Consider the following 144,179-nt stretch of genomic DNA (forward strand, 5'->3'; position numbering starts at 1 on the left):
AGGACCTGAGAAGACCGAAGTGGGTTGGAAGCTAACGGAGAGGTACCCTCTGGACTTATATATTCCATGATCTCTAAAAACGTAATAGATTACAATGATGTTTTAACAAGACTGGTCCTGATACCTAAACCTTAATGGCTTAGAGAAAACAAACAGGAGGTAGAACATTTCTTCCTTTGTTCCAAAGTGTGAGCAGTGACTAGGTGTTTTGAGTGGGTAAAGTCTGAAAATAACGGTAGTTTAAAATAATGACTGTTTAGAAGGCAACAAGGTAAGTCTTTCAGCCATTGCTTGTTACTCTGAAAGGGGAGAAAACGGTTCTTGAAAGTTCTGCATTTATGGTCTCTGATGTGATAGGACACGATGCATTTTCTAAGTTATAGCCTCTGGCTGGTCAGATAGAAATATATTTCATGGCTACTCTTAAATTAATGACTTCTAATAGTTTCAAATACTCATCAGCTAAATTTAGATTTTTGGAGATGAAAAAGAGCCTTGGGGTTTTGGGGAATGCTGCTTCTTCATCTGTAAAATGGGGATAATGATAAGGACTTGCACTTTTTCTGTGAATTTTAGGTAGAATAACACACGTGAAAGTGCCTGGTACTGGGTAAGGTCCAATAAATGCTGGCAGGGTTGATGGTGATGACTATAATGAAGGCATTATCACAGAGACATGTATATCCTTATATCCCTATTTAAAGTTTTCTTAACTCAATGAAACATCTTTGGAATGCAACATCCACATTACCTTTTCATAAGCAACCCAAAGCTTTTCCCTCTTTATTCATGTATTCACTTAGAGGAATCAAGTGCAAGGAAACCAGCTTTCTCAATCCGGACTTGATTCTATACAGAGTCTCAGGAGGCACATCAGGCTGTGGCTGATTTGTTGGAACAAATGAAAGTCTTAGCAAGGTCCTTGTTTGGAAAGACAGGGTAGTGAAACTTTTGTCTTCTTTCCAGTCAAAAGCCTCCTTCCTGACACATGATTGAAGTGACATTGTGACAGTCTGTTCAGCATTAGCAGATGACATAGTCAACTGGCTGTGCGTGATGGGGGGCAGGTTCAAGAAACAGTCTCTGATCATAGATTGGTGCCATGGCATGTTATCTCTTAATTACCGTGACTTCCCTGTCATCGGAGATTATTTGTCAGTTTTGAGAGCAATTGACATCACGGATAGTTGAAACTAAGGCAGAATGATTGACTTCCAAAGCCTCCACCATTTTAGTAATTTTAAGGAAATGTCTATTTTATGGGAAGATCTCCTTGGCAGCACTGAATTACTATCTTAATATTAATCCTTGGAATAAGGTAACATGTACTCGAATGTACACCAAGTGATTAATTTAACAATACTTTCCAAGATTTACCTTGGGAGCTGAAACCAAGCATGCTGACACCAGGTAATTATCACTAAGGTATCTAGGAATCATTTCATTTGTAATGACTGGGGACTGGGCTATTATTCTTTTGCGTGGTGAGTTGTTAAAACACCCCCCCACCCCACCCCCACACAAGAATTAACTCTCATTTAAGAATTCCACACTGTCCAAGCTATGGCTGAGACAGAGTATTTAAAACTATTAGAAGTCATTAATTTAAGAGTAGCCATGAAATATATTTCTATCTGACCAGCCAGAGAAAAAGTAACCCACAGAGAAGGATCAGGTGTTCTGTGGTCTGGAAGAGAGGCTTAAATAGGTGGTGTCATTACAGACATTAGAGGATCTGTATCACACAACACAAATGGGAAGGGAAAACCATGGAGTAACCAGTCACCAGCTTCGGGGATCCCTCTGAGGGCATGCATGGACCATTTAGGACATTTTGCATGATGCTGCTTCATCTCCCTGGCATTCTGTATGGTCTTCTTAAATTCTGCGTAAGCACAGAGCAACACCAAGATTTCCCCCTAGCTGGAGAGCTAGCATAACTTCGGTCAAAATAGGTTTTGAGCAAGATTAAGTGTCTGAGAACGGATGCGTCAGGGTCTGAATAATATCCGAACGCTTCTCAGGAGAAAAGCTCTTAGGGGTGCCTGTCAGCTGGGGAATCCTGCCAACAGCAACCTGCAACCAAATACCTTGATTATCTGTCACCTGGAAACAAAAGCAGCAGCAAGAAAAATAGGAAATGTAAAAATATAAAAAGAGCTTGTCGCTGCTGTCATTATCCTCTGATAGGGAAAAGGAAGACAGACTCAAAGCAATGATGGCTTTAGGGAAAGCAGTGCCTGGAATCACCATGGTGTGAGCTGGGCCAGGCCACTTAGGATCAGGGATGCAGCCCTCTGTGCAGGTAGCAGCAAAGCATTTAATCGATTTGGCCTTGCTGGTGCTGTTCATAACGGGACATTCTCATTTTCTGGCTGGAAAATCTCTGCAAAAACGCTGTAGATTACTGCATGGGAAAATTTCACTTTGTTTCCATCAGGGTGTTTGCAAGACAATCTGGGCTGGGCTGGGGAAACTAAAACTGTTTGCATCCAGCCTGGCTGAGAAAAGAAGATTGGAGAAATGGCCACCGACTTTCATTTTTCTTTGAAGAAACCATTTTCCTTTTCCTTGCAATCCCTCTTGGAAAAAAAGCAAATTTCTGTTAATAGCGTTGAGCTGCAATGTTGCTCTGCTGGATAAATGCACCTGGCTGAGTCTCTCCCTGCCTTTGGGATCTACCAGATTCTCATCACATTCCGGCCAAGCTAGCTGGGGCTTAGGTGACTAGCTCTTCAAGGGCAGGTGCTCTGCCCGGTTCAAGGTCTGGCACTGAGTTTGCTGAATGACATCCCCAGAGACCCCAACAGAAGGTGAATGCAGCTAAGTTAGCTTATATGGTAGCTAACCCCTCCTAAACACGTGGTAATGTGTGAGCCTCGTGGCATATTGGTGGCCTGAAAACGATCCTCACAGTTATTCATCAATGAATTGCCACGTGAGTGCATCTTTCCCAGTGGGAGAAGCTTGGGTGTAAAAAGATCTCCAGCAGGTGTTCCCCCTTGGGATCGCCTGAATTTGCACGTCATCTGTCTCAGATGAAACAGGCAGAGAAAGCTATTGCTCTCTCATCATCAGTCCGGTGATGAAAACCTTACCCTGTGTGGTCCTACTGAGGCTGCCTGATAGATGGATGACTCATCCAAGGTTGCAACTATTGGGATTGGCAGGTAACAAATAAATCTGAATAATTAATTGAGTCATTTGAGTCATTAACTGCTGGACTCTTACCATCACAAAGGGACTTTAAAGGTCACTTGGGCACATCACTCTTAATAGGACTTCAGCTTTTGCTTGAAGGCTACAAGAGATGGGGAGCTCACCACCTAATGAGGCAGCCCATTGGGTATTGGAGTTGCTCTCACATAGGGGTTGGCAAATTGTTCTGCACTAAACCCATTTGGCTTACTTAGTAGGCCATATAGTCTCTGTAGTAAATACTCGACTTGGTTCTTCTAGCACGAGAGCACCATAGACAACACATGAGGGAACGGGCAGGAAATGTTCCGGCAAAACTTTGTTCACAGAAGTAGTGAGAGGGGCTGGATTTCACCCATCATTGCCCTGCTGTCATTCTCCTTCATCCCGAAAAAAGCCACTGTCTCCAAGGTGGTCTAGATCGACCCTCTGGAGCCTAAAACTGACTCTCATGAGGGATGCCCTCAGCTTCTGGAAGTTGACGATGCCCTCTTTCCAAGTTGTCTGTTTCCTTGTCTCCAGATGTTTCCTCTATTCTCAACTATCCTGGTCAAGTCTCTCACACCCTCTTGAGCTTGGTTGCTTAGATGATCTCAGTTTGATAACCACTTTAGTATGGGTGTCGCAAAGGAAGATTTCAGACCCCAAAACCTCCTTTCCTGCACAAAAACGGTGCTGGATCCTCCTCTGGTTCTTCTTACTTGTTCTTTCTGCCCCCTCCCAGACCCTGTCCCTCACCCAGGCCATCCTGTGAGCAGAATGCAGAGGGTTCACCCTACTGCTCAGGCCAGGGTCCACAGCCTCACTGCATGAGCCCTGCAAGCCGCCCTTTAGGCCCCTTCCTGACCAGGAAAGCTGGAGATGCTAACACAGTCAGGTGACATGGACTGTGGGAGGCAGGCGTGTTGGGTGAACCCTAGGAAGTCAGAATTATTAGGGGTTATCAGGACCGGACCACACAGGGAGGAAGCCCCAGGTTCAAGTCGTGGGGTCAGCCAGGTATCAGTGCTGAGGCTGAGGGACCATCTTGACACAATTCCCTTGTACATGATGAGGGCCAGTGAAACAGGGGATGTGGAAGGTTCTGGAAAACCACAAAGCACTGTAAATAACCAAGATGTCGTTAACAAGCAGAGGTATCCATTTTTATTTTTATTTATTTTATTTTATTTTTAAAGATATTTATTTCTTTGGGAGAGAGAGAGCAAGGGCAGCAGAGACCATCAGAGTGAGAGAGAAGCAGACTCCTCGCTGAGCAGGGACCCCACCCCACCCCCACGCCACAACGTGGGTCTAGATCCCAGGACCCTGAGGTCATGACCTGAGCTGAAGGAAGACACCTAATCCCCTGAGCTCCCCAGACGCCCTGATACTCATTTTTAAAGAGGAGTTATGCTTCGGACTTTTCCTGAACCTTTTTTTTTTTTTTTTCCTGAACCATTTCTAAGGAATTCCTTCCTTCTTCCCTCCCAGACCTGGTTCCCGTGCTCCCACATCGAATGCTCATCTGGCTGGACTACACATGGTTGCTCTCTACGAGTTAACGGCTAGATTTGACATTTCTCAGTAGGCCTTAGTTTTTAGTATTTGGAGTGCCCCACAATTGCCCTGCAGGTCCCTGCCAGGTTCCCATCCCTGTGCATGGAACATTCCCCGCTTTCTCAGTTCTCTCTCCCCTACCCACTCCATTTCACTCAGCTGACTCCCTCCCATCTTAGAAAATTCTCCACCAGGAAGTCCTCCCCAACCCCCGAAATCCAGGGAAGGGCGCCTCTTACAACCATGCAGTCTGAAGGCCCCACAGCACTGACGCCAAGTCCTGCCACACATCCTGATGATGGGTCTCTGTCAGGTCTAACAGGAGGGCAGGGGCCTCAGTGTGTTCCTGGCTGAAGCCTGGAGGCTGCAGAGGGCGGGCCACATAGTAAGTGCTCAATACGCATTTATCAAATGAATGAATGCACAAAGGAATGAATGAGTGGTAGGAAAAAACCTGAGTATGGGTGAACCAATCAGGCCTCCCACGCGTGCCATGTACCCAGTACAGGTGGCCAAGCCCTGTCTCACACACAGTGACCCTCGTGGTAGACTCTGGCCCTACAATGGCCCTGCAAAGTGCTGAGGCTGGCAGGGATCACGACCCAATTGTCCCTAGGAGTGATAGGACACCAAGCATAGCTGGTTGTCTGGCGGCCTGCAGGCTGGGATCTGTCCTCTGGCTCCTTGTCTGCTGTGTCTCCCCACTTGCCACCCCAGAGATCCAGCCCAGTGGGTGGCCTTGCCTGCAGCTCCCCGGCACTCACAGAGGCCATGGCCTCCTCTAGTTCCTGTCCAACCTCTTGTGTTCCTGTCCTGGGTCTCTCTCAGCCCCAGCCCAAGTGGGCTGCTGTTTACAACGCTGTGCTTCTCCCACCTACAAGCCTCCTGATCCTGCTCTCTCCACTACCCAACACCTACTCATGCCTAGAGACCCCCCGCACCCCATTCAGAGGCCACCGGCTTGTGTGTAGCCAGCTGAGTCCCTGCAGGTAGATATAGTCACTTTTGTCTATGCCTCCAAACGTAGCACTCTGTCATACTCATGTGACCACGCTTCTCAGGGTGCCTGGGTGCTTCAGGCAGTTAAGCATCTGCCTTCAGCTCAGTTTAGGATCTCAGGGTCCTGGGATCGAGCCCCCCGCCCCACATTGTGGCCCCTGCTCCCCAGGGAGTCTGCTTCTCCCTCTGCCCCACCTCCACTCGTGTTTTTTCTATCTCTTTCTATCTCAAATAAATAAAATCTTTTTTTTAAAAAAAAAATGGAGCTTATCACTTCAAAGCAGAATTGAGGGTCTAATGACAACGACAGTTATCTTTTGTTGAGAGTTTAGTCTGTTCTAGGAACTACCCTGGGGGCTTGACACACACATCTCATTTGTAATCCTAAATGTCACGTAGCCACTTTCTATATTTTTATTGTCCCCATTTTCCTTTAGCCTGGCAGATAAAATAAGGTAATGGCTAGGGACGTTGGCTTTGGGGTCAGGGAGACCAAGCTGCAACTCCCAAGTCCATTGTTTGCCATCCGTGTAACTTTAGGGAATCTATGTAAGCCTTTAAAGCTTCCCTCAAAGAAGGGAGAATGGACCTACCTGATATGCTTCAGTGAGGTTAAAATGAGCTTTTGTCAATAAAGCCGTTGGTGCCTGGAGCATCTGTATGGGTTCAGCCCTCCATAAATGCCCCGGGGAGGACCCAGGGGACAGAGGGCTCATTTGGCTCATCTTAGCATCCCTAGTGCCTAGCACTGTGGCACTGTGCTGACTTCAGTGGATGCTGCTTACAAATCTGGGGAGATGTTCCTCCACTGCATTGCTGATGGACATCTCGGAAAGATGTGGCCCTAGGGATTTGTGGGCCTCCTTAAAATCAGCCTCTATGGAGAAAAGCATGTACCACAACGAAGCAATGTTGCCCCTCCCCCACGCCCCATACACAGACCACAGAGAACCGAACATGTTCACTTTGGCTACACCATCAGCTGGCGTTTCTCAAATCTTTGTGTCCTGTGCATGAGATGCTCATGCCGTCAAATCCCATTCCCCACAGGCTGTCTGCTTTCCGGAATAGTGGAGGCCCAGATACTGGTTGCACGTGGAATACAAGCTCTGAGGTCTCATTTGGCATTGGAAGCACTAGGTTCTGTGACCCATTAGGTATCAGTTACACTGGCACGTTGGGAAGTGTGTGTGAGGAAGGAACCTGGTGCCACCATGGCACTGGGACACCGTCCTTCTAGAGTCCAGTGGGCCAGCTATCTGGCTGTCGTCAACCACAATAAAAATCTAATCGGGGATTTAGAGGTGTTGTTTCCAACTTCACTAGAAAATGTTGACACTCACTCCTAACTCTGGGAAATGAACAAGGGGTGGTGGAAAGGGAGGTGGGTGACTGGGTGACGGGCACTGAGGGGGGCACTTGATGGGATGAGCACTGGGTGTTATGCTATATGTTGGCAAATTGAACTACAATAAAACATTAAAAAAAAGAAGAAGAAGAAAAAAGAAAATGTTGAATCTCAACCATTGTACACGGCTCAGCTGCAAAGTGGTTTTCCCAGGAGAGCGTTGCCTTTGACCCTGGTTTCTTAAGATACAGGTTTCTGTTTGGATGGGGTTGCAGGGTTTTTCAACATGAGTTACGGCATCTCAATGATGATGATCATGATGATGATGATGATGATCGGAGGAAGTATCCTGTCACTGGGCCATCAAAACCCACTCAGGCCTGATATTACCCGAAACCCCTAAGGGAGGGATCTGCCCTGTGGAGATTCACAGCTGGGGTATGGGTTGTTCTTGGGTAGGTAGGATCCCCCTCATCCTCTGTAGGGTCCATCTTCTGCTCCTTTACCCCCACATCCATATCAGACAGGAAGAAAGGATAGCAGGGTGGGGAATGGGCATGAGCTTGGTCCTGTGGATGAGGTGGCAAGTGGTTCCTATTCTGTAGCAGGAATAGGAGGAATTCTGAGGAGCAGAGAAGTGAGTCTCCCTGCACCCAACTGTTGAAGAGGGGGCAGTGGTAGGGTATGAGAGTCTGGAAACCAGGAGGCCTACGTTTGGGCCCAGCTCTACTTGGAAGCATCCAGTGGACTTGGGCAAGTTACCTTGTAAAAGCAGCAGTCCCCGCCTGCTACGTCACAGCACCATATCCTGGGTGCTGGGGTGTGCTTTCATGAGGTCCCAGAAGACCAAGAGATGGGCTGTACGTGCCTTACAGCAGACACATGTTCACATTCTTGGAGCACCTTAGATGCTAATACTTAGGTAGGAGTTTTGGAGACAAGCACTCCCAGTTTATTTATTTATTTTTGGTTTTTAAATTTTTATTTAAATTCAGTATTTTTATTTTAATTCAGTATTAATGGTTTCAGAAATAATTCAAGGATTCATCAATTGTATATAACACCCTTTGCTCATTCCGTCACGTGTCCTCCTTAATGTGCATCACTCAGTTACCCCCTCCCTGCACTCCCTCCCCCTCCAGCAACCCTCAGTTTGTTTCCTATGATTAAGGGTCTCTTATGCTTTGTCTCCCTCTCTGATTTTGTCTTGTTTAATTTTCCCTCCCTTCCCCTATGCTCCTCTGTTTTGTTTCTTAAATTCCACCTATGAGTGAGATCATATGATGGTTGTCTTTCTCTGATTAACTTAATACGCTTAGCATAATACCCTCTAGTTTCCTCCATGTCGTTGCAGATGGCAAGATTTCATGTTTTGATGACTAATATTCCACTGTGTGTATATATATATATATATATATATATACCACATCTTCTTTATCCATTTATCTGTTGACGGGCACCTGGACTCTTCCCATAGTTTGGCTCTTGTGGACATTGCTATAATAAATATTGGGGTGCAGGTGCTCCTTCAAATTGCATTTGTATCTTTGGGGTATGTAATGCAATTGCTAGGTCTAGGGTGGCTCTATTTTTAACTTTTTGAGGAAACCCCATACTGTTTTCCAGAGTGACTGCACCAGCTTGCATCCCCACCAACAGTGTAAGAGGAGGGTTCCCGTTTCTCGGCATCCTCTCCAATGTCAGTCCTTTCCTGACTTGTCAATTTTAGGCATTCTGAGGCGGGGTGTGAGGCAGTATCTCAGTGCAGTTTTGTAGCTCACTGACAAGCACTCCAGGTGAGTGAAGATGTTAAATAACTTAAGGAGCATCCTACACACTGCAGACAATTCAAAGAGCCCATATGCAAACCCCAGTCTGGAAGGCCCCAAATGCAGACCCGGAAAGGTACCGCAAAGCAGGTTACAGGGTCTCCAAGGCGGACAAGGGCACACGGGAGGTGGGGTGGGGAAGCATCACCAAGGGCCCGGGAGGGGACGTGGTGGTGGCGGTTTGATCGCCATGCAGATGCCCAACCTCCTGTTCTCGGAAGGTAGGAGGAGCTCAGGGCAGGGAGCTGAGCGACCTGTGCTTCCATGATAAAGGGACAGTCATCCGAGGAGCAAATGTCCAGGAAGGAGGGAGGGAGACCAAGGAAGAAGGAGGCTCCTCCTTCACTCGCGTCCTCAGCTCCCCATGCACGCCACGTGGGTGGGAGCGTGTCACACACACCCACGCGCCCACAGCCACGCTCGCCGCTCTCCCGCCCCGGCCGGGCCCATCTCCGCGCGCCTCGGGGCGCTGGGCCTCAGCCGGCCACGCCGCCACCTGCTGCTGCTGCGTCCCCAGGGAAGGCGAAGGAGCATCTCCGCGCCTCCCGGGTGCGCGCCTGCCCCCTCCGCCCTGCGGCCCGGCTGAGGCCGCGTCTTCCCGGGGGCCCCCTCCCCAGCGCCGGTGGGGAGGCGGAGGGAGGAGCTCCGGCCGCAGCCGCCCGCCCTCCTCTCCCCCTCCCCTCCCCTCCCCTCCCCTCGGCTGCCGCAGCCCGGCTCGTCGCGCGCGTCAGCGTGGGCTCCCCGGAGCGAGTCGCTAGGTAACGGGGCTGGCTCCGCAGACCCGCGGCCGGGGAAGCCCGCGCGCCGTCAGCAGCCGCGCCGCGGGGCGCGGGAGGGGCGCACGGACCGCCTCCCCGCGGGGCTGCAGACCCCGACCCGCGCGCCGGCCCTCCAGGGGCGCCCCCCCCAGCCGCGCGGGGCGCCGCCGCCCAGGTGTCCCTCCCAGGCGGGGACCCCGCCGCCGCCGGCGCCCCGCTCCTCCCCAGCCGGGGCGCACCGGGTGGGCGCCCCCCCGCCGCGGTCCCCGGGCGCCGTGGCCGCCGGTAAGCCGGGCTGGGGGCCGCGGCGGGGAGGGAGGGGGGCGCGCGCGGAGCCGGGCACCTGCCGGCCATGTGCTAAAGTTTCTGGGGCTCGGCGCCCCGCCGGCGCGCAGCGGGGCGGTGGGTGGGGCGCGCGGTCCTGCGGGGCGCCCGCCGCCCCCGGCCCCCGGGTGCAGCCCTGCGCGCTCTCACGCTCTCTTTCTCTCTTCCCCTCGGCGCTGCCCCCCCAGGTCCTCGCGCCGAGCCCCTGCGCGGGGCATGAGGAGCCCCGGGGCGCCGCCCGGAGACGGAGAGGACCCGGCTGCGCGCACACCTCGCCAGCGGCGGACGGGGACATGAGCGGCGCGCGCGGGCTCCGGGGCCCGGCGGCCAGCCCCAGCCCGCGGCGGCCAGCGGGTCGGCGCTGCCCGGGAGAATGAGGCAGGAGCCCGCGGCAGCCTCCTCCTCCTCCTCCTCCTCCTCCTCCTCCTCCTCCTCCTCCTGCTGCTGCTCTTCGCCTTCCTCCGGCTCCTCCGGCGCCCCGGGCCCCGGCCGGGCTGTGGCTCTGCTGCGTGCCCCGCGCGCCCCCCGCCCGCCTCCGGATGCGCTGCTCGGTAAGCCAGGCCCTCCGCCTCGGGAACAAAGCCCCTCAGCCCGGCCCGGAGGCCTCCCCTGAGCCCCCTGTCCGGCCCCCACCGAGACCCTGGGAGCCTGCGGGGCTTCCCCTTGAACCCCCTCCATTTCTTCTATCCCCAAAACCCTGCCTGGGAGGCTGAACCTCCAGGGCGCCCTCGGACCCCGGGCTCTCCTGTGCCATCGGGGAGGCCGATGCGGGCTTGACACGCAGGCAGGAGACCTGTTTGGTCCAGAGAAGGATATATGCATCTTGGTTCAGACTCCTCTGGGGGGCGGGGTGGGGTGGGGGGGACACCTCATTTGTGGGGGAGACGACTCGTGTATAGTGACTACGTAATGGGTGTCCGAGTTGTGCTGGGTAGCGTGCCTCCGAAACACCCAGGGAAGTCGGCTCCCCTTGTTCCGTGGCTCAGATTTGGAAACTGAGGCCCGGAGAGGTTGAATGACTCAATCAAGGTCACAAGGCCAGGATGCGAGAGGCCAGGATTGAAAATGAGGGAACTCTTTCTGCCAGCCTGACCCCTTTGTAGCAAGCACACTTGTCCCAGTTCTACTAACTGCCTCCTTCTGGAGTCGTTGCATGTGTGTGGAAGCACTTGTGCCCGTCAGTATCTGCTTGGGGGGAAATAAACTGCCCATAGCATATATTTTTTTTGTCCATTGCTCGGTGGCGTGGCTAACCCTTCGTGTGAACTATAAGCATAAGATTACTTATCTTAGTTAAGGGGGGGTGGATAACATGTTCCCTGGGTGCTCTCTTTCCTGTGATCCTGTTTCTCTCCGGCCTCTTCAAGGAGGCCAAGGGCAGGCTTTGGTTCCTCTCCCGAGCCCCTTCTAGGCTGTGCCTGCCGGCACATGCTCAGCCTCAGAAGCATGTCCTAAACCTTTCTGTGGGGTGAGGGCTAATCAAGGCTGCCTGCCCCTGATTGTGTAAGTCTTAGAGATGGTTACTTAACAAGCACTGGGGCTAATCCCAGATGGCCACCGTTCCAGAGCCGACCCCAGCCGAAATTCTCTCTCGGCTCACACTTGCCAACCCTCTGTGGCAGCAGAACTTCACACTGGCCAGCCCAGAAGAAACGGGGAGGGGACTTGATGTAGACATGGGGCTTTCTGCCTGTACCCAGTTCTCCAGCTTGGAGCTTTTCAGTTTGCTTAAGTGCCTTTGGGCCGACACTGAAGGGGGAAAACCACCCAGAATTGTTTGGTCCAGGTCCAAACGACTTGTTTAATTGATCACATGTCCAAGTGTTAGGCTTGGTGGTGGTGGTCTCCACGACAGGTACAGTGTTGGTATCAGTGCAGGGAAAGCCTGTAGCAGACCGGGGGCTCAGTTTCCCCATTCTCCAGAGTCGGACTGGATGACCTCTCAGTTCTTTTCCAACTAAACAGTCCTGCAAGCCGAGAGTGGGTTACTGGCCTGAACTGAGATGTGTGAGCTCATGAGACATATACATTTGGATGCATAGCTCTGCACTGAATAAGCTGTTGATTTCCAAGAAGAGGACGTGGTCAAAGGGGGGAGCTGCAAGATTCAGGTTCCACTCGGAGGGAAGGAAGGCTGAGCGGTGCTCTGGTGGATTATTAGTCTAAAGCATGGTGGCTATAAAATGTCCCAAGGTGCCAGATTAGGGTTATGGGATAGGTTAGGCTTTTCATTGGGAGAAATGACATTGGCCTCTAGGAACTGATAAAATACAATAAAATCAATTAGAAGTCCAGCTGGCTAGAAAGTGGCAAGCTGGTGAGCCTGCCTGTCCCTTCCAGCAAGAATCCATCTTAGTTAAATAGGTAAGGCCTTCTCAGCCTAAACAATTAGCCACGTAAATGAATTGATTTTTAGAATCCCCCCACTCCATTGATTGCTGGTTATATTAGTGACAGGTGCAGCCCACCTCAGCAGGGACACAGTGGGACTGTGACAGAAAAGGTGGCCATAAGGATGTTTAGACTCTGCCTTGCTCTGTGCCTGTTGCAGCTACATCCATCAACTTGACCTATGGGCCCTTGATAGGGTTGTCATAGGTCTTTTAAAGATGTGGATTAATGAGCCTTTTAAAGTGTTACTGAATCCCAAGTGAAATGGGCATGTCTCACCTTTTTCTCAGAAACTAAGCTCCCAGTGGGTTTTGTGACTGCTTCAGATTCACAAAACCAGAGCAAAGCTTTTATTTTGACAAGCTCATAGGGTCTGCAAACAGCAAGTAATGCATCTCATATTGGGCTTAATCTCCCAGCATGGTGGGTGTTGTGTGTTTCAGCTCAGAGTAGCTAGCTGGGCAGGTTTGTATAAACACGAATGCAGAGAAACAATCTTTGTTGAGTTACTTTTAGAAATGATTGTGTCATTATGAAAGAACAATTTTTATGTCGTAATTCACACTACTGACACCCAAAGCCAGGTTACACAGTAAAACGTTACTCCTGTTCCTGATAATTTTATTTTTAATTCATCACTTCTTTCCCATTTTTTTCCCATTTTTTTTCCCCAGCATGAAAATGTACCATCAAGAATAAATTCTCCCTTTTCAATTTTGGGTTTGCCTTAAACCCATCTCTTTTTTGGAAGATCTTTAAGGCTGAGCTCGTGCACAGCATACATACAGAGGCTTCATGTGCAAATATATTTTGGGTGCCTCAGTTTCTTTTGGGATGACAGGATGGGTTTGTATCACAAAGGCATAACAATGAGGCATTCTCTTGTTGGCATCCCATCCCTGAATCGGGAGTCTAGGCCATGACGTCTTGCTCAGAGCTGACATACCCAGCATCCTGAGAACCCAGAGGGTGCTGGGGGTTTGTGCAACGTTAAGGATGTATGAAGGTACCTATGGGACGTGCAGGTGAAAGGAACATCGCCAGAGGCCGGGGAACGTGGGATTTGTTCCTGGCTCTGTGACTTTGAACAAATGTTTCAGGTTCTCAGGACATCGTTTTACATACCTGCAGTGAGCGTGTACGTTTGCATGTGTCCATGTGCAAGTGTCTGTGTGTGTGTGTGTGTGCACGTTAGTAAAAGGTGATCTCTCCAACTCTGAGCTTGAACAATCCTCGGATTGGGATGCAGCTGGTTATTAATAGCTCCAGAATGCTCCGTACTTTAAGGTTATGTAACGATTCCAATTAGACTTCCATACACACAGTAAGGAGAACTAGTCATGATAAAACATGCTCTTTATTACCCTAAGTGGGGACTCTACCTTGAATGTGTGATGATGGGGCTTTCATCCTCAAGGCAATTATGCCAGTGTCCCCAGCACCGTGGAGTCTGACACCCATCCGAGAGGGCTCAAGTGAGCTGTGACCCTCTCTAGGGTCCATGTGGCCGGAGCCGCAGGAGCCTGTATGTAATTTGGGTCATTGGGGTAGGAGGAACATGATGTTCTGTGTGTGTAACTTGAGGTCCTGGAGACTCTGAGGCTCTGCCTCCATCTCAGGCTGTTCCTGGAAGGTAAGGAGGGGAAGTATGTAATTACTGTTTGCAGTTGTTTTGAAAATGGAAAGTACTTTAATTAGAGCCTTGAACTCAGCCGAAGCTGAAAGATGGTGAGAAGTACGTAGATTTGGCAGGGGTGTTTTTGCCGGGTTCTCTGTGCGGGCTTCCTGGTAACACTTGAAGTAGTCTGGTGTCTGAGGTCGGGCTCCTTAGCAGAGCTGCATCACCAGCAGGTACAGAGGGTAGGGAAGGAGATGACGGGGAAGGGAACCAGCAGTCCTCAAACACCCCATCTTCTCTGCAGAGGAGACGTCACCAACCTCCCGTTCTAGATGAGGAGTCCGGGGCTCGAGAGATCGTCCCCTGGAGTGTGTCGCTCAGACCCGCACAGTTAGTGAATTCCAGAACCACACAGGATTTCAAATTAAGCCACCCGCACCACCCCTTGTTTGCCACCATCACTGCAATGTGCCTGGCAACCACATTGTGTCCTTTCATCCCAAATTTCTAAACAACACCATGGCACTGAGAAAGCATGCAAGAATTTGACGCGGGTGACCTCTGGGGGTGATTTGACTATTCAGAGAATTTTGAATTTGCTGGGATTTTTGTTTGGATTTTTGCTGGGATTTTAACTCCGTGCCAGATGTGTTAGATTGCGGAGGTGTTTAGAGATAAGCCAAGTGTTACCCAAAAAAGGGTTAGCGTTGGTAGTTCTTTGGGGGAAGCTAAAATAACTCCCCTAGGTCTTGTGTCACCCTGGGGTTCTGTGGGAAGTGATCACACGCTGGCACGTAGGACATTTCGGAAGGCGTTGCTAGCCTGCACCTCTTAAAAGGGCCCCAGAATCAAAGTTATGTAAGAGAAGCTTTTCAAAGGAGTGTGACTGCTCCTCCAAGATGCCACACAGGTTAATCCTCCCTAAACAATGAGCCAGAAGGAAATAGGAGGAACATATACCAGAATTTCAAGGTTCGGCTGCAGCTTTTAAGAATTTCCAGGACTTGGAGGAAATGCAGGTTTTGAAGAACTTTTCAAGCCAGCAAATAGAGATGCCTTTGTCACAGGCTTTTCCAGCGGCCAGAAGTCCACACAGGTTTGTAGGGCTGCTGCTGGCCTTTGCCGATCGGCCTGCAGATCTGGATGAGTGGCATCTATACCCAAACAGGAGGCACCAGACACAGGATTTCCAGGTCGTAAGGGAGTCACCGAAGTCACCTGTCCCTACATTCTAGTAACGATACTCAGGCTGGTTCTCTTTGTCCTCAGCTTAAAATCCTGCCAGCCCTGACGCAGGCCTTGCCCACGTCATGTGAGTGACGTCTTGACAAACAAGACCCTCCCTCTGTCTCTCCTGGATTACGGAACTGCTTATCTGCCAAGACCTTCCAAGTTTCCTGATAGTTGATTAACGAGATAAAGCAGACAGAATGTGTTGGAAGACTCCATTGTGATTCATCTGTCGTCTGTAAGATACCAAAGCATCTTTGTGGCCAGCACAATTTTTTGATTCGATGAATTAGAAATAACATTGCATGGCCCCCAGGAGACCCATAGAGTCTGTACCTTTTGCCCCCAAACCTTGAGAGAACAGATGCCCAGGATTTTCAGCTCCGGGCCAGACTTCTAGTACATATATATGGCCGCTAAGTGGCAAAAAATGCCAAAGTAGCCATACAGAGGCATCGGGGTAGGGCGAGAGAGAGGCCACCAAAGTCTGTGAGTTGCGATCTGTGGTTACAATGAACAGTATTTAGGACGTGGTCATAGGAATGATTTAACGTCCATTTGCAGCTCCAAGAATCCAAGAATAAAATCACTAAAGAGTTTTAGATTTTTCTATGCCGTCTGTGCTGGTGGCTTATGATGAGCGCCAGTGACCAGGGCACTTTCCGTGGGGTTAAAGCCTACACTTTCACAGCCCCTCCTGGTAGGCGCAGAGCAGCGTGGCTCAGAATTTGCGAGGCTACCTGCTACTGCGATCGAGCATTATTGAAGCCTGAACCGTGGGGTCCGTGGTGGTGTTTGGGGGTGGTCAGTGCTTTCCCACTTGGTTCAGGCTCTTGATAATCTGTGATGAGTTAGTATGTGCCTCCCTTAGCATCCTGAAGCAGAAAAGCAAACAGGGCACATCCAGGGCCTTGGTCACCCCAATTTCTCAGCCTGTGTCTGCTAATGTGGTCTGAGATCCTGGCCAACACCTGGCTTCATTCTGCCACAGGTCGACTCTTCTAGCTCATTATGGCCTCGATGTGACACCCCCCCCCACCCCCGAAGGAGGCTCGATTTCCTTTTAATTCAGAAAGTAGATGATAACAGCCATCGGCATCTTCTTAACGATCAATATTGACAAGTCTTATATTTCTAAGTAAAATGAATGGGGCTTCAGAGCACAGTGCCCAAGCTGAAGATGATTTATGAGTGTGCACAGCTCCGTTCACTTGCTGAGAGGGCGTTATCGAGTACTTCTAAAAATGTAAGCCTGGCTTTGAGATGTGAAGCCTAAGGGTAGGCATGGAAGTCTGCGCCCCGTATTCTCCACCCAGAAAGCTGGAGTGGCACCGTCCCCTCAGCTTCTAAAACAGAATGCTGAGGCCGTCCTCAGCCAGTTTTACTGACAGTGTTGACATTGCCTCGGTCCTGAAATTCCCTGGAGATGCCTGTGCTGCTTCTGCATCAGGGCTGCGTGTCCACGGGCCTGCCCCAGGACATCCCTGTGGACTCAGAAAGCTGCTCTGTCCATCTGCCCAGGCCTGGCACCGTCTCCTCTGGTCCAGTGTGCCTGCCTCTGCTTCTGCCTCAGCCCTGGGACCAGCCCCGACATTCTGCCGCCTGACAGGTGTTGTCAACAGTTGATCACAAGTGTACTAAGTGCCAGCTCTAGGCCCTGCGGGGATGGGGGCTGCCGTGGGAGACAAGACAGCCGCAGTGTGTCCGTATGTCCGTACACGGCTCCTATTCTCTGAGGCCTGGGATGCCACCGCCTGCCCTTCAGAAGTTTGCTCAAAATCTGGAATTCCTGGCTAGTGGGCTGGTGGGAAGAGCCTGGGGGGTAGTCAGGCGCCTATGGGTCAGGCCTGCCTTCTCTCTGTCCCACCTGGGTTCCTAACGACAAGCCTCTGCCGCACTCTGTTCGTGCCCTGGCTTCCCGGGCTGTCAGGTGCAAGGACTGGGCCTTGCAGGGTTTTTCCCAAGTGTGGTTTGCAGGACCAGTTCCATGAACACACCCAGGAGCTTAACTAAAGCACAGACGCCTGAGCCCTGTTGCAGACCCGTTAAATCAGACCCAGAGTCTGTATTTTTAACACCTTCCATGTAATTCTTATCTCAGGCACAATGAAATTCCAGATCCGCTGGTTCTCACGGCTGGTTGATCACTAATGGCCCCTCCTGCTGTAAAATCTTCAGAATGTGACACTCCTCCCGTGCTGGCCACTCTCATCAGGTCCACCCAGAACACCCTCCCCTCTCTAGCCACTCTTCCTGCTTCCCTCCTGCCCTCTATAGTTTGTTTTCCAGTGGGTCCCCAGCTCACAACCCTCCTCTGTTCAGAGCTCCCCAATGTTGCTGTCTCCCCGAGAGTGGTGGCTGAGGACTTTGGGAAGGCCCCATGCACTGCCCGAGGTGGTCTTGAGTCTGCCTGTTTCTCCCGCCTCCAGCCCCTTGCTTCTGCCCTTCTAGCCACACTGGCTTCTGTGCCGTCCCTGAAACCACACAGCTGGCAGGCACTCACTCTGCGAGAGCCCGTGAGAACTGGGAACTGATGAGGCTGGGTGCTCAGAGGGCAGGGAACACCCCTGAGGAGCAACTACTTTCTGACCCACCATTACTGTGAAAACCCATGCAGATGGATACGCTTAAGTGCACTGGGGCAGATCTCAAGTTTCCAGGCCTTCTACCAGAGTACAAGTTGTTTTAGGAGCAGCCCTTTAACTGGGCTCCATATTTTGGGGGTACCTCTTTACTGGATGGGATTATCAAAATGGATATAGAAATCTCTTTCAGAAGAAGTTTCTAGAAATAGGCTGGATCTCCCCCTACCTTGGGCTGGACAGTTCCTTTAGCTGCCATTAATCTTAGTAGTCCTTCCATCCTGCCCCCCTTAACTCTGCAAATGCTCAGGGAGCACCACCTCTGTTCAGGCACTGTTCTAGGCTCCATGATGCTCCAGAGAAATGGCAGCTCTAGAGGAGCAGAATGCTTGGTTTTCTACTCTGACTCCTGCTTTGGCTTTCCTACAGATGGGAGCAGTGAGGCCTAGACATTATTCCTTGGGCCCTTATCTTCTCCCACTAGGGAGGAGGAGCTCCGGGCTATTCATCAGGAGTGGCTGTCCTGGGTTAAGCACAGCAAGCCGCACTCAGAAATATTGATCGCATGGTGAGTGGGAGTGAGAGATGGACCATTTTGGAAGATTTGCCTCCAAGGCAAGCTGAGGGAATAACTGGGTAGAGATATAAAAGATATAAGGAGTCTTGTAGATGGGATATGTGGTCACTACAGGGCACTGGTTTGGGTCCCCTTGAAACCAGCCCACCCAGGAGTATAGCAACACAGAAAAGGCTGTGAAAACTTCAGATCCTTCTTTCTGGGCCCTGCCCGGTGCAGATGCTTCTCCTTGAATCTTACAGAAGGAGACACTTTCACTCTGAGCTTTGGTACTTTTTCAAATTCCTGCTGTGTTAGCATTGACCAAGCCTCCACTGAGAGTCCATCAGGCAGGGTAGTGTCGGGGATGACGGTGGACAAAGTGTTCCTTGTCTTTAACTGACTCTCGAGATAGCCGGGAGATGTGTTATGTAACTACCTGTAGCTCATTACAGTGGTTGGTATGAGCTAACAGGCAGAGGTGGGAAAGGTGTGTTTGGATGCGGGACGTTGGGGCCATCTGACAATCAGCCTTGAGAGACGAGTAGCAACTTGTCCAGCGGAGATGAGGGGGAAGGGCATTCCAGAAGGGAAGGTATGAGCACATGTGCAGAGGCTGGGCTGCCAGGGATGGATGAGCAAGGAGGTGGCGTGGGGCTATAGTGTCAGGCTACAGCAGCAAGTGCATCAGACTTGGCCTGTTGGGAGTGGGTCTTGAATGCTAGGAGGAGGAGTGTTCCATGTCCTCTAAGTGATGAGGAGCCATGGGAGGTGTTTGAGTGAGGATGTGGGTTTTGAAAAGCTAGCTGGTGATCCTGTTTCATGCTCCCTCTGTAACTTCTGTATTATAGTGAACGTGTATGAAATGTTCAGGGAGACACACTGTGTGGATGTAAGCATGATTGTCGGTGGGGGGGGGGGTGGGGGGAGGACCTCCAGGCCATTTAATTGTGCTCCACTTGTCTCTAGTTATTGAGCGATCCTCTGGGCTTTGCTGCCCAGACCCCAGCTCCACCGGCCCTGCTGGGGTTGGGAGGCAAGGTGAGGGAGCCGCTGGCTCAGGCACTTGCTGCCCAGCCGTGGTGGACTCTGGCCAACAGGAAATGGAGTGGGCAGTGTCCCAGCCTGATGCACCGAGCTGTGGGTCTCCCTGCGCCTCTGTGAACACATTCAGGCTGCTCCTGGCCTCCAAACAATGCTCCCAGGCCTACATCCACGGCTGAGAGATTCCAGGGAATGCATTTGCCGGCCAGCGTCCCTGAGCTTCCCCCTGCAGTGGGCTGAATGGGTGGGAAACAGAGTCAGTGTCAGGAGCCAAAGTGTGTGCCACTCAGCGCCCGTTTGCTTTGAGATCATCATGCTCAGCAGGGTGTTGACTTCTGCACACCTGGCGGGGCAGATGACACACAAAGAAGGTTCCAGGGGTCACTGGTGTTTATCTCACCTCGGTCCTCCACCTCCACCTTCTCATTGTTAAGGGGGGAGGAGAGAGAGAAGAAAAAGAAGCATGTTCCACAGGCCAGTGGGTAAATTCTTAGCCGATTCTGGGGAGTTGGCCCTGGCAAAGAGCCTTTCCTTGGGACAGGCCGACTGCCAAATCATGCCAAGGGCAAAGCATTCTGGGGCAGTGTGAAGAGCTGCCGTGGGCCTGAGAGTGCACTGCCCCAGAATGTGGGCCCAGGAAGGGAAGGCAGCTCCACCCTGTCATTGGCCCCATTTATAGGTCAGCAGACGAGGCCCAGAGAGGTGAGGCTGCTGGCCCAAGGTTGCACAGTGGGCTTGTAGCCGAGCAGGGCACCAAATCATTCCGGAGTCAGTCATGATCTTTGAGGCTGGCCAATGCCCAGCGTTGGCAGGTGTCCACGTGGCAGCGGACAGTTTGTACTCACACTGCCTTGCCACCAACCAGGCAGGGAGGACGTGGCTTTCTCCTTGTTCCTCTGCCTTTCCTCTTGGAAGCCAGGGCCAGAGCCAGGGTCCTGGATGACCTGTGTTGGAGGGGACTGGGCATGACACCTACATCTCTGGTCCCTCCTTCACGCCTTTGGATTCTGAAGCCTGTGTGGATATTTAATGCAAGAAAAGAGCAATAAGGGAGGAAATTAGGACGGTTCTCAGGGTCTGGGCAGGGAAAGAAATGAGGCTGAGGTCTCTGGAGCTCTGGGTATCATGAAAAGCCCTGTCAAATGTCCCAGGAAAGCCTGTGACACTGGCTCTCAAAGCTCCTTGGACGTTGCCAGATGTGGCACAAACTGCCCTGTGGCATCACCATCCGTGCCTCTTGTCTCCTTACAATCGTGTGTCCCCTGGATCCCCAGCATCAGGGACAGAGCTGGCCCAGTCCTGGCTGCTCCAGGCACCTTAGTGGCTAGTGAGGGGTGCTGTGTGGGGAGGGGCTTGTTCGACCCTGACCCAGCCGAGCATCGGGAGCACCCTGGCTCTCCTGTGCCTGGGGTTGGAATCTTCTGGCCTTATCAGGCGGGTTCTCCCGGTGGTGATGGCAGTCCTGCAGGCTGCCTCCAACACAGTAAAACCTTCAAGGCTTTATTAGGTAGATCTGTAAGCGTAGTTCCCTTTCATAAACTGTCACAGCCCAGCCTGCCGAATGTGGAGGCATAGTTTGCAAACCTCCCCAGGTTTATCACCCCCAGACTTAGTAAACACGTGCATTAGGTGAATAATCTCTGGAGCTCCACACGGTGCTGCAACTTGGGACAAAGGTAACCTGCCCGCTGGCACGTGTTGTAGGTGTCACCACTTTAATGACTTTTGATAAAAGGGGGGAGCAGAGCCATACATGGTGGCAGGTGTGTGGCCGCCTCGTGGGTAGGCAGGGGCTGCCACTGCTGAGGACACTCTGAGCACCTGACCTCAGTGTCTCCTGTTTTTCTGGTCAAGGACCTGGCGCCTCCCAGGCTGGAGTGACTGTTCTTCAGTGACATTGTGATTACGGTCACAGCCACTTCCAGGAGCATGCACTTTTTATTTGAAGCTGTTCTCAGGGTCAGACCGTGGAGCATCTAAGTCACCGTGTGATTCTTGGGCAGTTTGCAATTGTCCATTTCCGCTGGTCTTTCTGAGCCCCGTTCTCTCCTAACGGACGATGGCCATGATGATGAGTGAGTGATAGTCGGAGCTTTAATGTACCAGTGCTTCCTCTGGGTGGAGACTCTGTGCGAAATGAGGGCTTTCCCGGGACAGCTTCATGTGATCTGAGCAACAGCTGGATAAAGCAGGTGCTTTTATTGTTTCCATTTTACAGACAAGCAAACTGAGGTTTAGGGAGTATATTTTGCTGCCTATAAAATATTCCAGAGAGTGGCCTCAAACACTAGTCATTCATCATTTATTATGCTTGTTACTAGGCTTATTATTAAGTCCAGGGGCTGCCTGGGCTTGGGTAGGGAGTTCTTGTGGAAGTCGTCACGTGACATTGCATTCAGACTGTGCCTGGGGTTGGAATCTTCTGGAAGGCTTCCTCGCTCACATATCTGCCTCACCCCCATCCCAGACTGGGGGCATGGGGAGGCTCCTCCAACCCTGTGTGGCCTCTCTGTGGGGTTTTTCCAGCACAGCTGGCCAGGCCAGCCTGACTTCCAGTACACCTGCTCCAGGAAAGAGCGAGCTGGGCGTCTGTCTGTACCTCCTTCTCCAGCCCTGCCTCAGGAACCACACACCATCCCTTCTGGCATATGCTGCTCCTTAGAAGCAAGTTCTGGAGGCCCTCACTTTGGGGGGATGGGTAGTTGGACTCCGTCTTTTGATGGGGGAGGGCCGGGGTATTTGCAGCACATGCTCAGCCCGCACAGAGCGCGTTGGTGGCTTGCACAGCGTAGGCGACAGCTGTAGAGTGGGCTGTGGCTCTGGCGGTCGGTGCACATCCTGTCACCTTCAGACATTTATAAACAGCTTGAGCACCTTGCTCCCCCCCACACACACACCTTTCCTGTTCACCTGCCAGGCATCCCCCCCGAAGAAGCGAGTAAAGCCGTGTAAGAGCACAGGCTCTGCTCCTTTGGCTCAAAGAGGCACTGGTGGTACAGACCCCATGTAGCCAGCTCCCCACCTCCCCCCTTCTCTCCCCCCCTTTCCTCCCCTCCCCTCCCCTCCCCTCCCCTCCCCTCCGCTTCCTTTTCCTTCACCAGGGCCATGACCTCACTTTCTGGGGCCTTAGGCACTCTCGTCTCCATGGGCCCCTTCTTCCTTAAGAAAGTATTAAAAATCATGTGACGATTAAGCTGATATAAAGATGAATATTTTAATGGTATATGTTAAAGTATTTCCTTATAACTAAAATTACTTTTCTTTTTCTGATTTTAAAAGAAATGGAAGCATCTTCTTCATGGGCCCTGGGTGCTGTGCTTATGACCCCTCGCGGATATGGCGGGGCTGCTCCCACCTCCTCTCCCTACCCCCTCTCTCTCCCCTGCCCCCACCCCCCTCGCCCTCCTTCCTCCTCCTGCCCTGTGTCCTCCCCTCCTCTCCTTGCCTGCCCTCCCCACCTTGCACTACAATCTTTATTTTGGTCCCCATGTCACAGGCCACCCCCCTCTCCTGGACTGTGAACCCCAGACTCTTTTCTGTGTCCCTTGGGCTGATCTCCAGACTGGGCACAGGGTGTCCCCACTGCCCCTGGGCCTCTTCTTGCCTGGCCCTGCCCTGGGGGTGGGGGGGTGGACCCTCTTTATGGGAAGGGACTTCAGCAGAGGCCTCCCTGCTGTAAGCCCATGAGCGGTCACCACTGTCTGGTTTCTGGCTTGTCTCTGAAAGCTGAGCCTGGGGAGCTCCTCACTCTTTTCCCTGCAAGCTCAAGAGAGAAGGCTTCCCCCCTGGGGCTGCTGCCGGCACGTGGAGGGGGGGCAAGAATCAGAACGCCGCTGTCCAGCTTGCACATCATCCTCTCATCCATCTAGAAGCTTCGTTGAGCACCTATGCTAGCAAGACTTACCAGGTCTCTGTCCTCGTGGAACTAGAGGTGTACGAAGACAGAACAATCAACACATGAATTTTATAAGCAATGGGAGATTTTTGAGCAGTGAAGTCTGGCTTGGCCAAGGAGAGATGGTCACAGGAGCATCTGCAGCAGCTGCCAGGACACCTTCCTTCTCATCCACCTGCAGGGTCCCATCTCACCACCTGGCCCTGGCCACGCTACCTTCACCCTCAATGCTGGCCATCTCTTCCTGCACTTCTGAGCATATAGCCAACTAACGCTCACCCCAAAACAGCAGCCTCAGCCTTACTGCGGACTGACCTCCCAACACACGTCCTCTGCTGGGGGCCTAGGTTCCCAGGAGGGATGCTGAGCGGAGTGGGGCTAGAGTGGGGGGCCCCTCCAGTCTAAACAGCTGTGGCCGGGTGGGTGGGGTCATGTGGTGGGTGAGCTGCCTGTCCTCAGAGGCCGTGGGGGGTTGCTCAGGGATGGGGTCCTGGGGTGTAGAGAAAGAAGCAGAGCCTTCACTGCACCGCGCCTCCAAACTGGCTCACCTTAGGGTTACAGTGGCCAGCCTTTTGATGTGCAGAGGTGAGGAAATTTATTTAATCTAAGAATTGCATGAAATTGTGAAACTTTAATTTGTCCTGTGTTACCCCCATGGTACGGTAAATAATAAGAAAAATGAGGGGTTGGGGAGGGAGGTGCCCAGCAGGCTCCAGCCATAGAGCATGTGACTCTTGATTTTGAGCTTGTGCGTTGGAGGCTTGCGTTGGGTGTGGAGACTACTTAAAAATAAAATCCTGTAAGAGCAAAAAAGGAAGACCTTAACGTCAGAATTTTCAAAATAAGCTTTTCAGAAAGGCTTTTACTTATTTGAGAAGATTTTATTTATATATTTGAGAGAGAGAGAGAGAGAGAGAGACCAAGCAAGGGGAAGAGACAGAGGGAGAACCAGACTCCCCACTGAGCTGAGAGCCCGACGTGGGTCTCCATTCTTGACCCTGAGATCATGACTTGAGCCTAAGTCAGCCTCTTACCTGCCTGAGCCGCCCAGGCATCACCACCCCCCCAAATTAGTTGTTTTTAATTAATTCATTTAATTAAGTTTAATTAATTAAACAATCAATGTGTGTTGTTCGTAGCTTTTTCATTTTGCCAAATGCAATTAAGACTTTGGTGGTAGACCTGATTCAGTCTAGGGATGCACACTGGGGGCCCATGGGCATTAAGGAGTCCGCAGAGGTGACCTAGTGGCAGCACCATGCACATTGAGCAGCAGGAAAGGCTGACACGTGCCAGCAGCGGGCTCCCAGCCTGGCGTGTGCCATGCAGTCCTGAGCCTCCTACGGGCCACTCTTCCTGCTTATGCCTTTGCAAGCTGGAGATGATGTGGCTCAGGGAGGCCACCTGCCTTGTCCAAGCGCATAGCCAGCGAGAGCAGGAATGAGACGTGATTCCAGGTTGTTGACTGCTCTAAAGTGTCTTCTCAGATGAAGGAAGTGAGTGGGGTCCCATCATCTACAGTAGAGGCAAGCTGTAATGTGGGGGTGCTCACAGCAAAAGTTACCAGTTGTTTGGAGTCTATGAGGAGCAGGGGGTCCCAGGAAATTTCCCCGAAGAGGTGTGGGCTTGGGCAGGCCTGGAATAGGACAGAGACATCCAGGCCAGGGCTGGACATAGAAGCATGGATGCAGGTCTGAATGAGTGTGGAGAGCCCAGGCCAAACTTTCCTATTGGGGCCAAGCAAAGTTGGGGTAGATGGAAGCGTCATGATCCCATCGGGATTTAGAAAGACAGCCCTATTGCAATATGGAGGTTGAACCAACATTTGCAGATGAGAAATCTGTGCTGGCAAACACTTAAAAGAGCAAAAGTTTGGCATATGCAGATATTGTCAGATTGATTGATTTCTGAAAACACATTCCCATTTGGAAGTGACACCAAGGTCTCACTTTCTCTGGCTCTCTGTTGAGCTTGGGTGGAGCCCGGCTGTGGCCACCTTCCCAGCCTCTAAAGACGCGGCAGGGGTGGCCATGACAATGCCCCAGACTTTGGAATGTAGATTCCTTTTTCAGAGAAAATACTGGCCTTTAATTTTTTTTTAAGATTTTATTTATTTATTAGAGTGAGGATGAAAGAACAGGCAGAGGGAAAGGTTGATGCAGACTCCCTGATGAGCAGGGAGCCTGACACGGGCTTGATCCTAGGACCCCGAGACCATGACCTGAGTCAAAAGCAGACACTTGGCCGACTGAGCCACCCAGCTGCCCCAAACGCTGGCTTTTATAGTTAACTTCCACCCTCTTCCATGGGGTCCATGGGGTCCCCTAACTCAAATAACCAGCTTTATGTATGAAGCCCTATCATGGGCACAATCGAGTTTGTGATGCTGGGCAGTGTGGGGCAGGGCTTGATGGGCTGAAATGACAGATGAGAAAAAAAGCTCAGGCCACCTTTGGGGGGAGCCCAGGGTCACACAGGTGGAGCAGGAAAGCGGACCAGCAGACCAGCATCTCTCTGCTGCCAAGTGTTAATCCCCCAAGACTTCATACCCTATTATCATGCAGGACATGTGTGTGTGGGAGGATTTTTCCAATCTTGGCTCCCTGTTGTCATGTGTCCTTGCTGAGTGCTTACTTCCGTAGGCTGCATAACCGTGCTGCAAGCTGGGTGGCTTAAAACAACTGAAAAGTCTTCTCCTGCTGTTCGTGAGGCCAGAAATCTGAAATCAAGGTGCTGGCAGGGCCGTGCCCTTCCTGAAGGTTCTAGGGTGCTCCCGGTCCATGCCGCTTCCTGGTTTGGGGATGCCACCAGCAATTCCTTGGTGCCCCTGGCCTGTGGCTGTGTCTCTGCAATGTACACGTTCCATTCTCCCCCCGTGTCTGTGTACAAACCTCCCTCTCCTTTCTCTTGTAAAAGACCTCACTCGTTGGATTTAGGGCGCATCCTAATCCAGTACGATCTCATTTTCACTTGATTACATCTGCAAAGGCTGGATCTCCATATAAGGTCACAGGTAGCAGCAGTTAGGACTTGAACTCATCTCTTGAGGAGACACAGTTGAGCCCCCGACACTGAGAGGCTTCCAGCGGCAGGTCCCTGGTGGACCACATTCTCCACCGGAAGGTTCCATGAGTATTCGGTGCTGCCGGCCCATAGGGATCTCGCCTGTCTCCTGCTCAGGTTAGCTTGGCACATGCTCCCAGTGGGCTCTTGTGTCCTCTGGCTCCTCTGCCAGGATGGGCGTGAAGTCAGCTGCTGCCAGAGCTCAGGGGGACAGGTTGTGCTGCTTTGGCGTCTGTTTGGGATGCTGCCAATGCCTGGATGCAGCGAGTAGGTGGTGGCTCGGGCACATGGTGTGTTCCGAGGAGCAAGGCCACCCCCGGCTGGTGTGGCATCCTTCGTCCAGACTCCTGACAGCACCTGGCACACCGGCCCATCAGGTACCGTTCCGACCTCCGGGCGCCCAGGGACAGCTGTGTCTGGGAAGGTGGCTCCCAGCTTAGACATTTGAGCCAGTCTGGTTCTCCTCCCCTCCCCCAAGAGCACAGACCTCTCTAGGGCAAGGACGTCTGGCCATCTCTGCCTTCGCTCTAGCCCAGTTCGGCACGCGTGGGAACTGCCCTGTGTTTTCAGAATCAGGCTCCATGTGGCTGTACTTGGAGACTGAGATTCCCCTGGGCGAGCCTCAGTGCACATGGCAGGGCTGCTGTGTGACTCGATGAGACCGTGTATATCCATTAAAACCATGCACTTGAGAGATGCCAGCTCTGGTTACAATGGTATGATGGTTGAAGGAAGAAGCGTCAGGGCATGATGGAGGAAAAGAGCAGAGCCAAAGACTGTATCTGGCGGCTTGGCTGCAGGGATGGGCCATAGGGTGGCCCGGGGGCGTCAGCTCACATAGCAGCGGGCGCTGGGTTTGGACAGGGAAGGTGGTCCCCCGTGGAAACCTGTTGGCCATTGCAAGGGAGTGCATGACCTGCCAAGTCTGCAGTGGGAAAAATGTTCTCACCGCAGGAGCCCAGAGAGCCAGACAGGGCCCGCTCGAGAGTCGTGTTAGGATGCCTTCTGCCAAGGGCTGGAGGAGACCAAGGCCAGTGCAGGGGGTGGAGGCTGCGTGGGAGCTTGGGCAGGGACAGTCTGTCCTGTGGGCAGCACCAAAGCCGCCCTGGGAAGTTTGGATTTGGGGGCATGGGGATTTGGGGTCACAGGAGACAGGAGTCTAGAGCACCCTGGATGGGCATAGGGTCAGCAGACCTGAAGATTCCATCTGCCTGCCCCCCCCTACTTTTTATTTTATTTTATTTTTTAATTTTTTTTAAAGATTTATTTATTTATTCATGAGAGACACACAGAGGCAGAGACACAGGCAGAGGAGAAGCAGGCTCCCTGTGCGGGGAGCCCAATGCAGGACTCGGTCCCAGGACCCTGGGATCATACCCTCAGCTGAAGGCAGACGCTCAACCACTAAGCCACCCAGGCTCCCCTCTCTAGTCCTTTAAGGAGATTTTTGCTGCCAAGAAGAATTGGAAGTTCCTTAGGGCCTTCAGGGAGGGGGCCATCCCCCAGGAACTCCCTATAGCTCTCAGGGTGCAGGTCTTCTCTCATCCCACATGGGGCCTTCATTTCTCAAGCTCTGAGGGCAGAAATTGGTTTGGAAAGGCCACGATACTCACCACACATATGCCACCCCCACCCCCCCCGGCTGCCAGCAGAGTGTCTGGTGCATAGTAGGTGTGTAGTTAAGATTAGAAGACCCTCTTCTTGCCTGAGGCATCATGCTCAAGTGCTGGGATTCTGGGAGCATCTGAAAAATGCAAATTCTCCTCAACACCACACTGCACATTATGGTTCAGCTGGTGTCAGCTGGGACCTGGGCACCAGTACTTCTAAAAGCTCCACAATGACACCACACCCAGGGTAAGGACTGCTACCAGGGCTGGCCTTGTCGGCTTCACCACTGGGTGCATGTCCCGCCTTGCTGGGCCTGGCTCATTATCCAAAAAAAAAATGGCTCAAGGAGCAGTCTTGTGGGCCTGATGCCATGTGGTGGGTCGAGCACAGTGCCTGGCACACAGATGCCCTGTGTGCCAGGCTCATTTTGACCTATGTTGAGGGTGTTTGAGGGCAGTGGGTCTCCTTTTGGTAAAACCAGTGCCATCTTTGTCATTGTGTCCTCTGCTTGGGAATAAGGTTCCTGTTAAGAAGCCCCATCTGAACAAGGGGTCGGGGCCCCTAAGTGAATGAGACGCATTAGACCAAGTCCTGCCCCGCTGGGCCCAGGGCAGCAGAAGGGCAGCACCCCAGCACCATGAGGCATGGGTGCGAGGCAGAGAGGACAGGGCCTGTGGGCCACTGGCAGCAGTCGTGCTCATCGAAACATTCTTTTTTTTTTTGGCGTAAACGGTTCCCAGTCGACCGAGAGAGGAGATTTGGAATCAAGCCAGTGACCTTCTGCAGGTGCTGAGCTGTGGATCTCTAGACTATTCGTTTTTTACATTAAAGAAAAAAAAAAAAAATCCCTAAGGCCGTGCCTGAAAGAACAAGCCTCTCACAACTGACCTGCTTCTCTTTGCACCATTGCAGAGCTTCGAGACATCCTCAGAGACGAGCTTCCAGCCCCCTCAGCGAGCCTCAGCTGGCATTGGCATTGCGGCCAGGTATAGATGTAGTTAGGGCATAGGGCGGCCAGAGGACCCAGACTCCGAGGTATCCTTTCCTTCAGAAGGGGTGCTCTCGGAGTGGGGTGCAGGTGGCATCCCCATTAGGTGGGCTGTTCAACCATGCACAGCTCTGCCGAGGGCCTCCTCTCTGCTGGCACTGGTTGGAGCTGAGGCCCAGAGATGGATCAGTCAGGCTGTCCCGCTCTTGGGAGTCAGGTCAGACAGCAGCGTCTCTAAAGATTTGTGGCAAATGCTGGCAACCAGGTAAGTGCAAGGAGCGCAGAAAGCAGGCGATGGTCAGACAAGGCCTCCTGGGGAGGGGACCTTGGAGCTGGGTCTTGAGGCGTAGCAATCAGCCACTTGAAAGAGTGTGGTCCAGGCATGAAGAACAGCTGTGTCTTTTTTTTTTTTTTTTAAGATTTTATTTATTCATGAGAGACACAGAGAGACAGAGGCAGAGACACAGGCAGAGGGAGAAGCAGGCTCCATGCAGGGACTCCAGTGCGGGACTCGATCCTAGGACTCCAGGATCACACCCTGGGCTGAAGGCATGCGCTCAACCGCTGAGCCACCCAGGGATCCCCACAGCTGTGTCTTTTTAAAAAATTTTATTTAAATTTAGTTAATTAGCATATAATGTTTTACTGGTTTCAGAGGTAGAAGCCAGTGATTTATCCGTAGTATATAACAACACCCAGTGCTCATCATCTCACGTTTCCTCCTTAATGCCCATGACCCAGTTACCCCATCCCTCCACCCCCTCCCCTCCAGCGACCCTCTGTTTCCTATGATTTTGTTTCCTATGATTAAGGGTCTCTTTATCTCCTTCTGGTTCATCTCCTTGTCTGAGTTCATCTTGTTTTATATTCCCCTCCTTTCCCCTATGATCCTCTTTTGTCTCTAAATTTCACGCAGGAGTGAAATATAATTGTCTTTTCTCTGCTTGACTTAATTCCCTTAGCATCATATCCTCTAGTTCCATCCATGTCATTGCAAATGGCAAAATTTCTATTGTTGTTGTTGTTGTTGTTGTTGTTGTTGTTTTTTGATGGCTGAGTAGTAGTCCCTTGTATATATACATGCCACACCTTTATCCACAAAAGCCCTGTGTCTTAACTGGGAAGGGCATGCCAGGGAAGACACGCTGGGATTTAGCACCGGCCTGCAGGAGGCGGGACACTAAGCCTGGGGCTAGAGAGACAGAGTCACTTGCAGCTTTGCTTTGGTGGGAGGAGTACTGGGACCGCCAGTCTCGCTCCATGTCCAGAGAGTTTAGTTCCAGCAAAGTGCACACGTGTGCCCATGTGTGTGCATGCGTGCATGTAGGGATTAGGGTGGGGAGCTGTCGTAGGATGACGCCAGCCAGGATCCAGGCAGTTGGATGGTCAAGTCACCAAGACGGTGTGCTTTCATGGGGTGGTTCGACATGTATCACAATACTAGGTCCCAAGTCTCAGGTCCCAGCCCCAGGGTCATGGTTCCCTAAACCTCACATTTCTTCAAAGTGAGGGCATTGGTAAATTTCTGCATTTACCAATGATTGAGAATCCTTACGAGGGACTGTCAGGGCTTTGTACACCTAGCAGGTACCTGTTCCCAGATAGGTGCTTCGTAAAGTATTTGCTAAGTAAATTAATGAATCCTTGAGAAGGCCAGAGCTCCGTGAGGTTAAGAAATGTTCCTAAGGTCACACAGCCAGTAAGTGGCAGAGACGGTATTCAGCTGTCATTTCTCTGGCTCCACACCCATGCGGATCCTGCTGCACACCCAGCTGCTTCCCTTGCCAACCTGAACAGTGCTGTGGCCAGCAGTGGGAGAAAGGGCGCTCCGAGAGGCTGGTGTCCTGGAGAGAGGGCACTGGATGAGCCAGGCACAGTGTCAGGGCCTCTGTATCTGGGCTTCATGGGGGAAACTAAGGCAGAAGCCCAGAAATAGACATCAGGCTGCTCCAGCTAATTGGGGAAGCATCAGGCCTTACTCTGGACCTGCCCCAGATGGAATCTTAGGCAGCAGGATTCATTGTAGCCCCACCTTCTGGCACAAGGTGCCCCCTACCCTCTTTGGCTCAGAATAAAGCTGGGACTTTAGGGAACGGTCTGGGGTGGGCCAGAGTCAAGCCAGGAGCTGCATCACATCCTCTGGCCTCCGTTCTGAGCCTCCATTGTTTCTCTTTCCATGGAAGCAGAGAGAAAGCCTCTGCATGCATCATTTGCTATCCTGGGCATTATAATGTGGGCGGTGGAGTAGCAGTTTGAACTTGCTTGCAAGTCGTTTTTAAAAGGTACCCGGGCTCCCCAAAAGGTAGAGACTTGTTTTCTATTTGTAAATAATAATAATGATAATATTCTGTTGTGTGGATATAATGCAGCAGTAGAGGGATCTACAGTTTGCAAAGATTGGGAGCATGCGAAGAGCAGAGTGTCCTCCCAGGCTCTCCGTGGGAAGCCTTCCTCACTGAAGTCCCCCCCTCCAAGACACACACCTGCTCATTTTTTGGGCCACTTGTTAACCCAGTGCAAATTGCCTTGCTCAGTTTAGCTGTCCCTAAAATAGTTGTCATACTTTACGTCCAGATTCGGGTTCACTTTTGCATAGGTTTCTTCAAAGTGCTCTGTGTGGCAGATCTTTTTACTGAACACTTAAAGTTCTTTTTTAGTCAGTATTTGCATATCGTGAGGCAGGGGTAGGCACAATAAAATATCTGCTGTATTTCGAGTCCTGCGGATATTACTCTTCTAAATTCATGTAATCCACAACGTGTTCCTTTTTCAGTTTTCGCATGAGCCACGACTCCCACCCAGGTAGTGAATTTGTCACCTTCAGGTAGCTGTGGCTGATCTAAAGTGAAAAAGAAAGACATGACTCCTCCTCTGCCTGTTTTTATTTTTATTAAAGTACTTTTAGCGGTTACTTTTTTTCTTAAAGATTTTTGTATTTATTATTTTAGAGAGAGAGTGCGCACACACCTGGTGGGAAGAAGCAGAGGGAGAGGGAGAGCCTCAAGCAGACTCCCCACGGAGCACAGAGCCAGATGTTGGGCTCAATTCCACAACCCCGAGATCATGACCTGAGCAGAAATCAAGTCAGATGCTTAACTGACTGAGTTACCCTGGTGTCTCTACTTTTTAATCTTTAAATAAATGTTCTTCTCCATCACCTTTTCATGGTGCTTCTGTCTCCTCATTTTCTAGGAAGAGGTGATTAGTGCCCATTTCTCCTGCCTTTCCTCTTGCCTTTGGTATCACACACCTTCAGCATTAGAGTTGATGTTACATTGGAGCTGCTTATATTTACATCTTGTCATGTACTTTCTACCATATGCTTTGTCCAGAGCTTGATTCTAGGAATCAAAACTGGTAGGTGACATTGATCTAATTACTGCTGTATCAGAAGTGTCTAATGCTGCATGAAACAGTATGCTGGGGATTACACTTCCTTCTCTAGGCATCAGCTTCTCAGCTCCTGAATTGCTCAAGGCAGAATGTCCCGGAACAGAGTCAAATGCATTCTATTTGCTTGCATGCCATCTATTGCTTAAAATCATGCCATTGATTAATTTTGTTTCTGTTTGGATCATGAGTTGATTAAGAGGGATTGTGTGTGTGTGTGTGTGTGTGTGTGTGTTTCCTGGAATTTTTAATTGCCTTTGTTTTTTCTTCTTGCTTTATCTATCTTTACCATATTCTCCTTTTTTTTTATACTACCTGTTCTCTTGAGCTCCTCCTTGGGGTGTGCATGTGTGTGTGTGTGTGTGTGTGTGTGTGGTTTTGGTTTTGATTTGTTGTCCTCTCAAGACTGTCTTTGTTCCTGTACCAAGTTGTACACCTCTTCTACACACCTATTCTGCAGAGGCCATCCTGGGCTCATCCTTTATTGTTTCCCTGGGTTGGAGCTTCGTAAGAAAAGATACATGGATAATAAGCTGTCAGAAAATGTGTGTGTGTATTCTTATCCTTACAGTGAAGGTAGATTTCCAGGTTCAAAATCTAATCTACTTTTCCTTCAAAATTTTGAAGACTTTGGAACTTTCTGTGTTGCTGAGAAGTCCGATTCTAGGTCCATTGTAGATGTTCTGTTTCCTGTTTTCCTTTTCTGGCAGATTTTAGGAATTCTTCTTCATCTTTGGCCGCCTTCTATTACATGAAGATACCCTTTAGGGGAGTCTTCATCCACTCTTCTGGATACTTAGTGTAATTAATCTGAAGATGAGTCCTCATGAAAATCTGCATTTTTTCCTATTGTGCATTTCTGAACCTCTTATTTGTTGGGTCTTCTGCCTTCCAGAGTGGGCCTATTTACTTCTGCATTTTTCTCCTATCTTCTCATTTCACCGCTGTTTTGCTGTTTATTCTAGATTTTGTCGACTGTCTTCCAGTCCACCTTTTTTGTTTACCTTCAAAAAACATTTTGGCACTAGTATTTTTAATATTTTATTTATTCATTCATGAGAGAGACAGAGAGAGACAGACACATAGGCAGAGGGAGAAGCAGGCTCCCTTTGGGGAGCCTGATGTGGGTCTCGATCCCAGGAGTCACACCCTGCGCCGAAGGCAGACGCTTAACCATCAAGCCACCCAGGCGCCTCGGCACTAGTATTTTTCATTTCTAAGAGGTTTTTCTTATTCTCTGGTTGCTCCTTTTCCTAGAATCTCATTTGGTTTTATAGCTGTTAACGTACCAAGTAGTGAAATAGTGGTGTTTTTGTTTGCTTGCTTTTCAGCCATGAATTATTTCCCTCTTCTCTAAGGTCAGTTTTGTGTTTGTTTATTTCGATCTTTCCCTTTGTTACTTGCTTCCTTGTGTGCCTGCTCATCCAGAGTGAAGAGAGGCTCTTGAGTTTCTTCATTGGCCGATAAATAGTCAGACTCCGAAGGACTGAATCATTGACCTAGGTTACACAGTAGAAATGGTGCATCTGGTCAACCCCAATCTGGGTTTCTGACCTGCTTCTTTTTTCCTGACAGTTCTGCTTCTCAGTAGCCCTAGGATACTTTCTTCTCAAACATGGCTAACACTTCCCACCAATACACTGAGTGCCCCTGGGGGCAGGCCTGCATCTTTCATGCCGAAGTGCCCTTCTCTGGCATCCATTCATCCTGGAGGTTTCTGGGACACTCTTTGTCAATTTTTCTATTCTGCTACCTCTGACCTGTGCTTCACAGACCATATAGCCTGATTTTGAGGTTTAGAAAAACAGCAAATTTAGGGCATCCATCCCCATGCTTTATACCTAGTAGGCCCTTGGTGTCTGTGTTCTGCCTGAAAGACTTAACTGGTTTTAGGTAGACTATAGGCCCAGATTCATCTGCTTTACTGACTATATGAAGACTGGAATGTTCTTTTAAAAAAAATATTTTCTTTATTATATTCATGAGACACACATACAGAGAAGCAGAGACATAGGCACAGGGAGAAGCAGGCTTGATGTGGAACTTGATTTCAGGACCCCAGGATCACACCCTGAACCAAAGGCAAATGCTCAACTGCTGAGTCACCCAGGTGTCCCAAGACTGGAACGTTCGGCAAATAGTAGGCTGTGGGATAAGTGTGACACCGGCGTGTCAGTACGAGGACAAGCAATTTGATCCACAAAGCCCCAGAAACAACAATTTCAAGTGAAAAATGGCAACTATGTTAAGTTTTTTAACCACCCTCCTCTTACCAAATACAGGTTTTCTTTTTAATTTTTTAAAGGGTCAAAATAATATATTCATTAGAGCAAGCAAAGTGACTATCAGAAACAACCCCAAGAGATACTGATTCTGACACAATAGAAGTTTATTTCTGATGCATAAATAGTCTTGGTGGGTGTCCCTGGTTGGTGGACAACTTCCTCCATGCACAGAGGTGCAGGGACCTGGCTTCCCACCTTTGGCTTCATCGTGTTGTGGACCCTCTGGCAAGAGAGAGACTTGGCCACTTGCCCACCCAAAGCATTTTGCTCACATTCTTCTCTCAAGACCAGTCATGCAGCCACATCTAACTGTAGGACTAATGGGAAATATAGCCTGGCTGTGTACCAGGGAAAGCTGGGGTGTGGATTTGGTGGGACAGGTAGCAGTCTCTACCCGAGAGGGTGTTTTAAGCCATCCTGGTAGGTCTATCGCAGTCCCAGCCAGCCAGCCAGCCAGCCAGCATGTATGGTGTACCTGTGGCATGCCAGCCTCTGTGCCATGTGCTGGGATGCAGAAAGGAGTAAGACCCAGGTCTCTTTCTCCAGCGTGCAACAGGAGAGGTGGAGGGTGGTCAGAGAGTGTTGCCAAGATGCGGTGTGCTCTGTGCAGTACCAGGTGAGACCCACTGGCTCAGAGTCTCTGCAAAGGAGGAAGAGATATTTCTGTTGGCAGACCCCGGTGGCTCCAATAGATGCCTGGCTTTCTGATCCCCTAGTACTCTCACGTAGATTTCCCAACGTAGGCCATTGAATGATGGGATGTAGGAGTAGGGAGCAACCCCAGAGATTGTCATTCTGTCCACTCCAGTCCAATTTAAAGATGGGGACGAGACAATGAGCTCCACAAAGGGGGAGGGATCTGCCCGAAGTCACACAGCTGGACAGTGAGCAGACCAGGTGCTCTTTCCCTGCCCCATGTAGGCACAGATCCTTGGTTCCCACCTTTTCTCTAATTTCCTCTTGGCCTAGTTTCAGAATCCTCATCCACTTGTCTCCACTGCCCCCGTGGGAGGTATGCTGGAGTCCCATCTGAGTTCATGGTTGTCAGGGGGTGTGCAGCCCCATCCTGAGATGGTTGCTTCTCCCCTGCCCAGTGTCCTTTCCAAGGGCTCGCCCCAGGAAAGACGTGGGCTTGTCCCATGCAGAACAGGAGAGCCTCCAGGTGGGGGATGTTATGTGGGGAGCCCAGTGTGCTCACTGGCTGCCTGTGGGACAACTTCCCCACAAAAGAGTCCTGGATCCTGGAGCGGGGTGGGGTGGGAGGGCGCTTCCACCTTGGATACAGAATTTGAGCAGGTTTCTGACTCCAGACAGATGCAAAACAGAAAAACATGGAATAAACATTAACGTAGGTACTCTAGCTCATTTACCTTCGTCTTCTGCCCCTGAGAACTTCCTCCTTTGAACATTCCGGCTTGCAAGGAGGACATCGTAAAATCACTTAAAGGTGTTAACAGCAGTCCTCCAGCTTCGGGAAGCTCCTCAGATCCCACAGGATCTGAGACTGAGACATTCGCTGGGAGCTGTTATTTGTCCTTGGTTTTTCTCATTTGCTCAGCTAACGTATCGGAAATCTTCCTGCAAGCACAGGACTGCTCAGGGCCAGGGGTGTGGAGGACGCAGAAGCACTTAAGACCTAGTTTCTGCTCTCAGCTGAGTCTTAGCCTCTGCGAGCAGCAGGCGTTGTGTTTGTGGGTGGCACCTGGGAGGAGGCAGGGCATGGACCTGGGTGGGAGGGGGGGAGGCTGGGAAGCAGGGGACTTGCCACTATAAGGCAAATGGGTTTCTTGTCTGGTGCAGGGCACAGTCCCTGCTTTAGGCACAGGGCTGTTTCAGGGAGTAAATGAGCCAGCCAGGACAGGTGGTGAGGGGCATAGTGCCAAGGACGCAGTATGCACTTAATCCATGGGGGCTGTTACCATGTAGGACAAGGTGGCTAAGGATCCAGGCGCAGTGAGTAGTTTGGAGGGAGAGTGGTCCTGGCCTGCAGTGTTGGCATGGATAGTAGCAAAAGGGAAAGACGGTGCTTGCCCTTAGAGTGAGTCCACCTGGCCCAAATTCCCATTTTATGGACGGGCAAACAGAGGCTCATGGAGGGAAAGTACGGCCCGATTAGACAGGAATGAGGACATGTGCTAAAAAAGTGCCTTGTGATTCTTTCTGGCCTTCTTTACCTGTCTTTGAAGAGCGAATTTTTCCCTTTTTCTTTATGTCAGTGATCACTTAGTGATTCTCTCTTCTGTTCTCTGCCATAATGTTTGGGATGGTAAGAGGTGGTTCAATAAATTGCTCCAAAAAGCGAGTGTTTAGCACACAAATAAGCAAGCGCTCTTTGGCTGGGCTGAGAACTTGCCGGGTGCTGGCGCTGACCAGAGAGCCTGCTTTGCAGGAGGCAGGGATCAGAGCAGCCTCCGGGGTGCCCCAGGGGCAGAAATCTGGGCAGCCAGGCGGCAGGACTGTCACAGGGCTGGGCTGGGCACCAGGCTCCAAGCAGATGGTAGTGGAGACCTCAGAAGAGCCAATGTGCTTGGATGAAGTCAGAAAAAGTAAATGTCACAAATGTAGAATGTAGGGGTTAATCCAATCGATTTGGGTCCGTGACAACCCGAGAGTTGATACCTCTGGCTCCTGGCTGTGCCATCGTGAACAAATCACTTGCCCTCAGGGATCCACAGCTTCCTCTTCTGGAAAATGGGCACTTAGGCATTCCCTCAAAAACAACTTACTGCCTCTGTAGTGTGCTTGGCGTGGAGACTCCCACGGAAGACAGGATTGCTGTCATGGGCTTATCTTCAAAGTGGGAAGGGGTGGTGAAAAAAAATAATATACCTTTGAGTTGTGATCAGCACCTTGATGAAAATAAAGTAGGGCATGTGGATGAAGAGTGAGAAGAGGGGGACCTTTATCCATAGGGTGGCCAGCAAGGCTTTTCTGATGATACGACACTATTGGAGCAAAGCCTGAATGCTACGAGAGAGCAAGTCAGCACAAAAGTTGGAGCAACGCGCATTCTGATAGAGGGGGCAGCAAGTGCAAAGGCCCTGGGGTGATATCTTCAAAAAAGATGAGGGTGCTGGTATAGTTGGTAGGAGAGTAACTGAGAAAGGAGGTAGGAACGTGGGTAGGTAGGCAGAAGCTGTATCCTGTATATTTTTTCAGTGATGACACCTTCCAGCAAAATCCATTTAAAACGATTTTTCCCTGTTAGTTTTGGACAAACATTGGATCGAAATTGTAACCCTGACTTTTCCCTGTACATCAGTAGCAGTTTTCTTCAAAAATGCTATCGTTCAGACGGATGGGGTTTCCAGCCTGGACACAAGCAGACTTGGAGAGATCCATATGCAGAGATGAAGCTTTTGGATATCAGGAGAAAGGGGAAACCCACCCAGCTGTCTGGTTGTATGGGGGAAAAAAAATCACATTAAAATGCAAATGCTCCTGAGCAAGTGAAATGTTTTTTTTTTTTTTTTTTGCAAGTGAAATGTTGATGGGTACAGGCCTCCAAAGAAAAATATTCATGAAATACAGACTGTTGATCTACAGCTAGCCAGCTGAGCCATTTGCTCAGCAAGACATGAGCGCTAAGAAATCTCAATTACAGGAGCTGTTCTGAAACCCTGGGATCTCCCTAGGGGTGTTTGGAAATGGGGACGCACAAGTACCGGGGAATCATGGGATGGGCTTCTTGGAAGGACTTTCTGGCTACCTCCCTTCCCTATTCGAGATGGACCTCTCACCGTGGAGCTTAGGGGGAGGAATAAAAATAAAAACTGATGAATCCATACTGCTAAGGGGGAAGGTCCACCATCCTTCATACTTGTTCACTTCTGTTTGTGATCTGATCAAGATCTCCAAGTTGGATTCCCTTAAAAAGGATGATCCTTCCCTTGTGGGACTTTGGAAGAAAAGAAAAAAAAAGGAACATACATTTTTCTTTCGTAAGTATGTTTTGTTTTGTTTTTTGCCACTTTGAGCCTTAAAGAGTGAAGATGGAGAGAGAGGGAGAAACGTGCCCAGGCACCACGAATGTCTTAATTGGTCCATACTGCAGCTACCAAGTGGGTGTTATCACATCCTGCAGACAAGGAAACAGGCTCAGGAATGAAGAAGGGAAGTTTGTGGCCACTTGCCGGCAAGCCATATACTGGGGCGCCTGGGAGCGTGAGCCCAATTCAGATGTGTGGGTTCGAACCCCAGTTCTCTGGGATCTGCCAGGGAAGGTCCCTCCGCCTTGCCGACCCCACTTTGCCCATTTATGGATGTGATGGTAGCACCATCCGCCCTTCATTCGTTGTGAGGGTTAAAATCCTCAGTGCTCAGAACACCATCTGACCCCATGAAGTGTCCAGGGACCCAGGGGCTCCTCGGACTGCCTTCACCATGTCCCAGATCACTGGGCGAGCAGGAAGAGAAGGATGGTGGCACAGCCAAGCAGGATTGTCCATGTGATGGATGACCAGACCCAAAATCCAGAGACCTTGACTGATTTTCGGGATCTGTGAATACTCGGAACTGGGGTGCAGTGACCACCCGCCCAGCACCCATACATACACACACAGTGACACATGGGGACAGAAGCACAGGGACAGCCAGCTCGATCCGTTGTCTGCCTCACACGGGGCTCATCTGACTCCTCAGGGAACCACGATCCCCATTGTACAAATGAGAATGTTCATAATCTTCGCTCTTCCCCTAATAGGCTCTGTTTGCCTGTTTATCAGATTCTTCTGCAAGAGGTTCTGCTTGAAGAAGAAAAAGCCTTTCCTTCAGGAGGATCTCCAGCAAAAGCCTCCTGCAGCCAGGGTCGTGTTTACCTATTGCTATTCTAACAAACCAGCCTTAAACTTAGTGGTTTGAGGCAAAAGTTGTCATTACCTCTCTCTGGTTCTGTGGCTGGGTGGGCTTAGCTGGACGGCCCTGACCTGGGGCCATCCTGCCCGGGAGGCGGCTGCTGGCCGGGACTGGAGCTCTGAGGGCTCCCTGCTGGGACATCTGGTGCCCATGCTGGCTGGACTCTGTCCCCCTTCCTCTCCAGGAGGCCAGCTCGGGCTTCTTCATAGCAGGTGGTCCCAGGGTAGTTGGACTTCTTACGTGGCACCTGGCACCCCATCTCGGGGTAGAGAGCTCCAAGAGACAGGAAGCGAAAGTTGCCAGTCTCCTAGGGCTGGACCCAGCAACCACCCAGGGCCACTGCCACTGTGTGCTGTCACCCAGAGGGAGGGGACGCAGATGCCTGCTCTTGATGGGAGCAAGTGTCAGAAGATGTGTTGTCCTCGGTGATCACAGCTAGAGAGGAGGGTTGGGCAGGCTCTGTGGGATCTGAAAGCGTTTGGCAGCGTATTCCTGTGTAACCTAGGTTCTGCTCCATCCCTTAGAGGCTCTCAGGTCTGGAGCCTTACCTGACGTACCTGGAGACAGGCCGCATGGCCTAGGTGATTGGCTTAGACTGGGACCTACCTCTTTTGGAAGCCGGGACAATGTCTGGCACACAGACGGAGGCCAGACAAGCAGTTGATTCTTAGGATCCACAGGGCACCGGGCAGTGGGGGACATGCCAAAAGATAGACTGAGCTAAGGTGCAGGTTTCTGGGGTAGGAACTCACAGCCTGCACAGCCGGAAGCCTGGTCCTAGGAAGAAAGCCACATATGTCTGCTGACAAAGCCTGGGTATTAGCCCTGAAACACAGAATCTGAGGTGACTGGAACCCAGGACCCTTGAGACTCCACTCCTGAGAGACGGTGGCCTCAGATCTTAATTGTTTCTGAGAACCAGTGTGGGCAAGGTCTGCATAGGGGTCCAGGAATTGGAGAGAACCCCACAGGGTCTAACTACAGACCCCTCCCCCTCAGGACTCCAGTCTTGGCTCACGACATTGGACAGAATGTTACAGAAGTTCCCTTCAGTTCCAGAGATCTCTGTAGCCAAGCATTGACCTGAAGCCTGTGACCAAACACCCCTGGAGGCTCTGGTTCAAATCTAAGACCCTTGAGCATCTGTCCCCCTTCCAGCCCTACAAAGGATTCACACTGAAGTAGATCCTAAGTAGGGCCTGGCAAGGGCCTGGGGTGTTGGCGTGTTTATGAAACACACCTTACATCTTTTTTTCCCTGAACAAACACACCAATTTAGACTTGAAAGTTGCAGAAATAGTTCAGAAGGTTCCCCTCACCCAGCTTGTCTGCACATCCTAAGCTTGGACGACCAGACTGTGGTCAGCAAACCCAGAAAGGGAGCCCCGTCTGGCATGACAGACTCAACCACATGCCTTGTTCATCCAGGTTTCCACTCGTGTCCCTTTCCTCCCCAGGACCCCATCGGGCCCCACAATGCGTCACCCAGGTCTCCTGGCTCCCTTCTGCCTGAAAGGGCTGCTTGTTCTTTCCTGGCCTCTCATGCCCCCGGTGCTGCTGGAAAGTGCTCATCCATTATTTCATATCGACTGTCCCTCAGTTTGGGTTTGTCTGAGGTTTCGCCAGGAGTAGCCCGAGGGTATGCATTTTCAGCAAGAACCCCACAGAGGTGACGTGTCCCGCTCACGCCTCCTGTTGGGGAGTCCTGGTGTCCATGTCCTGTTGCTGGTGATGTTGACCCTTCCCTGGCCACCATTGCATCTGCCAGGCTCCTCCACCATGAAGTTCCCATCTTTCCTCAGTGGTTACAAATTCCTGGGGGAAGAAGTTACTTTTGTAAATCCTGTTTCTCCTTAAACCTCCACCCATTCGTTTTAGCATCTGTTGGTGGGTCTTGCTTCCAACTGTTGTTGCTGTGACGTTTGCCTGATGGTGATTTTTGTATTTCCTGCTTTCCTTCCACACTTACTGCTTAGAATTCTGCTGGAAGAAAGAACTAGCCCTTCTCCCCCATATATGTGTTTATGATTACTTATGCAGATCAGGATAGACTCCTGGGTATTTACTTTTTTCTATGAATTACAATCTGATACAATGGTTATTTATGTTCTGGATCAGATTATTCCAGGCTTGGCCTAATATTAGATTCTCTTTCAGTTTAGTGCTTGTGAATGTGGCCAGCCCATGTCTCCTTGTCTTTTCGGAGGATACTTCCTTGCTTTCTCAAATCACAAGCTGTCCAAGGCTCATCTGTATTTTCCCTTCCCCCAGACCCCAGTCAGCCACCCCTCTAGGGAGCCCTGGGTCCTGTCACTGGAGCGTGGTGCATAGAAACCAAGGTCTGGGAACCGGTGTGCTCATTGCTCCTGGGGCATCACTGCTCTCAGGCCCCTTCAGGGGACAGAGCTGTGATGACATGGGTGTGTACTAACACATCATGTGTGTCTCTATGTCTTCCTACCTGAACATACATTGAGAACCACGAGTCTGGGCTGAGATCTCAAATTCCAGTCCAACAGCAGGAGCTCCAGGTTTGCCTTCCCCCCTTTCTGTATTTACAACTTCCTTCTCCAACAGGGAGAGACCAGCGCTCAGTAGCTGAAGTATATTCACTTAATTCAAATACGCGTGAGTTCCCCCACACATTGCTGGCCTACACCACTGTGACAAACGCTTTCCCTGCTGGTGAGAGCATCTCTGTTCAGTGTTTTGTCTTTGGCCTTCCACTGTTGGGTCAGGGTTCTACTTCCAAAGTCTCTTAGTTGAGTGTTTTTCTTTCCCACGCCTTTCTGTGTGGATACACCATGTATTTGTAATGGTTTGGTCCATTTGTTGGTGTTTATACTTCACTTGGGGTTTCCCCTCACCTTTGATTGGTTATCATCATTTTGCATGTGGGGGTATATGAAGATCAGATGAACATTCTATTGCTTTTTTTAAAAAAAAGATTTTTATTTATTCATGAGAGACACACTGAGAGAGGCAGAGACATAGGCAGAGGGAGAAGCAGGTTTTCCATGGGGAGCCTGATGCTGGACGGGATCCCAGGATCCCGGGGTCATGACCTGAGTCAAAGGCAGACACTCAACAAGGTACCTGAACATTATATTGCTTCTAGTCAGATCTGTACTGAAAACTATACTCTGAGAAGCAGCACTCCCTCTGTCCCTTCCATCCTAATCCTGTCCCCTCCTCTGTCCAAGTCTTTATCACTCACCTCCTCTAGGGAGCCAGTCCATCCCATAACTAATTGACTCTTGCTGTACAAAGAGCAGGTTATAGATTTTTGTCTCCCTTTCTTACGTGGATGGAAGCATACTGTAAATATTCTTCACTCTTTGCTTTTCTGATGGGGTAAATAGTATGTCATGGAACTTTCTTCAAGTCTGTTCACATCATGCCTGCCTTCTTTACAGCTGCAGAGTGCTCCATTGTGTGCAAGCACCAGAGTTTATTAGGGCACCCCCCCCCCCCAATGTCTAGGCATTTAGCTTGCTTGCCATTTTCTTGTGTTTACAGATGATGCTTCAGTGAATAAACTTGCGAGTATGTTGTTGTAGAGCTGGGGGTTATCTTCGTGGCAGAGTCCGGGGGGAGTTGGGGTTGCTATGTAGGTGAGCCAAGGCATATGTAATTTTATTAGGTATTGCCCAATCGCCTTGCAGTAAACTTTTTGCTCAACTGTTGGAAAAATATTTGTTTCTTGTTGAAAGTCAACAATTTGTGTCCATCTTGAGGCAATTACAGATGTGGACTGATGGTGGGTGGGGATCATGGGTTTCAGTGACACCTCTCACGGGGGGCCAAATAGGAACCCAAATCTAGCTTTTCAGAGCCCCAGGCTCCTTCTGTTTTTCCTGCTTGTCCTGGGAGTTGGGGATGGAGTCTACTGGCAAGTGGGGTGCATGGCCTCGTGGGTGCGTAGCAGGTGGGTGTGACATTACCGGTGGGCCTGGAGGACCAGACCACAGGCCCGAGTCTCGTTTTCATTGCTTGGTTTAAGCAGTCTTGCCACAGAGCTACCTCATGACTCGTGCTCCTTGGGGAAATCTAGGCTAATAAAATTAAGTTTTCCAAGAACTAAAAAAATGTGTTCACATCTGAGCAAGGGAAATACTGATTAATTTACCCTTAAGTGTTAGTATAGGGTGCTGTTTATTCTCTTTGTATCAATGTTTAAACTTTTTTTATTCCACACTCAGTGAACTGGGCTTCCTTTCCACCAGACTTCAAGTCTCCCAAGGCCCTTGTACCTTACCATCTGGGTCCCTGCTCTCACTGGTCACATGGAAAAATGAGTCTAGAGAGATTTACCCAGGCTCTTTTGCAGGTAGGAGCAGAGCAGGAAGGTGGGCCCCCCCTCTGTCCAGGGCTCTGAGTGTGACATTTGCGTGCAGGAGAAGGAAGAGGCTGGTAGCTGCTGGGGCAGGAGCGGTGCCTCTGAACTGACCTCACGGCCGATGACCCCTTGCTTCCCCCACCTTGCCTCCCCACCCACCCCTACCCATTCACTAGCCCAATCTGCACATCCTGGCTGACCCCTGCTTGGAGAGTCAGGAAAGAGGGCATACACATTCAATGAAGGTTCCCCTCACTACTTGTCTTTCTAGTGGGGTCCTTCCAGGTGGGCTGGACTGTTCCTACCATGCACTTCACTGCCTCCCATGACCTGCCCTCCCCTGACCTGGAAACTGGGCTCCATCCCCAGGCTCACTTGTGGCCTGACTTTTCATTCTTTCACTTACCCAGTACACCAAGCACCATTGGTACTCCATGCACAGGGGCAGGGGGACATGGAGATGACTCCAACCCAGGCCTGTCCCTCCTTGAGGAGCTCAGTGTGGAAGGCTCCAGATAAAGGGATAGTTACAGAATCAGGCAGGAGATGCTCAGATGCAGCCTGCAGGCAGCTTCCTGACATCAAAAGGGGGGGTCCCTGGAGATGCTGTCAACTGAGCTGAGCCTGGAAGGATGAGCAGCGGTTGTCCCAGCCAAGAAGGGAGCGTGAGCAAAGGCACTGCGGCAGAAGCTCAGTGGGGGCGGGGGGTGGGAAGGTGGTTGGATGGGGTGTGGGGGACCCTCGAGGGCAGGCAGCCATGAGTGTTAGGGCCACACGTAGCTGGAGAAGCAGCTATGTTCCTCCACACGACAGAGGCCTCGCCTGCCCAGGCAGATCCAGCATCATCTCAGCAATTCACGACAGATTGCACTCAACTTGTCGATAAGAAGAATCATGAACTTCTGTTGAGCAAATTAAGTGCTTTACCAATGTCCTTTCTCTTCAGTGATGCTTTGAGACTCGTGGGAGTAAAACCTGGTCCCCAGGGCTATCCTGGCTGCCACCCCCTTGAGTAGCCAGCCCGTGGCACCCAGGCCATTCTGTGACCACCCAGGCTGGGCACGGGCACATGCAGAGGAATTTGTCCTCTGGAGACCAGCCCAGTGCCAGCAGAGGACCTCACCCCGGTGCAGGGTACCTGTCCCTTGCAGGGAGGCTCCCAGCGGATTTCTGGGGGCCCCAGAAGGCATTCCCTTTCTGTGGAATGGGAGCAGAGCTGGAGACCACCCAAGCCAAATGTCCCTTTTGGGAGAGCAGGTCACTAATGTTTACCTAGTGTGGCCTGATTTCAGGAGTTAAATGGGCTCTTTACATTTAGGACGAGGTATCTGAGGCATCCAGAAGAGTACACACGTGTACCTGTACCACTGAGGAGAGAAACACGAAATGAGCTTCGTGGACGTGTGTCGCGCCTACTGGATAAATTCTAAGTCTTTTTTTGTTTTTAAAGATTTTATTTACTTATTCTTGAGAGACACAGAGAGAGAGGCAGAGACACAGGCAGAGGGAGAAGCAGGCTCCCTGCAGGGAGCCCGAGCGGGACTTGATCCCAGGACCCCGGAATCACGATCCCACAACCCTGAGATCACGACTTGAGCCAAAAATCAAAAGCCAGACGCTTAACCCAACTGCGCCACCCAGAAGCCCCCAGGCTGGCATTATATTGAAAAATAAGTTTCTACTAGAATTTGGTGAAACCAACGCTGACTCCTTTCTTCCTGGAGGACAGGCAGTTACGGATGGGCCGTTGGAACCTTCTCACCGTGGCAGCGCCCCTTTGCCAGCTCGCATTCCCACTTCTCGAGCAGTGAGAGGTGACACACACATGTCCCCTAGCATGCTGGCAGTGGACGCTTTGTTCTCGTCCCTGAGATGGTGAGGTTTTCCAAGGATTGTAGGGGAGAGGAAGTACATAAAACTAGGAAGATTTCCTATGTTCTGCTTTGAACATATAGGATAATACCATTAACTGCTTTCTAGAAGATTTCTGGATTTTCACCCCCAGGCATTTTCTCCTGTACAAGTGAGGCTTTAACAACATTATTTCGAACCCTAAGTGAACCCAAACGTTAGCCTGTGTTTTTTTTCCCCTTCTCAGAGTGTGGGCATCCTCCTCTGTGCCACTCGGGCTTCATCACCATCACGTTTAACTGCTGTGCTGTGTTCAGTAGGTGAAAATCCCATGATTTTTTCGCCTTCTGTTTCCTATTGACCATTGAGTTGTTGAAGACCAATGAGCTTGTTGAAGGAAGCTCTTTGGCTCTTACTAAGTATGGTTTTGGGAAGTTGGTGTGGAGAAGTAGCAAGGAGGGGACCCCACAGGCCAGTAGAGGATGGAGATGGTGCCAGGACCCTGCGTGGATTCCTGAAACAGGACATCCCTTGGCCATGTCCATCCCTGCCCAGGGGACCTAGAAGGCCTAGCTGGACTTCACAGCATCTCATCGAGAAGATAGAGGCATGGGGGCAGGAGGAGAAGACAGACAACAGAGTGATGGCATCAGGAGCTTGCTAACTAACAAGTTAGTGTAAAGTGGACACCTGATCAGAAATCCGGAGGGAGTCCTCTAGATGCCAGAGGAAGGCCATGCACAGCCAGTTTGTAGATTATCTGAAGGGAAGGGACTGTGGGAAGGCAGGTTCATCTAAAGCCAAGATGATCTCCAAGGGTTGAGGGGGCTCTGGAGGGTTCAGTCGGTTCAGTATCTGCCTTCGGCTCGGGTCACAATCCTGGGATCTCATGATCCCTGGGTCCTGGCATCAAGCCCCACGTTGGGCTCCCTGCTCAGCGGGGAGTCTGCTTCTCCCTCTGCCACTCCCTCTGCTTGTGCTCTCTCTTGTTCTCTCAAGTAGATAAATAAAATCTTAAAAAAAAAAAAAACTGTGGCACAGTGGGCAGAAGTCAGCCAGCAGAAGTGCAACACATTCCAGATAGCCTTGTTTTGGGGTTTGAAACACATTCACTTCCCTCCGACAGGAAGCGTCATGAATCCACAGCACCACGTGGCGGCCCCAAAGCTGATGTGGCTCTTGGCAGGATCAATGGGCCCAAAGCTGATGTGGCTCTTGGTAGGATCAATGGGCATGCTGCTTCAGAATGAGGGAGGGGGTGGCCCGTCCCCTTCGGGATGGGGAAGCCTTTCGTGGAGTAGTATTTTCTTTACACATGCTGGGATTTTTAGGAGAGGCCTTTCCAGGATGGGGATCATGATTGGGAGGGGCCCCAGGGACAGGGGCCTAACGGAGTGCTTGGCTGGCAAAAAGCAGCTGGGTAGTTTACAGCCATTTTCTCTAACCCTGCAAGCTAATGATTCCTTCCACTTTATAGATGAGGAGACCGGGTCTCAGGCTTGCCTGGTCCCACAGCTGGGGAGCCCCGGAGCCCGGATTGGATCCCTGATGTATTTGATGCCAGAGTCGTCATTTGTCTCACTGCATGTGTTTTTCAAAACCTGAGTGTTGCTCAGCAGAAGACAATGAGGGTGTGTTTTTGTTGAGCACCCAGGTAGACCCGGGGCTCAGTGGGTGCAGGCTGCAGCGTTTTAAACCAGAGCTGTCGGTGGGTAGAATGAGCCATCCTGACAGCGCTAAGTCCCGGAGCAGCAGGAGGGATTCAGGAAGCATTTAGTGGAGCTCCTCTTGGGGGGGGGGGGGGGATGCAAAGGTCAAATGAGGAAGCAAGCAAGATACATCCTGATGTGTCTTCTGTGCCAGTAAAAAAAGAAAAAAAAAAAGTTCCTTGGTTGTAAGTGGCAGATACTGATGCGAAACAGGTTCTGACTGCTTTCAGAGAAACCACGCTGTTTTTCAGGGTAGTTGTAGAAGGTTCTTCGTGGAATCAAAGGGATGGCGAACAGCATCTGAAAAAGGACGGAAATCAGGTTGGCTCCAGGCACCCAGGTGGCAGCAGCCCACGGAGGCTCATTCTGGAGCCGTGGCACGATGACCTGACATTTACAGCCACTCCGCCCTTAGCTCCCTACCCCAGGTTGGGCTCCACGGGCGTCTGATGGGCGCAGCCTGGATGGAGACATTATCAAAAGAAGGGCATGGGAGCAGCTGGGTGGCTCAGTCGTTGAGCATCTGCCTTTGGCTCAGGTTGTGATCCTGGGGTCCTGGGATTGAGTCCCACATAGGGCTCCCTACTACCGGGAGCCTCCTTATCCCTCTGTCTGTGTCTCTGCCTCTGTGTCTCTCATGATTAAATAAAGTCTTAAAAAAGAAAGAAAAGAAAAGAAAAGAAAAGAAAAGAAAAGAAAAGAAAAGAAAAGAAAAGAAAGGAAAGAAAGAAAGAAAGAAAGAAAGAAAGAGAAAGAAAGAAAGAAAAAAGAAAGAAAGAAAGAAAGAAAAGAAAAAAAGAAAAGAAAGGAAGGAAGGAAAGAGAGAAAGAAAGAAAGAAGAAAGAAAGAAAGAAAGAAAGAAAGAAAGAAAGAAAGAAAGAAAGAAAGAAAGAAAAGAGAAAAGAGAAGGAAAGAAAAAAGAAAAAAGAAAAGAAAATGCATGGACACAGGGCTGCAGTGCCTGCTGGCCCTGACCTACCGTGACTCCAGGGGCCACACTGAGCCCTTGACTTCTGTCCAGGCTCCCCCCGCCCCGCCCCAGGCCGCACCCAGCACTGTGTATTTTGTGGCTTTTTTTTCCCCAAGGCCCTGTGTCCCAATTAGGCAAACTTCGACAACCCCTCAGGTGTGGTTTTTTTTTTTTTTTTTTTTTTTTTTGTTTTTGTTTTTTTTTTTTTTATTGGTGTTCAATTTACTAACATACAGAATAACACCCAGTGCCCGTCACCCATTCACTCCCACCCCCCGCCCTCCTCCCCTTCTACCACCCCTAGTTCGTTTCCCAGAGTTAGCAGTCTTTACGTTCTGTCTCCCTTTCTGATATTTCCCACACATTTCTTCTCCCTTCCCTTATTTTCCCTTTCACTATTATTTATATTCCCCAAATGAATGAGAACATCAGGTGTGTTATTCAGAAGCAGCCCAGCAGAGGACCCGCGTGCTGGAAACCGTGCTCAAAAAGCTGTCTGTCACCTCTGCAGTGAGGACGGCCCCCTTCCTGGTTACAGAAAGCAGAGCTGCTTCTGGTCCTTAGCACGGCATTCAGTGCCCCCAGTCTTTAGACTCCTGTAGTTGTGATTAATTTTTTGTTTTTATCACTATTGTTTTATTATCAATCATTCTGCTGTAATACTTAATTTGTTAAGTGATTTATTAATTGTTAGTTAACAGAAGCATCTTTATAAAATGTAATGTATAAAGAACAAACATACATGTGTCCACTATCCAGCTTAAGAACTGTTACCAGTAGTCCTGGGGTTCCCTGAGCACCCCTCCCTGGCCTCATCGGTTGTCACCCTCCACTCAGTAGTGCTGGCTGCCCTGCCTTTGTGTTTATGATTCTCTTGCCTTTCCTTGTAATTTTATCACATTTATATCTCTGGACACCATATTGTTGGATTTTCCATGTTTCTGAACTTCCTATAAAGGGAAACACCCTTCGTGTGGACTTTGGCGGCGTGCCTTCTTGTGCAGTGCTGCCTTAACGATCCATGCGTGCATCTTCTGGCTTGTTTGCTGCTGTATGTTACTCCCATGAATGAAATAGAACAGTAGGTCCAGACCACTGGGGATGGACATTTGTGTCGTCTCCAGCATGTTGCTCACTCTGTGCATGAATGTTCTGGACTGCATAACCTGGTACGTGGCTGCAGGTGTATTCAGGGTGAGTACCCAGAGGTGGGATGGCGGGTCACCGGGGTCTGCGTATATTCAGCTTTGCAAGGTGATGTCATCCTGTTTTCCAGAGTTACAGCAACCAGCCTGTTCTCCTGCTTCAGAGTCTCAAGTTGGCAGCGTTGGGTGGTTTGTTAGATCTGTTAGATCTTGCCAATCTTTAGGCTATGGTATCTTACACTTCATGAAGATGGTATATCTCTCCCCACACACCTTTTTTAAATATTCTATTTTTAAGTAATCTCTACATTCAGCATGGGGCTCAAAATCACAACCCCAGGATCAAGAGTTTCATGCTCCACCAACTGAGCAAGCCGGGCACCCCATCTCCCTTTTTATGTTGGTCTGATTTTATGTCTGTTAGTAAAGTTTTCTGATATTCTTTATAAAGATTTTACACATTTTTGTTAGATTTATTTCTAGATATTTTGTCTTTCAGATACTATTGCAAAAATACTGACATTTTAAAATAGACTTTTCTGGGGTGCCTGGTTGGCTCAGTCAGTTGGGCATCTAACTCTTTATTTCAGCTCAGGTTGTGATCTCAGGGTCATAAGATCAAGCCCCACCTCAGGCTCTGTGCTCAGCGGAAAGTTTGCTTGAGATTCTCTCCCTCTGCCTCTGCCTCTCCTGCTTACGTGCACCTGTATGTGTGTGAGTGCTCTCTCTCTCTCTCTCATACATAAATAAATCTTTAGAAGAATAAAATAAAATAGGCTTTTGAGATATCTTTACATTTTCAGTAAATTATCTTAAATAAGTCATTAAGATATAGTCTGCAAACCACAAACTTCACCTGTTTAAAGTACGTGATTTAGTGGTTTTAGTATCTACACAGAGTTGTGCAACTATCACCAAAATCTGTTTTAGAACATTTGTATCACCCCCTCAAAGAAGTGCCTTTCCCATCAGCAGTCACTTCCCATTCCCCTTCCACCCAGTCCCTGGCAGGAGGGAGGAAGTGATGGAGGGAGGGAGGGAGTGACAGAGGGAGGGAGTGACAGAGGGAGGGAGGGAGTGAAGGTATCCTGAGCAGCAAGCTTCATGTCACTCACTGCTCAGAATCAGCCTTTACTTTCTTTCTTTGATTTTGTTTCCCCTCCTACATCTATTGCTGCTGTGGCTTCCAAGCTCACCTCCTGCTCTCTATCCTCACACTCCAGCCAGACAACTTTTTCCAAAGAAAAGAATGTTCCAGACACTTGGGAATGCAGCTATGCTGCTAGCATGGTTCCTTCAGGGAGCTTCAGGCTGATGAATCAAGCACTGTAGAGACAGGCCTTGGGGTATAGGTTCCGTGGGGCAGAGAAGGCCTCTCTCCTGGGTCCTTGGTCTGCTGCAGAGGCCTCAGAAAGTAAACACAGCCGACCTGATTATTCCCCTCCACTTCCTCCTGAGTCAGAGCTATCTCGGGTTAACTCAGGGAAGAGGCTAAATTAAGCCTTGAAACCAAGCTGCCTCAGTGACAGGCACTTTGTTTTGCTTGAGTGACTGTGATGATGGGCCTTTGCTTTTAAGGGCAGTGCTAATTGCGTCTCTTTAGACCAACCGTGGCGATCCATTCCCTGCCCTGCAGAGACGGGGAGATGCCAGGTCCCTCCGCAGTACCCACTCATTCATTCCCCACACTTCTCCCAGTGCCTGCCCTGTCCGTGCCAGGCATCGTGCTTGGAGGTGGACACTCAGCAGCTTGCCCTCTTGGGGCTCGAAGTCTAGCCAAAGAGACAACAAGGAACAAGACCCCCCACAAAGAGACAACTGGTACTTGGATAAGATGTCTGTCCAGAGCAGAGAAAGCAGTGGATTTCATTTTTTATTTTTTTATTTTTGTAGAATTTAGTGTTTAATAAAGGACAAACTCCAATACAAGGATGCTGCTTATGCGATCAGCCTGCACTTCAGCAGAATTGTGAAAAATAAATTTCATACGATATTACCGAATGATGGGATTGCAGATTATGATGTTTAACAAAAATATTGCGAGCTCAGAAGTGCAATGCTAGAAAAGCTTGAGTCCACGTAAGGCGTTTATTACATCTCCAAAGGCCAGAAAGTTCAGCTGAACCCATCACTTGATTTAGAGGTGAGACAACGAGGCCAGCAGGTGACATAACTTGTCCGGAGTCACAGACAGTGTGGGGAACCAAGTCTTCAGAGCTTCTCTTCTGGGACAACAGGGCTGTCCCCCAAAGTACTTGTACTTTCTCATGGCTTCATGCAGGGGCTGGGCTATGGAGTCAGCAGGGGAAAAGAGGCGATCTCTCTGGCACTCACAAACAAGCAAGCAGACATGGCCCCTCTGAGAAACTATTTAACACTAATAAACAGGTTCACGTGTGCACCCCATACGCCCCAGCAGTTCCTCCTCTGGGGGTAGGTAGCCAATGCAAAATCACACACATAGAAGCTTTATGTCTAAAGCAAAAAATTACAAACAAACATTGAACTCTAGAAAAAAAATTGCAAACAAACATTGGTGTATGCATGCTGCAGTATTTAAGGGGAAGTGTAATAATACTTGCAATTTACTTTGAAAGACACCCAAAAAGGGAGATGGATAGATATTTGATGAAGAAGCATAGTAACGTGTTAACAGTGGAATTTAGAAGGTGTGTGTGCGTACCGGTGCTCACTGTACATTTTTTTTTTTTTTGCTGTATGTTGAAAAATTTTATATAAAACATGGGGGAAAGTGCAAAGCAGACATGTACAAGAATGTTCAGAGCAGCATAATGGCTTCAAACTGGAAGCAACCCAAATGTCCATCGCCTGTACGTAGAGATCTACATTGTGGGTCTTGTTTGTGTAATGGGATGCTGTTCTTAATAAGAATAAATGAGCCGCAGCTACACAACAACACAGGCGAATTTCATCAATGTTACCACTGAGGGGGGAAAACCAGACAGACTCAAAAGAGGACGTGTATGATTGTATTTGTATTCCATTTGTAAAATCTACAAACATGTGGAACTCACCTCAGGTGTAGAAGCCAGGATAATGGTTTGGGGGTCGGGGTGTGGGAGGAAGGATAGTAAGTGAAGGAGGGCCTCCTGGGGCTCTGGAAGGTTCTGTTTCTTGATCTTGATGCTGGCTAAGCATGCGAACATTTATCAAGCTGTACATTTAAGGTCTGTGCACTTTTCTGTATGTGTATCATGCATAGTTTAAAACTGTACTAGGAAAAAGAAAGCCAAATAGATCCACCTGGAAGCTTTGCCTAGCCGAGCTACAGGGTAAGATCCCGCTTGGAGCCTGTGTAGTATATCAAAGCTGTGAATGAAATGAAATTTTGCTTTATGACATTCATTCATTCCTTTGTGCATGGATTCATGCTGCATTAATTCCCCTAGTTTCCAGTGATCGTCTCTGTTTTCTTTGCACACACGTCTGCTTGCATATGCTGTGTTGCAAATTTAGACTTGATCGCACGACCTGACCCAGCCCTTTCAGGGGTTTATGCGCCCAGAGGAATGGGCATACAGACATTTCACTTTGCAGCCACCCCTCCCACCTTCCTGGATTCCTGTTTGGGAGCCTTTCTGGATATCGGCCCCAATCATTTCTCCAGAGAAAAAGAAACAGTAAGAAAGATGATAGATTGATGATAGACGGGTATAGATAAAAAGAGATTTATTCTAAGGAATTGGGTTATGTGATTATGGAGGCTGGCAAGTCTTAAGATCTGCAGGGTGAGTCAGCAACCAGGAGACTCAGGAGAGCCCATGGGTTAAGTTTCAGTACAAAGGCAAGCAAGCTCAAGACCCAGGAAGAACCAGTGTTACGGTTTGAATTCAAAGGCCCGGGGAGGCTGATGTCCCAGCTCAAAGACAATCAAGCAGGAGAAGTTCCTCCTACTGGGTCCTTTTGTTCTATTTAGGTCTTCAACTGATTAGATGAGGCCCACCCACTTTAAGAAGAGCCACTTTACACATTCTCTACCAATTCAAATGTTAATCTCATCCAGGAACATTTCAAGAGACACCAGAATACTGTTTGACAAATGTCAGGGCACCCCGTGACCCAGTCAAGTTGACGCACAAAATTAACCATCACAACCTCAGAGCATGAAACACTTTCTGGCTCTAAAGGAGGAAGTGCAGAAGGCTCCAGCTGTCCACCAGGTCACCTGGATGACCATGTTTATTATCTTAAAGAATAAAAGGAAATGATTTTAGTTACTGCAAAATTCACCATGCAAAAAAGAAATCTGAAACCTATGAACACAGTGTAGAGGATAATGATGAAAAATGAGCACCCGCATGTTCCCCACCCAGCTTAACCAATGGGAAATGGCCAGTGTATTAAAGGCTTTTGGTGCTCCCTCCAAATGGCTTCCCACTTTGTCCTTCCCTATGAGACACCTGTTTTCTGATTTTAACCATTAATCATTCCCTTGCTTCTCATAAAATCTAAATATTATGTCTCTAAACAGTATATTGCTTGGTTTTGTTTGTCTTAAGTCATTGTGAATGGACTTCTGCTGTCCAAAGCCTTCTGCATTTTTTCTTTCACTCTGCATTATGTGTTGGGGCTTCATCATGTTGTCCCATGTACCCTCAGTCCGTTCATTTCACTGCTGTATAAGAGCCCATCACGTCGAGCCGTGTCTAGCGCTCGTGCCCATCTGTTCTACACTTGGTGCACCTTTGGGTGGCTTCTAGTTCTCTGCTGCCACAAAGCTTGTAGGCATATCCCATCCACGTCCCCAGGTGCACAGATGCAGAGATTTCTCTACGGTAGACACCTGGGAGAACAGGTGCCCCTCCCAGTTGTACAATATGTGTCTCTTTGCTTTCCTAGGTAATGCCAAGGAACTTTCCAGAATATACCCAGTTATGCTCCTGCTAGAGGCTAGGCGGGTTTCTTATGGTAGCCCTTTCATCCCCTTGCTGCCCTCTCTGGTCCCAGTAAATCACCTTCCCCAGGTCCCGGCCACCCCGCCCACCCTGCAACCAGTACTTCTGTAGTGTGTAGTGTCTAGTGTACCATTTTTGTACATATGCAGGCCAGCACATTTCTTGGGTGTGATCTAGTACATGATGTGTGTAAAACACCCACTGCCTATATTTTAGTTCGACTGCTAGGCAGGGCTCTCTGTTTCTACTTCAAGGAAATGAGGATGGAACAAGCTCAGAAGAGTAAATGCCCCCCTCCCCTTCCCACTGGATCCCTGGGCTGACCTCTTCCTGCCAGTGTCAGGACAGTTGTCCTTGAAAATGATAAGCCACACTCTCTGCTCTTTCTCCGCGGCCCCGAGAGGTGTGTCCCCAATATTGGCCCCTTGGATGATTTTTTGCTCCCACACATGCTCTAGTGCCCAGGCATGAAATCGCCTCCCACACCGGGTCTGCCCTGCTATGGAGAGGATGCTAGTAAATGATAATCTCTTGTGCTGCCTCTTTTCTATTACAGGTTAGCCTGGGGCGGAAGATAAAGACATTTGCCACCAAGATGGTAATCACGAGTGGAAATGAGGAGGACAGAGAGGGCCAGGAGAGAGAGAGTAAGGAAGAGAGTGTCTTGGCGATGCTGGGGATTATCGGGACCATTCTGAACCTGATTGTTATCATATTTGTATACATATACACCACTCTGTGAATGGCCCAGAGGGTGCTTGGAGGCCTCGGGGTGGCCGCAAGATGGGAGTCCTGTGTGTCGACAGATCCGTGATCGGACGCTGCGCAAACAAGCAGGCTTGACCTACACACGCTGCTCAAGCAAATGCACCTTCGAACTTTATAAAAGGTCACAAATACAAACCAATCCTGCTGCAAGGAGCAGACACTAAAGCACAATGAATCCAACAAAACTCATTCACACGACAAGGAACTCAGCGTCTTTGGCCCGGAGCCCGAGAGAACACTTGGAAGACCAGCCTTTGACGCCATCAGTGAGCAGATGGGTGCAGAAACTCATGATCGCAGATCTCTGATGGATGTCACGCCTTGGGAGAGAGGAGCAGGGCGGCGCGGCTCGTGGGTGCATCTCCCAGGACATGTGCTTCACCGTCACTCAACGAGCCGTTCAGGATGCGAAACCACAGGGGCAGCCCTTTGACAGACATCCCATCCATCAAAAGTGTCTAACTATTTGATACTGGGGAGATAACTTATTTTTCTTTTTTCATTGGCTTGACGTGTGTACCTGTTCATATCAAGGTTTATAAATCTATATTTTTAATAAATGTGCTCTATTTTTTAGCATGAACCAAATATTTGGAGAGGCACTCCTGGAGTCCTAGAGCTTTCCTTGGTTTTATCTGCTTCGTCCCGTAGACTGCAGGTGTTCTGTGGTATAACCATCCTAGTCCTGCTTCCAACATCTTGAGTCTTTTACCTTCTCTCTCTCTCCTCTCTTTCTCCTTCTCTCTCTCTCTCTCTCGGGCCTGGAGGACATTTTCCCATAATACCAGCCATGGTCCTGGTCGATGCATGTTTCCAGATTGTCCGTTGAGCGGCTTTTTGTTGTTTATATGGGAGATCTAAACCGATCGTGGGCATGTGGACCTTAGTTGCACCCATATCCTTATTGAGAATTTTGCATGAACAAGGGCCGAGTGATAGATCAGCTTCTCAGAAATGTAAAAAGGACAATCGGAAGGAGAGAGGGCAGCTGTATTGACAGGTCAACTCTGGGACAGAATAGTCAGCTTATACTTGTTGGCAGCATTATAATTTCGTTCTTGTGACCATTCGTTGACCAAATTCTTATTTTAATGGCCACATACCGTGCAAGATGGGGGGGAAACGGGTAAAGGCCAGTACAAGTGCATAATTCCCCCCTTAGCGCACTGCCTGGGACCTTTTACGATGTAGGTGGGGTGTAAGTGGCACGTGGGCTCCCTACCATGAGAGCTCATGTGGGTGTTTCAGGCTGCAAGGATCCCCTTGTAACAGGTGACTTTTTAAGGACACAAGAAGGGGACAGAACGATCGCCCCCAAAAGATTGCTGTGCTTATTTTAAAATCTTCTGGTTTACACCCACATGGAGCTACGTCCTCCCTGGTAGGGATGGGTGAATATAGACAAATCTGCCCTGTTCTCGCAGCTCCCTGAGACGGGCCTTTGCCTGGCTGTGGCAGCGTGTCCTGACGAAGAGGGTTGCAGTTCCTTTTGCCTGTGCCAGACTTTTCCGTGAATGAAAAAAGCAGCAGCTTGCCTCGTTGGGTTCAAATGATGCCCAGGAGGTCTCTACCGCCAGATCTCTCCCTCCCCTTGTTGTGGCATCTGAAATTCCACCATTAGAGAGTCATTTCTTGTGCTCTTCTAAGGGACCAGGTTCTTTTATAAAGCAAATGCCCCTGAGCACCTGGCTCTGACATTATTCGTCAGGTGTCTTCTCTTCCCTACCAGAAGGAAGCAGACCTGCATTTAGGGCACGCTGTGTGCCGGGCGCTGTGCCAAACACTTTGTATTCCTTAGGTCATTGAATTCCCCCTGTGACCCTATGAGGTGTGGGGGTGGGTCTTTTCCCAGGATTGTAGAAGAAAGGGGGGCTCAGATCATGTGGCTGAAACCCCCGATCTGACTGATTCCTTAGCCCAGAGAGGAAATACACAGGAGGGGAAGGCGCAGAAAAGGGCCCTCGGGGTCAGGTCACAAATCGGATGGCTTTGCTAAGGGCCAGCTCTGTACACCTCCCTCCCTCTCCTCCATAAAAATAAATAACCCTTGGGAACGCCTTGGACAGAATATCATACAAATAAGGACGAGGGACAAGAGGCTGGTTAGAAATAAAATGGGATGTCGGGGGAGGGAGCTATCTACCGGGTTCTTTGTGATTCTAGAAAGACTGTATGAAAATTCTGAACAGTGAACAATAAAGGTGCAATGGATTAAAAAAAAAAAAACCTCTCCATGTCTTTTTTTTAAAACTTCACTGTCATTCCTTTGTCTGTTCTTACCTTTTATTTAAAGAACACACACACACACACACACACACACACACACACACAAAACCAAATGCAACTCTTTTCAACAGAGACAGTTTTGTTTGGGCCTCAGAAGCCCCAGTGATTTTTCAAGTATGCTAATTCAAAACGTATTGAGGGGAAAAACTTCCCAACCCTCTGAGCCGCCTCCCTCCCATTGGTTCTTCTAGATTATTTTAATCCACAGCCTGCAAATAAAGCGGCCAGGCCTGTTGGGTGTGTGCCGGGCGGGAGGGGCCGCACTTTCCTGCGTCTCTGGCACGCCCGGTCTCAGTCCTCCTCTCACTTGGCAGGACCCAAGCACACACGCTGCTTACACTCGCAGCTTCCCTGAGGATCTGGAGGCGTCTTCAGGGAATCAGGAAGAGACTGCCAATGGCCCTGGGTCTTCAGTCCTAAGTGCTCTGAGCCCAGCTTTGGGATGCGAAGCGCTAAGCACAACCACACCAGGGGTTTGTGCTCTCCCCAGCACTTTGCCCCCAACCTGCAGGAACACCTCACAGCGATCCCCATGAGATGTGTGGGCTTATCCCCGTTTTACGAGGTGAAGGAAAAGGCTCTCCAGAAGGCTGATTTGTCCAAGTTTGCACAGTTAGGAAGCAGCAGAATCAGGCCTTCGGCTCTGCATCCACTTGCCGTGAGCACCTCTCATGGCCTGGGCTGCGGGGCTGGGCGCCGCTGGAGTCTGGCTGGTCCGGGCTCAGAGCACACTGATCCCCAATCCCCCATCTCCTGCAGCTGGTGGTCCCCCGGGCAGCGTGGCAGAATTGATGCATCTCATTTCTACCCCCAGGAAAAAAACTCAGAAGGCCCAGTCCTGGCAGCAGAAGAGGTCTGGAGCTGCAGAGTGCTTGCCTGGGGCCCGAATCCCACTTTAGGCTCTTAGGAGTGGGCAGTCCACGCCAGCTCTGCTGGCCCTGGTGTTCCTCACAGGGGCGATAATGGTCCCCAGAGTCCGTCAGGTGGATATGTTTACATCATTTAACTGATGCAGGAAGTGTGATGGGCAAGGTGAGTCTACTGGGCAGAGGCCCAGGGACTGACTGTGAGCTCGCACAGCAAGGTGCTGGACCTAAGTTCTAGGGATGGCTGCCCGAGAATGGCATTGAGACCCTAAAGAAAGAGCTCCGGGGAGCCTGAGGCTCAGTGGAGGGGACAGGATGCCTCAAACACCTTCAAATTCACTGTGAGGGATGCAGACTCTGTGAAGGCAGAGGGAGGGGCTTGGGGTCCCTTGGATTCTATGGGATGGGGGGGGTGCAGGACAAAGAGACCATTTCCCTAAGATTTTTTTTCTTTTTCTTTTTTTTAACCCATAAGCCACTGAAACCCAGACAAGATCAAATCCCTTAGTCACATAACTCGAGAGTCCAGAGATGTCAAGGGAAGTCTGGTGAAAGAGAAATCTCCATAAAGAGATTTTTTTTTTCTTTTAAAAAGAGCTTCCTGGATATTGGCTGGGCCCCAAGGCTTTTTCCCAGTACATGTTCTGTGATTTCTATGCAAAGCGAGTGGCTTCTCAGGGAATCCTGAGCTCCGTGCCCACCTTGTCCTCCGGAATGTACCATCCCAACCCCCCAGAAAGCACAGCTCTTGGGTGCTCTCCTGCAGGGAGGGCTGAGCCTCTTTATGCTCTAACATAAAGGACCTTTCATTATTACTTGTCTTCTCATGAGTCACAAATGCATGGTCACAGTTGAAAAGAATTGATACTTAAAAAAAAATTCTGGGGGATCTCTGGGTGGCTCAGCAGTTTGGCGCCTGCCTTTGGCCCAGGGCGCGATCCTGGAGTCCCGGGATCGAGTCCTGTGTAGGGTTCCTGGCATGGAGCCTGCTTCTCCCTCTTCCTGTGTCTCTGCCTCTCTCTCTCTCTCTCTCTCTGTATCTCTCATGAAAAAAAAAATTTGCATTTTTCTAAATTAAAATAATCTCCAGATATTGCCACCCAGAATCAAGTTGAGTTTTACTGCATACATATAGACCAGGTGGCTCGCACAGCTGTTTGGTGAGACCATTTTCCTTGCAATATTAAAATGCTGTTGCCTTTCTGCAAGGCACACTGTTTAGGACATCATCCCGACACTCCCTGTTATAAAGGACAGCTTCCCTTGTTTCTCTTACTTGCTGGGTCCAAAGGCATTCTAGATGCCCATCCTCAGCAGCCATCCAGACTCTTCCTCATGAGTAGGTTGGATGTTGTAATTAACACAAATGGAGCCACACTGTGAACACAGCTCCCAGATACTTTGTCATTAAGGATCAAGACTGTCCTCGCATATGAGTGAATCTTGGGATTCTGTTGAGAGGTGCCCTCACCGAGGTCCCTGTTTTCTTGCTGTTGGATTTTTAGGTTGTTGACAGTATTCACTATGAACCACTCAGCCTTCTCTTTAAAGCATCCCAAGCGTTCTGGGAAGACCCCTTCGAGAGGCGTCGGTGGCTTCCTTCACGACAGCTTCAAGGACACTGTCTGAAGGAGTCACTCTCCCAAACTAAAGTGGCAATGGGGATCCTCCGGATGCTCAGGCAACATGCACCCACTCTGGTCCCAGCTCCAGAGTGGACCCTCACCGAGTCTTTAGAGACTTCCAGGTGGTCAGGCATGTTTGCAAGTGGTTTGCAATTGGAACCCCCGGTGATGAGCTTGGCCAGGACCCCGGGACGCAGGTGGTTGTGCTGGTCTTAGATGGACCTCACCATCTCTTCAGCTGGGTTTCCTCATCTGTCAAAAGCTGACAGTGACACCCAGATCCCAAGTCATTGGAAAGTCAAATGAGACAATGCAGAGAGAGCTCCCAGCAGAATGCCTGGGAGAGCAGATGTGCTGTCTTGACGCCACTGTATACATTGAGGGATAGCAAGTCATAGGAAGTCTTTCAATTAAAATGTCAATCTCTCACTGTTTCCCTCCCCCTCCTGCCTCCCTCTCTCCCTATTTCTCTTTCTCCCTCTTTTGCTCCCTCTCTCCCACCCTTCCTCTCCTCTTAGCACCTGGGCCTCAGTCCGCTTTCCTGTGAACATTGCCATCGGCCATGCGTGACCTTGGGGCTCTCTCTTCCCATCAGCTGCCTGCAGAGGATCAGAAAGCCCACTGGTGGCCTTGTTTCCTTGTTCTCTGCAGAAACAACCCTATCCACGTGTAAGCACCTTCCTGAGAGCTACTTAGGGCGCCCAGACTGGCTTCCATAATATCACACACTGGGAAGAGAAAGTTCCAGAGGCCTAATTCCTGATTCCCTCTCTGAGAGTGCTCTCTAGAAGACCCCATTGCTTCCACCTCCCTAAAGGCAGAATTTCTGTGATGAGACTCCCCAGAAAGACCCCCTTGTGAGTTGGGGCATCGTCTGACTTCACTACATAATGATTCTTCCTTTTCATGGGAAGCAGATGGAAGGAACAGACCACTGATATTTTCCATTGTTCGTAAACACGTTACACAAAATTGTACACACTTCTGGAAGAAAAAGGGCTACATATTGCTGTGAGAAGCAAGATCACAAAATTTATCTGTAAATTTTTCCCTGCAAGAGTCTTTGTTAAGGGGCATGTTTGCTAGACAATAATGGGGGAATTCAGCAGAATAAGAGTCAGATTCAGTGCTTCCACAGCAGAGTAATCAAGGGTCAGCGCACCTCCCTGCCTGGGATAACAGCCTGCCAGGTACATAGGCTTGGCCTTAAAGCCTGGACCTTCAACTCTGTTGCCTGTCCTGGTCACTGAGAGGACAGCACAACTCAATGTCCTGTTGAGACAGTAGAGGCATCCCACCTCCCAGCCAAGGGCAGGAAGCAGTAGGATAACAGCTGAACAGTCTTAAGCATTACAATTAGTAAAAAAAGAACAAAAAAAAACAAAAAAACAAAAACGGAAAACGTCTCTAACTAGTCTCTGTCTTATTGGGACTAAAGGAATCAAAGTTAGAACAGAGAGATGGGTCAGCCTTAATTCTGATAAGATCCAAAGACCACTCCCCAAATCCTCCCTACCTGTAAGCCACCATCTTCCTTTTCATCAGGAAGGGGTCACTCCTGTCATGAAAGGCCAAAGGCACAGAACGACGGTGATCCATTGGTGTGGACCAGCTACAAATTCAAGCTTCTGAGGTGCTTGTACATCACTTAATTTGTGGGACCTCCAGCCCAGGAAAGGTCAACTTCAGGCACTTCCTCACAAACCTGCGTATTCTAGAAGAAACTTGTAGGTTCCACTGGAGTCCATACATGGTTAGCTTACCTAACCCCTCGGTCAGCTCCCAAAGAGACTCATGTCTCTCCCTTAGAGAGAGACTCATGTCTCCCTTAGAACAGGAGTCAGGAGACACCTCACAGCACTGTTGTCCTTCCTGTGGTTATCGCCCTCCCCCTCTTCTTGCCATCTGAGCCCTCTATTGTCCCAGCCTGTGAAGTCATGATCTGACCTGGCTGGCTATGTTCTCGCTTTGGTCACTTTGTGCTTCGTTCTGAGGAGTCTATGTTAATGTCTTTAGCTCTGAAGACTCTGCTGTAGAACTTTGGATTCTGAAGTTCTAAGACTGCTTCACTATTAAAGAGATGTGTGAACTCGGCTTCAATGGAACGCTCTGGGTTGGTGTTGGCTGGGCCACCAGAACTGGGCAACAGTTCTTTTGTATCCCACCTCCCTCTGGAAAACTGAGCGGGTAAGTACATTGACTTGGGTATTTAAGCAATAAATGTGTGCAGAAATCCCATCAACTCACTCCTCACCAATGAGTATCCCCTCGCTTTTTCTGAGAGCCAGGAAGTCATCCAGAAATGAAGCTGGGGTACAGGACCTGACAAATAGGTGTTTCAGTTCCAAATCTGCTACTGATCAATCATAGATCTTAGGCTGGAAACTTGATGTTTTAGAACTTCGATTTTCTAGTCATGAATTTAATAAATCTGCTCCCTCAGTGTAATTGTGTAGATTACATTTCTATGTAATATCATTTGGGGAACTAAAGAATGTAAGCTTCTATGAACTATTAACAACAATTAAAAAGTATGTGTATTTAAAACTTTTTTTCTACTAAGGAATGATGGTAAGGATACAGAAATCAGATTCAGTAATGTTTCAAAATCCTTTTTTTATTTTTTTTATTTTTTTAAAGATGTATTTGTTTGTTTATTTATTTATTTATTTATTTACTTATTTATGATAGACATAGAAAGAGAGAGAGGCAGAGACACAGGAGGAGGGAGAAGCAGGCTCCATGCCGGGAGCCCGACGTGGGACTCAATCCCGGGACCCCAGGATCGCACCCTGGGCCAAAGGCAGGCGCTAAACTGCTGAGCCACCCAGGGATCCCCTGAATCCTTTTTTTTTAAATAAAGATTTTATTTATTTATCCATGAGAGAGAGAGAGAGGCAGAGATATAGGCAGAGGGAGAAGCAGGCTCCATGCAGGGAGCCCGACATGGGACTCGATCCCAGGTTTCCAGGATCACACCTTGGGCTGAAGGCAGTGCTAAACCGCTGAGCCACCTGGGCTGCCCTCAAAATCCTTTTATGGACAAAATTAACTATGTAGCTTCACCTGGGATGATGGCAAAGGTCTATTTAATTGAAGAAATTAAATATTAGGGATTTGGAAGTAGCTACATATTGAAGTGTGAGCACAATGAACTCTTCATAAGGAATCTGAGATTTTAGCTCTGTCTTCTACTCACACACACAAAAAAATGAGCACAGGAAAAATCTTAGGACGACAAAGGTATGGGTGTTGCAAATAACATGGCAGGATGGGAAAGTGTTTACATTTCCTGTATAGACCGAACTTGTCATATACTTTAATCCCTGTATTCCAAGCGATCCTCAGAAGAATCCTTGTGGAGTGGATGGGGCAGGAGACCAACTGTCACTCAATCGAGAATTAGCCACATCCTTCTTGAATCCCTAGACCAGTGTTTCTGTCCCCTATGCTAGGAGAAGACAGAGCCACAGTCATGGCTGCTAAAAGGGGTCACCACAGGGCTCTTGGTCAGCTATAGTAGATGGCACTTAGATTCCTGAGGTATATCATTTCTCTGAGCTTCAGCTCATCTGTAAGATTGGATGATACTTTGCAAAGATCTGGTAAGGATTTCTAGATCATGTTTGCCCAATGCCTATCAGGTACTTGGCACATAGAAGGTACTTACTGAATGGGAGTTACTACCATTATTTCCCTAACACATAGGAATAAAGAACTTGATTCAGCTCCTTTGTGATCGGCTTCAGTAACCACTTCTTCCAACACAGCATTCTAGATCCTTTTTCCTAAGTGATCTCACATTGGAAAATGTAAGGAGTTGAAAGCTTCTACTACCTACTAGCTGTATGACCTTGAGACAAATGACTTGTCTGAGCATTTTTTTTTAGAGGGGGTATTGCTACCTGAATAGAATCTTCAGGAATGGATAGGGACATACCAAGATTTAGTGTTTGTAGCTTACTCTTGTTAGCTAGTTCCCATGCCATATGGGTGAGTAGATATTTTATTTTATTTTTTTGAGTAGATATTTTAGATGATCACTTTGCCTCCATCTGTTACCTTATCTTCAGGCTTCCCACAAAGGACCAGTACACTCCTCCACCTCTAGCACTATATCCCCAGCTTCTGTCAGCCCCCACTGCCTGCTTCTTTCCAGGTAGAAGAATCATTGAGAAAAATCTCCTGCAAAAGTTCTTATGATTGATCCAGCACTGATCCCTATTACAGGATATGCCATTCACGATGCCCAACTTCTCTTTCTAGCTGAGGCAGTCTCACCAATTGTACTCTACACAAAGCGATACCAGACTCTTCTTGGCTCAGGGATAGCCATCAAAAGTCCAAGGATGGACACTTGACCCATAGGTAGCCTTTCCACTGACAGGACACTTGCTTCATGTAGCCCGACTCAGAAAGTTGGACTGGGCCAATGTAATTCCCAAGAGATATAAATAGGAGTTTCTGATGAATGGATAAAGAAGCTGTGGTCTATGTATACAATGGAATATTCCTCAGCCATTAAAAACGACAAATACCTACCATTTGCTTCAACGTGGATGGAACTGGAGGGTATTATGCTGAGTGAAATAAGTCAATCGGAGAAGGACAAACATTATATGGTCTCATTCATTTGGGGAATATAAAAAAATAGTGAAAGGGAATAAAAGGGAAAGGAGAAAAATGAGTGGGAAATATCAGAAAGGGAGACAGAACATGAAAGACTCCTAACTCTGGGAAACAAACTAGGGGTGGTGGAAGGGTAGGTGGGTGGGGGGTGGGGGTGACTGGGTGACAGGCACTGAGGTGGACACTTGACGGGATGAGCACTGGGTGTTATTCTGTATGTTGATAAATTGAACACCAATAAAAAACAAATTTATAAAAAAAATAAATAAATAGGAGTTTCCAAGAAAGACCCAGTCAAAAAGAGAAATATATTGAGAGCTTTCATGACATAGACAAGGCTGGGAAAATCTTAGGAACCGTGTACACAGCCTGAAGGCGTGAGTACGGTGGTCAGAAGAGGCAAATGAAACATACGGACAGTGTGATAGATTGAATTACTGCTTTTGATTTTTTAGTCCTATATGGTAGTGTAATATGCTCTCTTTTCCTCTTCCACCCCCCACAGTTAATGCTTCAGCCTTTACTTTGGGTTTGGCTACATAACTTGCTTTGGCTAAAAGAATGCTAGTGAGCATGATCCAAGTAGAGTTTTAGAATTTGCTTTTGCCTTTGGGTTTTCGCTTTAGAGCTTGTGACATAGTCATGAGAGAATATACTCTGGGTATCTGCTGCCACTGCAACCTGAGTCGGAAAATAAGCCACCAGGATCAGAGTTTCCCCAGCCACCCTGCAGCCTGAGCCACCCTTGTGAATCTGAAGACATGCGATGAGAAATAAGTCATTGCTGTTGTATACCACTGAGCTTCTATGGTTGTCTCTAATCAATAGCTGACTAATACAGGCAGAGCAAGGTGTTATACCATGGCAGAGAGAGAAGCTTTTATTTTTGGCACTTCCATCATGGACTTTCCCCGAACCTGGCAGTGCCCTCATTCTTCCTCTCGGATTTTCACAGAGCTCTCTCTCTCTCTCTCTCTCTTTTTTGTATTTGTGCATTAAATTATTTTTTATGGTTTTATTAACATGGACACAACATGCACATAAGCTGTCTATTCATTTTCTTCACTGTGCAGCCTGGCATTTGGATTAGTGATTTTGATGACCAGCTGCGCTGTTCTTTCCACAGTGGCTTTGTGGTTCTTGGAGGAGACACCGTGACCAATCTCTACACAGTAGATTTGTTGCAGATCAGCAGCACTTCAAGTTCCTTGACATTGTCAACTAGGAGCTTCCAGAAGCCACTGGGTAGCATGGGCTTTGTTTTCTTGTTGCTCCTGTAACCAGTATTGGGTGTCAAGATCTGGCCCTTGAATCTTCTGCTCACCCTATTGTCAGTGCTTCTGGGTTTCTGCCAGTTGCACTTAATTTTGACATATCGGTCTGACTTGTGCCAGATGAACTTCTTGGTCCTCTTTTTTTTTTTAAATTTTTTTCTTGGTTCTCTTTTTAATGATCTTGGGCTTCACCAGAGGTTTGAGGGTGGCCGTGATGCTGACTAGGAGAAGGTTGGGACCTCCACAGGCAGCACCAAGGAAGTGAGTGTAAGCTTTATTTTTATTTAAGAAAATAGTCTTGTGAGAGACAGACTCAGTTTGAGGGTCTACAGTTTCTACAACATGGGGCCCTCCTTGAGAAAAAGACACAGAATTACAAACACAAAACTAGGTGCTGACGTAAACCCTTATTTATAATGATAAATACATGACAACAAATTACTGGATTTTAAAAATCTGAGCAGACTTCTTACTTCTGGCCAGATGGAGTAACTGATACCAGACCAACCCTCTTGCCATAAACAATTAAAAACTAGACAAAAGGGATCCCTGGGTGGCGCAGCAGTTTGGCGCCTGCCTTTGGCCCAGGGCACGATCCTGGAGACCCAGGATCGAATCCCACATCAGGCTCCCGGTGCATGGAGCCTGTTTCTCCCTCTGCCTATGTCTCTGCCTCTCTCTCTCTCTCTGTGACTATCATAAATAAATAAAAATTTAAAAAAATAAAAATAAAAAAATAAAAAATAAAAACTAGACAAAATATATGAACCGACTGCTTCCAACATCATCAGGCAACAGGCAACACAGGGCTGATCCCTAAGAGAAGGGAAATACATGAGATGAGCCACTACACACCATTATCTCTCACTAACATAGATGCAAAATCCTTAGAAAATTCATAGATCACATTCAGCAATATATAAAAAGAATAATAAGTGACCACAAAGCAAATGTAATTGTTCTCAGAAATGTAAAGTTGGTTTTACATCTAAAAACCACTCATTGTCGTTCACCATATTAACAATAAAAGAGGCAAAACATGATCCTCTCATCCCAATAGATGCAGAAAAAGCAGTTGGCAAATTCCACACCCATTCATGATTTTTTGAAAAAAGATGTTTGTAAGTTAGGAACATATGCAAACTTTCTTTTTTATTCTTTAAAGATTTATTTATTTGAGAGAGAGTGTGTGGACAAGGAGGGGCACAGAGAGAGAGGGAATCTGAGTGTGGAGCCCACTGAGTGTGGAGCCCGATGTAGGCCTTGATCTCCTGATCCTGAGATCATGACCTGAGCTGAAATCGAGAGTTAGATGCTTAACCAAATGAGCCACCCAGGTACCCCATAAGCAAACTTTCTAAAGGTGTTAAAGGATGTATAATAAAATCCATTGATAAAATTACTAATCAATGGCCAAAAACAATGCTTTCCCCCTAAAATTGGGACAAAATGCCAATGCAAAAAATATTAAGTAATCAAAAGTAAATTAAAAAATATGGGCAACAACTGCTCATCGAAGTGACAGGTTTTTGCTAAAAGACATTTCAAAAGATCTAAATAAATGGAGAGATATTCCACATTCATGTATTCAAAGAGTAACATTGGTAAGATTTCAGTTTTCCCTATGTTTGACCTATCATTCCACACAGTCCCTATCAAATTCCAGCAGCCTTTTGGGTAGTAATTGACAAACTGATTCTAAAATGTATATGGATATTCAAAGGACATGTAAAAGCCCAAATAATTTTTTAAAAGAAGAATAATTATGAGGATTTACACCACTCAATTTCAGGACCACTCAAAATTACAATTAACAAAATGTTGTGGTCTTCGTATAAAGTGCAACAAAGGGATCAACAGAACAGAGTAGAAAATCCGGAAGTAAACCTGTAGGTCAACTGATTTTTGGCAAAGGTGCCAATGCACTTTAGTGGAAAAATTTAAATCTTTTCATGTGCTCAATTAATTGAAAATCCGTATCGGGAAAAAACTTGAACCTTGACTTTCTATCTCATACAAATAATGCAAAATTCACTTGACATGAGTCAAAGGCCAGTGTAAAGACTAAATCTATAACACTTCTACAAGAAAACCCAAGGGAATATCTTTCCACCTTAGGATAAACAAAGAATTCTTGGAGAGGGCACAGAATGCACTTACTAAAAACAGTAAATTGATAAATCATACTTCATAAAATTTAAATCTTTTATTCATCGAAAGACACCAGTAGAAGATGAATAGTCAAGACACAGACTAAAAGGAAATATTCACAGTACATTTATCTGACAAAGGACTTGTAATCAGACTATATGAAGATCTTATACAAATCAATAATAAGGACAACTCACTTTTTAAAAATGGGCAGAAGGCTTGGACAGACATCACACAAAGGAAGACATACAAATAACCAATCATGAAAACTTCCTTAATCATCAGGGAAATACAAATTTAAAATACCAACCACACACCCACATTTTGTATAAAGCTTTCCCATATTGTTTGTGTCTCCTGAGCCTCCAAAAATATTCACCAGGCTCTCTGAGATGTCATCCACAGTGCAAGGGTTGTACAGTTTCATAAAACATGGATTTTTTCCTTGCTCCAAAAGTCCAAGTTGTCATGTGCACTTAAAACCACCCAACCATGAGACTCTGGAAGCTTGAAAGAATCAGAAATTCTGCAGATAAGCTTCTTTCTTATATATTTCAAACCGTATTTCTCCTCCATTATTAACCACATGCATCTGGTGCTGGTGCCATAAATCATGTTCATATTGGGAATCCATCTCTGGCTTTGCACTTTTCGTCATAATGCCAGTTAAGTCAGTTAAATGAGAAGCAATTTTCCTGGAAGCTCTTCCTGCATTGGGCAAGCTAGTAATAGCTTAACTATATATGGAAGTAACTATGAATGACATACATTTATCTCACAAAACTAAAAATAAATGTGTCCCTAACTCAACATCCTTTTAGCCAGATACCAAAAATGTCCACAGCCACTCCAATGTCACCTCATACAGAAGGAGATGTGACAGAGGGGAAGTCAGATTGGAAAGAGACAGCAGCACTAATTGTGGTTAAAATATTTTACTTTTATAAAAACATATGGCCTGGTGAACACATTGTTGGCACCTCACCAAGGGCCTTATAAAAAGTCTGTTAGTTCATGGGAAATCTGGATCTTACAGTGGACACCTACTATCTCGTAGGCAACCACCCACATACCCAGCATTGAGTGGTCTGGGGATAGTCACCTGACCCAAGTGGGGGCAATTAGAACTAAAGATCCATCCCTTCAATGGCACAGCTGTGAGATGCCAGCGGAGATCATCATCATCATCATCATCTTCGACAAAACTTACTGACCACTCCATAGTATTTGTAATACTATTATATTTTATGCAACAGGCTTCAATATCATCTGCGTTATACAGATAGGAACACCGAGGCTTGAAGAGGTAAACAGGCCTGCTGATGGAACAGAGCTAGTAAATAGAAAAGCTGCAATTTGAAGGTTCCATGCTTCATTGGTGCTCTACATTGACCCTTTGATTTCTGCTGTGGGAGAAAGCTGATCTGAAAGAGTAGAGCCCACGTGCAATAAGACACAAAGATGAGTAGGAGGCCTTCAGGCTCCTGAGCTGTGGTTCTGGAAACTTAGAAAAATTTTGTGTTAATCTCCACCAGCAATCAAACCTCTTATCACACTCTGTTAGGGTCTATGTGCAATAGGATAGGAGGAAGAAAAGATACGAACCTATCCTGAGATCCTGCTGACCCAAACATTAAACATTACCTTCTCTTCCAGCCATCCTTTATTTAACACATCTGGTTACAAAATGCTGGTTTTGTTTTGCTAGATGCTGTGGACCTTCCTCAGCATCTGAACCCCTCTCTGTCCAGCTTGCAAGGACCCGTGAATTAACAATTATGTACACACAGCTAGGGGACCTTCAGCATCCTCTAGTCCACCCCTTCTGTTTTACAGTTGGGGAGACAGGCACAGGCAGGGGAAGTGACTAGCCCAAAGTCACACTCTGAGTAGGTGGCATAATCAGATGAGAACTACCTACCTGCCTAATGACACCAGGTGAAAGGGCCAGACCTGGTGTGGTTCCTACTTTGCAGGCTGCTCTGGACTACTGGCTGGCTACCTCTGTAGAGGATGCTGTTGCCAGCTGGTGGAAAGAAGACACAACCCATTTGCCTGATGTCACTTGGAAATGTGGCATTCCTTCCTGCCAAGTAATGTGAAATATTTATTTTCTTTGTTAACAGCTGGCCCCTAGTTTTTATGCCCTTGAGTCCCCATCTAAGTGGAGAATATATATTGGCTTCCTAAGTCTGGCATGCAGACTGTCAGATGTATAAAGAACCAGATTTGTTCTAAAACCCAGACTTGTGCAAACCCTTCTAAATGCCCATCCATGGACTATAACTCCAAATTTTTGGCACAATCCTCCTCATAGGGCTGTGTAGCTTGTCAAGCTACAATGAAGATGGAATTGAGTGTAGAGAATATGGCAGGGAGGCCTGGGCAATGCCAGCTGACCTCAATTCAAGGGGAAGGAGAATGGAGCTATGACTGATCAGGAGATTGTAGAGGACAGTGATTAAGACCAAGGTCTTAGAGTTCAACCCCTTGGTTTAGATCCCGTCTTTACTATTTACTAACCAGAAAACCTTGGCAAGTTACTCAATCCCTTTGTGCTTTAATGATCTTGCTTGTGAGGTGAGAGTATACACCTGTACAGCCTGTTGCATAGCTGTGTTATGAGAATTAAATGAGTTTTTGTACGTGTGAATAACCAAGAACAGTGATTTGCTGTTATGATGAAGGACCTGCTATGGCTCTATGCAATTCACAGCCTCCTTGAACCTTAATCACATCCCCATGAAATGCTTCTAAAGTCATAGTAATGAAAACACAAGGACTCAGGAATGAGGTACCCTTCCTTGCCCGCCATCCCGTGGGCAGACCTTCCAGATCTCCATCATTCATTCTGATCCTCTCTAAGGTATCTTAGCTTTCAGGTCAAGCTATCTTAGAGTTGGCTTATTTCCAACTTTCCCCTGTAGCTAGTACACAAAAATTATATAATGGGACATCTAATAGCTTTGACTGAGGCGCCGAGGTACACTGTTGTACATTGGTACGTATTTGATGTCAAAGTGGGTGTTGAGACAGCCCCTTGCTCACACTGGGGTATGAAAGGGCCAAGCATGGAGCTTGGGAAAGAGTCTGCATGGAGCAGGTCTTTGGGAAGGGACGAGGGGTAATGCATCCCGTTTTTCTGGAGGATGAGCAGTGTCTTCCTCTTCACTTAAAAGAGAGTCTTCAAGGATATGACTCAGAGAGTAATGGGAGTATCTGCAGGCTGAAAGTAGGTGACACAGAAGACTAGTATCTTAAGGACAAGGGTTTAACTGGCCATTGGTACACACCAACAGAGTGTGGTTAGGTTGGGACTGGCTGCATTCAGAGTTTGTCAGGACATCAGAAGTGTGGTTCCCATCCGCTACTTAAGTGACATTGGAATGACAGCCGGGAGAGCCCATTTCCAATCCTGCCCAAGAGGACCACCTGGAGGGGCAACGGACTTCTACAAAAGGAGTCTTATGGAGGAGTTTGCCAAATATAGAAGCTGGAGACAGTTAGAGGAAGGTACTTTGGTGGGGGAATGAGAGGTAAGTGGTCTTTCATACTGGAGTGGGATGAAGTCTCTGAAGAATCCACAGAAGTGCCCTCTGGGAGAAAGAATCAGGTTTAGAAATCCTCCAGGCTCAGCAAGCATGAACCAGCTGTTTCAAAGGCCAAAGTCAGTTAAGAGAAACAAAACAGAATGGAGCAGGAGCTCATGACTAGGAACAGTGCAGAGCTGTTACCTCCTTTAGCCTGAAAGCACATGGAAGGGAGAAGTCTCCAGAGCCCAGATGGAGTAGCTGCAGGGGATAGCTGCTTGACAGGAGCTGTGGAGACTCTGACCACCCAGGCAGTATAGCAGGGAGGGAGCTGGTGGTTCTCCTCTTCACTCCTCTCCCACTCCCTGGCCTCCTGCTAAAACTCGTATGAGGTGGACCAACTAGAAGTCAGAAGACCAGGATACCTGTTGATGGTTTATGCAGGTCAATGAAGGAATTGGCTGGAGAGTGAATCTAGGAGGCCAGTGGAAGATTCTAGCACACACAGCATCCTTGGCCTGCTTCCTTGGAAGCCTGTCAATCTATCACTTCTAACATCAGCAGGGCTTTGAAGGTCATGTGACTGAAAGAGAAGCTCAGGAAAGGTAGAGACTTTAAATGTCTGGTATATACTGGAGCTCTGGCACCAGGAACAGTGTCTGCCATACAGTAGTCATTGATTGAATGAATGAATGAATGAATATCCTCCCTCATGCATGGAAATTACCCCTAAAGCTGAAGGGATATGGTGTCTAAGACAAATAATATCCACAATATCCGTAATATCCTCAGCTGGGAATGAGGATCCATGGGTAGATTTTAAAGAAGGGTCATGGCTTGGTCTGAGTTGTGTTGTAGGAACATAACTCTTGCTGGAGCGTGGAGATGGATTCAGGTAGTAGGAATCAGGCTCAGGGAGGTAACTCAGTTCAGAACTTAGTTCAGCTCAAAGACACTCTGGACATAGTCCAGGACCAGAGCAATGAGAATGGAAAACATTGAGGGAAGAGTGAGAAACATGGAGTAGCCTGTTGACTGGCACTCTGGGAATTCCTGGAGAGCCCTCTGCATGTTGTCTGGGAAATGATACCCTGCAGAGTCCTGTCCTTGATGTCTCTGACTTTAGGTACAGCAGCCTGAAGCCATATTATTCATTGTGGAATATGTGCCTAGCGATCAGCATGTATAATCTCATTTAAGACTTGCGGTAGCCCAGAAGGCTAGGTATGATTATCCTTATGTCACAGACAAGGAAACAGGAGCACATAGAGGGTAAATCACTTCCCAAGTGAGTGACAAAGCTGGAGCTTGAACCAGGATTGTCTGATAGCAAAGGCTTTGAGATTTGGGGGACCTTGGCTTCATGTTGCTAAGAACTTCCACTGTTTGTCCCCTGAAATGTAAAGCAGGAACGGACTGACCTCCCAGGACTGGAATCACATGTGCATTCCAGGAAAGACCCCAGTGGCCCATTGTACATATCCCTTGCATTACTTTCTTCCTTTTTGAAACGTTTGCAATTCTGGCAGGTGCCCCCACCCCCACTCCACTGCGCCCACAGAACTGACGCAGCAGCCTGCAGTGGAATTTCTTACACAGCCTCTGTGAGCCCTTCCTCCAACACCTGAAGTTAGCATCTTCTGAAACTGCACCATCTACTGAGTTGCTTACTCATGTAGCCAAGCTGTATGGATCACCAGGCACTGTGCTCAGCTAGAGGCTCTGGATATGATTGTGACGTGGTCTCTGGCCATGAGGAGGAGCTAAGTTATAGACCAGTAGGGGAAACAGAGTGGTCATCATCCTATTACCCAGGAAGCTTCGTGAGCCGGGGTGAAATGGAAAATAATGGAAGCTTTCATAGAAATGTGACACTTGAAGAATGAGTAGGGTTTGGTCATGGGATTAAAGGTGCAAGGTGTTCTAGGCAGAGGAGACATCAAACACAAAGATACCAAAAGGAAAGAAACAATGAGGCTGTCTCCAGCCCCAGGGAAGACCTACTGGCACATATGTCTATTGCCAGAACTTTCTACCACTATGTCAGAACACTGGGTTGTCCAGAACCTAGCAGTTTGGTGGTTTTTAATTTTTTTTCAGATAAATAGACTTGATTTATTTGTTTATTTCCTTAACAGACTTAAGGTGGGCAGAATTTGATTAATCATTATCCTTGTTCCTTTCTGTCATTACCTGTTCAAGTTTGAATCACTTGTAATCATTTTAGAAAAAGTATTTATTATTATAGTTGACATATAATGTCTCATTAGTTTCAGGTGTATAACAGAGTGATTCAATAATTCTTAAAAAATGTTTTTTTAATTTAAAATTCTTTAAGTAAACTGTATACCCATCATGGGACTTGAACTCATGACCCTGAGTTCAAGAGTCACATGCTCGGGGTGCCAAGAATACTTTATCCAGCAAGGCTCTCATTCAGAATAGAAGGAGAGGTAAAGAGCTTCCAAAACAGGCAGGAACTGAAAGAATATGTGACCACCAAGCCAGCTCTGTAAGAAATTTTAAGGGGGACTCTTAAAATTCCTCTTTAAGAAGTCCAATGGAACAATCCACAAAAACAGGGACTGAATAGGTATCATGATGACACTAAACTCATATCTTTCAATAGTAACTCTGAACGTGAATGGGCTTAATGACCCCATCAAAAGGTGCAGGGTTTCAGACTGGATAAAAAAGTAGGACCCATCTATTTTCTGTCTACAAGAGACTCATTTTAGACATAAAGACACCTACAGCCTGAAAATAAAAGGTTGGAGACCATGTACCATTCAAATGGTCCTCAAAAGAAACTAAGGGTAGCCATCCTTATATCAGATAAACTAAAATTTATCCCGAAGACTGTAGTGAAAGATGAAGAGGGACACTATATCATACTTAGAGGATCTATCCAAGAAGAGGACTTAACAATCATCAATATATATGCCCCAAATGTGGGAGCTGCCAAATATATCAATCAATTAATAACCAAAGTTAAGACATACTTAGATAATAATACACTTATACTTGGTGACTTCAATATAGGGCTTTCTACACTCGATAGGTCTTCTAAGCACAACATCTCCAAAGAAACAAGAGCTTTAAATGATACACTGGACCAGATGGATTTCACAGATATCTACAGAATTTTACATCCAAACTCAACTGAATACACATTTTTCTCAAGTGCACATGGAACTTTCTCCAGAATAGACCACATACTGGGTCACAAATTAGGTCTGAACTGATACCGAAAGATTGGGATCGTCCCCTGCGTATTCTCAGACCATAATGCCTTGAAATTAGAACAAAATCACAAGAAGAAATTTGGAAGGATTTCAAACACGTGAAGGTTAAGGACCATCCTGCTAAAAGATGAAAGGGTCAACCAGGAAATTAAGGAAGAATTAAAAAGATTCATGGAAACTAATGAGAATGAAGATACAACCGTTCAAAATCTTTGGGATACAGCAAAAGCAGTCCTGAGGGGGAAATACATCGCAATACAAGCATCCATCCAAAAACTGGAAAGAACTCAAATACAAAAGGTAACCATACACCTAAAGGAGCTGGAGAAAAAACAGCCAATAAATCCTACACCCAGCAGAAGAAGAGAGTTAATAAAGATTCAAGCAGAACTCAATGAAATCAAGACCAGAAGAACTGTGGAACAGATCAACAAAACCAGGAGTTGGTTCTTTGAAAGAATTAATAAGATAGATAAGCCATTAGCCAGCCTTATTAAAAAGAAGAGAGAGAAGACTCAAATTAATAAAATCATGAATGAGAAAGGAGAGATCACTACCAACACCAAGGAAATACAAACAATTTTAAAAACATATTATGAGCAACTATACGCCAATAAATTAGGTAATCTAGAAGAAATAGACGCATTTCTGGAAAGCCACAAACTACCAAAACTAGAACTGGAAGAAGTAGAAAACCTGAACAGGCCAATAACCAGGGAGTAAATTGAAGCAGTCATCAAAAACCTCCCAAGACACAAAAGTCCAGGGCCAGATGGCTTCCCTGGGTAATTCTATCAAACGTTTAAAGAAGAAACCATACCTATTCTACTAAAGCTGTTCGGAAAGATAGAAAGAGATGGAGTATTTCCAAACTCGTTCTATGAGGCCAGCATCACCTTAATTCCAAAACCAGACAAAGACCCCACCAAAAAGGAGAATTATAGACCACTATCCCTGATGAACATGGATGCAAAAATTCTCAAAAAGATACTAGCTGAAAGGATACAATACATTAAGAAGATTATCCACCATGACCAAGTAGGATTTATCCCTGGGACACAAGGCTGGTTCAACACTTGTAAAACAATCAATGTGATTCATCATATCAGCAAGAGAAAAAACAAGAACCATATGATCCTTTCAATAGATGCAGAGAAAGCATTTGACAAAATACAGCATCCCTTCCTGATCAAAACTCTTCAGAGTGTAGGGATAGAGGGAACCTTCCTCAACATCTTAAAAGCCATCTACGAAAAGCCCACAGCAAATATCATTCTCAATGGGGAAGCACTGGGAGCCTTTCCCCTAAGATCAGGAACAAGACAGGGATGTCCACTCTCACCACTGCTATTCAACATAGTACTAGAAGTCCTAGCCTCAGCAATCAGACAACAAAAAGACGTAAAAGGCATTCAAATTGGCAAAGAAGAAGTCAAACTCTCCCTCTTCGCCGATGACATGATACTCTGCATAGAAAACCCAAAAGCCTCCACCCGAAGATTGCTAGAACTCATACAGCAATTTGGCAGTGTGGCAGGATACAAAATCAATGCCCAGAAGTCAGTGGCATTTTTATACACTAACCATGAGACTGAAGAAAGAGAAATTAAGGAGTCAATCCCATTTACAATTGCACCCAAAAGCATAAGACACCTAAGAATAAACCTAATCAAAGAGGTAAAGGATCTATACCCTAAAAACTATAGAACACTTCTGAAAGAAATTGAGGAAGACACAAAGAGATGGAAAAATATTCCATGCTCATGGATTGGCAGAATTAATATTGTGAAAATGTCAATGTTACCCAGGGCAATTTACACGTTTAATGCAATCCCTATCAAAATACCATGGACTTTCTTCAGAGAGTTGGGACAAACTATTTTAAGATTTGTGTGGAATCAGAAAATACCCCGAATAGCCAGGGGAATTTTAAAAAAGAAAACCATAACTGGGGGCATCACAATGCCAGATTTCAGGTTGTACTACAAAGCTGTGGTCATCAAGACAGAGTCAATTTTTTGTGGTCTGAGTGAGCTACCTTCAATTGGTTGGATGCCATCAATGTTCATAAGTGGGCCGTCATCTTGACAGCCAGCCTCAACTTCTAAAACATTTATGAAACATGCAATTGGCCCTTATCCACCCTCTAAAATATTTAGTTGCCAAAGGTAAGGCACTCCTGCAAAAAAGTGGGCTATACCCCTGGGCTCAGACTGGCTCCATTCTGCACCAAAGCACTCTTGAAACCAGCTCTTTTGTTAAAACTCAAATATTAATATGAAAGGTGAATAATTCATTACTGAGGCTGAGTTCCTGAGAAACTCAGTGGAAATCCCTGAGAGGAGATCTTGGTGCCACAGTGACTACAGACCCCACTCTTTCTACCAAGTTCAGAGTGAAAGGCACTGGTTCTAAACATAGGCCCTTGAGCCAGGCTGCCTGGAGCTGCCTGCTAGCTCCCTCACATAGCAGGGGTGCTGGATGTCTTCCATTTGTTTCTCCAAACCACTCTACACTTATCCACTCTGCTCTTTGCTCCAAGGGGCTGAGCTCCATGGAGAGCCGCAATGGGTGCTCTTTGCCTCTGGCTTCCGTTTGGGTTCAGCCCATGGGGAGCTCCAGGGGAAAATGCAGTAATTGAGAAAAGGTAGGTTCAGAAACTTATTCCTTCAGCTCCCTCCTTGATGGATCACTATGGGCTCATCAGAAGCCACATCTTCTCTTGGGTGGCCTCTCTCTACAGTTCTCTTGAAGCCTTGGTAACCACTCCCTCCTCTTGCTCCATCAAATGGTGTTCATTCGATGTGGAGGAAGGGAAATCCCATTCCATGGATATTAATTCCATGAGATAGAAGAGTCAGAAGAATGGACTCATGACTATCTGAGCAGGAAGGAAACAGGATCCTCCGCAATCTTCAGTGAAGACAAATGGAAATAATTTATGTTTATGTAATTGCCATCGCTTGGAAAATTCATTAATCTGTTCCAGTTTAGCTATTCAATTAAAAATCTATTGAGTGCCTGCTATATGGCCATCAGGAACCATGGAAATACAACAGGGAGCACACCAGGGACTCCCTCCTCCCTCTGCTCATCTCCCGGGAGGAATACAGTCAAGGAAGCCAAATGTTACATTGCGGAGTACTCAGTGATGAGGGAAAGCCAAGGGCAGCGTAGGGTCCCAAGGAGCACAGACCCTAATTCGGGAAGTTAGAGGATAACTTTCCACAGAGGGAACCGTCTGATCTCTGACCCAAAGGAAGAGCAGGAATCTTCCTAGCAAAGGATCTGGGCAGTGAAGGGAACAGTATTCCCATAGAGGGAACAGGATGTCAGAGGGAAGAGGATGTCAGAATCTTCCTAGCAAAGGATCTGGGCAGTGAAGGGAACAGTATTCCCATAGAAGGAACAGGATGTCAGAAAGGTAAGAAATGAGAAATGATAGCCTATGTAGGGGGAGTCAAAGAAGTTCACCATGGCCGGAGCATGTCCTTGGTGGCCTAGATCAGTCCCCAGTACACAACAGGTACTTAGCAATTAATGAAGGAACACGGGGTAACAGCCACATCTCTAATATACACGTATATGGAGGAGAATATTCTCCAAGTATAAAGCTTTCTCTTCCTTTCAGTTTACTGAATGCTGCTGCTCACCTCAGTGAAGAACAGCGCCCTGGGCCCCTTGGGTAACCCCCTTCCTTCCTGTTCACTCACCCTGTATCTGAATGTCAGAAACAAAAAAAGTCAGATCTTCAGAACTCAGAGGGCAGGAGAAGGAAAATAGCAGATGGCGAGAAGTTAGAGGTCAAGCCTTGGGGGAAGGGCCTTTGAAGACAATTGAACGTATGTTGAGATTTCAAAACAAAGGAAGATTTTTTTCTTCTCATTCCAATACCACTTGCCCTTCCTGGTTCGTTTGCTTCACACTCCACTGTGGTTCATTTCCCTCCAACACATTGCTACTTCAAAGGTGTAGATGCCCAAGACAATCCATTGAGAGATTGGAACAAAATGTGAATTCCTATATTTTAATATTAAATTTTGTGTATATCATATACACAAATGTTGCTGCTGTAGTAAATGTATACAGTGCACAAATAATTTGTACATGTGTAATCCACAAAGAGAGGGGACCCAGCATAGGGGTTCAGAGTAGGGGCTCTGGAGCCAGGCTGCCTGAGCTCTGCTCCCATCTCTGCCACATACTTGACCAAGTTGTTGAATCTCTGCGTGCTTGTTTGTTCATTCCCAAAATGGCAATAATAAATGTCACCACTCATAGGTTTGCTATGAGAGTTAAATCACTGTATAAATGCAAAACACTTAGGATGGGACTTGAAACATAGTAAGTGATCTGTATTTGCTCTTTTCACTGTTACATAGTGCAGGTATGGGGTGAAGGGGGTGACAACTAGTTTAGGTTTTTGTGGTTATCCCCTCATCTGAAACACCCTCTCTTACCCTTCCTTTGATGTGAGGCATTCTCTCCTCCAGGAAGCCTTCCTTTCCTGTCCCCCCAACCCCTGCCCCCGTCGCCATGGGGGTAGTGACCTCTGGGGACATGCACAACCCTATGCCCACAGTACAGAGGGATTGCCCACGTCTGGATTATCAGCATCTTCTTGGAAAATGGACCTTGGAACAGACAGGACCTGCCAGATGTGTACTGACAGTTCCTGGCATAGGGTGTGGCACATGGCGGATGCTTTCAGTACACGAGAGTTAAAAGAAATGGAATTGATCTGAATTAGAAACATAACTGCTTTCAAATCCAAAGCAATTTACCATCACAGCCCATGTGCCTGGGGAGGAGGGGGGGAATCCTTTGCCAGCCACATAGAAAGAAAATTAGCAAGATCTCCCCCCCAGTTCCCATTCCCTCTGGAAGAGGCAGCTGAGATTCTTCTCTCTAAAGAGAAATTAATTCTACTCAGAATTAAATCCCCAATGAGCCTCCCAGGGAGGCCATTAGTGAGCCACGGCTATCTGCTGGCAGGAGTTCCTTCCTGTGCAAGAGTCCCACTGAGTCACCACTGAATTCTTTTCTCCTGTGTAGCAGCTGGCCGAGCTTGAGGGATGGCCCATAATTATGGTAGAGTAAATATTTCAGCAGCATGGAGTTAGGTTCTCGACAGCCAACAGGAAGCTGTTTCTCTTTCCTTTAAACTGTTTGTTAAAACTCAAGGTTAACTCCAGCAAGGGAATACGTTCCACTGCCTCCTCCTCCTCCAATTAGCCAGCTACTTCAGCACTGAGACTTTTCTGGCTTTGGCAAAGCCTCCTCATCAACTGCAGGTGGAGTGCGCTCCCCTCAGGGCATTACAGGCTGACATGGAACCAGTCAAATCCCATCTCTCCCAGGACCCAGCTATGTGACTTTAGGCAAATCACTGTGCAGTCTCCTGGACTTCAAGTTCAAGAAAATGGGGCTAGAAGCACCTCCCTGCATGTTGCAGAGATTTGCGGGGTTTAAAGAACATGAAAGTGGCCAGCTCCAGGGCTAACACTGAAGGAATCAGTAAACTTCATGCCTACCCTCAGCTCCTGTCTAACAAAATTGCTGTTTTGTTAAATGAACAAAACAAGCCTTGGGCATAGAAATCCTAACCCCCTTCCATGACCGGCTTGAGGAAGAATGTAGGATGCACAATATGGGCCAATGAGATATGAGGGGCCGTAAGCTGGTGTAGGGCCTTCTGGCAAACATATCCTCACTTCCAAAAGAGGTACTGTAAGGAGGGACCTTGGTGAGAGGGGCGATCACCAAAATCCCCCCTCAGCAACAATAATTTGGCAGCCATCCATAACAAAAGTGCCTCTGCGGGAACTTTGGGATCTGGGAAGGAGATGGTGAAACCCAGTGGAGCCCAAGATCAAGAAGGCCACGTTGCAAAGGCAGATCCTTGCCCAAATGGCAGACTCGCTGACCGTGGTCCTGACTACAGGCCAGAAACAGCCCCATCCCCCTTGTGGACTAGGTCTAGCCCAGTTGACCTTGATCCTGAAACCTACTCCATTCAACAAAGGGACCGACAGGGGTCACGGCTGCCTGTGCCCCATGTGACAGTCCTGCTGACCTCAGTTCCAGCAGCGGGTCCTGAAGCAGCCCATGGCCTGGCTTTAGCCCCCACTTTCTCCTCAGGCCTGTCCACCTGGTGTTAAGACAGGAGGCACACTTATCCGTGTCCCTGAGGCAGGCCTACTGACCATGGTTTGACTGCAGATCCTGAAATGGCCCTGTAGTCTGGCTCCAGCTCCTCTCCACTGTGGAATGGAAGTGCTCCTGCCTGCTCAGGGACCTCTGGGATATGTGACCTTCGGTGCCTTCAGAGACAGACCTGCAGATCTTCATCCCAGCCTGGACTCCAAAGCAGCCCTGTGACTCATTTCCAGCTCTTCTTGGCCATCATCCAGGACCAATTCTGCCTGCCTAGGAACCTTCTCAGCAACCTGTCAAGAGCTCTCCCAGGGTCCCAGGGGGAGCCATCCCCATATGTGTACCCAGAAGAGGCCCACTGTCTATAAACCGTAAAATAGACCCTGTCCCAGTGCCAACCCTACTGATCAATGTCCGGAAGGTCATTCCATTCACCAAGGGACAAGACAGTACACATGCTCAGCTAAGCCCCTGGTAACAGGCCTACCAATCACAGACCCTACTGCAGACCCAGTAGCAGCCATGTGACCCAGACTCAACCCCACTCAACTGCAATGCCAGAGATAATACCATCAGCCTGACTACCTGACAAGGGAAGTCTTTACCTGATAAAACCAGTCTATAAATATTGGAAGAGAACAAAAAATAAATAAACATTGGAAGAAATGTTTGCTTCTTTAAAATCAGACACCAGTGCAAGGCTACCTGGATCACAATGAATCAAACAAACATGATATCACCAAAGGAAACTAACAAAACACAAGTAATGTAACCAACCCCAAAGAAATGGAGGTCCACAAATTGCCTGACAAAGAGTTCAAAATAACCATCTTAAAGAAGCTCCATTAGGAGATGCCAGGGTGGCTCAGAGACTTAGGGTCTTAGCGGTTTAGTGCCTGCCTTGGCCCAGAATGTGATCCTGGAGTCCTGGGATAGAGTCCCACGTCGGGCTCCCTGCAGGGAGCCTGCTTCTCCCTCTGCCCGTGTCTCTGCCTCTGTCTCTGTGTCATTCATGAATAAATAAAATCTTAAAAAAATAAAAAATAAATAAAGATTTATTTATTTATTCATGAATGAATGAATGAATGAATGACACACACACACACACACAGAGGTAGAGACACAGGCAGAGGGAGAAGGAGAGAAGCAGACTCCATGCAGAGAGCCAGACGCAGGACTTGATCCTGGGTCTCCAGGATCACACCGCAGGCCAAAGGCAGTGCCAAACCACTGGGCCACCAGGGCTGCCCAATAAATAAATCTTAAAAAAAAAAAAATTAAAAAAATAGAAGCTCCATTAGTTGCAATAGAACACAGATAGACAACAAAACAAAATCAGGAACAATGCTTGAACAAAATGAGTTTAATAAAGAAATAGAAGCCACAGAAAAGAACCAAACAGCAATCAGTCCTGGACCTGACAAACACAGTGACAGAAGAATTCAAGAGAAAGGCTTCTGCAGCAGACTTGAACATGAAGAAGAAAGAATCACTGAACTTGAGACAAGTTATGTGCAACTGTCCAGCAAGAGGAACTTCTCTGACTTTGTTAAATTAACATTTGCTAAGTGGAACACAGGGTGCCAGATGGTGAGCTATAGTTCAATAAAAGGCCACAAGAGAAATTGAAATAGAGAAGTTTATTACTCTCAGTTCCCAGAGCACATACATAGCATTCTTTTCAGAACCACATGAGACATTAAAGTAGAGTGTAGGCAGACAGAGAGCAGTAGGACGTGGGGCACATGTCTTCTTTTTTTTTTTTAAGATTTTATTTATTTGTTTATTCATGAGAGATACAGAAAGAGAGAGAGAGAGAGAGGTGCAGAGACACAGGCAGAGGGAGAAGCAGGCTCCATGCAGGGAGCCCGATGTGGGACTCGACCCCCGGACTCCAGGATCACGCCCTGGGCCAAAGGCAGGTGCTAAACTGCTGAGCCACCCAGGGATCCCCGGCACATGCCTTCTTTAGGCCGTGGTTGGAGAGCTTTGGAGTTCCCCAGCCAAGTCTGGATTGCTCAGGTCAAACCAAAGAGAGCAAGATTTTGGTAAACTCCATAGGGTTTTTCTCTAAAGGGTGCAGAATGGGAAGGCCCTGGGAGGTGGGGAGACTGTTGAGCACAAGGGCTACTCGGAAGTCACATCAGGAACTTTCTTTTACTTGTGACTCTGCTAGCTATTATCTAGAATATGTGCTTACATGAGGGCTGGTGTTAGTTTAAGGCCCCTGCAGGCTGCCTGGCCAACCAAAAAGGATGCTAAGACAGCAATACCATGGGGTAGCTTAACTAAACTCTCAACAAGAACAGAAAGAAAAATGAATGAAAAAGACTGAAGAAAGCATCCAGGACCTAGGGGACCTCATCAGAGGAACTAATCTAATACACATTAGGGGATTCCCAGAAGGAGAGAGAGACAGGAAGCTTATTGAAACAAACAATGGCTGAAAACTTCTCAAATCTTGGAGGGGATATGAACATCCAAATACATGAAATTCAAAGGATCCACCCAAAGGAAATTACCCAAGACACATTATAATCAAATTATCAAAAGGCAGAAAGGATACCTCAAGAGGAAATATGTAAACGTAGTAAGGAGATGTTCTGCATTACCAGATGTTGATGTCTGTCTGTGATGTCTGGAAGTGCTGCAACCATCTTGTGACCATGAGGCAATAAGCTTGAGAATGAAAGCTACCACATAGAGATGACAGACAGAGTAGAAAGACAGGAAGGACAAGAGGCCATGATAATATCATTGAGCCTGTGAATTCAGCAATGCCGACTCTACCCTATTTCCGGTCCTAGTCTAATTTCTGGGCATGTGAAATGATTAACATCCGTTATTGTTTAAGTAACTTTTCATGGAGTCGTCTATTACAGGCAGCTGAAATCATGCTAATAAGAACACCCACCAAGAATAAAAGCTCAGACTTGTGGCATATTTATCATGAGAACTTTTTCTGGCTCTCTACCCAACTAGCCAGCAGCCAGCAATTAATGAACACCTACTATGCATGCATAATGTGCTGTCTCAGAGTCTGCAGTGTCATGTAAAGTAAAAAAAAGGAAGAAGAAAGAAGAAGAAGAAGAGGAAGAAGAAGAAGAAGAAGAAGAAGAAGAAGGAGGAGGAGGAGGAGGAGGAGGAGGAGGAGGAGGAGGAGGAGGAAAAGAAAAGAAAAAAAAGAAAAGAAAGAAAAGAAAAGAAAAGAAAAGAAAGAAAAGAAAAGAAAAGAAAGAAAAGAAAAGAAAAGAAAAGAAAAAAGAAAAGAAAAGAAAAGAAAAGAAAAGAGAAAAGAAGGAAAGGAAAGGGAAGGAAAGGAAAAAAGATACCAGGACATTTTTTTTTCTTGAGTCATTTTAAATCCACAACATAAATCATAACCATGATGATGATGATGATAGGATTTTTAGTTGTGGACAATAGGATCTAATCTATTCAGTTTAGATGGAATTAGAATTTATAATGGTTATTAGGCGCTCACAGACTCTTCAAGAGAGCCAGAAACTAGGGCCTGGAGGCCACATGTCCAGGAACAGCATCCAGATCACCCTCCTGCGCTGCTCCTAGCTCGTCAGATCTCATGGCCTCTGGGTACAGGCCCTGCAGATGCTGCGTGCAGGACACAGCTGCTGTGTCCTTGGGCCCTGCTGGCTCTGCCATCCGGAGGCTCCCCTGCCCCTCCCCTCTGCCATCCTCACCAGGAAAGGAGTCCATGTGGGCTCTGCGTCCTTCTTCCAAATCAAAGCCTTGCCTGGATCCCTCTGTTGGTCTGAGGGTAGCCTACATTCTTGCATTCATGAAAGGCCAGAAACTGATCTCTGGTCTCCACTTAGGAAAGAGGGCCTCAAAATATGGCAGTTTGGACAAATACAGATAAAACGTTCTTAAATGTTGAGTGACATGACAAAAGTCCATTATACCATCTATCTGGGACTTTGATTTCTCTAGAAAACTCCTTTTGGACAAGGGGGTGGGGGGTTGTGGGACAATTTGGTGGTAGTAATGGTTAAGTTAATGGTTAAGTTCCCATCCTGGAAATCTGAAGACCTGGCTTCATGTCTTTGCTCCAACACCAGCCTGCTAGGATCAAGTAACTTCCTGTACTGCTAATAGTGATCTGGTGATCCCCCTGAGACTTCTGCATCTGGACCCCCAGATTCTCATGCCTCCTTGGGGAGAGCTCAGAGCCAGGGCGGGGCTGGGGTTTAGTCCTGGCTTGGCTGCTAACTGCCTTGGTGACCTTGGTAATGTCATAGAACCTTCTTGGGCCTTGGCATCCATGCTTTTTAATGGTAAGCCAGACCAGCTGGGGTCTAGGCATCCTTCCTGCTCCATTCCTTGACCCTAAAAACGTTGTCACATCCGATGACTCTCCAAAGTGCTCAGTAGTTTCCGTCTCTTTTGTAGAGACTACAAAAAGCAAATTCCCCAAGGAAATCTGATGCTCAAGCATTAGTAAACTTGCTCCAAATATCTCCCAAGTTAAAAGTGACCAAGTAGAGTTTTGCAAACAGAGCACCACGTCAACACCTTCTAATAATACAACAATCTCTCCCCACAGGCATGCCACCAACCCCGGCTGCCCAGCTGACTCATCCACCTTGGGAAGGCGGACGGGTTGGCCTTGAACGCCAGCCTCTGCCAGCCCCTCTGGCCCCTGCTGGTCCACGTGCGACATTCCACTCCACTTTCTCCCACCAGCTGTCCACGGAATGCCGTCCACGCCGGCTCCCAGTGAGAAGGAGTGACTTCTTTCTCTCTCGCCATGGAACATGCATGCACTATAAACACAGCAGCCTGTGTCTCGGAGAACTCCGTCCCCCAGCATCCCATATGTACCACGAAGACTCATGTCTCCATTCCCACTTGAGGGCTGGAGCCCAGTCTTCCCAGGGCATGGCAGTTAGCAGTGACATGCCTATTCGACCGCGGACAAGCTGCTAGCTCCCCTTCTGAGCTAGCTCTCTGTCTCTATCCTCAAAATAGGGACAAAAATACCCACCACAAAGAATCGGCAAGTGAACGTGTGCAGCAGCTCCTAGCCGGTGGCAGGCAGAGAGTATAAGTTCCTTTTCTTCCTTCAATGCCCCCTTGTTACTTGGGTCCCCCTCTCTTTGTAGGGTGCTCCCAAGTGAGCCCCCAGTCCTCCCTTCAGACTTGTCTTCTGGAGCCTGTAGGGGTTCCTTCTAGCACCAACGTTCCAGAAACCCTGCTCTCCCCTCACTCCTGTCTTCTCTTCTGACCCCCGAGAAGCCTCACCCTGCCTGAAAACAGAGCAGTGGCCTGTGTAGATGAACTAAAAGGACACTCCAAACTGATGATTGAATTATGGCCGAATACATATACATTAGGAATTGCTAGAACTTTCATTGCAAAATCTTACCTGGAGAGAGGTGGTGCTATAGGGGCCGTGACAAGCCTTCTTGGGCTTATGGTTCCAGTTATTCAGAACCTGTCCCTGGCTGGCAGCTCCCAGAGAGCTGGTGCTGTGTTCTTTGTGTTCTTGTTTTACCTGTGACCGGAAGCTGGGCTCCTGGTGGCTGAGGGTCCTTGTGCACCGGCCCCATGAGTCAGTGGCTCTACAGTGCACCAGGTGTCACACCCACCCAGAGAACCAGGTGGCTGAGCCCAGCCCGACGCCACTCGTCCTGCACTAACTTGTCGTGAGGCTTTGGGAACAATCACCCCTCCTCTTAGCTACCCTTCCCTTTCCCTTAAAATAAGTGTGTTCCATAAAATGGCTGTCCGTTGAGCATGAGCTACGGGTCAGATGCTCCAGCTGAGCACTTTCGGTCTATAAGCTCTAGCACTTTCGGTCATTGCAACAGCCCTCGGAAAAGGCTCATGACCATCGCCACTGAGAGGAGAGGAAACTGAGGCATGGCCCCGGGTCACATAACTGCTAAGCAGGAGGGGCAGGATTTGACCCTCAGAGCCTGTGCATTGCCCACCCCACTGATCCGCCCCTCCCCACCTCAGGTGACCTCATGAACTGACAAGAGGACATGACATTCAGGGCACTCCAGTGCAAGAAGCAAAAATCTTTACAAGATCCAGGTCTTGGGATCCCACCCTGAAAAATACACGGGGAATAGTCACTGCGGCTTGCCACCACCCACTACGGGTTATGTCCATGGCAGTGTGGCAGAGGGTGCCCATCGCAGGCTCTGGAGCCAGGCAGACCTGAGTGCCAATCCTGCTCTGTTGCTGTGTCGTCCTTGGGTGCAGGCACTTACCCTATCTGAACCTCAGTCTCTCCACCTGTGAAACGGGCCAATCCTCTCTCTCAGTGGCAACCATGATGAGGCTTAAATGATGAGGGTATGAGGTGCCGAGCAGGAAGCCTGCCCCAGGGAGCCCTGGGGAGCTACTGCTGTTGTTGAAATGTACTACTGCCTTGGAGTCATAAAGCAAGCTCAGCTGATTTGCTTAAAAAAGGGATGGGTTTCCTTACAGGCTCAAAGGTGAGTCCTGCCCCGGCCCCAACTCTCCCGTTTGGTCCCTCTTACTGTTACCTCCCCTCCTCTCTCCCTTGAAGAAAGAAAGCTGCTCATCGGAGAAGGACAGACATTATATGGTCTCATTCATTTGGGGAATATAAAAATAGCGAAAGGGAATAAAGGCGAAAGGAGAAAAAATGAGTGGGAAATATCAGAAAGGGAGACAGAACATGAGAGACCCCTAACTCTGGGAAACAAACTAGGGGTGGTGGAAGGGGAGGTGAGCGGGGGGTGGGGGTGACTGGGTGACGGGCACTGAGGTGGGCACTTGACGGGATGAGCACTGGGTGTCATTCTGTATGTTGGCAAATTGAACACCAATAAGAAATAAATTTATAAAAAAAAAAAAAAAGAAAGCTGCTCATTTAAAACAAAGAGAGAAAAACCACTCTCAGCAGCCTCAGGCTGCCTCCCTCCCGCCAGCTGCTGTTGCCATGGTAACCGTCGGGCATCTTCCTGCCTGTTTGGGCTGTGCCTCTCATGTGCACTGGTCTTCCCCCACTCTCACCACCACCACCCCCGGGCCTGGGAAGCTCCAGAAAGCCATTTTTGGGTTCCCCTATCTGTCCTTAAATATCCCAGCCAGCACCCCACCCTCCCTGTCTTCCCTGTCTTACACTCAAGAGGTAGGAAGGCCTGTTGCAGCCGCCCCCAAAGCAGGTGACAGCCTTCTTTCATTCGCTCCACAGCTGTGTGTGGCTGGCCTGCTGTGCGCGCCAGAAATCTCCCAGCTCCAGAATGGATGGAGAGGACCCCCCCCTCGTTTTACCAATGGAGAAACTGAGACCCAGAAAGGGAAGGAGACTGCCAGGTCCTATACAGGGCAACAGAGCCTGTTTTCAAAACCTGGCGTCAGAAGCCAGGTGAGTACGGTGCTTTTGTATCCGTTAGCCTTCGCCAACAACCAGGCACACGCGTGCCCAGGCTTTCCATCTGCAAATGCAGCGGAGCCTTGGAGCCAGTAATGGGCAGAGCTGGCCGGTCTTCAGAAGATCCCACCTTGCTCGGCTGCAGCTGGCAGGGTTAGGGCCCAGACCTCCCCAGGAGCATCCTCTAGGCTCGGCTGAAGCAGGCCTCCCCCACGGCTGGCTGCAGCCTTCCAGGTGTGTGCGGAGCCCCTCCTGCTGCCCCCGCCCCGTCTGGCTTCTCAGCGCAGGCCCAGCTGGAGCGGTTGTGGCTGCGGCCAGCGCTGCTCCACTCACCTGCCAGCTCCATCTGGGGGCTGACGTGGCCTGAGCCGGGCGCTATTCCCCCCAGCGTTCCCTGCTTATTGAAACGCCGTCCTCCTCTCCTGCACCATGAAGAGGTTTGCTCGGCAGCACAGGCTCAAGCTGCTCGGGGAAGGGAGCAGGGAGGGAGAGGGGGCATCCACAGGTTCCCAAAATTAATGTGCAACGAAACCTCAGCTCTGGCTCCCCGTAGGGGGGCTGGTTGGAGAGGCAGGTGGATGCTAACAGGCTCTGATCACCTAGTAAGGAGTCTTTAAAAAGCGAGCACCCACTGCTCCATTGCTCTCCCTTCAAGGACGCATGGGAAAAATGCTAAGGGAAGACCTCTCCGGGTGGGGCTCTGGGTGCACGAACCAAGTCACTGTCACCATGCCCACGGCTTAGTGAGCACTTCCTGGGTGCTCGATCAGGCCTCCTCATTCCTCCTTGCACTCACACCTGCTTCCTGCCCGTGCATCTCTTCTGCCTTTAACACTGTCCCGCTCCTCAGGGACAGAGGTTTCTGATTCTTTCCCCTGATCTGTTGCATATTTGCTTCCATAGGTACCTGCTTGGTTTGGGGCATCCTCTGTTCCACGTGGTGAGTTTCGTTTTCCCAGGGGTGGCGACCCCAGGTACACACCTGGCAGACGTCTTGCTGCGGGAGTCAGCCTGGCTGGCAGCCCTGGCTGCCGCCCCCTTGGATCCACTGCCACATTCTCTCCGGGCCACATTCCTGCAGCCCCGTGACTGAGCACAGGCCTGTTCCTGCAAAACTCAAAGCTCTTCCAATGGGCATCTTTGGCTGGAGAAAGTCCCATCCTTCCAGATGCTTCTTTCATGGAAATGCACTGCGGTCCAGATCCTTGAGGCAGCCCTGCATACAGTCCGCGGGCTCTCCTGACCTCTCTTCCCCCTTCCCCTCTGTCATTCGGTGTCTCCCCAGTCAATCTCCATCTCAGGGTCCTTCTCATCCAACCTGACCTGTCAATCACTGTTTCTCCCCCACATCCTTTGTCTAGATTTTTGCTACGTGCTTACCACTAATTCCACCCTGGACTCTCCTGATGGGGCAGTCTCTCCCGGAAGTGTCCCAACACACAGGGACACCTGTCAGTTTCATCACCAAGCAGCCTCTCCTGGAGCCTCTGACCTGCTACTACTGGACTGACCTCCTCCATCTGTCCCCCTGGGGACCTCTCCCTTTTTGTTACTCCCCACTTGCCTGCTCGCATGTCTTGCTCTCCCATGACTCATCCCCTCATTTGGTGCAGCACACCCTCCAGAAGCTTCTCGAGGAGGAGTGCAAGAGCTGTAAGCTGTGAAACTGTCTTTATTCCACCCTCGTGAGGTGTCGAGGGTCCGGCTGGGCATGGCGTTCCAGGAGGGAATCGTCTTCCTGCAGAATCTGGAAGGCTCGGCCCCACTGCTTGCTCACGTCCAGGGCAGGTGCTCGGAAGCCTGAAGCCATCAGATTCTCAATTCTTCAGGGGACATCGCTCCCCCTCCGAAAGCCTGTGGGATCCCTCTTTGTCCACAGTGCTCTGCAACCTGGGGGCGGTGTGCCTCAGCCTGGGCCGACCCATCTCTAAAGAAACCCAGTTCCTTCCAAGCTGGGAAAGCGACCTGAATTTTTTCATGGAAATTTTTCATGGATTTTTCATGATTTTTTCATGAACAGAGGATGCCCCAAACCCCTCTCCTCTCCTCTCTTCTTTTCCTTCTTCACAACCACTTTTATCTAGATGTCGGGGAGGACTTAAACTGGTCCTCACGTTTCTTATCATTGAACTACCCTCCCCGCCTCTGTTTCCAGATTTTTCACCTTTTTATCATGCTATACCCCCCTAATGGAATTTTTATTTCTGCAATCGTATCTTTTAATTTCCGAGCGTTCTCTTTCGGCCTCGGAATGGTCCTTTTTATAGCATTTCTTCCTTGTTTAAAGCATTCTTTCCTGCAAGAGAAGATGTTAATGACACTAACTGTTAAGACCAGCGAGGATAATTTATTTGAAGTTTACTCCTCTCTGCATAGCCTCTGTTTCTTTCAAGTGACTTTGGTTCATTTGTGTTGATGGCTTTTATACATTAAGCGTGACCTCAGATTTTCTCGGCTGATTGGTGGGATTTACAAGTAGTCATTAAAAAAAACTGACGGGAAGTCTGGCTGAGGTGGTGGGTGAGCTCTTGATGGTGCTCATAGTGGGTGATGTGACTGGATATTTTCTTGGCAAATCCCAGCTCTTAGTGTCTATAGTTCTCTTCTATCAGACTGGTTACATTTCCCAGAGAGACTCCTGATGTCTTTCCGGTTGGATGTCATCCAACCTGACCTGTCAATCACTGTTTCTCCCCAACATCCTTTGTCTAGATTTTGCCAAAATCTTCATGCCAGTGAAGGAAGGGAGCCATCATTTTCAATCCTGTTAGAAGAGCCATACCTAGACTATTTCTAGAACAGCTCATATTTACAACCCCCTCCTCTATATGAAAAATCATTTTCAGTAATAATCATATAAGGATTCTAATCTCTCCATATCTTGGCCAACACTAAATATTTTCTGGGTTTTTTTTATGATAGCCATCTTAATGTGTGTGAAGCAGACTGACCTTTAATCAGTTTAATAGTTTTTGCGAAGGTCCCTGTGCCCGACCCTTCCACCACCTGCCCTTGTACTTGACAGAACCTCTGGCATGTAGCCTTCTCCAGCAAACCCCCTGTTTTCCAGCATGACGCCCTGGACATCCTAAGCCCAGAGCCCCACAATTCACCTCCCCCAGACAACAAGGCTCCCATCTGCTGGAGTGGGGCAGGGGCACACCAATGAAGTGGAGGAAGCTGGAAGTCTAACCATTGGTTGTGAACTTTCAACCAGTTCTCCCATCTGTAGCCCCAAGTCACCCCCACTTCCAAGAGTATGGTATGCCCCTTCTAGTCTCTAGGGGTTCCACAGTGTTATCCATTGTTTCCTAGGCCCAGATGGCTGGAGATTTTGTGCCTCTAGGCTGCTCAGCCATCTTCTCTCACCACCTGCTTTCTAGCTGGATGGTTCCGGTTGCCGAATGTGCTGTCTCCTCTCCTTTCCTCTTTGGCCTTGAGAGGCGGAGGCTTCTTAAAAACCCCTTGGCTGTGATCTTGATGGGATTCCAGAAGGGAGCCAAGCCGAACACATCTGTTCAATCTGCCATTGTTAACCAGCCTTTATTAGACCTTAATAGGCATTATTTAATTTACCTTTTACTAGTAAAGATGAGAAAACTCATCTCACAGCCAAACGGCAATAAGTAGTGAGGCTGGGATTCAAAAACCGAGTCAGGGGCTCCCTCCCCTGTGCCACACTGTCCCCAATCCACAGCTGAGAGTGAGTCCTGGCAGTCCAAGCCGTGCCCGGAAGGTCAGGGGCATGTGGCTGCCATGGGGGAGGAGCCCAGACAGGCCAGCTGGGATCCAAAGGGCCAGATGAGGGGCTCAAGGGCTCGTGCCTGGCAGGGTCCTGAGCCCAGGAGCTCGGGAGGACAAGCACCTGCGACCACAGGCTCATTCTCTTAGAGTCAAGGCTTTTGGCTCCTGCCATCTCATCCAGTCGTGGTGGCCTGGGGCCGTGATGATTTCAATGGCCAAGGAGGGAAGTCCACGGCTTCACTCTGCCCAGTGACAGTGCCGTGAGCCATCCTACCCAACAAGCAGGGGGTCTCACGCAGCCACAGCCTACTGCACCTCTGCCTTCACTGCCCTCCTCTGAATGTACCCAGCCTGCCTCTCCTCAGGGGAATTCTCTACACGGCTCCCTCCCCTACTCACACAGCCCACCCAGCCTACATTTCCAGGGTCCCTCGGGCATTCCTGGGACTTTTTCCTGTTTGCACACACATATACTTACAACCACTCTACACTCAGTTACCTTTTCTTTGTTTGTTTGTTTGCTTATTTCTAATTTTCAGGTTCCTTCATCTGCTCAACAAACACTGACTGAACACCTGTCATGCACCGAGTCCTCAGTGGACCCCAGGGATACAGTCCCTGCCCCCAAGAACTGACAGTCCCTGGGATACAAGCAGGTAAACAGGCAGTCTGCAGTGTGGACCGACCTGGGATGGGGGGAAGGAGGAAGGGGGATGGAGGAAGTTCGGGGAGGAACTCTAATGCAGAAAAGAAAGGTCAAGGCAAGCTCCCCAAGGAGGAAACTGTGAACTGAATCTTAAAGGGGGGGGGGGTGAGGGCTTGGTTCAAATTACATCTGTTCTGCAGGGAGGACTGAGGTGTAAAATTTGAATTGGGGTCCTCATCCATCATCCAGATTAACACCTAGTGGCTCCCACCACATGCCAGGCCCTGTATACGTGCTGCTGAGTCTCCAGCACATCACCCCAGCCCTGGGGGGCTGCCTTTGTGTCCTCAGCATTCCGAAACAACCCCACTGAGAAATCACCTGCTTTCTGAGGCGAGCCCAAGACCCCGAGAGGGCACTTCTCCCATGTGGCACCCCCTTTGCTCTGCTTCCAAATACTGTGACTCTCTCAAACCCACCCAATTCTCCAAATGCCCTGTGTGTAACCCACACACAGGGCAGCTCCATAGACTCTCTGGGATGTCCCTCCCTCCCACCCTCCGAGAGAGAGAGAGAGAGAGAGAGAGAGAGAGAGAGAGAGAGTGAGAGAGGCAGGTTTCGCAAGGTCACACGCAAGGTGCTGGGATGAACTTCTGAGACGGTGCGGCATTCACCGCTGATGACAGCCGGGAACAGATAATCCTGGAGGAAGCCTCAGAACTGACTTGAATCGCTGCCCGCCGAGAGGGAGGGGATCCAGGATTCGGCGTGACCTTGAACAAAACTTCAGTCCGCTCCTGGACTGAGCACCACCTCTGCATAATTAATCGGGAGCGCTGTCCTTAGGACTGACAGGCTGGCCGCGATTAATTATCTTAATATTTGCTCCGGGTTCTGAGGATATGCAAAGCGATTAAAGGAGGGGGTTTGAAGCAGGGATTTGTTTGTTTTGGTCGTTTGCTAAACGATTCCTCGTAATCACATGTAACACCTCCATGATCCTCCAGGTAATGCGTGCATAATATGGAAGCAGAAGGGACATCCCCAAATCGCAAACACAGTGGGTGTCGGGGGTGGGCTGAGAAATTCCAGAAGGCATCACTCACGTGACCCACCAATCCAAGGCCCCCACGTCACATCCTGTCCAGATTTGTAGACTAACCCGAGCAGGGTTCACACACCGGGCTCTGGCCCGGGGCCAGGTCACAGACGATGTCCACAGAGGTGACGCTGTGACAGTAGGTGGGGCAGTGAGTTAGCTCCCATGGCACCAGGAGATGGGGTTCTAACCCTCATGCTGCCACATTGTCCCTGAGTGTGGGAAAGAATCTGAGACAGAGGGGCACGTGAATGGCTCAGTGGTTGAGCATCTACCTTCAGCTCAGGTCATTATCCCAGGGTCCTGGGGTCGAGTCCCGCATCGGGCTCCCCGCATGGAGCCTGCTTCTCCCTCTGCCTGTGTCTCTGCCTCTCTCTCTGTGTCTCTCATGAATAAATAAATAAAATCTTAAAAAAATTAAAAAAAAAAGAATCTGAGACAGAGTCCAGTGGAGCCACCATGGGTGTCATAGAGCCACGTTCCCTGACCTGTCCCCCGGGGCCCCCACAGATGCTGGACTTTGTGCATAAAGAGGAGAATGGAATCCTGGGCCTTCCTCCTTTTCTGAGAGGCAGGTGGAGCCACTCCATGGCTCACCCATCCTAGTGGGGCTCACAAGAGATCAGTTGGTTGAGGTGGGTAGTAATGGAGAGCATCCGAGACAGACGTTGGGGCCCCCCAGGTCCCAGAAGTTCCCATCCCGATGCCAGTGTTCTTTACTCGTCAGATCACGGAGAGCGACAGTTACTGCAGGTTCCAGAAAACAGAAATCAAAGACTCGGAGATACTAGACCTGAGACAGTCTGCAAGGTCATGGAGTCCCTTGCACGTGAGGACTCTGAGTCCCAGGGACCGAGGGGCCTGCCAGCATCCATCCAGGGCCAGCTGCTCAGGACCAGCAGCATCTGGCTACTCGTGCCGCATGGGCGGCTCTGCCTCGGCCTGGCCCCTGGGTCCCCTGAAGGCAGGGGCTGCACCTTGCTCGTCTGTATCTCCAGGAGCCAGCACAGGCCGGCCACAGAGGGGGTGCACAGTGGACATAGTTTGACTTCTGTCAATGCAAGTCCCAGGGGTAGCCCCACAGGCCCAGCCGCGGGTGGAGAGGCCAGCCCTGAGACCTGGCATCTTCATTTCACGCCTTCTGGGTGTTATTGCACACTTTTTCCAGCCTGTAAATTGTCTCCACCATAAACTGGGAATTATGAATTCATAGTCTCTCAATCCTTAATGATATCTGGCACAGATGTGTAGGGGATCCACGTGAAGTGCTGCCAAGAGTAGGGTGGGGGAGAGAGAAAAGAAGGGAAGGGAAGGGAAGGGAAGGGAAGAGGAAGGAAGGGAAGGGAAGAGGAGGGAAGGGGAGGGGCGGAGAGAGAGACAGAGAGAAGGAAACAGTTGGAGGACACAGGGACACTAACCAGAGAGCGAGAACATTGCATCACTGAGTCGCTACTACATTTTAAGAGCCCACCATGCAAAGCATGAGCCCTTGGAGCAGGCGGGCTCACCGGCCTGAATCAAGACTGTGCTTTATTTAGTCTGATCCAAAGGTGAAAGCAAACTTCATGACTCACTGTTGCTTTACAAGCAGCTCCCCCACCCCCAAACCCCAAATGCAGGACAAGTATCGATTCTATTAATCTTCCCTCCAGTGTATGCCCTGGGCAACGCCTCTGCGTCCACGCATTAGTCACTGGCTGTCACTTGTCTGCAGCGGAGGAGCATGCTGCTAAGGAAAGCTTCAGGTCTGCAGAAGCGTCCGTGTGAGTCACAGCCGGGGTGCCCGGGCTCTCCTGCGGACAGGCTACTTGGTGGACACGTGTAGGAGCCGACCAGCCGAACGACCATTTCATGCACAGCATGACCATTTCAAACCTCTGTACCTTTGTCTCTGTCCCCTCCCTGTCAGGAATGCCCTTCCACCCTCCCCTGCCCCAGTTAGCTGGGGACCCCCGGGCATCTTTCAGGTCCCAGGGTGAGTCACCCTTCTGTCCTCTGCACCCCAGAGGGGAGTCCCTCTGTCGTGTGTCCCTCCACTCTCTCCTGGATCAGATGGTTGGCTTACTTCCTCCATTAAGCTGTGAGTCCTGAGGCTAACAAGCCTGTGTCATGGGCACTGGTTGTCCAGTATTTCCCTGCCCCATTGCCCCACTGTAAAGCAGAATGAAAAATAAGAAACTGATGCAGGGCTGAGGATGGGCACGTATTAGGCCAAGCTATTGAAGTAACCATATCCTCACCAGTGGTGATTGTCAACACCTCAGGGCTAAGTCAATCAGTGCATGGCCACATGGCATCACCATGGAGATGGTTGCTGGGTCAAACACAGGCATGAGATCTGGTCCAGTCAGAGGAAAACAAGAGCTTTGCTTGTACGTGGCGGAGAAGATCTCTCTCTCTCTCTCTCTCTCTCTCTCTTTCAATATCTATGTCTCTCCTGTCCTCCCCCCATTGGCCATGAGCAAGGAAGAACATTGGCCCAATGGTTCCTTGACCACGAGGAAAACCGGCCTCCATGTGGATCCAGCTTTGAGCATCCCAGAAGAGATAGTTGGGACAAACTGCATCCCAATGACACCATGGAACCTCTGGATCCTCCAACTATGCTCTGGGTTGCTAAGTCCACCAGCACAACATTTCCTTAGTGGATGAGCCAGTGTGAGTTGGGTCATCTGTCCCTCCCAGTTGAAACCCCTGAACCCATACTGTACTCACCTTTGTAGCCCAGCGGCCAGCATCCTGCAGGAAACTCGATAGCTGCTCAGGAATGCAAAAGTCAGCATTGGGGGCTCAAGTTCTGTGTGAGTAAGGGCCAGCGCGGGAGGAAGACGAGAGAAACCAGCTGAGTGCAGTCCCTCCCCACCAGGTTGGGATGCACCAAGGTCAGGTAACAACAATGATCTCCCACAGATTTAACCATGGAACAGGGACTCACCCCAGGTCTCTCTGGCTCCAAGCGCCTGGCTTTTCTCCACCAACCGCCCTGCCAGGGGGCACGGACCCCAAGGAGGGCATTATCAGGGGACGCTGTGTATTCCATATCCGAGGTGTCTTATCAGGAAATGCTTTAAAGGGGGATCCCTGGGTGGTACAGTGGTTTGGCGCCTGCCTTTGGCCCGGGGTGCAATCCTGGAGACCTGGGATCGAATCCCATGTCGGGCTCCCCACAGGGAACCTGCTTCTCCCTCTGCCTGTGTCTCTGCCTCTCTCTCTCTCTCTCTGTTACTATCATAAATAAAATAATAATAATAATAATAATAATAATAATAATCTAAAAAAAAAGGAAATGCTTTAAAGGTGTATTTTACTACTGGTCCAGATAATATTATTTCATGTCTTCTTTGCACATCAGCATTATGTAAAAATATAAAATTCTGTTATCTTACCCAAACATCCAGTGATCTCTCTCCAGGGCATCTGCTGGTCATTATCAACAAGTCAGCAATGTTTTTTTATGTTTTGTAATCAACATCTCTTCCTGCTTCCTACATTTTTCCACCTACCTCTTTCACCACCTACCTCTTTCACTGACAGAAAGATCTCTCCTTGTCTACGTGATCATCAGTCATCATTTTAAATGGCTGCATCCCTTTCTACCATGGTTACAGCTTGTCTCTGCAGCCTCTGATGGTTGGGTGTGTGCACTGTCTCTGATTTTTCACTGGAATAATCCAGCCATATTGATAGAACAGCTACTCAGCATGCTAACTGGACAATACTTTTTTCTTTTTTAATAACTGCTAGAGGGTAGAGTGAGAGGTAGGGATCCTGGGTCCCTCCCACCTAACAGTTTCAATCAGGGTGTGTCTATGTGCAAGGACTGAAACTCACTCCCACTGGCAGAGCTAAAGAAAAGGGGAGTCTAGGGCACCTGGTTGGAGCAATTATTGGTTAAGCATCTAACTCTTCATATCAACTCAAGTCCTGATCTCAAGGTCGTGAGAATGAGCCCCACATCAGGCTCTGTGCTCAGCTTGGAGTCTGCTGGAGACCCTCTCTCTTTCTCCCTCTGTCCCTCCCACTTGTGCTCCTTCTCTCTCTAAGATAAATAAATAAACCTTTAAAAAGAGGGTAGGGAGTTCAGTGTAGGGATAGAGGGATAGGGACACTTGGGAACCAAGAGACAGCCAGCCTCAGGGGAGCAGCTGGGAACCTTCTTTACAATTTTTCTATTCTCCCTCTGTGTCTGTCTGTCTGTCTCTGCCTATCTTCTCTCTCTGTCTGCCTTTCTGTCTCCATCTCTGTGTGTCTGTCTCTGTATCTCTCTCTGTCTCTGTCTGTCCATTACCACTAGGCCCCTAATGCATACTGCCCTTCTGGTCCAGTGCCCATCATCAGTTGCCCCTGGGCTGAAATTCCCAGGGCATGGTGCTCGTATGCGGCCAGATGTGGGACGTCAAGGGGGTGTCATGTGTTGTAACTCTACCCACAGACTTGTCTCTTCGATCAGGACAAAAGCCAGGGCACATCCTTCAAAAGCAGGCCTTCTGGATTTGAACCTGACTCCACCACCCACTGCTCTCTGACTTTGGGTAAATGGTGCCTTCGTAGTGATCTCCCCATCATTGGATGTATTCAAGCTGAAACACATCAGCTCACGGTGCTTAGCTGACATTAATCTAGCACTTACTCTATGTCAGGAGAGTATAAGCATTGTACAGGACTTACTTAACTCAGTGGGCCTCTGCAACCTCCTAAGCCGGGGAAATTGAGACACAAAAGGTGAAGGAGCCAGCTCTGGACCAGGGAGCAAGCATTCAGTATTCAGGGAAATGCAAATCACAGTCAGTACCACTCTGCATTCCTCAGAGGGGAAAAGTGAGAACTGCTGTGGGGTGAGGCACGTGTGAGCCTCGATGGGAGGGGAGCCGAGCGGGGTCTCCTGCAGCGCTGACGCACGTGGACTTGGAGAAGCAGGTCTGCAGAGCAGTGGTGTGCTCACACTCAATGACCAGCGAGTCCCCCTTCAGCTTCCAGCCCCAGAGAAGCTCTCACCGCCACCCGAGGAGACATTCAAAGATGTTCTTGCACAGGGACTTACACAGCAGCAAAGGACTTCAAGCAGCCTGAGCCACCACCACTGGTGGGGCAGGGCGGGGGTGGGGGGGATGGGAAGGGCCGTGTACACACCACACAGCTGTGAGCTTGACTTCTCACCTAAATGTGGAGTGAAAAACATGAAGAAAGTGGAATCTAATCTCTTATCCATTCTATACGCGATACACATATATTCCCCAAATGATGCTGCAGGATTTCCTGGAGACCCACAGGGAAACACACGTTTGGAAGGACACACTGCACGTGACAGAGGGCGTGTGTGGAAGGAGAGGACCACTGCATCGGGAACAGCAGATAAAAGAGGAAGAAACATTGAAGTGGAATGAAACCAAAGCCAGAGGCCACTTCCCAAGCTGCTGAGGATGAGCAGGGCAGGATCAGGCTTCCCGAGCTGGAAGAAGGACATCCCCACCCCCCACCCCCATCCCCACCAGGTGTCCCATCCCCCACCCTGCGCCCTGGCCACCCTTCTCTGAAGCTGGCATCCCCCAAATCTCGGTGGGGTGCTTGACTGCTGCGTCACATTATTCCTGGGTTTTTACCCGCGTTTGCAATATTTAACAAATACTAAAAACCTACTTGGTACTTGGGAGGGGTGGAAGCAGCTCATCTGGCACATTTTATTTCTCCCCAGATCTGGTGTGAGTAGAAATCTGAGGGGAAAATGAGACCAGTGGAAGGAGAATCTTTAGAGAGCTCCCAAGGGACCCCCCCTGTTTGCAGCGTGCACCCCGTTCTGCTCCCCTGGGATGAAAGCCTGATCCCCCTTCCCCAAGGCACCACATCAGCAGGTCCTGACCCACCACAGGGTTGGAGGAAGCTGAGGCCCAGGGAGGGGACACAGGTTGAGTTATCTGAATGGTGGCCCCCTCCCTCCAAAGGCAAGAGGTGGCCGTGATGCCACCAGACTATCACCCAGGGCACAGGCTGCCCGTCCTCACCCTGCCCCCTTCCTCCTACCCCTGTGCACCATCTAAGCCATGAGGGCTGCAACCCCGGGGTCCCCTTATTCACTCCTACTTAAGGCTGCATCCAGGACAGTATAGATATTTTTCTGATGTGTGTGGAAAGGACCTGTAATTTCCGAGGATCGAGTAAGATGCTGTTTGAAACATTTCGGGATGCCAGGGTGCTCTTCCCTGCCAACTGACGGTATTAATAGCCTCAGCCTGGTTTTCTATAAAGATGAGAGGAATTACACGTGAACCGTGTAAGGTCAAGCGCAGAGTCAGTGCTCGGCATGGTTTTATTTTTGTTTAAACTCTGGTTAAAAAAAATTAAATTTAATTTAAAAAATTAAAAAATATAATAAAATAAAATAAACTCTGGTTAAAAAACAAAACAAGAACAATAACCACATAACATAAACTTACCATCCTAACCATACCTAAGTGCGTGGCTCAGCAATGTCACGTACATACACATTGTTGTACGATCTTCTCCGCAACATGTTTTTATCCTGCCTAAGTGGAGCTCTGTCCCCATTTGGACCCCCAGGCCCCCTCCCCAGGCCCAGAAACCACCCACCTACTTTGCGTCTCTATGAGTTTTAATTACTCTAGGTATCTCAGGTAAGCGGCATCATATTACAGCCGTCCTCTTATGTCTGGTTTGCTCCACTCCGCAAATGTCCTCAAAGTCCATCCGTGTGGTAGCATGTGTCTGAATTTCCTTCTCCCTCCCTTTTTTTTTAAAAAAAGATTTCATTTATTTATTTATAAGATGCAGAGAGAGAGAGGCAGAGACACGGGCAGAGGGAGAAGCAGGCTCCCTGTGGGGAGCCCAATGGAGGACTTGATCCTGGGACCCTGGGATCACGCCCTGAGCCGAAGGCAGATGCTCAACCACTGAGCCACCCAAGAGCCCCTTTCCTCCCTGTTTAAGGTGGAATAATATCCCATTCCATAGATAGAGAATGGGAGAGTATACGTATCACATTTTACTTGGCCATTCGGTGGTCGATGGACCTTGGGTTGCTTCCACCTCTTGGCCATTGTGAGTAGTGCTGTTGTGAACAGGGGCACGGACACCAAGGGCAGGAGAACTCAGAATCTAGCTCAATGTTAGACATTAGACAGACATTCTGGAACAAGGGGCTCTTTGGGTGTCCACCTAGATTTGGGGGCACTATCTCTCAAAACCTGGTCTGCAGACCTTCTGCATCAGAACCTCCTGGGGGTGCTAACCAGGCAGGCACTAGCCTTGCCCTTGACCTTCTGACCCAGACTCTCCACGAGTGGGGCCTGAATGTTGACATTCCCTGATCAGCCCTCGGGGAACCCTGTCCACCTGAAGTTTGAAAACCAGTCTGCAAATCCCCACGAGGGGGTAAGACTGCTTCCAGCTGCTTCTTAGAATGGGCGCTGCATTAGCAGGCAGGCTGCTCCCACACCAGGAGAACTGGAATGTGCGTAGGACCCCAGAGCCCTCTGTTTAAACAGAAAGCCTATAATGCTGGGGAAGGTCCTTAACTCGTGACTATAGATTCATTTTCCCAAAGAAAAAACTGTTACCTTAAAATAGTGATTCTTAACATTTTGGGAGTACAGGCTCTTCTTTTTTTTTTCATTTTTCTATTTTTTTTATTTTTATTTTTTTAATAATAAATTTATTTTTTATTGGTGTTCAATTTGCCAACATACAGAATAACACCCAGTGCTCATCCTGTCAAGTGCCCCCCTCAGTGCCCAGCACCCAGTCACCCCCACCCCCCACCCTCCTCCCCTTCCAACACCCCTAGTTAGTTTCCCAGAGTTAGGAGTCCTCGTGTTCTGTCTCCCTTTCTGATATTTCCTACCCATTTCTTCTCCCTTCCCTTCTATTCCAGGCTCTTCTGAGACCCCAGTGAAAACAGTAACCCAGTCCTCAGGGAAACACGCCCCCCCGGCCTACACCACACATCTGTATGTAGGGAATGGCAGTGGATCTCATGGTCCTGTGTTGCCAGTTAGGACTGGCGTGGGAAGCAGAGAACAAAAGCCAGGGCGTGTGGCCTCCCTTCCTTCCTCCCTTCCAAGAGTGTGGCTCTCATCCCCAGATGTAGGGACTCGCTGCCTGCAGACAGAGTCCAACCCACAACCTCTTGCAAGACCTGGGGGGTCCTAGAGACCTTGATGCAACACCCCGCTCCCTGCAGCTTCCCCCTGGAGGAGCCCTGGCCCCAAAGACAGTCTCTGTCACCCCGGAGAAAGGCACTGGCCAAGGCAGGCTCGAACGCCCGTGCAGAGTGTTACCTGATTTTACACGTGTTAGGACCACGCAGCTGACCCTACAGGGAGAAAAGGCACCTACTTACTTCCAGTTGGTTTCAGCCCCCCTGAATGAACTGGCATCTTTGTCCACATGAGCTACCACGTAGCGGCTTCATTTCTGTAGGACATGGTCCCAGGAATGGGATTGCTAAGGCAAGGTTTGTATGAATTTTTAATTTTCACAGATGTTGGCAGATTGCTTTCCTGGAAGATTGTTAACAACTCACACGTCCACCCACGACGTAGGAGGGAGCCTTTTTTTTCCCCCACATGCCCTCCTCTAACTGTTATCACTCTTAAATTTTGCTGGGCTTTGGGGGATAGAGTGATATATCATTGTAACTTCGATTTGCATATTCTTGACTGCTAGTGAATTTCCATATACTTTTTGCCGTTGGGATTTGCCTCTGTGTACACGACTCTTCATATAAGCAGCCCCGTTCCTACTGTGTCATTTGTCTTGTCAAAATGTAAAGCACGGTGTATAAATTGCGTATGTGTTGACTGTCATCGCTGCCACAAATTTTGTTTCCAAATCTACAGCGCCTGTGATTACCTTGTTCATGAGAGCTTCCTGCCACATATGTTATAAAATTTTATATACACAGATATATCTACCTTTTTCTTTACAGCATCCAGGTTCAGAAAGTTAAAGTTCCTCCCATCCCCAGATCATACACATCTTGCAAAGTTTTATCTTTCGTAACACAGTCAGTAATCCATTGACCTTTTTGGGGATGACCTAAAATTCACTCTTGTTTCCTTCCAGATGGATAGGCAGTTCCGCAACATCATTTCTTCAACGATCAACTTTCCCACCTACCAAGTCCCCACATTTTCTCAAGCTAAGTGGGCCCTGCCTGATTCAGTCTGCCTGATGGGGTTCTCTAGTCCTAACCCAATACCAGCTTGACTTGGCTGCAATGGCTTTGTAAGATATTCTGAAATTAGGTAAAGACAGTCATTCATTCTTCTTCTGTACCTTTCATGTCTCTGGCAGGTGGCCTCCTACCAGACCCACACACATCTAGTGTATGTGGAAGGAAAATAAATCAGGCATTTATTTTTCCATATAACCTTATATATTATCTTATTCAATAACTTATCCTCTCAAAGACTTTGAAATTCTAATTAAAATTTTATTTTCTTCACATGCTTTAGATGAGCTGATACTTTTATAAGACATATCCTTTTTAACTCACTGTGTTTCTTCCTTTGATCAGCGCTTGGTTTTATATTACTCAATGAGATTTTTTTTAAAGATTTTATCTATTCATAGAGACACAGAGAGAGAGAGAGAGAGAGAGAGAGAGGCAGAGACACAGGCAGAGGGAGAAGCAGGCTCCATGCAGGGAGCCCCATGTGGGACTCGATCCTGAGTCTCCAGGATCAGCAGCACTAGACCGCTGAGCCACCCGGGCTGCCCTCAATGAGATTTTCTAATGATATTCACACAGACCCTGGTTTTTCTTTATTATATTTATTTCTAAATATTTTAGAGTTTTCATCATTACGCAAATGAAACATTACTCCCCATTTTGTTTCTATTTCTATGTTTATTATTGGAAGAGACAAAGCCTACTGATGCCTGTATTTTTATCTTGTAATCAATCCATCTCTGCTGTCCTCTTCATTTTAAACATTTGTAACTGATTAAAATTTTTTTTAACCCAATATAAAAGTCTCTGCCTTTGAGTGGGAAAAATCCAGCCATTCACATTTAGTGTAACTACTGATTGACTTTATTCTATTCCTTACAATTTATTTTGTGTTCATTATTTGTTTCACCCTGTGTCATTTTTCCATCTTCTTGTGGGTTTTTTTGGGGGGGGGGGGGTGTCACATGACCAAATAGCTATTATTCATTTTCTTTTCTCTCTTTATTAATTTGGAAACTTTCTTGACTTTTTTCACTTCCATCAGTGCCTACTTACCCTTGGCCTGCTGTCTTCATCAGGTATAAATTTTGTTAGAAATTTTTGGAGGAGAGATGCTTTTGTATATTATGCTATTTTATCCTCCCGTTAACCTCAAAATTGGATATAGTTATCCCCAGTTGTCTTAGCTCTGGTCGCTAAAATATAACACTACAGACTGAGTGCCTTAAATAACAGACATTTGGTTCCCACTTTCTAGGGGCTGAGAAGTCCAAGATCAAGGTGTCAGCTGATGAGGTCCTTGCAAGAGCTCTCTTCATGGCTTGCAGGTAGCTGTCTTCTCACTGTGTCCTCATATGGCAGAGAGGCAGAACTCTCGTGTGTCTTCCTCTTCTTATGAGGGCACTAGTCCCACCATGGGGGCTCCACTCATGTGACCTTACCTAACTCTGATCACCTCCCAAAGGCTCTGCTTCCAAATACCATCACAGTTAGGGGTAAGGTTTCAATATATGAATTTAGGGGGGTCAGTACATAAGCATTAAGTTCGTAACCCTAAACACAGATGAGAAAGCAGTTATAGCAGAGAGACTCAAGTGGATTGAATATCTTGCTAAAAGTCCAACAGCCAGAAGAGGCAAAGATGAGATCTCCCTTTATCCCAAGAGCCCTAATCTTTGTCTTACACCATATTGAACACAGATATTCTTTAAAAAAATTTTTCGTAGGAAAAAAACCCATAACAATCCACTTTGTCCAGGAGTGTCTGGTTATTTTATGAGGCTTTATAGTATTTGCTTCTCCCTGTGGTGACACTACTTGGATTGAACCTGCTGTTCCTGAGCAGAGGAGGAATTCATTTTCTTCCTCGAGAATCTGCTCAAACTAAGAATAGGCCAGGGATGATCTGTGTATGACACTCTGAGCCAGGAACACCAGCCTGGCGAAGCTTCTCCTGTGCAGGGGACGAGCCTGGAGAGGGGAGGCAGAGAGAGGCTTGTGGTCTCTACACTGAGGCAAGGCTGGGGATCACCTGGACTGGCCTCTTGGAGATGTTAGGCACACGCACACACATGTGTACACATACACACATGCACATGCATGTACAATGTACGCACAGCCTCTCATATGCATGTATGCATATGTGTGCTCATGCATACAGGTATACACGTGCACACATGTACACACAGACACATATGAATGCATGCATGGATATGTATCCACGTGCATACACATATACATACAACGTACATAGCAGATGCACATATGACGCATGGCTTAATACCTTTTCCCACTTGGGTGCATTCTGGATTCATGAAAGAGCTTTGACATGAGAGGGGAGGATCAGAACTTCCCAGCGAGTGCCTTTGTAGTAAAGAAAACCCATCTTTTATTTCACTGCTGATTTGTATATATTGCACACGCAGCTTTATGCCGGCAATAAAGGAAATGAGAGAGGAGGGGAAACCTTGGGCCGGGATCCCTCCAGTCCAGCACAACACTTTGTCTTCATTCCCCCATGTTCCCCTGCATCCCTTATTCAGATGGAGACATATTTTTACAAAGCTCCAATCACTTTTCACATAGTCTTCTCCTGTGTTGCAGATTATTTTCAGAGTTATGGCTGTTATCAGCCAGGGTTTATTCCGCTGAGTGGAATTTCCTAATTTACTTTGTGGTGTAAATATCCCTACCGCTGTTGCTTTTTGGTTGTTTGCAAATTTCCGCCACCATAAATAACATGTTCCTGAAGAGGGGTTCTGCTGTTTGGGGAGAATTTCCTAAGGATGGATGGGTGGCCGGGTGTGCGGATAGGAGAGGCTGGGCTAAAGCTGGGTTTTACAAGTATCATCTCCATGGGGCCCTCGGAGAGACGCAGAGGTGGTGCTCGCTGCTGCTCAGGGGGAGTGAGAGGTAGAGGCTGAGCTGGGAGGGTCCAGGCAGCCCCGCCTCCCCCCAGTCAGGGCTTTGTTCTCACTTCTGATGTGTTAGATTTCTGCAGACAACTTCATTTCAGAAAAGAGTAGTACTGCTGAACATGTGTTTGAAAACCAGAGGTCACAATTATTCCTCAGAACATTCCTATCCAGGGGCGCCTGGGTGGCTCAGTAGCTTAAGCAGCTGCCTTCAGCTCAGGTCATGATCCCAGGGTCCTGGGATCCAGCCCTGCATGGGGCTCCCCGCTCAACCAGGGGGCTGCTTCTCTCTGCACCCCTCCTCCCACTATGCACAAGAGCACTCTCTTTCTCCCTCTCAAATACATAAATAAAATCCTTTTTTTAAAAAAAAGAATATTCTTATCCAGCTCTGTTTTTTCACGAATGCCTATTTTCATTCCTTTACTAATCCATAAATGGGTATTTTCATTTTATTGAAGCATTCATTCTGCACTTTTTGAAGATCCCAGATATGCCAAGCTAGACAGAAAGAGCGAGCCCCTGCTCTATAGGGTCCGTGATTTAGCAGGAGACAGAGACATCCAAATACTGATCGTGTGCAGATAATGAGGGCATTATCTCATTTCTCACAAAAGCCTTCTGGGGCATTTCCTGTCGTATCCCCCATTCACAGATGAGGAGACTGAGGCTTAGTAATAAATTAGAAATCATACAGCTAATAAGTGCCATGTGGGGCTCACACCGAATCTCTCTGCCCAGAGTGTGAGCTCTCCACCGTGCGACCCTGCAACTACTATCCAGTATAAACCATGAGACCTGTGAGAGACTCAAGAAAAAGAGGTTGAGTTAGGGAGGCCCAGGGATGGTAAGTGACTCCCGCAAAATTGCACAGAGAAGGCAGGAGAGAGCTGGGGCTGAACCTCTGGTGCCTTGACTCTCCATCCAGTGCTCCTGCCTCATCCGTGAAGGGCGGGCCCCTGGCTTTTTGCCCTTGCGTGGGGTGGGAGTGGAACTACGAAATTTCCCAAGACATGATGTGCTGTCCAGGGCAAGGACGACAGAAGCGACAACGAAGGAAAATTTCTTTGACAAGGGACAACGGAACTGTGGGATTTTAAGCACAGCAAATCCTCGGGTTCTTTGAAAAACTGGGTCAGCTTGTGATGCTGAACGCCCTCTTTGCCTGGAGTTTCCTACCTGGAACAGCATTTCACGCACCGCAGACATCATTACTGCCCCCCAGGGGACTGAGTCGTCTGACAATGCTCCCCAAAGTTAATGACCAAAATCATGCAAAATCTCAAGGAAATGAGAATCATGGGAAATGTCCCTCACTCCTCACTACCCTCCTTCCCTTGGGGGCTGAGGTTCTGAGACAAGAAAACCAATCCGCTTTAACCCAAACCCTGTGGCTTTTGCATAAAACGAAAGAGCTGTACTTGAAAGGAGATGAAAGACAGCAATGGGGGCGCTCAGCTTTCTCACCACTACAGAGCTCAGGAACAGGCCTCCGGGAGCAGAAAGGAGCCCCTGTGGGCCAGGACACCTGGGATCCAGCTGCCACCTCGGAGTGTGACCTTGGGCGCATCACTTCCCCTCGCTGCTTAGTCTCTCATGCACCACATGAAGGCATTAGACTTGTCAGGGTTCGCTGAAGACACAAGACTATAAGATGATATTTATATAAAATTTCTTTTTCTAGGGGCAGCCCGGTGGCTCAGTGGTTTAGTGCTGCCTTCAGCCCAGGCCTGATCCTGGAGACCTGGGATTGAATCCCACATTGGGCTCCCTGCATGGAGCCTGCTTCTCCCTCTGCCTGTGTCTCTGCCTCTGTGTGTGTGTGTGTCCTGCATGAATAAATAAATAAAATCTTTTTTAAAAAATTTCTTTTTCTATATATTTATATAGGTTTACATATAATACATATATCCTCATATATGTCTTATATATCTACACACAGATATCACATATCCGCATATATCTTTAAATATCTATAAATCCTTATCCATATATATTCATATACATATCCATATATCTATTTCCATATATATGTATCTATATATATTCACTATATATTCATCAACATAGCTACAGAAAAAAATAAAAAAATAAAAAAACCCAAAAAACACAGATACATGTATAGGTGTATAATGAGATTTATTTTAAGGACTTGGTTCACATGTGTGTGGACACTGAAATCTACAGGGCAGGCCAACAGGCTAGAGACTCAGGCAGGAGTTAGAGCTGCAGTGTGACAGCAGAATTTCTTCTTTGGGAAACTTCCATTTTTTACTCTTAAGGCTTTTGACTGATTGGATGGTATGATGAACATGATGAGATGATGACCATGATGGCATGATGGTGATGAAGATGATGGGATATGATGATGATGGTAGTGGGAGGATGATGGAGATGATCACGATGATGATGATGATGATGGAGAGGATGGGATGATGAAGAAGGTGGGATGATGATGGTGGTGGTGGTGGGATAATGAAGATGAAGAGGGTGGGATGATGAAGGGGAGATGGCGATCATGATGATATTGATGGGATGATGATGATGGTGGTGTTGTTGGTGGGATGATGATGATAACAGTGGAACTATGATGATGGTGGGATGACCATGATATGATGATACTGATGGGATAACGATTACGAAGAGGGTGGAAAGAGGACACTGATGGCATGAGGATGGCATGATGAAGGCAGGACATGCCCACAGGTGCTTCTCTGACAATACTCAGCTGGGAAAGAGGCAAAGATGTGCAGGGACAAAAATATAAACTTGATGTCATCACATCCGAGTTCTCATCCTGTTTCTCTCGCATTATAGCAAGTAGTTTCACCTACCTGACCCTCATCCATCCAAGAGACTCAGACAATATGCATCCCAAGAACCAAGAGATAGTCCAATTCTGCCTCTGACTGCTATCACTCTCCATAAGGCCTCTGAGGAAAATTTGGGCTCAGAGAAAACACAGCAGGGAAGCCTTTATGACCAGCTGGGACCCATGGAAAAGGCAAGTACATCCACACCCATGTGCTCCTTTCCTGAGCTAAGCTGGCTTGACTACCCTTGAGTTGAGGTGGGCTTAAAGGCCTGCTTGGCTCCCACACCCCACAGGGTGACCACGTGGGTCAGGGCTCACCGTTCTCCTTCCCTGACCTCCCTCCCTCACTCTTTCTCTGATTCCTCCAGCCTCTTAACCTCCAAAGACTCTGCCCAGAGCCCTTGGAGTGGCCCTCCTTTCCATTTCACCTCCTGCCTGCTTCCCCTGCATATACACTTCAATTATCTTAATCATTGTGAGCTTAAGATATTAAATCCTACTTTCCCATTCAAAACCATGCCCACTCAATATTATCAGTTGTACTTAGTCGCTGCTTGTTATTTTTAATACCCACAAAGGCCCAGCAAGTGAGCTGCGAGATCGTCTGTCACACACTCACTATGTATCAGAGATGGGCTCTGTGCTAGGTCTATCTTGGCTTCCAAAGAGCTTACATCCTGGCTGCATGATTGCATGCCCACACTCACATATTCCATTATTGGATGTTTGGATTGGTTCCAATTTCCTCTTTTGTAAATGATTCCAGAATTAATATCTTTGGGCATAACGTTTTCCCCAATTTTTGGATCGTTCATATCTTTGACCACCTATAGAGCACCTCTACACTGTCAGGGGTTCTGCTTCATTGGCAGCATCCCCACCTCCTTCTACTTTCATTGCAAGGGAAATGCACGGACCAAATTTCCCAGCATCCTATTCCAACATGGTCCCTATTTAGTTTTTTGCAAATGAGAGACCCTCTACTGAGAATGGAAGGGAAAAGAGAAGCCATTATTATTTTAGAAGAGCTGGGGGCAGGCAACTTGGATAATTAGTACCAAATGCCCTTTGCCTCAGTGTCCACTGGAGTCAGGCTGCTCTAGTGCTGTGGGCAGCAGGGTCAGTGATTGCTCTTTCCCTGTAGCATCTGGACCTTCGTACTACCTCAGATGGATACCACAGTGTCCCCATCCAACTCCACTCTTCAGGCATGATGTACACATTCCTGGCTGCTGACAAACAGCTCACAACTACATCTCTCACTGGGAATTGCCCTCTGAGTGGGTAAATCCACACCCAAGCTATCGCCAGTAGCCAGCGACTGACTGAAGCCTGGATACAAAGACCTAGTTCTCTGGCTCCAGTTTGAGACAACAATGAAAAGCCATCCTAAATCTAGAGCTCCCCTGTCAGATTGGCTGAGGCCTCCAGGCAACACATTGCAAATCAGCTCCTCCTCTACCCAATCCTGCCTTCCTTGTTTCCTTACAGGTGCATCTCCCAAGAACACTCTCTAATAAATTTCCACACACAAATCCTCAGAGCCTGTCTCCAGGGAGCTTGATCTAAGACTCTGGTCTTCACTGTCCAAGCCCTTCCATTGGTCATGTAAACCAAGCAACTTTAGGGTTGGTTTGTTGTGACAACCTGGCACTAATTATAACAGAAATTGGGACTGGAAGTGGAATTATGCCAGAGCAACAAACTTAATATATGGGATACTTCCTTACTGGTAGAGTAATGGGCATCAAGGACAATTAAGACAGAATGGAAATATGTCAATTCAGCTTATTATAAAATAGCACAACATATGGTGAAACTGTTGCCTGCAGTTATTTGGGAGGCAGACCACAGGCTACTGAATTGGCAGTTCTAGGGCAGGGGTTGGAAAAATATCATTAGTGGTGTGTGCTCACTGCTATTGGCTGGATTTGATAAGGTATTATAAGAAGAGGTGAAGTCAGATAAAAAAAAAAAACAGGGCGGGGGGAGGAATAGAGAGTCCAGAAATTTGGGGCTTTGAATGGATTTTTTAAAAAGCCAACTCTTTGTAGATCCAAAACAGGAAGAAATGGAATCAAAAGAGGCTTTAAGGTATAAAGTCCAGCCAAATTTCCCAGTCAAGATCAAATTTACAGCCAAGATCAGAGTAAGGGTGTGGGTTACCCACCTACAGCTCCAGATAACCTTAATGGGGCCCACATTCAGTAGGGAAGGGCATGGGGCAAGGGAGCAAAGAGAGAATCAGACTAGGAACAAGGTTCAGAACACGGTTTAGGTGGTTACTGATGCATGGACCCAGCTGGAAGCTACTATACCAGAAATGTACTGTTTGGGAGGTCATATTACCAAAGGAAACTCACAGCCAGACTGAACAAGCCTTTCACTGGTCAAGTCTTTTTTTTTTTTTTTTTTTTTTTTTTTTTTCACTGGTCAAGTCTTAAGACAATCCTTTTGCCAAGCTTCTAGAACATCAGTGGGACAGAAAGCCAAGCAGTCTCCCAGAGAAGGATTATTCCTCAGTGATCAACTTCCATGCTACCAAGAAGGGTCTAGAAAAAAAAATCCCCCAAAACACCCAGAGGATGGAATCAGGACTAATAGGATAATTAACAAGGAGCATCTCCCAGAGAGTAATGTCAGGCCTCATCATGGATCGTCCCCTGCCCCTAGGATAGAGATTTTGAGTGTCTGCTCAATAGGACTTCAGAACCACCATGGACAGACTGCTGTGTATCTCCCATCCTTCCTCTCTCCAAATAGGAGTGTATATTGAGGTTATATTTTTCCAATCCTATCAGTATATATTGAGGGTAGGGTTAAGCAAGTCACTTTTTTTTTTCTGTTTAGAGATCTCTAGACAAGAGGAGCCATGTACACCTGATGGGAAGATGGTTTAATAGCATTGGGAAATCTCAAGTTTGCCACTGCACGTAGCAGCTGGGAGAGATTTTGGAGGAGGGGTTAAGTGAGCTGTGGGAGGCGGAGGTGGGGAGAAGTGATCAAAGGGACATGAGGAGCCCAGAGGGCATCCTGGGTAGAGATAGTATTCGCCTGGTATTCTGCATGCTTCCCTACACTTTTCGGCCTCCCTTGCAGCTAGGTTGGGGCTCTGTGATGAGCTCTGACCAACAGTCTGCAAACAACATCACATGTGTCTTCCTCTCTAGCAGACGGAGGACGCACCAAGGTGCAGGAGGGCCCCCTGAGCACACTGAGCTTTACACAGAGTTCCTTGAATTTCACACTGTATTGCATTATGTCACAGAGAATTGTGTTTGTTTCTGCAGCACAGCCTAGCCTGTCCTGACTAATATTCCTACTATGTGCTGTTATCCTCTAGTCACTGACTAGAAACAGATGTTGGATAACAAAGTAACACGATTAGGTTGTTACAAAGATTCCAACTTATAGAATTCTAATGCTGCTGCTCCTTGGACTTCTGGGACGTCTTTTGGTTAGACTCATGTTTCTGCTGTTACTTCTGAGGGATGAGGGAGAGGCTGGAGGACTCACCCATGCCCTCCCTCCTTTTGGTGATTCAGCCCCTCAGGAGGCTGTGTGCTCCGGACTCCCCTATGAAGTCCCCTCTTACACTGCTCATCCCACCAGGAAAGAGTGCTGGGTACCCAGCAAATGATCCCCACCCTTTCTCGACCCGGTTAGCCTGGGCAATGGCTCACTTCTTAGGTTCCCAGCTCCAACCAGAGCCAGATTTCTTGGAACATTTCTCTCCACACCATGGTAGCTTTGTTCCAGTGCACCTAGGCCAGAAAGTCTTACCCTTTCTGAGACCCAGAGCTCTTTGGGGAGCATCTGTTCCTTGTTCCAAGGATGCCCCACAGGAACTTTGCACAGCAATAGCTACTGCTTATCGAGCACTCACTCTGCCTGGCACCTCATAAACATCTCCAATCATCTCCACAGCAATTATGGTTGATGTGTCCATCTCCATTTACACAGGTTGAATCTGAAACTCAGAGCGGTTAAGTGACTGGCCCAAGATCCACAGCAAATAACAGAGCTGGGATTGCAAATCAGATTTGCTGTATTTCAAAGCTTATGCTGTTTCCACCTCCAGTTTATTTTTGCACCTGCTGCTTTGTCCCTTCCCTCTTAGAAGTCAACTCTCCACCATTCCAATTTTGCTCAGCCATCGTTGGCCTTCTGCTACCATGTACCAAACACTGTGCTAGCTAGTAAGAGTCTGGGGTGACAAAGAAGTCTGCAGTTAAAGCAAGATAATCAATTAAAGTTTGGATCATTTAAATCATCAAGGCTGATCTTTGACTGTAAGACAAAGGCCCAGATGGTCAATGTCCCCTTCCCATTCCAGCTACAAACATTCCCTGTTTTGCAACCTTCTCGAGCTGTTCTCTGATACCAATATATTCAAGGTGCCCTGCAATGATTCTCCAACTTTCTCTAGTATGGCTTTCGCTTCTCATCAAAGTTGGCCAATGCCAGTGTCCCAGAACTCAGCTGCCCAAACCCTGTGCTCTTTCTTCTCAGAAGCTCTGTAGACAACTCATCCATTAATTCATCCAGCAGACACTTAAAAAGCCCATTCAGGGTGCTGGGCACCATTTGGCAAGCCCTGGGGTTACAATGATAGATAATACCCTGGTGCTGCCTTCATGGAGCATAAGCCAGGAACCAGATGGACACACCTCAAGGTACTGGAGTCTGACAGGTAAGGTGATGTCTGGATGTGGCACAAGGTTACAAGGGAAGGGAGAGTCGATGTATTCTGAGGTGACAGCTCAAATTAAACATGAAGCATGAGCTGCTGATCTTGGGTTTCCCGGAGTGGTGGGTTGGTGGGTTGGCGTGGGAAACATTCAGGAGAAGGAACTAACATGAGCAAAATCACAGCTGTATGAATCATTCAGGTGTGTTCTCCAAAGTCCAGGCAGCAGGGGATAGCCAGGTTCCAGCACATGGGGGCGTCTGTGTTGATGGAAGAATGGTGCCCAGGGAGGTGTGCTAGGCAGGGACCGATTCTGCAGGGCTGGTGAGTGAGCCAGAGCAAGGCTGGACTTCATCCTGTGGGCAACAGTCTCACACTTTACTGAGCATCAGGATCTCCCAGAGCTCCGTTAAGAGCAGGTCGCTGGACCCACACCAGCCACTCTGGCTTGGCCGGGCTGGGCAGGAGGCGGGGAGTGTGCCTACTTGCCAGGCAGCCAGGGGAGCTCTGTGCCTGTGCCCCCAGGGGGTTGAGCTTGCTTTAGGAGATGGAGCTTGTGGACAGCACCTTGACCCATCCCCACCCCGGCTAACAAAGATGAGAGCCAACCACACCACAGTGCCAGTGTTTACACCATCATCTCATAAAATCAAGACTTAGAGCCTCCAAGAAAACCAGGGCTCATGCTATGTCTTCATTCACAGATGAGGCCTAGAGAGGGAGGAGCTTGCCTGCTGCTGGAAGCCAGGTCCACCAGTGGCTGAGCGGGGAGTTAGAAGCCACCTTCTTGCCCTGCTCACACCGCCACGGCCATGGCCACATCTCCACAGAACTGTGCTCGCAGAATAGTCATCTCCAGCTCTCAGTTGACCATCAGGGCCCAGGGCCAGTCTGCTGAGGGGCCCTGGTGTTCTTCTTACAGACCATAGTCACCAACAAAGTGCTCTTGGGAGCCAGTGGAATCAATCTGTGACTGATGTGACATCAGCGCAGGGGCTGTGACGAGAGAGAGCGGGGGCAGGTGAGGTCCTTCTCCCAAGCTTCCAATTGTGACAAAACAGTTCCTTGATCACTGCAGAGATAATTTCATCCAAGAATATCATTAGGTACTTCATATTTTATAAGGCCCAGTACAATGGCTTACATAAAGGCATCCTGGAGCAGGTTGATGGTCAGACCTTGGTCTCTGGAAGGCAAGTAGAAACGTTTCTGCTTCTGAGTCCTCCAGCACAGGAAGCGCAATATTTAAAACAGAGTATCCTGTGTGGGGAGGCTGGGGAGTGGAGTTCAAATCCTTCTCCCCCGACTTTAGGCTGTCTACACCATCAACAGCAGACAGAGGCCTCTCCTCTGTGCACCCCAGCCCAGAGCTGGGGAGAGTCTAGTGCTGCCAATTTCAGAATTGATTTTGTTCAGAGGAAGCAAACTACTTATTGGGGGAATTGAACCTGTTGGCAGAGGCCAATTTCTTATGCACCAGAGCCCCCTGCTGGCTGTGTATGGATCATGATGGTCCTGTCTACATTGACCTTCTAAATGGGAAAGTTTCTAATTGAAAATGTTCAGACTTCTCATTTGTGAAATCAAATCACACGCCATTCAAAACCCAGAAGAATAAAGTGGCTTATTTGATAATGAGAGCTGGCAGTCAACCGTGGGAGGAATTTTCATTAGATCCCTCTTCATACATTACACTGATAGGAATTCTCGAGTTACATGTAGAAATATGGACTACTAAAACTAAGAAAATACGGGTGTATGTTAATTTGATTCCTGGTGGAAAATGCTTTATACATGTAGAACCAAAATGATATTTCATAAGGGAAAGTATTAATAGGCTTGACAAGGAGAAATATGTTCATTTTCTCATGGTAGTTGCCTTCGATGGAAACAGACTCGGGATGGAGATTTTACTGGAAGGGCTCTCATGATGACATCTGTTAGGGAGGGAGTGGGAGAAGCAAGACCAGAGAGGGATGCTGAACTGCAGTGTGATGAACAGATCCCACAGGCAATCCTAGAGCTGGGTCAGTGCTTCCAGCTGTCCTGAACCCAGGCAAAGGGCTTGGGCTTTTGGGTCCATGTGGACCAGTCAGGGCTGTGAGATGTCCTAGTGGACAAGTCTCAGGGAGGGACTAGGTTGTGAGTCTTTTGCCAGCAGGCAACACTCAGCAGCTGGGCAGTCAGTGCCTCCGTCCTTTAATGGAAATCCAATGACACATTACACCACCCACTACACCAGTGCTTGTGCCCATTTCATCCTATCCTTGGCAACTTTCATGTTGCCATGACTGATGTTTTTAAATCTCTGCCAGTTTCATAGGTGAAAGTTGAATTTTGTTTTAATCTACACCTTTTTGTTCATATATTTACTGATTTTCCCTCATGTTCCGTGACATGCCTCGTTAGTTTCCTTGCTCCTTTTTCTACTAACTAAACTTGGCTTCTCCATCAAATGGGAGTTTGGGTAATAACCACTCTACAAAGGTAACTTGGGAGCAAGTCGAAGGCTTATTTTCTACCATAATAATCATAAAACTTTACATGTATTCTTTTTTAAGATTTGGTTTATTTCAGAGAGAGAGAGAGAGAATGAAAGAGAGAGAGAGAATCTCAAGCAGACTCTGTGATGAGCATGGAGACTGATGCAGGGCTCAATCCCACAACCCTGAGATCATAACCAGAGCCAAATCCAAGAGTCAAACGTTCAACCAACTGTGCCACCTAGGCACCACCCCCTAAATGTATTCTTAAGAACAGAAAACCTGTACAACCTGATTTATTCTTACTCTCCATTCTAAACAGCTATATTTCACTTGGATTCCATTCTCTTTTTTCTTGAAAGAGTCAAGGCAACAAATCTGGTGAAAGCTGCCTGTCAACTGCTACAATAATACTCAAGTTCTTTTGAGAGACATCTATCTTCCAGCAAAAAAGCACTTCGCTCCACTTTTAGATGGTCCAAAATCTAGACATTATTTCTGAATTTTCTGGATCCCAAGAAATGCACATGGGTACTAGCTTCTTTAAAAGGTGTGGCTGGGCAGCCTGGGTGACTCCGTGGTTGAGCGCCTGCCTTTGGCTCAGGGTGTGATCCTGGGTCTCCCAAGTCCCACATCGGGTTCCCTGCATGAAGCCTGCTTCTCCCTCTGCCTGTGTCTCTGCCTCTTTCTCGTCTGTCTCACATGAATAAATAGATGGAATCTTTTAAAAAATAAATAAATAAATAAATAAATAAATAAATAAATAAATAAATAAATAAAAGGTTGGAGTTAGGGTTTTTTTTAAAGATCCTTTTCTGAAGAAAAAAAATCATCATATCATCAAAACATGAGACTTTTGTTTATAATGAATATCCACTTCACATGTTGGCATAGAGACCATGCTGGGGCCAATGCTGTTGTTAAAACAGATGTGGTGAGCCTGAAACTTTGAAAATTGCCTCTAAGTGAAAGACAACAGGTGGTTCAAGATAGAAACAATGAAGTTTCCTAGCTTCATATCCATCTAATTCAACCGCACAGGTGACTGCTGAATATCTACTCTCTGGAAGGCAGCAAGCCAAGCTTGAAGATCTATGTCCATATTTCAAAGTACAGTTCAAGGTTCTTCGTGTTTTCTGCTTAGCTCTTACCATCCAGACCCTTCTCCAGCCACATGTGGGCCCTCAAAGCGCCCCCACACAGGACCCTGAAATGGCCCCGCATTCCCCCCTGTCTCCCACCCCCTTGTATTTGTTGACACCCCCTCTGTGATCATTTTTCTGTACACTGTAAATTGTTGCTATGGCCTCCAACTACAACTCGAGTCTGCTGGGTAAACTTCTCACTTGCCCTCCATCCCCAACAGAAGTCCTCCTGTCCTCCTCCACATGCCTGCAGCACTTGGTAGAGTCTGGACTACAGTCTCTATAGCTTTCTTTTTTTCCTAAGATTTTCTTTATTTATTCATGAGAGACACACACATAGAGAAGCAGAGATACAGGCAGAGGAAGAAGCAGGCTCCATGCAGGGACCCCAGTGCGGGACCCAATCCCAGGACTCCAGGATCATGCCCTGAGCCAGGGGGCAGACCCTTAAACCACTGAGCCACTCAGGTATCCCTCTACAAAGGGACACCTTTCAACAGTGGTTCTCTCCTACTGCCTACGAGGCCACCAATTCTTTAAAGAAATGAGCTGCACCCTCCAAATTGCACAGAATGCAGCTGGCAGAAATTTGTGAATGAGCAAATGAAGAGATCTGGAAAGCACTTTGTAATTTACCAAATGTCTTCATAGACTTGAGGCAATGCAGTCAACACAACAGCCATGCAGGCTTGATACTGTTTTTTCCCATTTTTTTAAAAGTGGAAATAAAAGAAAGAGAGAGAGAAATAATAAGTTCCTACCCTCAAGGGGTTTGCAAGCTACTGGAGGAAACAGATTATAAGCTCTTGTCAGTAATAGAAACCTAAATTAGATATTGCAGAATCAGTCTTGGAGTCCAAGAGGTAAAGGAATTGAATTCCAATTTAAGAGGAAAATGAATAACATTCATTTTGATTTTTCCATGTTAGAAAAATCCTAGCAATAACTTAAACATGCCACACAGGGGCAGAAGAGGCTCATTATAGTTAGGATTTCTTTTTTTTTTTTTTTTTTTTTTTTTTTTTTATAGTTAGGATTTCTTATTCCTTAATGAGTTTGCCCCTGTTCATAATTCTACATTGAGTGGAGACACAGAAGGAAATTAGGTTCCTCACATTTATTGAGTGCCTACTGTGTGTCAGAAAGTTTACATAGGATGGATCAGTAAATCCTCTTAATCCTGTAATGGATTCTTCTCTGCCCCTCGAAGCTCCTCCACCTCCATCCCTCCCCAAGAGGTGATGTGACATGTCCAAGGTCACATATTTATGGTTAGCGGTGGAGTTAGGATTCAAACCCATGTCAAATTCCAAAGTCTGTTGTTATTCTTTTCGTTTCCTGTTTCCTTTTCATACGTTTTAGATTCTACAATAATACAAAAATACATTCTTATTGTTAATAAAGTCATTCAAGATAAACATATGTCACCCTAGGCTCCCACCCAGTCCTATCCCTCTCTTATATCAGTCTTCTGTGTCCATTTCCAAACTTCTACCCCTGCATTTACAAACACATAGATATTTATTTGAACACAAATTAGTTGACACTGAATTTTTATGTCATTACTGTGATATACTTATTGACTTAAAATATATCTTACAATGACATATTATGTTTAAAATGTGATGAGGTATAGGATTTGCTGCAAAATAATTCTACTGGGTGGGAGGAAGTGAGATGAAATAAGAGGAGCCTTGGACTGACAGCTGCTATAACCGAGTAATAAGGTTCATTGAACTGCAATTTACCATGCTAAAATTTTTTTAGATACTCTTGACTTCCAGTCTCCATTTAGGATACAGAAAAATGGAAAGAACACTGCTTCCATCTTTACGACATCAAAAATGTCAGACAATCTGTAAATTCATAACTTTTCTTGAGCCCTCAGAGACCTGAGGTCAGGGGGCAATCAATTATTGCCATAGGGCAATAAACCTTATCACCTTTGGGGCACTGGTGAAAACTCATTATAGCTAGAGAAAAAGGGAGGAGGGAAGTCCTCTACTTCTGAGGAAAGTGCGTGATCACTGTCCACTGACCAAACCTACAGTTGGAGGTAAGGAAGATCAGTGAGAAGCCTCACCTCCAAAACTTAGGAAGAGCTTTTCCCCAAAATTAAGGCTTAGTCAGAACAAAAGAGAATATCTCCCAAATCCCACCAGAGAAAGGAATGATACTGTGGGCATGTGAGGTGTGCAGTCAAAGAGGGCCCATGCTTTAACGGGTCTTGTGGTTGACTGGACACTCTGCTGTAACCAGCTTAACATTTTAATAATTTTTTTCCCAGAGTGCCCCATATTTTCATTTTTCACTTCAAATTGCTTAGTTGTTCCCACCACTGGGCTAACAAGTGTCAAGCAGCAAGTAACTGGTAGAAGAAAGAAACAGGAAACTTCAAGATTGTTTCATTGAGATTATCCATTCTGATGAACAGAAATTTTAAAAAGAGTTTAAAAAAAGAGAAAAGTAAATGAATGAAGCTTCAGAAAACCATGGAACACCATCAAATGTGACAATATACACTTAATGGGAGCACCAGAAGAGAAAGAAAGAAAAGGATAGAAAGTATATATTTCAAGACAAAATGGCCTAATATTTGGTGAATTTTCATGAAGAACATTAATATGCACATCCAAGAAACTTAACAAACTCCAAGTATGATAAATTAAAAACTTTCCATGCCTAGACATATATATCATAATCCAACTTTCAACATCCAAATACAAAGAAGGAATCTTGAAAGCAGCAAACATACAAGTGATTTTTAATAAAATTAATCAATTATTTCTAAGAGAAACCCAAAGGAGCCCCAAAGAACAATACATTCAAAGTGATGAAAGCAAAAACCTGTCAAATAAGAATTCTATATCCAGCAAAACTATGGGTATAGCTTGCTATAAAATCCTGAACTAAAGATATGGAAATTAAGTTACTCTCAGGTAAATAAGAAACTTAGATAATTAATTGCTACCAGACCTTTCTTACAAGAAATACTAAAGAGAATCTCATTAGCTGAAAGGAAAGAACACTAGAAAGTAACTCCAATCTAAATGTCCACATGAGGAAATAAAAAGCACTGATAAACACAACTCTATGGTAAGTGTAAAAGATGGCAAACATGTATTTTTTATATGTAACTTCCTCCCTTTCTACCTGACTAAAAAAGCTGCATAAAGCAAAAATTATACATCTGTGTTTATGGACATAAAACATATAAAGATCCAATTTGTATCATACTAATAGCACAAACAAAAAAGATAGGTCAAGGGTGGAAGAAAGTGAACAGAGCTCTATAGGAGCAAAGGCTTTGTGGACTACTATAATTAAACTGGTGTTCATTTGAACTAGATTACCTTATATATGTATGGTATTAACATATATAGAGACATTAAGAAACAAAGGAATCAAAATAGTGTTAGAAAATATCTACTTAGGGCACCTGAGTGGCTCAGTGGTTGAGTGTCTGCCTTTGGCTCAGGTTGTGATCTGAGGTCCTGGGATTGAGTCCCACATCAGGCTCCCTGTAGGGAGCCTGCTTCTCCCTCTGCCTATATCTCTGCCTCTATGGGTCTCTCATGAATACATAAATAAAATCTTTTTAAAAATCTATTTAATAAAAAATAGTGGAAGAATAGAGGAATTAAAAAGATCTCAGACATAGACAAAGCAAATACCAAAATAGCAGACATAATTCTATCCTATCAGTAACAACATTAAATGTAAATGGCTTAAATACTCCAATTAATAGGCAGAGATTAGCAAGACATCTGGGTGGTTCAGTGGTTGAGCATCTGCCTTTGGCTCAGGGTGTGATCCCCTCATCGGGGATCAAGTCCTCCATCAGGCTCCCTGTGGGGAGCCTACTTCTCCCTCTGTCCAAGTCTCTGCCTCTTTCTGTGTATCTCTCATGAATAAATAAATAAAATCTTTTTTAAAAAATAGGCAGAAATGCCACTGACTTCTTCAGTCTCATTGTTAGTGTATAGAAATGCCACTGAAGTCAGTGGCATTTCTATACACTAACAATGAGACTGAAGAAAGAGAAATTAAGGAGTCCATCCCATTTACAATTGCACCCAAAAGCATAAGATACCTAGAAATAAACCTAACCAAAGATGTAAAGGATCTATACCCTCAAAACTATAGAACACTTCTGAAAGAAATTGAGGAGGACACAAAGAGATGGAAAAATATTCCATGCTCATGGATTGGCAGAATTAATATTGTGAAAATGTCAATGTTACCCAGGGCAATTTACACGTTTAATGCAATCCCTATCAAAATACCATGGACTTTCTTCAGAGAGTTAGAACAAATTATTTTAAGATTTGTGTGGAATCAGAAAAGACCCCGAATAGCCAGGGGAATTTTAAAAAAGAAAACCATATCTGGGGGCATCACAATGCCAGATTTCAGGTTGTACTACAAAGCTGTGGTCATCAAGACAGTATGGTACTGGCACAAAAACAGACACATAGATCAGTGGAACAGAATAGAGAATCCAGAACTGGACCCTGAACTTTATGGGCAACTAATATTCGATAAAGGAGGAAAGACTATCCATTGGAAGAAAGACAGTCTCTTCAATAAATGGTGCTGGGAAAATTGGACATCCACATGCAGAAGAATGAAACTAGACCACTCTCTTTCACCATACACGAAGATAAACTCAAAATGGATGAAAGATCTAAATGTGAGACAAGATTCCATCAAAATCCTAGAGAAGAACACAGGCAACACCCTTTTTGAACTCGGCCATAGTAACTTCTTGCAAGATACATCCACGAAGGCAAAAGAAACAAAAGCAAAAATGAACTATTGGGACTTCATCAAGATAAGAAGCTTTTGCACAGCAAAGGATACAGTCAACAAAACTCAAAGACAACCTACAGAATGGGAGAAGATATTTGCAAATGACATATCAGATAAAGGGCTAGTTTCCAAGATCTATAAAGAACTTATTAAACTCAACACCAAAGAAACAAACAATCCAATCATGAAATGGGCAAAAGACATGAACAGAAATCTCACAGAGGAAGACATAGACATGGCCAACATGCACATGAGAAAATGTTCTGCATCACTTGCCATCAGGGAAATACAAATCAAAACCACAATGAGATACCACCTCACACCAGTGAGAATGGGGAAAATTAACAAGGCAGGAAACAACAAATGTTGGAGAGGATGCGGAGAAAAGGGAACCCTCTTACACTGTTGGTGGGAATGTGAACTGGTGCAGCCACTCTGGAAAACTGTGTGGAGGTTCCTCAAACAGTTAAAAATATACCTGCCCTACGACCCAGCAATTGCACTGTTGGGGATTTACCCCAAAGATACAAATGCAATGAAACGCCGGGACACCTGCACCCTGATGTTTATAGCAGCAATGGCCACGATAGCCAAACTGTGGAAGGAGCCTCGGTGTCCAACGAAAGATGAATGGATAAAGAAGATGTGGTTTATGTATACAATGGAATATTACTCAGCTATTAGAAATGACAAATACCCACCATTTGCTTCAACGTGGATAGAACTGGAGGGTATTATGCTGAGTGAAGTAAGTCAGTCGGAGAAGGACAAACATTATATGTTCTCATTCATTTGGGGAATATAAATAATAGTGAAAGGGAATATAAGGGAAGGGAGAAGAAATGTGTGGGAAATATCAGAAAGGGAGACAGAACGTAAAGACTGCTAACTCTGGGAAACGAACTAGGGGTGGTAGAAGGGGAGGAGGGCGGGGGGTGGGAGTGAATGGGTGACGGTCACTGGGTGTTATTCTGTATGTTAGTAAATTGAACACCAATAAAAAATAAATTAAAAAAAATAAAAAAAAATAAAAAATAGGCAGAGATTGGCAAAATGAATAAAAAAACCCACCATCCAAGTATATTTTATCTATAAGAGACATACTTTAGATTCAAAGACACAAATACGTTGACAATAAAAGGATGGAAACAATACACTATGTAAAGTGTAACCAAGAAAGATCTGGAGTGATTCTTCTAATATCAAACAAAATGGACTTTAAAAAAAAATATTACTAAAGACAAAGAAAGACATTAAATAACGAGAATAGGGTCAATCCATCAAGAAGGCATAACATTTATAAACATATATACAACTAAGAACAGAGTCCCAAAATACACAAAACAAGAAATGACAGAATTGAGAACAGAAATAGACAATTCAACAATAATAGTTGCCAATTTCAACACCTCAATTTCAATATAATTTTTTAAGACTTATTTATTCATGAGAGACACACACACAGAGACAGAGAGAGAGAGAGGGGCAGAGACAGGCAGAGGGAGAAGCAGGCTCCATGCAGGGAGCCTGATGTGGGACTTGGTCCCAGATCCCAAGATCACGATCTGAGCCGAAGGCAGATGCTCAACTGTTGAGCCACCCAGGAGTCCCTCAATTTCAATATTAGAAGGAACAACTATGCAGAAGATCAGCAAAGATAGAAAACTTGAACAATATTATAAGCCAAATAGGTCTATCCCTGAGGAACACAAGTGTCCCATGGAATACTTTCCAGAATAAATCATAAGTTAGGCTATCAAACAAATGTTGAAAAATTTTAAAGGACTGAAATCATACAAAGTATTTTCTCTGGTTATAACAGAAAGAAATTAAAAATCAATACAAGAGGAAGTTTGGTAAATTCACATTTATGGGAATTAAACAATATATTCCTAAATAATGGATAAAAGAAGAGGGATCCCTGGGTGGCGCAGTGGTTTGGAGCCTGCCTTTGGCCCAGGGAGCGATCCTGGAGACCCGGGATCGAATCCCACGTCGGGCTCCCGGTGCATGGAGCCTGCTTCTCCCTCTGCCTGTGCCTCTGCCTCTCTCTCTCTCTCTCTCTCTCTCTCTGTGTGACTATCATAAATAAATAAAGAAAATTTAAAAAAAATAAAAAAGAAGAAATTACAAGGAAAATTTAAAATTTTTGAATAAATGAAAATGAAATCACAACATACTACCAAGATTTATATGATTCAACTAAAGCAGTAGTAGAAGGAAAGTATAGCTGTAAATACCCATATTTAAGAAGAGGGATCTCAAATAAAGGACCTCACCTTACAACTTAAGATTCAGGAGGAAGAAAATCAAACTAAATCTAAAGCAAGCTTAAAAGGAAAATAATAGAAATTAGAGTGGAAGTTGAGCATCTTTTCATATGTCTGTTGGCCATCTGTATGTCTTCTTTGAAAAAAATGTTTATTCAGATCCTCTGCCCATTTTTACACTTGATCTTAGCCAAAAAAAAAAAAAAACAAAAACAAAAAAAAACTGAGAAGCAACTCTCTGCCCATTTTTAAATTGGATTGTTTGTCTTTTAGTTGTTGAACTGTGTAAGTTTTTTATATATTTTGGATACTGTCAGCCGTCTTTTCATTTTGTTAATTGTTTCCTTCACTGTGAAGAAACTTTTTATTTTGATGTAGTCCCAATACTTTATTTTTGCTTTTATTTCCCTTGCCTCAGGAGACAAACCTAGAAAAATGTTGCTATAGCTGATGTCAGAAATTACTGCCTGTGAGCTCTTTTAGGATTTTATAGTTTCAGGTCTCACATTTAGGTCTTTAATCCACTTTGAATTTATTTTTGTATATGGTGTAAAAAAGTGGTTCAGTTCCATTCTTTGGCATGTATATGTCCAGTTTTCCCAACACCATTTTTTAAGAGATTGTACTTTTTCCATTAAATATTCCCTCCTCCTTTGTCATAGATTAATTAACCATATACTTGTAAGTTTATTTCTCTGTTTTCTATTCTGTTCCATTTATCTATGTGTCTATTTTTATGCCAGTACCATACTGCTTTGATTACTACAAATTTGTAATATAATTTGAAGTCTGGAATTGTGATACCTCAATTTTTTTTTCAGGATTGTTTTGCCTATTCTGGGTCTTTTGTGGTTCCATAAAAAGTTGAGGATTGCTTGTTCTAGTTCTGTGGAAAATGCTGTTGTTGTTTTGATAAAGATTGCATTAAATCTGTAGATTGCTTTGGGTAATGTAAACATTTTAACTGTATTTGCTCTTCTAATCCATGAGCATGGAATATCTTTCCATTTCTTTTTGTTGTCTTCAATTTCTTTTTTTTGTTGTTGTTGTTGTTGTTGTCTTCAATTTCTTTCATCAGTTTTTTATAGTTTTCAGAGTACAGGTCTTTCACCTCTTTGGTTAAGTTAATTTCTAGATATTTAATTATTTTGGAGCAATTGCAACAGATTTTTTTTCTTAATTTCCCTTTCTGGTGCTTCATTATTAGTGTATAGAAATGCAGCAGATGTCTGTACATTTAGTTTTGTATTCTGAAACTTTATTGAATTCATTTACCAGTTCTAGTAATGTTTTGGTGGAGTCTTTAGGGTTTCCTATATATAGTCTCATGTCACTTGTAAATAGTGAAAGTTTTATTTCTATCTTACTAATTTAAATGCCTTTCAAATATTTGTGTCTGATTGCTGAGGCTAGGATTTCCAGTACTATGTTGAATAAAAGTGGAGAGAGTGGACATCCTTGTCTTGTCCCTGACCTTAGAGGAAAAGCTGTTTTTCCCCACTGAATATGATGTTCACGGTGACTTTTTCATAGATGGCCTTTATTATGCTGAGGTATGTTCCCTTTAAACTCACTTTGTTGGGGCACCTGGGTGGCTCAGCAGTTGAGCATCTGCCTTCAGCTTGGGCCATGATCCTGGGGTCCAAGGATCCCTAAGACCCACATCAGGTTCCCCGCAGGGAGCCTGCTTTTCCCTCTGCCTGTGTCTCTGCCTCTCTCTGTGTCTCTCATGAATAAATAAATAAAAACTTTAAAAAATAATAAAATAATTAAAAATAAATAAATAAATAATAAATAAATAAATAAATAAATAATAAACTCATTTTGTCGAGGGTTTTTTTATCATAAATGGATATTGTACTTTGTTAAATTCTTTTTCTACCTCTATTAAACTGACCATATGTGTTTTTTTATCCTCTCATTGATGTGATGTAATCACATTGACTTGTGAATACTGAACCACACTTTCATTCCAGGAATCAACCCCACTTGATTGTGGTGAATGATTTTTTTAATGTATTGTTGGATTCAATTTGCTAGTATTTTGATGATTTTTGCACCTATGTCCATCAGAGAGATATCGGCCTATATTTTTCTTTTGTGATGTCTTTATCTGGTTTGGTATCGGGATAATGCTGGCCTCATAAATTGACTTGGAGGTTTTCCTTCCTTTTCTATTTTTTTTGGAATAGTTTGAGAAGAATAAGTATTAGCTCTTCTTTAAATGTTTGGTAGAATTTGTCTGTGAAGCTATCTGGTCCTAGACTTTTATTTGTTGGGAATTTTTTAAAATTATTGATTCAATTTCATTGCTGGTAATCAGTCTGTTCAAATTTTCTATTTCTCTTGATTCAGTGTTGGTGGGCTATTTGTTTCTAGGAATTTTTATCCATTTTTCTGAGTTTTTCCAGTTTGTCAGCATATATTTTTTCATTATATTATCTTACAACTGTTTGTATTTCTATAGTGGTGGTTGTTATTTCTCTTCTTTCATTTGTGATTTCATTTATTTGAGTATTCTCTCTGTCTCTTTTTCCTTTCCTTTCCTTTCCTTTCCTTTCCTTTCCTTTCCTTTCCTTTCCTTTCCTTTCCTTTTCCTCCTTCTCTTCCTCCTCCTCCTCCTCCTCCTCCTCTTTCTCCTCCTTCTCCTTCTTCTTCTTATGAATCCAGCTAGAGGTTTATCAGTTTTATTAATCTTTTCAAAGTGTCAGCTCCTGGGACGCCTGGGTGGTTCAGCAGTTAAGCATCTGGCGTGACCCAGGATCGAGTCCCAGGTTGGCCTTCCTGCAGGGAGTCTGCTTCTCCCTCTGCCTGTCTGTGCCTCTGTGTTGTGTGTGTCTCTCATGAATAAACAAAGTACCAGGTCCTGGTTTCACTGATCTGTCCTAATGTTTTGTTGCTATTGTTGTTGTTGTTTTTACTTTCTATATCATTTTTTTCTGCCAGTATCTTTATTATTTTCTTCCTTCCACTGATTTAGGGTTTTGTTTATTCCTTTTTTTAGCTCCTTTAGGTGTAAGGTTAGGTTGCTTATTTGATAGTTTTTTCTTGCTTCTTGAGGTAGGCCTGTATTGCTATAAGCTTCCCTCTAAGGACCACTTAGGCTGTGTACCAAAGATTTTGGACAGTTCTGTTCTCACTTTCATTTGTTTCCATGTAATTTTTTTATTTCTTTTTTGATTTCCTGGTTGATCCATTCATTGTTTAGTAGCATGTTGTTTAACGTCCGTATATTTATGTTGTTTCCAGATTTTTTCTAATGGTTGACTTCTAGTTTCATAGCATCATGGTCAGAAAAGAAGCATGGTGTGACTTCAATCTTTTTAAATTTGTCTTATGCCCTAATACGTGATCTATTTTAGAGATTGTTCTATAGTGCAACCGCTTTGGAAAACTGTTTGCCAATTCCAAAAAGTTAAATATAGAGTTACCATCAGAGCCAGCAATTCTACTCTAAGAGAAATGAAAACATATATCTATAAAAAAAATTACACATTTACGTTCATAGCAGAATTGCTCACAATAGCCCCAAAGTGAAAACATTCAAATACCCATCAATTGATGAGTAGGTAAACAGAATGTGGTCTATACATACAATGGAATATTTTCAGCCCTAAAAAGAAATGTAGTAATGACACATGTTACAATATTGATGACCCTTCAAAACATTAAGCTAAGTGAAGGAAGCCAGGCACAAAAAGCCAAATATTATGTGTGATTTCATTCCATGAAATGTCCTATATAGGTGAATCCATAGAAAGAGAAAACAGATTAATTGTTGCCACAATCTGAGGAAATTGGGAACAAATACTAATGAATATGGGGTTTCCCATTGGTGTGATAAAAATGTTCTGGAATTAGATGGTAGTAATGGCTGCACAACTCTGTAAATACATGATAAACCACTGAATTATATACTTTTAATATAGTAAATTTTAAGAGATGTGACTTATAATCGAATTATGATTATAATTTTTAAAAAACTTGTATATGAATGTTTATAGTGGTTTGTTTGTAATTGCCAAGCAGGAAGAAGAGGAGGAAAGAGAGAGAGAGAAAAGGATGGAGAGAGGGAGGGTGGGGGAAGGGAAGGAAAGAACGAAGGGAAGGAGGGAGGAGGAAGGAGGAGGGGAAATCACCCAAGTTCCTTAAGTGGAGAATGGATAAACAAACTGGTATGTGCATGCAGTGGAATATTCCTCAACAATAACAAAGAGAAGGAACTGGTGAGACACACACCACCACGGTTATACCTCAGATTCATTAGGTAAAGTGACAGGAGCCAGACTCAAAGGGCTGCACACTGTATTATCCCATTTCTAGGACCTTCCTGCAAGGCTAAAATTGTACAGATAGATAATAGGTCTGTGGTTGCTTGTGACTGGGGGTGTGGGGAGAAGTTGACTACAAAGGAACATGGTGGGAAGTGCTTTGGGGAGATGATGGCTTTTTTTTTTTTTTTTTTTTTAGATGATGGCTCTTAATCTTCTGTATCTTAATAATGTCGGGGATTACATGACTGCCTACATTTGTCAGAACTCACAGACTTGTACACTGAAAAGGATAAATTTGACTTTATGTGCCTTATAACACTATAAAATGTGAGTAATTTTTTAAATATCTAAATGTCTTAGAAATCTTGCATGTCAGTGTTTGGAACACCACTTCACTTTTAGAATCCTTCAGAGCACACACTACGTCTATATCCTAATCTATTTATCCATTCCTTAATTAGTGATCATTGAGGTTGTTTGCTTTCCTTTCCTATTATAGCAATACTTCAATGAATATTTCTATACTTGCTTCCTGTAAGCATCATGTAATGATGTTTTTATTTCCTTGAAGACGTCACGTCGTCCTAGGTCACGTCTCATCCTTAGCACTCTGCTGACCATAGATAACCCTTAGGGATTCTTCTACCCAGTAGCAGCCTAGAACATCTCCTCTACAGCCCAGTATGGGCCTGAATACTGAGCACTGCTACCCAGTTTCATTGTCTAAGGTTGGTTACTTTAAAAAAAAAAAAAAGATTTTATTTATTTGAGAGAGAGAGAGCACAAATGGGCAGAGGGATATAGGGAGAGGGACAAGCAGATTCCCCACTGAGCAGGGAGCCCAATGTGGGGCTCAATCCCAGGACCCTGAGATCATGACCTGAGCCAAAGGCAGAGGCTTAACCAATTGAGCCACTGAGAAGTCCCCAGGTTGATTACTTTTTTATTCAAAGACTTGTCTCCAGCATTGTCGCCCTGTTTGGTCAATTGAATGAGCTGATATTTATCCCCTCTGTGGCTCATTTATCTTGTTTCCAACAATCCTGCCTTTCATGAAGTAGGTGATAGTCTCGATTGCAAAGCTACATGGGGTTTTTTGGGCAGCAACGCTGATATTTTTTTCAGCAATGCTGGATAACCTATTACCACAATTGGAGGCTTTATTTATCATGCACAGATGATTCGTGCAGGTTTTTTCTGCAAATTTGAAATCCCTAGGAAGTATTAATTTCCCAAGGTGACATAAAAACACACATTTTTTTTTACATACATTTAGCCATGGAGTCTTGAAACTAGGAAGGACTCACTACACTTATAAGGGAAGCAACCATGGATGAATTAATAAATTGTGGAATACTCAGTATCTAGTACAGTGTGTGGCATGCAGTAGTTGTGTAGTAGATGTTAAATATACAATCCCTCCAGGTGACTCAGTCTCTGAGTATCTATGCTCACAAACTTTGAAATCAGACATCTATCTGCTGGAGCCCTTCTCCAACCTCTCTTTCTCCATTCTGGGATTCTTTTCAATGAGCCCTAGAACTATGGGTGTGCCTGCCTGCCAGACATCATCACTGGGATGGCCCACCAACCCCTCAACAGAAACATGCTTAAGAGTGGAATCTTAGCTTCCTCCCTTCTCCCGCTCCAGGGTCCTCATCTCAAGAATGGTAAAATAACCCACTAGGCTGGCCACACCAGAAACCCAGACATCATCTTTTTTAGTCTCCCACACCTAATCAGTTCCCAGTCTTGTTGACTCCAATTTTTTTAAGATTTTATTTATTTATTAATGGGAGACACAGAGAGAGAGAGAGAGAGAGAGAGAGAGAGAGAGAGGCAGAGACACAGGCAGAGGGAGAAGCAGGCTCCATGCAGGGAGCCCGACATGGGACTCGATCCCAGGTCTCCAGGATCACGCCCTGGGCTGAAGGTGGCACTAAACTGCTGAGCCACCCAGGCTGCCCTTGACTCCACTTCTTAACCATCTTTCATAAATGCCTTTGGAAACCACTGATTCTATCCATCATGTCATCACAGCTGTCTCCAGGCCGTGTTCCAGAATGGCTGTATCTTGCTCCCAACTTCCTTCTTAACTTCTGTGCCCTCCTTCATGTCATTCTCCAATTGGCAAACAGTGTTATCTTTGGAAAGATGCCTTTGGAAGTTGAACAAGATACTTGCTTTTACAATCGATTGAAACCTTGGCTTTCATGACTGTTGCCTTAGCTATGAGTATAAAAATAATGTACGTATAAACCCAATTGACAACTTTGTTCTCCTAGAGATCAATAATTTCCCCTGAGGCTATAAGCCTCAGCCACCTAGTCTACTCTTAAGGGTGGAAAGATGGTAAGGTAAAAGGAATTACCTACAATAAAAAATACATATATTGCAAATGTTTCAAATATATATACTATATAAGAATATATATTTTATTTCATTTTTTATATATGTTTATTTCAAATGTTTCCTGCCATTCTTTTGACAGTATAAAGATAAATAACGTTAGTTTCCACATCCTTGTAATAGGATGAGCCTGGTGTTTGAGCCTAGGTGCTCAGTTCAGTGAAAGTCCTAACAATAGCAACTATATTTCTGATTCTGAATTATGGGGAGAAAATTTAGACATAAAACAATTTGATTCATTGACTTATTTTTTTTTCTAAGAATTAGTATGTGCTAGAGACATATTGATTGCAAGGAATAGAAATCTACTCAGATGAGCCAAAATACAAATGGGATTACAAAATGTCAAAGGGAAGGTCATGGATATCAAGTGTAGGGAGTACATGGAAACTGGAAATATGCCAGTCTCCTCTTTGCAACTGGATAGCTAGAAGGCAGACATGGAGTGGGGTTAGGGGTCTTAGACCATGAAGTCAAGGACAACATCAAGAGATGGTACAACAACAAGATGGAAGGAGCCCACACTCAAGCAATTTTTCAGACTGAAGCCAAGTTGACCAACTTGGACTACTTGGTGTGAGAGAATATGCTTCAGTCTTGTTTAATTCACTGTTGGTTTTGGTTCTCTACCATGGCAGCTTAACTTACATCCTAAACATTGCACTCCCTATCCCTTCTACCTCTAACTCAATGCAATCTCTACATTTATCTCTCCCAGGCTGTGTGGTTTCTCTTAACTTGCTCTCTGCTTGCCACCTGGGTTCTCTCTCAGTGCTAACTCTGCCAAGCCCCTCATGACTGATAACCCAGCCTTCTCTTCAATGCTAAATTCTTAAGACAGGGAGTGTCTAATGGATGCACTTCCAGCTAGACATCTATTAAGCTATGGGCAGGATCACAAGAACTCTTAGTACCAGAGCTGAAGATGGAACAGAGTCTCTAGGAAGAAAATGTGGAAAGGAAGGACATGGTAAACAACTCCAGAATAGCATAGGACTTTCTCCATGGAACAATGTAGACCATCTGTGGAGCCTACATTAAAAGCATAGGAAATAAAGCAGAAATAGCTCCTCAGAATTATGTATGAGCGACTTGCTTTAATTCCTCATCTCATTTTATCCTCACAATTACCAATGGCACAGGTACTGTGATCATCCCCATTTACAAGAGAGAAAAGTGCAGTGCAGAACACTGTGATCAGCTGAGTCAACCTCAGGCACTCTTGCCCACAGCTCTGCACCACCTCTGAAAGGCTCATAGACCTCTAACCCAGCCCTATTAGAAAGGGGAAGTTTGGGGTCCCTCGACCAGCTGCTGTACAGCAGGGTGAGATCCTAAGCCTCTTGACATCTAGCTTGTGATCTTTCTACCACACCAGGCTCCCCTAAGGGTGTCTGGAGAAAACACCTGGAAAGGTGTTGTAATGTCAGCTGCCTTTCTTGCACCACACTCTACTTGTGAGATTTTGGTCACCACTGTGGCAATTGAAAAATAGTCTTTAATTGAGTCCAAGTGGTATGATGTGGACACAGACCCTAAGCATTGCTATTTTCCACCTCATTAGCTGTAAAACATCCCCAGGGTCTCATCTTGAAGCCCTACAACTCCTCCCTGGTGTGGAATGGACAGATGTGCTGTCCCGGTCAGCAGGCCCACAAAGGCAGCCATGGTGATAATGCTGGCTCACTTGGATTGAATACAACAGTAGATACCCAAAGTGATGATTTTTCAGCTTGAAAAACAATTACCTAGTTAAATGATATCCATTACTGGGAATTAAGACCATTGCCTTGGGATTCTCTTCTGCTTCCCATGCCTGCTTCTCCCAGGCCTCCTGGTGTGTACAATACTGAGAGAAGGCAGGATGCCAACAATACCCAGCTGTGTCCCATCAGGTGGCAGAGGACTCTTTCCAAAACAAGGCAAGGTGGCACCTTTCTGGCAAATAAAGCAAGATGGAGCCAGTGGCTCAAATATACACGCCCAAGCTCACCCTCTCACCTTGTTGATGTCAAGGTTGGTTGACATGTGCAGAGTATGAGACAAGAGCTCCCTATGGAAAAACTGAAGATGGTCAATTTATGATGGCCTTGGCATTTACTTAGGACATCCATCCATAGGACATCTGAGTCAAAGACCAGGAAGTGGGTCAAGCAGGCCAATGCTTGAAGAACACACTGAAAAGAGCAAAGACCTGGAGCCCCAGGAGTGAATCAAAGAGTAAGTATGTTAACTAGTAAACTAAGAATAGCAGCTATTTTATCAAGCACATTCTATGAGCAGCACTTTTCATGGATCTTCTCATTTAACATTCATTTAAAAAAATCCTATGATGTACTATTATTTTTCTTGCTTTACAAATAAAACTTTGAATTCCAGGTCCTGAGATATCTCCACTACAACACCCAGACCTAGGCATGGAGATGCCACATGTCAAATCACAGCAGAGTGTTCAGAGGATATGGAAAATTCCATACACTTTAGCTATCCCGCTTCAACAAGAGAACTATCCTTTTATCTATATGCTAAATATTAATAGCCCCCAACCAACACATATACACACAAAATTCCACATTTAAAAAAAATCAAATAAAATCAAATCAGATCCAGCTCTGAGTTCTTCTCATAGAAGTTTCTAAGAAGTTTCTAATATCTAACACTGGAGGACTCCCTCCCTCTTTCTCTTTTCAGTTAGACCAGAAACCCCAAGGCTTACTGAGACCACAAAATCTGGGGAGAGACCTAGCTCCCTACTTCATGGTATCTTTGTTCATCATCACCAAGGACAGAGGCTGTTTTTAGGAAAAGAGCTCAGGCATCTCCACTTTGGGAATATGCAAACTCTGACCTTTTCCAATCTCACAGCCACTGCATACTCATCCTCAAAGCTCAGAAATAAACAGCCTCTCCCTCTATGAGAAGAACCATCTTAATTGTGAAATACAAAAGCCATTGAATCATATTTGAGCCAAGGGAGTCCCCACCTTGGAACTCAAAGCCTGGCTGTCCATCCTGCTGGGATAAGGAAGGGGACAAATCCCTCTTCACTCTTATTGAAGTATCCCCAGCACCCCAACAAGCCAGAAAACAACTAATTTCTCAAGCACTCACCCTGTCACATCTGTTTTACCCACTGGGCTTCTTTGAATGGAGCACACCATAGCTAAAAACAAAATGGTTGAAAGAACTGGAAAATGTTTGCATTTTACAGATGAGCAACTGAGTTTCCCCAAGGTCTCTGGACTTCTAGAAAGCTCATCAGAGTTTCAAAAGTTGCCTCACTCTGGATTCAAAAGCTCAATGATTGCTAGATCTTGATTTCTAAAAACGAGTCACATTGAAGGAAGCCAAAGCTTCTTTGAAAAATGTCTGGCTCAGGCTGGGACAAAAAATGTGTGACAGGGTCTATAACATCAAATCGTGTCTCAATAATATGTAAGTGCTAGGAAGAAAAAGAAAGAAAGAAAGAAAGAAAGAAAGAAAGAAAGAAAGAAAGAAAGAAAGAAAGAAAGAAAGAAAGTAAAAAGGACACAGAAACCAAAGTGAACCAACTTGAAGGGGTTTCCAATGGACAAATCTGAGACAATGTGAATATCAAAATAAAGTAGTTGCTCTGCACTAAATTATGTCCCTCCAAATGTATATATTGGAGCCCTAAACCAAGAAGATGAGGGCTTGGGAGGTAATCAGGATTAGATGAGATAATAAGGATAGGCTCTCATGATGGGATCAGTGCTTTTATAAAAAAAGACACCAAACACGCTGTCTATCTCACCATGTAAGGACACAGCTAGAGGGTGGTCATTTGTGACCTAGAAAATGGGGCCTGACCAGACACAGAATCAGATGACACCTTGATCTGGGACTTCCAGCCTCTGTAACTGTGAGTAATACATTTCTGTTGTTTATAAACCACCCAGTCTATGGTATTTTGTTATAGCAACCCAAGCAGACTAAGATACCACCTAAGAAATATTCTACAAAACAAAAATGCCAATGTCAAGAGAAACAAAGATAAACTCATGAGCCACTCCAGGCTAGAGGAGGTGAAAAAGCAAGTAAAATTAAATGCAATGTTTAATCCCAAAACAGGATCCTGGGTTAGCATAAAAATGACCAAAAGTCATTGACATTGCCTTTGGCCCAAGGCATGATCCTGGAAACCCGGGATCGAGTCCCATGTTGGGATCCCTGCAGGGAGCCTGCTTCTCCATCTGCCTGTGTCTCTGCCTCTCTCTCTCTCTCTCTCTGTGTCTCTCATGAATAAAAAATAAAATCTTTAAAAAATAATAATATTTAATATGTCTGATTTTGATCATCATACTATAAGAAATATTCTTTTTTTTTTTTTAAATTTTTATTTATTTATGATAGTCACATACAGAGAGAGAGAGAGAGGCAGAGACACAGGCAGAGGGAGAAGCAGGCTCCATGCACCGGGAGCCCGACGTGGGATTCGATCCCGGGTCTCCAGGATCGCGCCCTGGGCCAAAGGCAGGCGCTAAACCGCTGCGCCACCCAGGGATCCCTATAAGAAATATTCTTGTTATTAAAAACACACAATAAATTTTTGTGAGTTAGAGATGTACAATACCTGCAACCTTAATCTCATATAGCCCAGAAAAAAATGAATAATTTGGATATATATAGAGAGAGGGAATAATAAAGCTAATGCAACAAAATGTTAGTCAATGGTGAATCTGGGTGGCTTATGGGAGTGCTTCACAGAATTCTTGTGATTTTTTGGTATTTGAAATGATATCAAGATTAAGAACTACCCTCTAGACTCAAAGATAATTATGTTCACTCATATACATCCCATATGGGAGGAAGAGAGCTAAATTCAGTCAAGCAGTGAAGATTTCCACACCCCAGTGGCTATCTAGGTCCACATTTCTGTTGGGTTCACACAGCTATGGAAATATTGCAGTTAGTGGCGGGGGTTTTCTGAGTTATTCACATGGAGCTGGAGGATGAAGAATGCTGAAGACGATATCCTTAGAGAAACCCCCAAGGCTCTTTTATCCCAATGCCCTCACCCCAAGAATCAGCTTGAGTTCTTATATGTCAAGACTCTTTCTACTGTAATGGCAGGAATTCAATTAAAGCTGGCTAGCAAAAGAGATTTACTGGCTCACTTTAGCTGCAGGTTCCAGGGCTTCAGAGTTCCAGGGGCTCAGAGGCTGTTGTCAAAAGTCTGTCTCACTGCATCTTCCCATTCTGGTTACATCTGCCTTCAGGCAGGCTCTCCCTTCACCGGAGCAAGATGCTACCAGCAGCTCTAGACTCGCCTTCCGCCTCCTTCGTGGCCTCAGGGGAAAGGGAACCTCTTTTTCCCTAGTGGTTTCAGAGGAAGTACTTGCTTGACTTTTATGGAAATAATGTGTCTATCCCTGATGGACTCTGGGTTGTAATCACTGATTGTCTAGGTTTTGGATCATGGAGCAACCCCTAAGGCTGAGAAGGTGAGTGGTGCAGAAGCTGTCAATATGATCAAGTATTCTATGTGAGAGCTGGGAAGGGCTTCTCCCCCACAGGAAAAAACAGGGGGCCAAGAGGAGAAAAGGCAAGGATGGTTGATGGCGGTGGGGGTAAAAGCAACATGTCAACTCCACCCTACACTTCGACTCTCCAACTTGCACATACCACAGCCTCCCGTATCTTCAAAATGTTTCCACCTGGGGATCCCTGGGTGGCTCAGCAGTTTAGCACCTGCCTTTGGCTCAGGGCGTGATCCTGGGGTCCCGGGATTGAGTCTATCAGGCTCCCTGCATGAAGCCTGCTTCTCCCTCTGCCTGTGTCTCTGCCTGCCTCTCTCTTTGTGTGTGTGTGTGTGTGTGTGTGTGTGTGTGTGTGTGTCTCATAAATAAATAAATAAATAAATCTTAAAAAAAAATGTCTCCACCTACCAGGATGCAACAAAATCATGTACAACCAAACACTGCCCTCTCCCCCTGCCCCAGAGACAACCTAAAGGCATGTCCAGATCCAGATCCAAGTCCACGACCCATGGGTGAATTTCGTTAATCTCGATTAGATCTGAGTATGATTTCCAGATGTCCAGCTAATGCACGGCTGAATGATAAATTAACTCTCTCTCTCAACATCTCTCTTGTATGGCAGTGGAGACAGGAAAAGAAAAATTGCAACAAAACTCCCGTTGAGAAAAGAAGACAAGGAGAAACCATATAAGACTACCACTTGTTCATATTGTTTACCCTAGGAATATAATACAAGGGCTCCCTCCTGGCAGTGAACAAGTCCTTGGTTGGTCTCTTTGGGCTGCCCCACCTCTGCTCTCTGAGGAGATCCTCCTCATCTGCTGACCCTCTTTGCCAGGTCAAGAAGGACGATTCTTTGAAAGCTGCATGTCCTTGGCAATCCAATTTCTGATTGAGTAGGTTCAAGGCCCTGGGATCGCCTCCAGGGATGAATAGTTCAGGCTTTCAGTTTTCCAGTACAGGGACTTCTCTAGAAGCCCAATGATCTGACAAGTTTGTTAAGATTCTGGTCTGCTCGTTTCAGGGCAAGTCCTCGGAACAGCATCCAAAGTTAGAATTCTGCTTGGGGGTGGGGTGGGGTGGTCCTGGCATCCAGACCATGGCTTGGGAATTTCTACAGATGACAAATAGGCTTCCCCCTGTTCTCTTATCTGACTCTCATCAAATTGTATCACTAGCCATGGGCAGAAAAACTCTCAGAAAGCCAGCTTTTATTCTCCAGCATGTCTGGGGTGGGCCAGCTTCTAGCAAAGCTCATCTCTGTCTTCGAAGTACTGAAGTCCTGTTCCAATATCCTTTTTCCTCCATGTCTCTTAAAGTGAGTACCAGTAGGCACGTGGCTCCTGTCCCAGGAGAAGCAAGCTACTCTCAATCAGCTGGTTTGCTCCAAATAACTTCCCCACTGTAGATTCACAAATTCTCATTCAGCCGATCCCTCATTTTAGGTTCCGTTACTTGCAACACCCCCACGTCTGCTATCAGTTTCAATCCTGAGCCAGATCTTTTGGTTTCAGGACACAGCATTCTTATTTATTTTCTCCAGTAGCTGGAAAGTCCAGAAGTCGATGCACCTTCTAGGACCGCAGGATCCAGGTGCTCGAATGATGGCACTGGGAACTTTCTCTCTTCATCTCTCAGCTCTGCTTCCCTGTGGGTCCGCTTGGGTGGGAAGATGACCGCTGGCCCCTCCAGACCTGCAGCCTACCAGCTTAGCAACCTCACAGAGAGACAGCTTCTCTTTCCAGGTAAAATGCCAGGGATGACTCTCATCGGACCAATCTGGGATTGTATGTTCGTCCCTGAATCAAATTCCTGAGGTAGCTGAGGGCAGCATCAGTCCTGGCTGAGCCACATGGACAGGGAGGTGAGGACAGGAATGACCCAAGGAAACTGGGGATGTTGTCATCAGAAGAGAGAGAATGGTGGCTGAACAGACACAAATGATGCACTTCTACTCTCAGTTTCTAAACTTCAATCGCAGCTGTACCTGGAGGGCAGCAAGGAAAAAGGAGTGAGCAGTCCTGCACCACCCACTGTGTGGCTTTCATCTGCTTATTTTTTCAACATAAAATTTTGAGCACCTGTTATTACAAAGAATAAGAGCAGCTGACTCTTGTACAGCACCTATTGCGTCCTAGACTTCTTGCTGTTAACTCATTTATACAGCCCACAAGTCTCCAAGGTCAGTCCCATAATTACCATCCCCATCGTCCAAGAAACTGGAGCACAATTCCCGTAGTTCAGTTGGTTGGAGGGCTGGGCATCTGTGTTAGTTTCCCAGCACCGCTGGGAAATATATTCTCTGACAGCCCTGGAGTCTAGAAGCCTGAAATCAAGGTGTCAGCAGAATTGTACTCCTTCTGTGAGTCTGGGCGGACCTCCTTCCTTCTCTTCCCAGCTGCTGGTGGCGACCCGCGGTCCTTGGGCTTCCTTGGCTTGCAGCTGTGTGGCTTCCTCTGCCCCATCATCACATGACCCTGGTCTCTTCTCTTCTTATAAGGACACAGTCACATTGGATTAAGACCCACCTTAATGACCATATTTTAGCTTAATGGCATCTTGCAAGACCCTTCTTTTAAGTAAGGGCACTTTCACAGGTCCTGGAAATTAGGACTTCAACATATTTGAGTATGTGTGGGGGGAGGGAAACACAATTTAATCCATAACATCCAAGCCAGGCCTGGTCCCAGAGTCCTCTTGTTATTTCTGGGCGCAGGTCTGGGAGACAGCTCCAGGGGACCTAGAAGTGAGGACGCCAGGTGTGTACCTTCCAAGAACTTTCACGGAGTGGGAGGCCATGGGGTGGGCAGCGAGCGCTCTGATGAGCGTGGGCACAGAAACCAGGCACCACCTGTTCCCCAGATGATTCCTGGAGGAGAGGGTGTCTGCATGGAGCCATGAGGGATGAGCAGGATGTAGGCAGGAGGGGCAGGGATGGGAGGGAGGAACAGGTTCCAGGCAGATGGGAGCAGGACAAAGGTTTGGAGAGAGAGGGAACAGGTCTTGTCTGGATTTGTCATAACAGTTCAGCAGGACCAGAGCAGAGGAGTCAGAGGGAAATTCGAAAGAGGAATCTGAGGACTGCAGGGGCAGACCCAAGGTGTCACAAGAAGCCACGCGAGAGCATATGCCGAGCTCTGTCCCATAGAGGTGCTGATTTCTATGAAGTTCCCGCTGTCCTGTGGGGTTGGTGATATTAGCTCAATTTGACACAATGGAGGAATCGAGGCTCCCAGAGATCATAGCTGTCTAGATAGAGGCAGAGGCCAAATGTGGCTGGGCTCTGAGCCTGGAAGTCCCCTGGGGACCCCTCTTATTCCCCAGGGAGTAGGGATATGAAGGGGGGGCAGTGAACAAATCACCAAGCCAGATGCTGAGTTCAAGTCCTGCCCCTCTGCTCATCAGCTCGAGACTTTGGGGGAAGTTGCTTCCGCTCCCTGAACGGTGCCTCCCACACGCAGACACCTCATCCTGGCAGGGCTGCTGCCTGGAGTGGCCAAGAAGTGGACACAAAGGAGCTTGGGAAAGAGATGTGCGGAAAAATGGGAGCAGCCTGGTGACAGCATGATTACTATCATCATCGTCCTTGTGACTTAATGGGAGAGGATGGGAAGCAGCTGCCCGGGCAGGCCGAGCTGGAGGAAGAAGCGTCCTCGGGTGGCGTCACAGGCCTGCCACCCTCCCCAGCAGACCCGCGTGTCCCCCACCATTTCCTCCCGATGCAATCAGCGCTTTAATTAAAATCAGTTCATCAGACTCTAGAGGCACAGCCAACAAAGGAAGCAGAAACAGCAATTACCTTCTGGAGGCGGTGCCTGGTGCTATGGAAGTTTCCTATGGAGAGAAGCAAGTGGCAGTGGCCTGGCAAGAAAGGAGAGAGGGAGACCCTTCCCTCTCTCTGTGTGTGAGAGACCCAGGCAGGGTGCTAGGATTTCTGAGTAAGCATTCCGTCCCAGCTCCCCGGCGAGGACTCCGTCCCCACCTGAGAAGTCAGGGTGGGGCAGGTGGCTGCCTTCCCCAGACAGCACAAGAAGCAAGGCTGGATTTGAAATGCCTCTCTGTTTGGTTTACTTGGGAAGCTGGGGACTTACTATGGTTAAAATTGCCCCCGGGGTTGGACCCCCCCTTGTCTGTTCTTCTGTTTGCTCATCCAGCCCATCCCTGAAGGCCACAGAGCTGGCCCAGACCCCTCCACCCTCCTGCATCCCACCCCAGTGCCACAGCAGCTCTGGCCAGGACTCCTCAACAGAAATAGAATGCAAGTTCATTTGGGGAATATAAAAAATAGTAAAAGGGAATAAAGGGGAAAGGAGAAAAAATAAGTGGGAAATATCAGAAAGGGAGACAGAACATGAGAGACTCCTAACTCTGGGAAACGAACTAGGGTTGGTGGAAGGGGAGGTGGGCAGGGGTTGGGGGTACTGGGTGATGGGCACTGGAGTGAGGGGCACTTGATGGGATGAGCACTGGGTGATATGCCATATGTTGGCAAATTAAAGTCCAATAAAAAATAAATGTATATAAAAAAAGAAATAGAATGCAAGGTACATACATACACAACTTGAATTTTTCTAGCAGCCATGTTTTATTTATTTATTTATTTTTTATTTCTTTTAGCAGCCATGTTTTAAACAGGCAAAAAGAAAACAGGTGGTCGGAGAAGGACAAACATTATATGTTCTCATTCATTTGGGGAATATAAATAACAGTGAAAGGGAATATAAGGGAAGGGAGAAGAAATGTGTGGGAAATATCAGAAAGGGAGACAGAACGTAAAGACTGCTAACTCTGGGAAACGAACTAGGGGTGGTAGAAGGGGAGGAGGGCGGGGGGTGGGAGTGAATGGGTGACGGGCACTGGGGGTTATTCTGTATGTTAGTAAATTGAACACCAATAAAAAAATTAAAAAAAAAAAAAGAAAACAGGTGGGATCAATTTTAATCATACATTTTATTTGGCCCAGTGTATCCAAAGTATTGTCATTTCAACATGCAATCAATATTGAAAATCATTACTTTTTTTATACGAAGTCTCCAAAATCCTGTGTGTATTTTGCACTCCTATCTCAAATCCGACTTGCCGCATTTCTTTTTCTTTCTCTTTTCTTTTGAGTACGCTTGACACACAATGTTACATTCGTTTCAGGTATGCAACATGGTGACTCAACATCTCTATATGTGATGCTATGTTTGCTACAGCTGTAGCTGCCATCTGTCACCACACAACACTAATGACAATATCCCTGACTATGTTCCCTGTGCTGTGCCTTTCACTCCCATGACTTACTGATTCCCTAACTGGAAGCCTGCATCTCCCATCCCCCCTTCACCCATTTTGCCCATCATCTCTGGCAACCATCGATTTGTTCTCTATATTTTATACATCTGATTCTGCTCTTTGTTTATTCACCGGATTTGATTTTTAGATCCCACATATACGTGAAATCGTATGGTCTTTGTCTTTCTCAGTCTGACTTATTTCATTAGCAGAATGCTCTTTAAGTCCATTCATGTTGGGCAGCCCGGGGGGCTCAGCGGTTTAGAGCCGCCTTCGGCCCAGGGTGTGGTCCTGGAGACCCAGGATCGAGTCCCACATCGGCCTCCCTGCATGGAGCCTGCTTCTCCCTCTGCCTGTGTCCCTGCCTCTCTCTCTCTGTGCTTCTTATGAATAAATAAATAAAATCTTAAAAAAAAAAAAGTCCATTCATGTTGTCACAAATGGCAAGATCTCATTCTTTTTTATGGCTGAGTAATCTCCCGTGGTGTATATACATCACATCTTCTTTATCCATTCATCTATCAGTGGATACTTGGTTTGGTTCCATATCTTGGCATTTGTAAATAATGCTGCAATAAACACAAAGGGGCATATATCTTTTCAAATCAGTATTCTCATTTTCTTTGGGTAAATCCCAGTAGTCGAATTACTGGATTGTATGGTATTTCTATTTTTAATTTTTTGAGGAACCTCCACACTGTTTTCCACAGTGGTTGCATCATTTCCATTCCCACCAACAGTGCACAAGGGTTCTTTTTTCCCCACATCCTTGCCAAAGCTTGTTATTTCTTGTCTTGTCATTCTGACAGGTGCAAAGTGATATTTCACTGTAGGTTTGATTTGTATTTCCCTGATGATTAGTGGTATTGAGCATGTTTTCATGTGTCTGTTGGCCATCTGTATGTCTCCTTTGGAAAGATGTTCTTCAGGTCCTCCGCCCATTTTTAATCAGATTGATTTATTAGCATTGAGTTGTGTAAGTTCTTTATGTATTTTGGATATTATCCTCTTATCATTTATATCATTTGCAAATATCTTTTCCCATTCAGTAGGCTGCTTTTTCATTTTGCAGATGGTTCCCTTCACTGTGCAGAAGCATTTTATTTTGAAGTAGTCCTAAGAGTTTATTTTTGCTTTTGTCTCCCTGGCCCTAGGAGACGTATTTAGAAAAATGTTGCTATAGTTGATGGCAGAGAAATTACTATGTTTTCTTCTAAGAGTTTGGGGTTTCAGGTCTCACATTTAGGTCTTTAATCTTTTTTGAACTAATTTTGTATATGATATAAGAAAGTAGCCCAGTTCCATTCTTTAGCACGTTGTTGTCCATTTTTTCCCAACGTCATTTATTGAAGAGACTGTGTTTTCCCCCATTGCATGTTCTTGCCTCTTTTGTTGAAGATTAATTGGCCATATAATTTCCAGTTTCTTTCTCAGCACTGCTTTCTATTCCTCTAATCTATGTGTCTATTTCTGTGTCAGAACCATACTGTTTTGATTATGATACCTGGAATTGTGATACCTCAAGCTTTGTTCTTCTTTCTCAAGATTGCTTTGGCTATTTGAGGTCTTTTGGAGTTCTGTACAAATTTTAGTATTATTTGTTCTAGTTCTGTGAAAAATGCTATTGGTATTTTGATAGGGATTACATTAAACCTGTAGATTGCCTTGGTTGGTATGGACATTTTAACAATACTCATTCTTCCAATCCATGACCACTGGTTTATGTCCTCTTCAATTTCTTTCATCAGTGCTTTATAGTTCTCAGAGTACAAGTGTTTCACCTCCTTAGTGAAGTTAATTCCTAGGTATGTTATTCTTTTTGGTGCAATTGTAAACGAGATCGCTTTTTAAATTTCTCTTTCTACTATTTCGTTATTAGTGTGTAGAAACATAACTATCTCTGGGTATTAATTCTGCATCCTGAAACTCCATTGAACTCATTTATTACTTCTAATAGTTTTTTGGGGGAGTCTTTAGGGTTTTTGATGTACAGTATTAGGTCATCTGCAAAGAAGGCCAGTTTAACTTTTTCTTTATCTTACTTTTCTTGTCTGATTGCTGTGCTTACTGCCCATATTTCGAGGGCTCAGTAGCCACATGTGGCCAGTGGCTACTGTACTGGACAGTGCAGGTCTGTACTGTGTTAATGCTGGGTGACAGTCATCCTCATTTATCAACCGGGTACATCTCCCTCCTGTGGAACTAGAACGTAGTGAGGATGTATTCACCTGCCAGAGAGCCTGGCACAGTGCCTGGCTCTCGGTAGGAGCTTCATCATTGTTTTGGAGTGAATAAATGATTCATTATGAGGGTCTCTCTGCCCTCATAATATGAAACAGTGCTAGGAGATGTGGGCATGGCAATGGCCCAGGAGTCCTGTTCCCATCTTGTGGAAGCCTGCACCAAAGAAGAAACAATGCCTCCAACAGGTGAGCTTCTAGCATCTGGCATTCACTTATTTTAAATATCAGCCCTGATGTGTGTGCACCAGCAAAGGAAAGTAGGTAAGTCCATGGGGTAGGGGTGGGGAAGAGTTGGGGGCTGGAGGGAGACCTTCCATTTCCCATATTGCCCTACT

The 144,179-nt window shown here is 46.8% G+C and overlaps 3 long non-coding RNA genes across 6 annotated transcripts; all 3 read left to right on the forward strand.

Annotated features, from left to right (window-relative positions):
* The first annotated feature begins 9,197 nt into the window (after window positions 1–9,197).
* Window positions 9,198–57,241, forward strand: LOC118355493 (uncharacterized). Of its 2 annotated transcripts, none has more exons than XR_004818054.2 (3): window positions 9,198–9,462; window positions 10,184–10,546; window positions 54,989–57,241. It is a non-coding gene; the product is annotated as an uncharacterized LOC118355493 (long non-coding RNA). The 2 variants fall into 2 exon arrangements; XR_007412533.1 differs by lacking the exon at window positions 9,198–9,462 and adding an exon at window positions 9,869–9,956.
* LOC125755611 (uncharacterized) lies at window positions 28,784–32,136 on the forward strand. Its single transcript, XR_007412534.1, has 2 exons — window positions 28,784–28,971; window positions 31,922–32,136. It is a non-coding gene; the product is annotated as an uncharacterized LOC125755611 (long non-coding RNA).
* A 4,758-nt stretch (window positions 57,242–61,999) lies between the features above and the next one.
* LOC125755612 (uncharacterized) lies at window positions 62,000–97,039 on the forward strand. Of its 3 annotated transcripts, none has more exons than XR_007412535.1 (5): window positions 62,000–62,164; window positions 85,527–87,429; window positions 88,155–88,328; window positions 92,618–92,734; window positions 95,476–97,039. It is a non-coding gene; the product is annotated as an uncharacterized LOC125755612 (long non-coding RNA). The 3 variants fall into 3 exon arrangements; XR_007412537.1 differs by having other exon boundaries at window positions 85,527–86,625; XR_007412536.1 differs by lacking the exon at window positions 95,476–97,039 and adding an exon at window positions 92,925–93,661.
* Window positions 97,040–144,179: the final 47,140 nt, after the last annotated feature.

This window comes from Canis lupus, chromosome 8, assembly GCF_003254725.2.
Source record: "Canis lupus dingo isolate Sandy chromosome 8, ASM325472v2, whole genome shotgun sequence".
NCBI lineage: Eukaryota > Metazoa > Chordata > Mammalia > Carnivora > Canidae > Canis > Canis lupus.